Below are 133,413 nucleotides of genomic sequence, written 5' to 3'. Positions count from 1 at the left end.
AATACCCTATTTTAGTATTACTCTTTATGCCTAAGAGAATATGAGACACTTATTCTAACAATATATATGTAACATTACTTAAAAGAAAAATGTTTGAAACTGCATTTGTATCATATTTTACTGGTATGGCACGGTCATTTATGATTTAATTATTGGATTAGCCATTGTTTAAATAAAATTAAAAAAATTTCAAGAATTGATTATTTTCATTCACATCATTAAAGTAAGATAAAAATATAGTATATATAATTACTTTTTTAAAATAAGAAAAAGTACACATATCCTCCTCAAACTACCACTCAATTGTCAATGTACCCCCCAAACTATCAATTGTGTCAATTGTCCCCTTCAAACTACCAAAAAATGTCAATGTCCCCACTAATACCAACAAAAAGACAAAAATAACCCTAAATTTTTTTGAATGAGACAAAAATGTCCTTATAAATTCGAAAAAAAAAAACTAAAACTAAAAAATTATTTTTTTAAAAAAAATTAAATAAAAAACGAAAAAGAAAGTTTTTTTTTTAAAAAAAAAAAAAAACAAACGAAAAAATAACTGAAAATTACAAAAACAATTTATTTTAACAAAAAAAAAAAGAAAAAAAAATTATTTTTAATTTTTTTTTGTATAAATTTTTGTTATTTTATATTTTTTAAAATTTTTTTAGTTTTTATTTTATTTTAATAATTTTATGAAGGGTATTTTTGTCATTAGGGAGATATTGACAATTTTTGGTAGTTTAGATGGGACATTGACACAAATGGTAGTTTAGGGGGACATTGACAATGAGGTCGTAGTTTGAGGGGGTTACATGTACTTTTCCCTTTAAAATATATATAAAATTCATGTGAGAATAACCTATTTTAAAAACCACAAAAATAAACTCTCTATACATATCATCCTCTATAATTAATAAAAATAATCCGCACATGTCAATCAATCATTCTATAGACCAAATATACATTGGCAGAAGATTCTAACAAGACAATGATCAAACTTACAATAGTCTTTACCTTTGACCATAGAATCACGCACGGCTCCTGCTTTGTTGTTTATATAAATATATAATTAGTCTCTTCCGGTAAAGTGGTTTACCTTTCACCAAATAATAGTGTCCCTTTTCCATCCTCACATGCCATCACAGATTCTCAACTTCACTTATCATGACTGTTCTTGTTGGTGTAAAGTTGGCCGGTTATAATTGATCGATAATTGGAGTAATTGGCCAATTAATTTGAAATTCGGTTGAAAATAACTGATAATCAGCTCTACCGGAGCGGTCATCGATTTTAAAAAATATTAAAACCGGTTATAACATGTAACCGGATGTATGTGTATGTGTGTGTGTGTATATATATATATATATATATATATATATATATATATATTTATTTAAAAAATAAAAATAATAAAATTTAGAATTTTACACTTTCACGTCCATTTTAACTTGGGCCAACATATTGGTTCAAAAAAGTTGAATTTTTTTTAAGGGCTAAAAACATATAAATTAAGCCAGAAAAATAGGCTTAATACTCGAATTAAGTCCAAAAAACCAAATTTTTTAAAATTTTAATTACTAGTCTAGATAACTGAGTACCAACCAATAATCACTGATTATTAAAAAATCAGTTAAACAACTAATTAATTACTAGAGCCGGTTGACAATTTTAGCCTACCAACAACTAAATTCTGATTACTGATTTTAGCGGATAATCAACTACCATAACCGGTTTCACCCTGACTCATTTGTCAATGAGATACCGCCGTTCCCGAATTTTCAAGCACTGTATTTTTCAAACATTGGCGACTAGTCTGTGCGGCAAGTTATCCTGTAAATGCAATTCGGCAAGCGTTGCTTACCTACCCCCCCACCCCCCCAAAAAAAAAGAGTTAATTGCGCAAGGCATGACGTAAGCCAATCCCAGTGTTGTTATTATTATTATTATTTAGGTCAGTGTTATATTATTGAAGTACTCGGAAGCAAGTCCGACAAACATTAAGATTGAGAGGGCCAACAGTTATTAGGAATATATGACGTGTAGTAAAGAATCATTTCACACTCGCAATTATTAGATGTATTCGACATTGGTGTTTGGGAGTATAGGAATACTATAAACAAATTTGTTTTTGTTTTTTTTTTTTTTTTTTTTTTTGAATTATAAAATAAACCATATTTGTATGTCAAATGATGACGTGTTCGTTCCAATTTACTTGGGATTTTATTTTTTTTTATAAAAATAATTAATGATTGATTTTATAGTTGGTTGAGATTATCACATCAGCATTGTAGAATAGATGTGAAATAAAAATGTGGTTTCTAACATTATTCTTAATAGTAATGTCATGCTCATGTAATTTTTCTAAGAGAAATGCTATATACAAAATTTTAATCCTACAATTTTTTTTTTCACAATGCTAATGTAACAATCACAACAAATCTTTAGATGAGTAATGATTGAATACCACCTAAAGATACAACTTTTCACCACCTTACCTATGTGGCAAGGTGGTCCCCCACTACTTTTTGAGTTTTTTTATTTTGTAAAAATAAATTAAGGTAGGGGACCACCTTGCCATATAGGCAAGGTGGTGAAAAGTTGTATCTTTGGGTGGTATTCAATCATTACTCATCTTTAGATATATACATATATTAATAAGAGGGATGTTAGAAAAATACCAAGTGCACACCCCCTTTCACATGCGGGCCCCACCCAATGTGAAGGTGGGGTGTGCACCTGGTGTGCACTTATGCCTCGTTTGGTTTGCGGAATGACTATTCCATTAAGAAAATGAATAGCTATTCCTAGGAATAAAAGCTGATAAAATGGAATGGTTATTCTTAATCTTTAGTTTGGTAACAACTAATATACATTAACTAGAATACAATCAAAATTAATAAAAAAATCCCCACATTTTAAAAATAATAAAATTAAAAACTTAAATTAAAAAATTTAAAAACTAAATAAAATTGAAAACTATAGGGTGGCCGACCACCATAATTGGTGGTCGGCCACCCACGAAATATACCCGGGGTGGCCGCGTCCACCCTCGAGTGACGCAGCCACCCCTGTGTGACTCTGGCCACCCCCAAATCGCCCCGGGGGTGGTGCGACCACCCCCGGAGCCATTGTGGGGTTTCGATTTTTCACCCTTTTATTTTTTGAAAAAAAAAAAAAAAAAAAAGACTTAATTTTTTTTTACTATACTTATGTTATTTCAAATGAACACAAGAAGAATACTAAAAAAAACTCTAGCATTCGTGAAAAGAGGCTTTTAATTCAGAAGTAAAAAACCCAACCCTGCCAGATCATGTCAAACCAAAAATGAAGACAATTTTTAATTTTTTTAGGTTGGTAGGATACAATTGAAATAGTGCAATTTTGGTTCCCATACCCTGCTTGCAATGACCATGATCCAAGGGCAGCTCGAAGTTGACAGCCACTTCTGTTGTCGAAGTCCATATTGGTGGCATCAGAATTAAAGACCAGATTTTACAAAACGGGCAATACTTTGAACAACTGATATGACGGCTTGACGTAATCCACAGCAAAAAAGGGAACTGCTTTACCAAACTAAACTTCTTTGTGAAGAAGTCGTTACATAATATGCGGAGCCATTTCTTTCTGATGAATAATTCCGGAAATTCTAGAGTATTGCATTTTTCAAACATCCACCACTTGGGCCACATGTGGTCCACTTGCATGTGGCCCAAGTTTTCATACAAGTGTGATTGAACTAAGTCTAACTTTACATTATCATCGATAATTTTTGACACGACCTTTTAACCTGACATGAAATTAACACAAAATTAACTGGTTAAAGTTGAATGGTTTGACTTGTTTAATTAAATGAGTCGAATTATAATGAACCTATAAAGTCATATACTCATACATCGACACGACTCAAATCCGACACGCAAATATAAATTGACACTCCTACTTAGCTCAAATAGAAAAAAGTAGTTGCGCAAGCCAATCCCCATGTTCTTGTATCAATTTTTATTTTTTATTTTTTGAAACAATTTATAATCTTATTGATAAAAGAAAAAGACCAAAAAGGTCAACAATGAGGAACAATAGATTTCCTATGAACAATGTTAGAGATGATTGGTGGAATTTCTTCCAATCATATGGTATCTGTGACAGGAGTTACAGCCGCTCGTGCTAAACAATGAGCTGCTGAGTTTACTTCTCTCTGCACATGATCAACATGAGAAGACCTCAAAGAACCCAATTATGATATGATACCCTTGATGAAGTCCTCAAATCTATTGAGGATTTGGCTTTCTAAATTGATATCATCGACAACAACTTAGCATCACCTTCAAAAATAATGTCAAATATCTCCATTTCCTTACTAAATATTACGGCATATAGAGCTGCCAAGCAATTGTCCCGAGCCCAATTCGGCCCAATTTCTTGTCTATTGCTGCATCCTAATTTACTTTGATTGTTCCATTTTTTTTTTTTTTGGGGGGGGGGGGGGGGGTGTTTAATACTTGCTGTGGCAGAAAAAAGCATTCATTTTACATTTGGCATAAAGTACAGAATAATTTCACAAGAGTGAAAATTATTGTACCCAACCTTGAGTAAGGTGGTGCTCATAATTCTTCCAATCCTAAAATTCAATCACAACCCACAATCAACCAACCGAGCCCAACTTTAAGGGGTCGCAATATTGAAATATTGCACATATATGAGAAAAAGATGTTTTATGTTGGTATAAACAGGTGGTGTTAGAGGATATAGGACATAATTTTGAGATAGGTTAGAGTAGGCAACGTTGAAAATGGTGACTGCTTCAAAGGAGCCATAACCTCTTAAATTTCATACAAAGATGAAATAAGCTAAAGAAATTGTATCATGCTCTTATTCAATAATTCTAGGGGTTCTTAATTCTTATAGATGACCCCTTACAAGCTTTAAGGAAAATATTCCTGTTTTTCTCATATAAAAGGAAAAATACTAGCTAATAAATACGGTTACATTACTTTGAGAAGGATGCTCCTTATTTTTTCCACAACGAAGACAATTTTTATTTTGGTAAGGAGATAATTGAAACAGTTCAAAGTTCACATGTTCCAACAATGCAACTTTACCGACCATACCCTGCTTGCGATGACCACAACCCGTGGGCTTGGGTTTAAATGGAAGGCCACCTAGAAGTTGATAGGCATTTTACTCTCAAAAGTCCATACCGGTGGTATCGCAATAACGACCAGATGTTATAATACTTTAAACAACTGATAATGACTTAACATAATCCACAGCAAAGAGGAAACTGCTTTACCAAACCAACCTTCTCTGTACAGAAGTTTATTCATAATATGTGGAGCCATTTCTAGAAGGATGACAAAATTGATCTCTCACTCCAAAAGATATATATATGAAGTTTATATAACTGTAGTAATTCTTATGCTCTAGGGGAAGGGGGAATCTAAAATGGTAGTTTAGAGGCAACATTTGCTTCTGGCAAAAGTTGAATGGGTAAGAACTTCATAAGATTTTAACCTTCCAGTAGTCCACGATATCAATCCTTTCCACAGAGATTCAGACACAAGCATGCAACCCAAAACACACAAAAGCATGTAGGGAATGAAGTTACTGGAAGTAATAAACAGGATTTGTTAGAGGCATAATGATGTTGATACTTGGTCATCATCTTTATTCATACACAACAGCCAGTCTGAGATGCTGATTTGAACACAAAACGGAACTTACTCTCTCAAAAAAGTAATTCTTATTTTGTATTGCACGGATTCAATAGGTCCCCATACGAAGCTTGAGGATCTCACCTACTCATACCCTGTGCAAGCTTAGGCACTTTTCTTAACCTCAGCAGACTTGATAATGTCGATGAACTCCGGCTGAAGAGTGGTGTGCAAAGTGTCAGCCGAAAATAAGGGCATGAGAAGAGACAAGTTCTAAAAGAATAAATAAGCAGCAACGAAATTACCTTTAGTGAAGCTCCCCCAACCAAAAAGCCATCAACATCGGGCTTAGCAGCCAATTCCTTGCAGTTTGCACCATTCACAGAACCTGCAACAGGTATGCAATTAAGGTAATGAAACAGCAAAGCAAACTGGGAAGAGTAAATATTAAACAACTTTAGGCATTCTTCCATTTGTACTCTGCAATCACCACTCATCGCATGAAAGAGGAACCCAAACAAGTGAAAACACACTGCAATTTCCAGCCAAGGAGGAGCAGAACATTCAAAAACCAGAAACAATAACACAAAATACCTAAACTTTATGGCATTGTTTTTTTTTTGATGAATAAAACTTTATGGCATTGTTGGCAAGGGTACAGACTCACACGACAATTTCCTAGCCTCAGTCTCCCCTAAACCTAAAGGCACCAGAATGACTTATTCAACGTGCTAGGAGGCAACCATATAATCCACTACTCATAGCCACCCTATTATCCAACAATGGTAGACTTTGCCCCCAAAACTATTGCCAGACTAAATTGTTGGCATTGTTCTACTGGGAGATATGAGAATAACGGGCATCTATTGCTTCATTTGGCTAAAATCCAAAAAACTGGGATAATGCCTGAATGGCACAAGAGTAGGATGAGGGATAGAACAAATGAAGAGACCTCCATAGATAATCCGGGTTGTTGCAGCAACTTCAGGACTGGTGTTTGCTTGAAGCCATTTCCTCAATTCAGAATGTACCTGTCATATGGTTAACAACCTTGCGTCAAAAAACTAAATAATTAAGAAAACAAGGCAACTTGATGCAACAAGACCCAACCTATAGCTTTACTAAGAATTAGCGCAGCAATATACAAAGAATTATTATATACATGGGAGACCCATAAGAGTTGTATACATTTGAGGGTTATAAGGAACTAAACATTTGAGGGCATTATGCTACCATATAACTGGCTAACAATTATGATGTTCCAGATCAAAACTTTATTCGATTGTCAAAATTTACAAAAGCAATCTTCATATACATGTTCCAGATGCAAACTCCTCTCTCTCTGAAATAAGTCTGACTACAAGTTATTCTCACAATAAGACCATATTCTAGCATTAAAACAATTTTTAGTTCAGAGAAAGGCGCAAGCACCTCTCACACGCACAAATTTGCTTCATCATTCTAACCATAAAACCGTAATCTAGCTTTGCAAAAATCTTAGTTTAGAAAAGAGGAAAAGAAAGATATTTTTCAAAAACTAACTAGCTAATTCAATTTCTAATACTTCTTACTACTTTTACACGAGATCATCGAAATTATTAAAATGTCACTCAAGACTTCTAGCTGTCCCTACATTTAGCAAGGAAAAAGTATTTATTCATCAATACAGGCTTAAACTTCAATAGGAATATTTAGGGGTTATAGGCAGAAGCTTAAAAAATAATAATAACAATAACAATAACAATAATACTAAAAACAATAATAATGATGATGACGATAATCATGATAATTCTGAAGTCCAACCAAACTGAATAACTCCTCTTAGAACCAGTATACTATTCCATACAAACTTGCTGCACAATTACAAGCCAGCAAATCAAAAGATTATCTATTGACCTCAGTCTTTATAGAGTTCCTCCCTCCTACTTTCCTATGCATTTGCACATTCTGATCCAAGATATAAAAACAACTCTTCCTACAAGACTGAAAAGAAGAATTGAGAAAACAGGACATAGCTGGACCTATTCAGTTAAAGAAAAAGCACATATTGAATAGATGGTATATTTTCCAAATGCAGAACAGTCTTTAGTTGGGGCTTTTGCTGTAGAATCCTTTTTTTTTTTTGTTCTTTTTTTGCGGTAACTGCTATATGGTCCACATTAAAAAAAGGAAAAGATGTCACATTTCTTATGTTCAGACACAGGCAAATTTTGAAAACAAGCAGTACCTTTTTTGTCCAATATATCAAAAACTCGAACTTCACTATTAGTATACTATTGAAACGCCTCTGAGTTAAATGTGAGGCTAAGTGACAAGAAACGAGTTTAATGAAAACAAAAAACGAATGCCTTACTTCCTGAGCCTGAGCTGGAGTAGCAACCTTCCCAGTACCAATGGCCCACACAGGCTCATAGGCCAAAACAACATTGGCCCAATTCGAAACTCGCTCTGCAAGAAAAATCACACCAGAGGCAATCATGACAAAAAAATCAATCCAATCCTTTAAGCATGATTAACATTGTTAGCACTTAGCAAATAAATTTTGGTACAACAGAGCTTTCAATGAACATTGAAAAAGCTATAAACTAGCAATCAAGTGCAACGTTAAAGTAAAAAGTAGCATGATTGTCCATCATCATACATTACAAGTGTTCTGTTTAAGGTCCATACAAAAGATTCAAGATAAAACATGGAACCAGGCAAAGGAAAATTCACTGGTTAATAGATTTGAAAACTCCCTTAATTCTTTTTCATGTCCAATATTCTACCCTGAAACAGCAGGTTCTCCTTAAAGTTCCCAGAAGAAAAGATTGCATACTCATTATTGTACCTATTATTTCGTAGTCCAGGATCTTTAACAAGAAAGTAAGGTGCGATAATTCATCAAAAAGACGAGAATGATAAAACATGGTTACTATATGTACTTGTGAGGCATTTTGCTTAAGAAATAAACACCTGAAGGAGAGAGTCGAGAAAGAAAACATTGAACCCAAAAGAATACCTGAAGTATGAAATTAGATATACAATTCATGCAATATAGAATTACAAAAAACAATATTATACTTGTTCTGACAACAATAAGACTAAAGGCTAAAGCAATCAAGATATTCAAACGGTGCCTCTGAAAGGCCACATTCTCTTAATTCCAGAATATCCACTGCTTTTTATAACTGATATTCCAAAGATCAGTTATGTAGAAACTTGAGGGGGAAGTTGTTTAAAAAAAAAAAATAGTCCACTCAACTTAGAATATTAAGTAAAAAGCCTCTTATGTCAAGGGTAAGACACATAAGTAGCAGTGAACTATTTACCGGCAATTGCTTTAGTTTGTGCAGCAACAATATCCACAGTTGATCCAGATTCTCGCTGCTCAAGAGTCTCTCCAACACAAGCAATCACCTTCAAACCTTTTCCAAGTGCATATGCAACTTTATCTCCAACAAACTGAAATAAAAAGCATGGAGAACGGAAATTATTACTCAAAATAGGCACCTTAATTTATTTAAAAAATGATGATCACTCATGAAGCAGTAGTCAATGATAAATCAAGCGCCATGAGCAAAACTTAAGAAGTTAGATGTCTTTGAAAACTAGCTTACTTCATTTGACTCGTTTAAGATAAGCCTTCTCTCAGAATGACCAAGTATAACCCAAGGAATGCCCAAATTGTCAAGCATCTCTGCACTGCATAGAGATAATAAATCAACTTTAAATATTTTCTAACAAAGAAATACACAAGACCTTGTCTCAAAAATGAAAAAACCATAATCAAATATGAACCATGAAAGAAACTCTGCAATCACAAGAACCAAAAACTGAGCCACAAGCTAAATTAAAGAGGATACAGAGAATCACTCCACCGCTTGAATTACATGATATCATTTACATAAATTTAAGTAACTACTCGGGGCAAAAAGTCTAGATTCCTTCCAGAAATATACTTCATTAAATATTTTGTCAAAAAATAAAATAGATAAATGCTTCACTAAAGTATCCAACACCACAAATTGCATAACAAGGTCAAGACGCTAAAAAATACAATTCAAGGACAACAATGAGATGAAAATAAGTATTTCTAGATCAAAACATACCTAACCTCCCCAGTATATGCACCTCCTTTTTTGACCCAACAATTTTGTGCCGCAACATGGAAATCAGGCCTCAACAAACTCTTTACCAATGGAAGAAAAACAAATGGAGGGCTTACCACAACCTCTGCAAGAAGAAAAAGTTTTCGATGCATTAACCAATCAATGGACCAAAAAGAAACGCGGTTACTTTCCTTATCAAATTGAAGGTGATAATGAGGAAATTATTTGCCCCATGCAAAATAACTAAATAAATGGTAACACTCATTCAAAATTTGAATTAAAGTAGCTGAATTGATTTCTAGAAAACTAAAGGTGGAGCTAACTTTGAGATAAAACTAACATGGGTGTGTGAACTCTTTAAATCTTACAAGACTAGCTTTTCCACGGGACAACAGTAAGATTTTCTCGCAGATAAATACAGTAATAATAAGTAAATAACAAAACCAAGTGTGCAAAAATTATTCTACCTGCACATAGCCACTAAAACCTCGAACCTATGCAAGAAGAACAGCATAAAGCATATAAAGTATAAAACAAAAACAATTCTGAGAGTAAACTGATACTTGTGTTACAGCCTCTTTCTCTTTTAAATACCATTCCCGGGTTAAAGCAACACATATCAACACCCAAATTTCGTTTCACTTACCCACAACATCTTGGGAAGGCACTTGGGCTTCGTTAAGCGTGGACACTATCTTCTTCACCTCCTCGGTGGTTCCATTCTGCATTCACATTCAATTCAAACCAGAAAATCAGGTATTCACACAATCAAAAACTCTGTGTCTGTGTGTGTGTGTGATTTTTTACAGGGAATTAGACAAATACGCAATACAACACCGAATTTTGTGCGATCGATAAAAACAATAACAAAATTTCTAGAACAACGGGATTGTTCACCGCTAGGGGAAGATAAAAATAAGATCGACCAGCGGATCCAAAACAATCGACCGGTTTGGTTGCCGAGAAAGTGCATAATTCGCAACTTGTTTTTCTAGTGAACTAAACGGCAAAATGAGCCTTCTACTTCACTTTCTAGGCAACCAAACAGAGCAGATAGTCGAATAGAAGAAATTGGAGGGGATACTCACGCATTTCCAGTTTCCGCCGACAAAGAACTTCCTGGCCATGTTTCACGACGATCGCAATTCGCAGAGAGTGAGCTTCTGGTTTTGGTGAGCGAGTATATTTATATGTGTTTTTTAGGATTATTATTGGGAACAACCTATATGTGGATCACAGTAGAAGTGAATTACCGTTACATACTCATACGTGGAATATGCTCCAAGCATCTGGCATCTATTGGCTACCATCACGGAGATGGGCAGTTTGGTCAATGGGAGTGAATTGCCCTTCTTCTTCTTTTTTGGTAATTAAATTAATTGATGAGTAATGCTACACATCATCCCCTTGTCCTTCTTTTGTCACCCCAAAATTAATGTGGCTCTTAAAATTACCATTGGATTTATGATAGATTACCATTGAATTTTGATCCAATGGTGATTTTAAAAGCCACATCAATTTTGAGAGAATAAAATGAGAACAAGAGGATGATGTGCACGGGTTTTGTGGCTCCAGGCTCCTGCCACAGGTTTTTGCGTCACAAAAGTGGGTGGTGATTATCGGATGGCTAACCCACGTAATCTTTCCCTCTTATGGGCCACTTATGCGGTCATGCCTATTTCTGAACGACACCGTATGCAACAAGACCCAATAAGAAAACACATATTCTCTTGGGAAGAAATAAAAATTAGAAATGAGCCAAATAAATTATCTAGTTCAATAATTTTTTTGCCCACCAAATTATAAAAAGGTCACTAAAAATATGATTTTTGTAGCTGACCGAAAAAATGATTGTTGATAGGCATACCTACAACGACGACAATAAATCTCGATTGCCACAATAAAAAATATTGCAATGAGATCAATTGATTTAGAATTGTTACACCGCAATGGAATTTTGTTTGTAAATACACCAATGTGGACTTAAAATTTTAAAAATAAACGAGTAGGATATTCATTACGATAAAAATTAGGGTTAAATACATTTTTGGTCCTTAGGTTTTGAAAATTTTATTTTTTAGTCCCTGAGTTTCAATTCGCATCACATATGATACCTCAGTTTTGAGAAAAGATCAAATTAATACATCAGTCAAGTTTTCTGTTAAAAAACTAACGGTCCACCACGTGTCAATCCTTCACAATATAAAAAATTACAAAAATAAAAAATCTTTAAAAATTATTTAAAAAATTATAAAAACTTTAAAAAAAAATAAAAATAAAAAAAAAAAGAAAAAGAAAAAGAAGAGGGTGGCTCCTTTGGCCAGGCACCCTCATGGTGGCCAAGGGAGTTGCTGAGCCACCCTCATGACCGGTCTAGGGTGGCCATGCGTGGTTCGGCCACCTCCATGGGCAAATCCTTTAGACGGCCAAGGGATGGTTGGGCCACAACCAAGAACCAAAGCCCTTGATTTTTTTTTTTTCCTGCCATGGGGTGGCCGAACCACCCCTCCCATGGGCTATGGGGGTAGTTCGACCACCCTCAGACCGCCCATCCTGGGGATGGTTAACCTACCCTTGTGGCTATTGGAGTGGTTCGGCCACCTCCATTTTAGTCAAGATGTGGCTCAGCCACCTCCTCTTCTTTTCTTTTTTTCTTTTTTTAAAGTTTTTAATATTTTTTAATTAATTTTTAAAGATTTTTTATTTTTATTTTTGTATACTACAACACGTGTCAATCCTTAACGGTTGACATGTGTCGGGCTGTTAGTTTAGACGAAAAACTTAACTGAGATACTAATTCGGTCTTTTCCTAAAATTGAGGTACTATTTGTGATACAAATTGAAACTCGAGTAGTAAATAATAAAGTTTTCAAAACTCAAGAATCAGAAAATGTACTTAACCCTAAAAATTATGAAAAACTACACTTAACCCATTAAACTATTACTGCACTTATAATGTACACTAAAATTATTAATTTTTACAATGTATCTTACGTAATTACAAAAGGGATTGCAATGTCCCTCTTTTGTCCTTCCAATGTTGGGCTGTTGTAAAGATAGGGCAACGGCTAAGGAGTTGCCTTCCAAAATGAAACAATTAAGTTGAAGGGAGAGGTAGCCTAGTTGCAGGAAAAGCTGCGAGAGCTTCACCTAAAATTGAGTAACAAGAAAGGTTGATGAGAGATACAACTTCGATAATTATACTTTCTAAATTTCAACAAACAACTGTTTAAGTTAAAAAGAATCGAAGATGACAATGTCATAATTTATCTCCAAGTGATCCGCGGCATCCGCCCATGAGAGACCATTTTTCTTTAGTGATGGAAAGCTTTGATCTCAAGATGCATGGTGTTTCAAGGAGACTTTTTTTAACATTCCTAGAGATTGTTAGACCATCGATCAAGGATGCTCTCATCATGGTGAGCTTTGTTTATGAAGAACCGCAAGAAATCACAAGCCAAAATGTAAAACAAATGGTAATCTTCTTTATGAATTCCAATGGACTTTCCAAGGGAAAGGATGAGATTTATCTGTTTTGCACAGGGAACAAATAAGGTCAGGGGAGTGAGAAGAAAGAAAGAGATAAATTATATTTTAGTGGGGATGATGTTCCAAGCTATATTCTAAAAGAGTTTTTCTTCTTCTTCTTTTTTTTTTTGAAAAAAAAAAAAATTTAATTTACTAAATTAACATTGTCATTGAAGCACATGATTTATACATGCATTTTTAGAAAAAAAAAAAAAAAAAAAAAAAGAAAAAGAAAGAAAGGGACATTAACTTTAAGGGTCTGTTTGGGATTTGCGATTTCAAAAAATGCGATTTAAAATAACGATTTTAAAATGTGCGAAAGAGTAATTTTTTTTTAAAACCCAGTTAAGCATTTGACAAAATTGCAGTTTAACTTTTAAAATCGCAAATTAGTCTTTAAAAATTAAAATTATGCGTTTTCAAAAAAGTATAATCTTACCTGCGATTTGAAAAAACAGATTTTTTGTATTTTTCAAATCGTAAATTTTTAAAATTCAATTCCCAAACGATTTATGTTATGCGATTTGGTTTAAAATTATACTTATTGTCTATGAAATCGCAATCCCAAACACATCATAAAGCATCAAATTGACATCTATGAGCTCATTTGGAAGATTTCTGTTGCATTTTTTTTAATTTTTATTTTTATTTTGTTGGTATTTAGAATTTCAGAAAAGGAAAAAACAAAAACTGCAAAAAAGAAGAAGAAAATGTTTGAATAATTTTGAAAACATAAAACATAATTTATATAGTTAATTTCATAATCGAGTTTTCTCTCCTCGGTTTCTAACTTTCTGCGTGCGAATTGGGTATTGAGAATAGATTTTTTTTTTTTTTTTTTTTTTGAATTTAGGTATTGAGAATAGATATAGGTAAAGTGAATGGATTGGGAAAAGAAATGACTGGATTTTGAATTGTTGGACCCAAACATAAATCCAGGAAACAAAACAGAGTTGGGTTGGGCGTTGTGGGCTTCCTAACATAGACTTTCAAATTCATTTTGAAGAAAAAAATTGTCTTTTTCTTTCGCTATTTTTTTTTTTTTTTTTTAAAAAAAGGAAAAATTAAAAATTTCGCTCCTAGCCAAGGAACATGATTTCCCGCCACCAGAGTGAGTAGGGCAGACGGTTCAGTCACAAATATCTCAAATTCACCATATCCACTTTCCACAAGTGCCGAGTCATAATCCCTCAACGCCTTTCTCTCCCCTGCCATTTTCCCTCCAATTTCATCACATCATTGCCCGTTCGACCTTGGATGAGCATTAACCCTAGATCCATTTGAACCCACAGAGATGGCCGGCCAATCTGATCCCCACCAATCACTCTTCTCTGCCGAAGAGGTCTCTCTCTCTCTCTCTCTCTCTCTCTCTCTCTGGGTTTGAGATTTAGTATGATTTGTTTTTGGATTGATTGGAAAATCTTGTTTGTTTCTCAGGTCGAGTTCATTGCAGAGGACGAGATGGTCGAGATCGTCCCCAATCTCAGAATGGACGCTCTCAATTTCATTTGTGTATCGTCTTTTTTCCACATTTATCCTCCCGTTGTCTATCTCTGTCCCAAATGCAATATATATGATCTTTCTTTTCTTTTTTTTCTTTTTTTTTTTCTTTTTTTTTTCTTTTTTATTATTTTTTAATGCAATGGCAGGGGGATTATGGTCCATTTTTTCCACAAATAGCAGCACAGGTGCCGCTGTGGCTAGCGGTGGCTTTGAAGAAGAGAGGGAAGTGCACCATTCGACCTCCACTGTGGATGTCAGTTGGTGAGCTTTTACTATATTTGTGCGTGCCTATTTCTATTTGTTTGTTTCCCACACATATTCCTCCTGTGATATACACATGCACAATAAACTAATCACATTGTATATGCTTTTTCGAATCAAAATGTTTACAATCTGCATTCTTAGAGGTTAGCATAATCCTCCGGGAGAGGATAGAATCAACAAAATGCTCAACGTAATAGGATGTGTAACATACATATGTAAAATAAACCATAATGTACACATTTGAAACAAATCAGTCACGTTATATATAATTTTTCAAATCTAAAAGTTATGGACCTTTAATGAAAATGTATATGGTCAGCATTTTTAGTTGTTTAGGAGATGATTAGAATCAACAAATGCTCAACATAATAGGAGGTGTATCCCTTGACGGGTGGTATTGGAGATCAGCTAGATATGTTTCCAAAGAATTACTTAACAAAAACCAAAAGAAAAGAAATAAATTTCTGAAATGGTGGTTCTTTCGTCAGCGCTATGGCCTTGGTTATCTTGGACTGGCCGCACGAATTACCCATTCCCTAAAATATGTTGAAACAGGTTTTGGTCAGGGATTCAAGTCCGGGTGCATGTTTATCTTACCAATAATAATAATAATAAAATGTTGCAACTTGGTGATTCTATATTCTTGTAATACTAAAGTGAAAATAAGAAAAGGTTTCTCATCATTTCCTTTTCTGTGGACTAGAAAAGTTGACTCAGGTTTTGGAAGCAGAACGGGATTCTCAACGAGTGTTTGAACAACTTCCGTTTCATTATGTGGAAGTCTCAAGACTTCTTTTTGACCAGTAAGTGTTGAGAAGTTTCTACAACATTCTGTCTTTTCCACTTAACGATACTAAAATCTACTATAACTTTGTGGATGACAGTGCACGTGATGACATTCCAGATGTGTATATGGTGAGTTTAAGATTCTCTAAACCTCGCTTAAATATGCATTGAGCTTTTTTCAAGACTTTGATAATAGATCTCTTATATAGGTGAGGTCTCTTATTGAGGATATCAGGGATGTGAGGTTTCATAAAGTTGAGACTAATTTAGAGACACTTAACGAGCGTGCACTTGCTTTGAAGGTATGCTTTTTATGTCCCTTTATGAATCTATTGATGCTGTATACGGTAAAGTGGTATTAGCAGCCTTGTAATTTAAGAGATATCAAAGAAATGGGTTGCAAATTTCTGGAAGATGTCCCTTTACAAACTGGAATTTGGACGTTGGAGAGGATAGTGATCCTTGGTAATGTCTAAATGTAAAGCACTCCAACAATTTGGCTTTGCATATTTGACATTTTAAGTTCATAAACTATTAAAGTGATGATTTCAAACATCTAACATTTGAATATTCTTGTTATATGATATGCACAATGAAAATGCATGTGAGATTGAGTCATACAGTAAAGATTATGTGATTTGGCAACGTTCAACATGAGTGCATGTCGGGAGGGGTTGGGGGGATGGTGGTGGTGGTGGGAAGAAATTCACTATTTGAGAACTAGGGTTAAAGTTTTCTCACTTTTAACTTTCTCAATACAGAACTGGATGTTGAGTACATAACATAAACAATGCTCATAGAAAGATAATCTTGATTGGGTAATTCCACCTTTTTAAACTTAAATATTTGCTTAGTTGCATAGTTCCCCCATAAACTAATCTGAGCAATTAATCAAAATTTCAGACTCTTGCTAAAGCAGCCCTCTCTTTTATAACTATGATGAAACCAAACAATATACCTAAATTATCTTAAGTAAACAACATTAACTTGAAACATCCATCATGACAATGTGTCACATGGGTAAGACGAATACTTGAAGGATACTAGATGAAAATACCTCTTTATTAGGGCTCGTAAAATGATTTTGCTCTCTGATATCTGTACATTACTTATAGCATGGATTGGGATAATGTTTCTGTTTTCTTATGGGTGATTTTATTTACTTTTAATGAATTGTATTTGTGAATGTATCATACTTTGTGTTGAATCAAGGTGAGAATATATCTCTGATGAAAATCAAATTTTCTTTGATTTTTATGCTCCTAAACTTTTTAACTTGAATTGCAGATTAACAATCTATCTGCGATGGAAGTAAATATAGTTCGCCCCTTTATTGGGAGAGCTCTACAGGCATTTTATAAGCATGATAGTCCAGAGCTAATACCAGATCAAGAGAGAATTTCTGATAGACGGCCACAAGTAGCTAATAATGCAGCAAGAGTATGTTCTTGTTTTATTCCTTTTTTTCTTTTGATTATCTTATTGCTTATGAGAATAACAAAAGCCTTTCTGCAAAACTCATTACCTCTGATTTACCTTTTGGTTGATGTAATTAAAGCATGTCTAGTGGTTGGCAAAGTGGTTTGCTGGTCTATTACAAAAAGAGTTGGCAAAGTCGTTTTCTTCAATGGATAAAGAGTCTAATTTGTTTAACTAATCCTTTTGTTTTCCAGCGGCATCTGCGGCGATAACTTCATCTTCTCTACTCACCTTCTATCTCAATTAGAAACAACAATTTCAACCAGCTAACTTGGAGGTATAGCTGTGCTCTTTGGATAAAATTTCCAGCAGAATCTTTGACAGTGCTCTGCTCTTTGTTATTATGAAATAGCAATAGCTTTTGAATTCAACCCTTTATTTGGTTGTATGCTTCTTCTTCTTCTCTTTTTTTTTTTTTTTCTTAATTAGTTATGAAAATTCTGATACAGATTTGTCTTGGTCCTGCTATATTTTTGTCTAATAAAATTAAATGGTCTTAAGCATTGATTGTAAACACAATATTGGTGGACCAAACTACTTATGTACACCTTCAGATTAGCAATTCAACATGAGTCTGTTTATCTATTTAATGTCAATGAAAGGAATGATAGATTAAGAAAATGATTGCATTCGTGGGAAGTTATATGTGTCAACAATTGATGACAAGATAATGGTTGTCTTAGATGGCTTGGAAAAGTCGAATGAAGACCAATGCACAAAAGTAAAGAAGTGATCTAATTTTAGTTGAGGGATTTTCAAGGGAAAATCAGTAGGTTGGTTGAGGGAGCTACCAGACTTGATTGCTAAGGATTTTGGCCTTGGCTTTAGATAGAGTTCAAGGGTTCTGTTGATTGTCTTGGAATCTACATGTCTAGTGTTAATATGGCTGGGTGCGTCTATTGCCTGTGATCGATGTAGTTGGAGTTTCTGTCTTTTTTGAGTATATCTTAAGTTGCTCGTTGTGGTCATCACTTAGTTTGATTTGTTGTTTACTTTAGGGTTCTCAAACTATCATTGGTCATATAACCAAATTTTTGGCGTTTGATCACTTGATATATAATTTCGATCTAATTTTGGTTGCTTGAAGCATTATCCTTTGAGAGAAATATGTTTTTTTTTTTTTTTTGGAGATTGAACGTGTTGGGGAACTTTGTTGATCTCTATTATCAAATGGAACTATATCTGAAACTCCCGTTAATTGCTCTCTCTTATAATCTAGACATATCCTAATTGTCTTTTATAGTACAGGTTTTTATATGAAAGATTCTAGTAACGCTATTAATTTTTATTTATTTATTTTTTCCATTCTTTCCTTGGAACATATTGATTTTTAATCTTATGTAAAAGTTCAACTTTTTCCCCTTACCTTTCATTTGGTTATCTATACGGTGAAGTTTCTCAATATTTTATTTCCAATGTTTAATTTCTTCCTTGTTCTATACTTTCGTATGGATAATATTAATGTATGGTACCTTTTTCTTGTGCTCATGTGCACCTTATCTTATCTGTTCGAGTGTCTATGTCAACAACATTTGGAGAAGGGTATTTAGATGTTAAAAACGCAATTAAACACCTTTCACAGTTCAGTTTAAACAAACCGGAACCTCAGAAAATTGGTGGTCCAAGAGCCATTTCTCTCTTCTTCACTTGTTTTATATATAGTTGTTTTCATTTCATCAATACACGCCAGATGTCTATACTGTGCACCAGAAATAATGCTAGAATCTTTAGAATCATTAAGAAGTTAGGTAGACTTGTAGAGGGCACCAGAACGTGTATCATGTTCCCTTTTATGCCCCCCACTCTAAATTATGGGTAAGTAAAGTTTTGTGTAGCACATGCAGGTGGGTCCTGGATCAGGATCCCCTCAAATTCTTTACTCGAATTTGATATAATTCGGGCAGGTTGTTGTGAGTAAGCATTTATGAGATTCACCTGACCGGATAAGCAGTTGGGCAGCCCAATTTTATTTGGTCAGGTGGGTCTCATAAATGCTCACTCACAACTACCTGCCCGAATTGTATCAAATTCGGGCAAAGAATTTGAGGGGATCTTAATTCGTGGGTCCTCTAGGTTTTGTTTTCGTTGTAACTTCGAGGTAGATCTCATAAATAAAAAGGGAAGGAGGGCTAATAACAACTCTGGTTTGGAAATTGGAATTTATTCTACTGTTTAGATTTTGTTTTGCTCCATTTAACTACATTTAAAAATTCTAAATGATGTGATAACATAGTAACCATTAAACCTGTGAAATCTAATATGGACTTTGAAATAGGAAGATCCTATTCCCACAAATCCTAGAAAGACTATATCTAAGCAAATCGCAGCTCGTTAGCTCTATGGAGGGCGAGCAGGAAGTATATGGTAGGTTGAACATTGCCACCCTAGCCCCAAATCACCAATCTGAAGATTTTGGTCTTTATTTGATTAAGCTTCTGATCATATTGGACTATTGGAGGACCCCATTTTCAGAGAGTAACTTATGAGTTGCAAGTTGCAACACAGGACGTGTCCAGCCCAGCGTACACGTTAGTTTTAACACTTTCCGACAAAAACTCTTAATTCATTGACAAAGTTTTCATGACAACTAAAGTCTCTTTTGAAGTCAACTTGGGTGTTAGGCAGCTAATAATGTGGATTATTGTTTAATCTACATTTTTAGGACGTATTATTTTGCATAGGAATTTTTTTATATCTGCCAGTTGTTAGCTTTGTCATGATTCTTTTACAAGTCTTTCTGGCAAACCCCTGTTTATGGTTTACTTAATCGGGAATATCGGTGGTTTATAGTGCGTGAAATGTCTTAAATTGACCGATTAATTTTCTTATCAGGATCCTTGGGGATTGAATGTGTTTGCGATCAATGTATGGAATAATATTCTGCAGGCTTGTTTCTGAACGGGTCCATTTCAAGGGCCAACTGGTAGGGCATAGGGCCAAGCGCTTAAGTCCAAGGCGTTCCTTATAATTTTAACAATGTGTTCCTTATAGCTTAGTGATCGTTGGGATTTAACCTTACTTGGCTATCAATTAAATGCAGCAACCATGGTTGATACAGACAGGAGGTATTAAGGTTTCAATTCTTTCGTATTCCGGTCGCCATAGTGGTCCTAACGCAAACAGTGAAAAAGAAAAGGAAAAAGAAAAAGGGCACCCAAGTGATAAATAAAGAGTACTAATCGGAAGTCTCGAAGGCACTCATGTTGTGGTGGCATTAACTTGAAGTTAGGCATAAAGAAGAGCTTTCGGCGTAAGAAAAATTGGTTTAGCTTATTAAACAATTGCCCAACACCAAACCTTTAATCCAGCTTTTGGGTAGCAATTGGCGTGGCACTGCCTAGTGAAGGACATAAATTTCTTTCAACCCTACCACGTGAGAAACAAATGATTTTTTATTTAGTATGTTATAAACACATGATTTTTTTTAATAGTTTTATTAAAAAATCATGTATTTTTTTACATTCTCAAAAGACACATAGTTTTATAAACTAGGTTGGAAAAAATTCTTTCAATTTAGTTTGGAAGAAATTTCTATCTTATAAAATAATAGAGAATTGACAACTTTTTTTTTTCTTTCTTCGAGATAACATTCCTAAAAGAGAGGGTTTCTCTAATCGAAGTTGAGCTCATTGAAGCTGACTAAGATCCCTTACAATTAGAGACCTCTTCTCTTGGACTTGTTACTTTTCTTTTTTTTTTTTTATAAAAAAAAAAAAGATGGGGTCTGTAAGAGGGGTTTCCTTTGTCCTATCAGGAGCCCATTCAAGAAGCTATTTTACTCCGATAGGAAAGTCCCTCTCACGCCTTACAATTTTTTCTACCTTTCTCTTTATGCTGGAGATTGCGGTGGATGTTTATCCCATTGAACATTTGAACCTGCCTAGGTATCTTCATCCTTATCCTTGGCATAAGAATCATGTAGAATTCAATCTTGAGCTGTCCTGCACCATTTTGTAAGAGCATTCACGGTAGCTTTTCAACTATTTTTTTTAAATATATAAAACAAAATTACTTTTTGCTTATCTATAAAAAAACACCCCCACAATAATATTTTTTTACTTTTTTTTCCACAATAATTTCCTTTTACTTTTTTTTTATGTCAATTAAATTATATTTCTTTACTCTTTCTTTGTACTTTTTTATTTATGATTAAGAGTATGAGAAGAGAGAACTTTTTTTATGAATATAATAAAAGAATGGGAAAGTTACCGTCCGTAGCTTTCTCAAGGAATAGAAAAATATGGGAAAGTTGCTGTGGGTGATTTTTTATGAATTTTTTGAATTTTTTTTTTTAAATTTAAAGAACAGAATAATTATAAAGAAGTTGATGCGAATACTTTAATAGAATGAGTACAAAGTGTGCCCCCAATAAATTTTGTTTTTTTGTTAACAGCTGTCCTCAAATAGAAACCAAAAATAAATGTCAAACCCGTTGGAAAGGGCACCAGTGGCTCGTGTCGCCATACAGACCAAAGAGAATGTAGGCCTGAGCCTCCTTCTATTCAGAACGATAGGATTCTTCCACCGGTCCATTTTGCCGACCATCCACTATTTTAAAACATGAGAGCTGGGCTTGTCGCTATTTGTCCATCGATATCTAGGGGCCTTGATTGATTAATGGAGCGCCAATTGTCTTTATTATTGTCTCCTTTTAAAGTAAGGAAAGATACTGCTGAAGCGCGTGTGGCCCCCACAATGGACCGCGTCTGCGCTCGTTATAATTATTTATTTTCTTTTGGGTTCCTTTCTTGAGGTCCTCTCACCTCTTTACTTTACGAAACACCTCTGGTATCTTCCATTCTAGTGATAACTCAAATCACGGGTCCACTACCAAATCATATTCCACTGTTTGGATTACCATCCAATTATTGTATTTTGAGCATAATTGATGTAAATTGATGTAAATTGATGAGAAATGTTTACATTATTTCCAAATTTCAATCCACCTTTTTTCTTTTTTCTTTTCTTTTAATAAATTTAAGGATTAAATAAGGTATTGATACATGTGGTTTGATTTTTTTTTTTTTATTTTTTTTTTGTCTCATGTGCTTTAATTTTTATCACATGGTATTTGGAATATGAAAAAAGACAGAGATAGTACCTTCGTTCAAATTTATATCTAAAACTAACGGTAGTTTATGTGTCTACTCTCAGGTATTGACACATGCCATATGCATTAAAAAAAAAATAATAATAAAAAACTTTAAGAAATTGAAAATAATAAAACTTAAAAAAAAAAAGTATTAAAAACTTAAAAAAAAAAAAAAAAGAAGAAGAGAGAGTAGGGGTGCCTAAGCTACCTCCTGGCCGGTTTGGAGTAGCTGAACCACCTCATGGGCCAAAGAACAAATAAATAAATTAAAAATTAAAGAGTTTGAACCTTGGGAGTAGTTCGGCCACCCTTAGATCGGCTGGTTTGGGGTGGCCAAACCACCCCCAATGGGCCACGGGGGTGGTTTGGCCACCCCCAAACCGCCCCCGCTTTCAATTTTTTTTTTTTTTTTTTTTTTTTTTTTTTTTTTTTTAAAGTTTTTAGTACTTTTTTTTTGTTATTATTTTCAATTATTTTTATTAATTTTTAAAGCTTTTTATTTTCAGTTTTTTATTTTTTTAATGCATATGACACGTGTTAACACTTGATAGTAAACACGTAGATTGCCATTAGTTTTTAGACTAAAATTTGGAAGAAGGTACTATCTCCGTCCTTTTTTATAATCCAGGTACTATTTGTGATAAAAATTAAAACACATGGGACAAAAAATAAAAAACTCAAACCACAATAGGCAAAAATGTGTTTAACCCTAAATTTAAACTCACATTTTGCAGCCCATATGGATGAAATTTCATAAAAGAAAATGTTATATTAATATTGTTTCTCCAATATGCATACAATTTGTAAACTCGTGTATGTGTTTGTTAAAAATTGTCTTTTTTTAAAAAAATTGTTTAGTCTTTTCAAAATAAAAATATTGACAAACAACTCAATTCTAAAACTCTCTAAAAAATATAAAAATAATTTTTACTTTTATGTGACGTAAAAAAATTAAAATTAAAATAAAAAATATCCCAAAACTAATTAACAAATAGAGCCATTATTTTGAGGTATAAGGAGCATTAACAAGAGTTTTCAAATAGGTTTGTCTTAATCTTAATCTGTGTCATTTTACTTTTGTTACTGCTTTGTACGACTCCTTGAAATGACTGAGTCATTTGTTCGACTTATTTCTTTGTATTTTTGCACCGTTTTATTTCGATTTATGTATGTTTTTGGGGAGCCTACAATTTTTTTTCGATTTTAGGATTGCTCACCATCTTTTCCTTTCGGATGAGAAGTGTGAATGATCTTTCCTTGTAACCATTTTCCTTATTTAATTAGAAAAAAAAAATACACAATGATTTGTTTCTTCTTGGCCAAACTATGAATTTAGTCCATAAATTATGTGTTAGTTTTATAATTGTAATATGATACATTATAACATAAAATTAGATTTTGGACTTACAAAATCAAGTTTAGGGATCATAATACATATCTTTTATTTTTTTTTTGTAAAAAACAATATATTAAATTAAAATATCTTCATATACTCTTAATTTGTGCACATAATAGTAATAAAACAAGATAAGACTAATATATAAGATATTTTTACAACCCTAAAAAAATAAAATTATAATTTGACCAATTTTGTGTGTTGGCGGGCGTCTGTCTAGGTAAATAGTTTGAATTTTGAACGGAAGAGGAGACTGTTCCAAGTCGGTGATCAAGACTCAAGAGTCTGGTTATTAATGCATAGATGACGTTAGAGGTTCTATCCGTGTGGTTTACGTCATCGTCTATTCAGGCAAACCGTTAAATTTTCACTCCTTTTCCGTTTCTTTCAAAGTTGGGATTGCTTGGTCCCCAAGCCAACCACAGCTAGCCTTCCATTGAAATTCTCATTATGCCCATGCCATTTGCCTTTATTGACCCACTTGCCGTGCTAAGATTTTTTTAGCTTATTAAAAAACTAATTAATCACTTACCTACCAAACGTTTTCCAGTGTCTGGCATATGATTAATTAATTAATTAATTAATTAATTGGTTGGTTATATGTTCAGGCTCAAAGGTCCATATTTGTTTTGTTAGAATTGGTTTGATCACGAGATTTCGTAAGTTAATGTCGTTTTTTAAATTAAAATTATAGAAAGTGTTCCGTTTGGAAATACGTCTCAAAAAATGGTTGGATTGAAAACGTGATAAAATTCACGTTTTTAAACTACAGGCATAAAGTGCGATTTTAAAGGTCAAACCGTAATTTTAAATATCGAACTACAATTTTACTGAATACTTAAATGTGTTTTTTAATTTTAATTGGACAATTTTTTTTTTTAATTCAATTTGTTAAATTAATATTTGTCTTTAAAATATATGATTGGATATCACCAATTTAATAAAATGTCCTCCACTCCGATCTAAGTTTCATCTTAACTACATAATTCGTTCCTTACCTCATTTTTTTTTTTTAAAAAAAAATTTATACATTTAAAACTAATTAAGTTTCATTTCTAGAATGAGAGTTTCAAATTCAACGTGTGAAAAGAAACCAAGTTAGATGGGAAATAAAAAAATTTAATAATTGTGAGAATTATTATTTCATTAATTATAGATAGTCATACAATAATATAATAATAAAAAAGTTAGTCATTAATACCAACACATATAAATGCCATATAGGCCTTTAAAAAAAAAAAAGAAAAAGAAAAAGAAAATGCCATATAAGAAATGGGCTTGATTAGCCAGCAATAATTAAATTTAGTATTCAATGGGGTCTCTATTAATTGATCAAACTCTTCTATCATAAATTAGGCGATTAGCTAATTTAGCTCTCCCCTTTAATGTAGGCATGATCCAAAAATATTATTAATGTAGATAATAAGAAAAGAGATAAGACCTAATTTTTGTTTTGGAAAAGAAAAATGCTGCTGTATATCTCTTCTGATGAGTTGGCATATTCCATCTATTAATAGCATTTTTTTTATTTTCTTTTTAATTAAAGGTGGATAAAATATGCTAAACTCAGCAAAAATATAGGTGAGATGGACGCCGGATTGGAAGAGAAGCATTTCTCTTCCTAAAACCAAAAATCCGGTACCGACGAATATCCCCCTCGTTCCCGTCCAAGTACAATCTCTCTCTCTCTCTCTCTCTCTCACTTATCCAAAAAACAAAAACCGAGTGCAATACCGTCATTTCACGTGGTTTTCCACTTTTTATATGATTACCCTTTCCCGTTCCTTTCGCATTCCATTATTATTGTGAGCTTTTTCTCAGCACAGACGCCTTTTCCTTCCTTCTCTTCATCCCTTTGGATCATCCAAAGAAGCTACAACACCAAACACGTTTGCACGAAGCACAAACAGCACTGAGCTTATATTCCTTTTCAAAAGCAAAAACAGTTAACTCTAATTCTCTTATAAAAAGAATTCATACGAAGAATACGAATACGAATTCGGAATTCCATTGTTGTTTTTTTTTTTTAATATTCCCGTTTGCTCATGAAATTTGAATGATAGCTCTATATACCTAGGGATTCGGGAAATTATTCGGTGTGCCGCGCTTTGGAAATGATTGCTGTAAGATATCGCCAGGAGGAAGAGGAGTCATCGCGGTGGTTGTGATCCGTGTGAGTGGAAGAGGAGGAGGAGGTGGAGAGGGTGAAACGAAGCCGTAATGGACTGCCGGGTGTGCGTGCCGACATGGGATTGGCTGGCGAGGGGCGCCCGCGGAGGAGGAGGGGTGGGCCAGATCGGAGGGGGGTTCAGCCACGAGAGCGAGCACGACTTGGCGCTCATGGTCAGCGATTTCTTGGAGAACGGGAGCGGTGGGGCCGACTCCCGGTGTAGCAGTGACAGCGACTCGGCTCTCTCCGATCTCGCCCACCTTGCCGAGAAGATTCCGGTAAAGTCTCTCAGTAAAATTTTATTTACCCCAACCTTATAAAAAGTTTCTTTACCTCAATTACTTGTTGATTGCGTGAAAACAATGGTTTTGTTGAATTTTGTGAATTTGGTTGAGGGGTAGGCGATTGGGGTAATGATTACTTGATTAAGAAGATTTAGAAGCAGTTCCAGAAAGCTGTTAGTCAGAGTTGGTCAATATATGTAGTGAATTTATTAGATTTTTTAGCTATCATCATTTAGTCATCAGTATTTGGGACCCTGGACAATAATTCAGAGTACTTGGTTGCCTGAGTGGGATGTCAATCATTAGGCTTCCCTGTTTGGTTCTTGTAGAGGATGAGGATCCTCTATAATTCCTAGGCTATTATATTTGTACAATTCCTTAAATAAAATAAAATCAAATGGTTGGGATTTTTCCACCCATCCATTATTTACCATGAACATTTTTTGAAAATGATAAATTCTGATGCGACAAAATTCCAACCATTTGATTGGAAAACAATAGTTGAGTTTTAAAGAATTCTATATAGTGGCTTTCCTATCTGCCCTTGATGAGGATCATAGGAAGTGGGATAAGATTGAGGGGTGTGAGCTTTAGGAGCTTAGAGTTGAGTTGTTTTGTGGGCTGTTTTTGTAGGGTCGGTGGTGAGGCTATTGCTTCTTGTATACTCCGTGCATACTAGAGGCGCCTTACGCTGTTTTTTAATAAATTTGCACTTACTTATCAAAAAGAATTGTATATTGTACAATATAAAATTCTTTTTTTTTTTTTAAACTCTTCTTCTTATAAAAAAAAAAAAAAGAAATTTATATTGTACAATACAGGAGAAAAGAAAAAGAAAAAGAAAAAATCCAAAATGTTTCCCTCTTTTGGTGTTTTCATTTGGTTATAATTTTTTTTTTCTCCTTTCCATTTGCGTTTTTCAGTGAACCAAATTGATGGTAATTTAGTATTAGCTTTGGTGGCAGTATATTTGAGGGAATCAGTGAATATATGTGAAGTCTACATCAGCTCATGAGAAATAGTGTCTTGATATTCCATTATGAATATGGTATTCAATTTTTCACTTCCATCCCTTCCAGTACCATCTCAATAGATTTGGTTGGATATGAATATGTACATAGAGGCTCTCAGAAACTGAATTTTCAGATGGGTTGGAGATGTATTGTCAGTATTTGTTCACTTGAGTATGATCATCTTGCCTGCGATGTTCTTTTCATATGTTGAGACTAGAAAAATGGGGAAGGAATGTTTTAGGTGTAATCCCATGAAATTAGTTATATGAGTGTGGTTGAATGGGCAGGCTAAGTTAGTACAAGAATTCTTTTAATCGAAATGCAGAATGTATAGGATTCCAACTACAAAAGTGTTTGAAATCACAAAGGTGGGCAGCGACTCAACGGATAGTGTGTGGATGACACACTCATTTTGGTCGCCATGTCTTTGTTAAAGCAAATAGTCAGTTTCCACGTTCATTTAATATTTCATCAAACAGTGAAGCTATTGTGGCAGGAAGACATTGGGCCGTTTTCTGGTCTATTAAGAAAATTTTTGTAGTACTCCCACTCTAGATGCCTTTTCTGCTATTTTACTGCAATTTAGGAATGATACCTCCAGTGAAGTGTCTTAAGTGTACTTCTTTTTGAAGATGAAAGTATGTAACCTGAGTGAATGATGGGTTCATATGTAAATACAATTGAATCGCTATAATTGGACATGCTTTAATAGAAATGTTAGTTAAGGTTGTTGGTTTTTCAGTTCTGACTCTTGGGCCTCCTTTTAGTTAGAGAAGTAATAATTGGTTGTCTTTGCAACATATTGACAGTACATACACAAGTCCAATTCAATCTTTGGTTATTTTTGATAACTTTTCTATTAAGATCTGGTATAATTGTGTTTTTCACTTAAACCTGCAATTTCTTGCTGTCAATGGTTCAACACCATTGCGTATTAAATCTATAATTTAACCTACTACAAGAGAATTTAACAAATTTTTTGTCAGTTTGAAACTACTTGCATTTTGCTGATTCTCTGTCATTGCCACAGTTTTGTAAGATCCCAGTGGCTCAGTATGAGAGTGACTTGCTTTCGGTGGCTAATTCTCTTATACTATCTATCAATGAGACCGACCTTCAATTTGTCAAGTCGGGCGCATGTACGGGCGCATGTAATGCCAGCTGCATCAGACTTTCTCTGGTAAAGCTTCTGAGACAATCTGGTTATGATGCTGCTGTATGTACAACCAAATGGCAGGGTAGTGGCAAGGTTCCGGGAGGTATGCTAGTGAACTCTTGAACTGCATTTGTCTTGATCAAAAGAACAATGAATAATTTTATGAGATATAGGGGAAGGAAAGAAATCTTAGTTTTTAGTGCATGTTACCAGGAATTTAATTTCTGGAGAGTTTGTAGCAAGTTAGTAACCATGTTTCTGTCACATCTGTTGCCTATATTCACCGTGTACACTGGAGTTGGAATCTATCCTCTGAAACTGAAAATCACATCTATTTGTGGAGCACAAGTTCTGTTACAATTCATACTTTTATCTGATTTTTCTGGATCATTTACAATTTACTATGACTACCAAATGAGAGTTGAGTTATATAGAGTTAGGGCCTTTTGTTTAAAATGGATGGTCTAGTAGGTTTCCCTTGTATACATCTGTCTTTCAATGGCATAAATCATGTTCGGAGTACTGATGTGAATGATTTAATAACTTGTAATACAGGAGATCATGAATATATTGATGTGGTTAACTACACCAGCATTGGAACCTCTGAGCGTTTGATCATTGATATTGATTTCCGAAGTCACTTTGAAATAGCTAGAGCTGTTGACTCATATGATAGAATATTGAATTCCCTTCCAGTCATTTATGTGGGCTCCTTGTCCAGGCTGAAACAGTTTCTTCAGATTATGGTCGAGGCTGCCAGATCTTCTCTCAAGCAGAACTCAATGCCACTTCCTCCCTGGAGATCCCTTGCATATCTTCAGGCTAAGTGGCAGTCGCCCTATGAGAGACAGTTTAATCCAGAGGAACAGAAGATTAGCAAGACTTGTTTTGTTGACCATAAGCAGTGTAGTGGACATTTGAAGAGGCTGCAGTCTCTGCTTCAATCTGAAATGGAAGCAGAGCGACTCTTGAAGCCCATGCACAGCGACAATAACTGGAGACTGAAGCCTGACAGGCGGAGGCACTCTTTGTTCCGGAATCTTTAACTTATACAGATTTTGGCCTTGGAGATGAGAGAGTTTCTCTCAAGAGAGATTGTGTTACGGCTTTCTATTTTCAATTCTTTCTCCCTGATGCTAAATAAGTGCGGACCTGAACAAAGGGCAGGTTTCATATAGTCATCGATGGTTATACTTATAGCAATAAGCCATATCATGGCAAGAGACATTCCTTTTTTCCCTATCATGGTGCAGAACCCACAATATTAGGTTTTTGAAACCGGTGCTGGTCCTCTCTTACATCACCAACAGCCATCAGCCGATTTTGTTGGTATCTTGCTTGCCCATGGTGCGCATTATCCTATATAGCTTTTTATTTACTTTTTGCTTTTTCAATATCTTCTTGAATGTATTCCTTGCCTCTTATTTTTGTGGGCCTAGGAAGTTTTGTTATTATATCTCATTTATTTTTTCTTTCAATATATTTTCCTCACAAAATTGAGTTGTATCTCTTTTCCGGCTGTCAACATGTTGCTTGAACTATAAATTTTCCACTTCAGTAATATAGTTGCTTCTCATGGTTGTATTACTACAGCTGACTGAAATGTATTTGGTTTTTCTTACTAGTCACATTTCTTTTCCGGTTGTCTTCCCTCTTTGACTAGTAATTGTGTTTCCTATTTTGGGGTGGTAATTGACTATCCCTTTTGACAGTTCATGTAAGTTCCGTACAAACTTACGTGATAGTTAATGTAATATCACATCAGCCACTAAAATGTAGACTGCCACGTGACGGTTCATATAAACTTTACCACGTTTACAAATTGACTTAACAGGTCAACCGCTAAAATGTAGAGTTGTACGTGAATGATTATTACATGGCAGATTATGTAGATGGCCTTGTAGAAAAACTTGTAGCATCCTAAACATCTTAAGACATTTCTTTGTAATTTGTCATGATTGCTTCAAGTATAAAGAGAAGATGTTCAAACACATTCGACGACAGAAATATGTAGATATTCATGGGGTGTAGAAATATGTAGGTTATTCGTTAAGATCTGAACAGTCAAAGAGCAGAGCTAAACGACTGGGAATATTAGATCAAGTTGTTCATCATGAGCTCTAGCATCGGATTGATTACTCTTCCTGCAATTAGCAACATATCATATAAAATTGCAAAATTGAAGAACAATGAAGAGCACAAACAGATTAGATAAACATAAAATTGAAGTGCTTGTGATATAGCGGAATGTTTACATTTTTCAAAGTCATTTGCATGTCAATAACGACCAAGCCTAGCTCTTCCCAAGCATGGATAACTTCGTGCTGGCTGCGGTACAGACGCCCAGAAGGGTCATAGTAGTACTGCACAACAATTAGTAGTTATGAAGCGTGTAAACATGAGTTCGGAGGCTTTCGATTACGAAGTTTTCTTCCAAATGGGTCGGATGAATTTTCTCTAACCCAACTTATTAATTGAACATTTGTTTTAGAGCATGTCATTTTCACTTACATTTTAAAAAAAGCACAAAAAGCACTGGAGAATCACATGTAAGTTTGAGACCAGCTTAACCAAGTTTTGTGGTCGTCAAGCTAGCTAGACTTGGTTATGAATATCGACTGAATACGAAACTTGAGACCTTACGGTTCTTGAATCATGTATTCTCAACCATTTACGCTATTCATTTGCGTTTATAAATACATATATTAAATATCAAAATAGTAATTTTTTTTTTAATCTAAAAAAGCTTGTTTATGATACTATTTGTTAAGGACATAATGAGTCTTTTTACGTTATTTTTGTGATTACTATTCTAATCTCTCATATTTACACGTTTTATATTCTGAAATAGTAAAATACAATTCAAATCCATGCACAACGTTAATATTACCTTATAGACCCTGCTAGACTTCATATGCCGCTCCACAGCAAGCCATCCAGGGAGGAGCTGGCCATAGCCAGGGGAAGAGTTGTCGTGGATGGTGCACCTTGTCTCTGGCTGCATTGACCGCCTTCGATTTTGCATTACTTTCAATATAGTTGACTATGTCATCGGTGACATCGAGGGAGTTTTGTTGTACTCGTTGTCCTATTCATGCCTTTGCTCATCCATGCCCAAAAGGCTCATCCAAATTGGCTCATGCGAGACCAGAGATTTTTGTTTTTATGCCGCTGTAGAGTGGCTTTTTCTAAGTAAATTACCATCTTTATTACATTGTTTTCCCATCTATTTCTTTTTATCATCATTTGTGCCAACACTGTCGAAATTCTTTTCACTTGTACCCCGGTTAGAAATTAGGGGTGGGCAAATTATCTGACTACCGCCTACCGAACCGCAACCAAACTGACTTTATCGACTTAACCGAACTGACTTAACCGCCTACTGAACGTTTTGTGGACAAATTATTAAACTACCACCACTTAATTGCAACCGAACCGACATCAACCGCCTACCAACTTTACCGTCAAAGTTGACTTTACCAACTTAACCGAACCGACTTAACCGCTTACCGAACCGATGCTCACCCCTATTAGAAATAGAATGATCTGAGCTATGTAGCACCTTTTATAATGCCATCAGTTTTGGATGACTTTTTTATAATAAATTTTGATGGGTTTTGGATCAGCTTAATACATCATCAAAATTATTAAACCATCAAGGATCATCATTTAATTTCAAATTTTTATGAGAAACAAAAAGAACGAAATTAAATCTCAATCGTTGAAAAAAATTACAAGAATGCTATAAAAAAATTAAAAACTAGACAATTTTTTCACGTAGGTACTTAAGCCAAATCCTTGTTTCAACAACTAGGCTCTAAACTCTTCAAAAAAGAAAAGAAAAGAAAAAGAAAAAACAACTAGGCTCTAATAAGAATAGGAGAAGAACAGGGGTAAATTGCTAATAAACCAAAATTTGGGTCCCTTTGCAAAAAGTAAGACGGTTAAAATTTAATCAACCTACCACCGTATAATTATTGGTTGTCAGCTCTGCTAGATTCCCCCACTGGCATTGATTATGTAACCGTACGTTTATGTGGAGGAATGCTGAGAATAAGCGTCGCCGCACTATTGCCCGCCATGCTGCCAAGGATTTCAAGCATGTTCGAAAATTACTAAATTGAGAAAATACTGTACTGAAAATTGACTTGCTTTTAGTAACTACTAACATCGATGGGTCCAAATTATTTGGTAAACAACAAAAATTAAAGATAACATCCTTAAATTTTGAAGAAACTCACGGATTAAGTTTTTTTTTTTTTTTTTTTTTTTTTTTTTTTTATTTATTTATTTTTTAATACTGTAAAGGGAAAATAAATATGAGCATATAGAATAACAACCAAGTGAATTGGGATCGAGTGCAATTAACTATTTGTATTACACATAATTTGAACAGTTAATATAAAAAAAAATATGCTGAGGTGCCTTTGACAGTACAGACACTTGTGCGAATAGGTAAGAAGCCTACCTATCCTCCTTTCACATTAGCTACTTGTATTATATGCAATACGGGCAACTAATTGTACCCGATTCATGTACTGCATGTAATTCGAACAATTAATGTGAAGAAAAATATGCTCAATCACCTTGGACAGTTTGGGTACTTGTGCGAATGGATGTGAAGCTTACCTATCTTTCACATTAATTAGTTACATGTATTATATGTAATACGAGCGGCTAATTGCACTCAATTTCCGTACTGCATGTAATTCGAACAATTAATGTGAGACAAAATATGCTCGATCAAACACCTTGGACGGTTTATGTACTTGAGCGAATAGGTGAGAAGCCTACTTGTCTTTTCAGATTAATTACCTGTATTATATGCACTACATGCAACTAATTGCACCCTATCCAAGTCTCAATGATGTGGTGCAAGGCCAAATTGACTACTCAAGAAAGAATGATAAAACAAAGGTCTGTTTGCTGAGCAACAAAATACAGTTTAGTGAACTAAAGATAACAATTTAGACTGTTATATCCATCTTGAAAGGCCACATATCAAATAAACCATGGATTGAGGAATAGATTTGAATTAAAAATGCTTATTTGAAATGTCTCAGGCATCTAAAATGAACCAGCATTACATCCAAACAGATTTAATCGAACCGTTGAAATTGAGACATGTGTTCCATAACGAAACATATTAATAATGAAACTGAGCAACCGGCCGGCCTTAAGACGGCGGGATGACTTCATCAACAAAAGCATGATAATCGGGATCTTGTAGCCAAAGCTTAGCAAGGTGGAGATGAGAGGTGCAACGCCTGTGGATTTCTTCCACGTCCCAAACGATGGCCTCAGCCTTGTTACGATGAATAATGTTGTCCACTGGCTTGTCTTCCTCCTCTGCACCAATCCTTGACTGATCCCACTGCTTCACAAGAACATGGGTTAGGTAGTGCAATGGCTGTCCGTACAACTGCTTCATGGATTTCACTAATCCCTGCCATGTGATGAATAGATGATCATCATTATCTGACGTCGACCCACGAGCTGTTGTCGGGATTGGAATTTGTTTCATGAATTCTTGATACCTTTTTGCGTGCTCCACCATTGATTCTGCATTAATTATGAAACAATCTTATTTCATGTAATTAATTCATGGTACTTGCCGGACAGGAATGTAGTCAGAAGTAACGTTAGTTTTCGATTTATCCCATAAATATTTTAGGATATTAGGATATTTAACAATAGGGGAAATTATTCTTCATTATGATTTTTGTTGAGCATTTTCAAAATCAAGCAATTTTATCATTAGGGGTACGGTGATTACCATGTAGCAAAAGAAGTGATGATATTATGTGCAATGGCACCTGGGTTCATATCATTTTACCAAGATTTCCCAGAAAGTTATGTGAGAAAGGTCCATCTTAATTGATGACATATTTTGCATCCATTCTTTATATCCACCACCAAACATTTGAGCGTATTTGATGATCAAGGAAATTGAATAGAAAAGATTTGGAAGGATTTTCCCATTAGGGTGGAAATCCAAGAGGACAAAGTAAAACGAATTTTTGAGCATGAAATTGTGTGGAAACTTTATGATTAACCACATTCCATATATATAGAATATAATTTATGCAACTCTTTACCAAGAGTTGCAATATTGTTTATCTTTTTATAACCTCTAAGAAAGTTCCCCTTTCATATAGATGATTTGGTGTGGGGATAACCACACTTGTTATGGTGTGATCATCCCTTACATCATAACATTTGGTCATTCAATATTGTAACACTTAATTAGGGGGTTAATATTCTGTAAATTGATGCTTGATTAAACTTCATGTATATCTAGCTACGCTTTGAACATAAATTAAGGTCAACTCTTGATTGAGTATAACATGATATCCATCATATCAAAGGGTTATGATACTAATATTGATGGGAAGATAAAGGGAAAGGAGAGATTTCAATGTCTAGGGTTTATATATGTCTCATAGGAATCAAGTTTTAAATGTAATCTAAGTCTAACAAAGATTATTCTACTTGGGTACCACTGATGTTCTGATGGGACTGAGTCAAATTATGACTTAGTCGGACTTGAGCGAGCGTCTGCAGTTCTCACAATCTAAACCCCTCTTGTGCAGTTCCCAACAACATATATAGCCAAATTTTCCAACTAGAGACCTACGGTACGTGTTAAGGAAATGAGAAATGTTATTTTATATTTTCTTGTACTTCTCTCATCCTTTTTTATTGATGTAGTATTGTTAATCTATTATTAGTTTTTTTTTTTAATTAAGATTAATCTAAATGTGAATTGACAATGCCACGTCAGCGAAAAAGAACAAGATAATACCAAATAGTCGAAGGAAAGAAGTGGGCGTGAAGAACAAGGCAGAACGCGAGCACCCAATTCTTACCATACACAACATCAGGCGTCAAGAACAACCCGAGTTTTTCCATGTATATCATCAATCGTTTTAATGAAAATTCAAAATTAGTGGGATTTGTCTCGGAGATTTTGTATACAAATAGGTTGTAGTGTTAAAGTTAAATAGACACATAAATTCATTTTAAAAATGGAAAAAAGAAACTTGGAGTACAAGTAACATTTGCAGAATATATATATGATGTCCAAATGGAAAGAAAGAATGAAAAGATGAGAGTTTAAAAGTAGATAGGAATGAAATGATAGTTAGCAACTATAAATTAACCTGGATCTTCCTTCAATGCCTTCACATTTCGGCTACTTTCTTCGACAACAATTTTTTCTTTTTTAGTTGTCTTCCTTTTTTGACATCCCTTTTTATTTTGCTTCAGTGTCTCAGAGTCACAGTCACTGCTTGGGTTGTCGGATTCTGTGTCCGAATCCGATACCAGTAAGTGTTTATTGGATAAGGGACTATGTCGGCGCAACATCTTAGCAGTTTGAGTAGGCCGGAGAGATTAGGGTGAGAGAAGAGGGAGGCCAGGAGAGGCGTTATTGGATATATTAGTCATGAGATATGATTAATTAGATGGTATTTATATATTCTTATTATAATTAGAGAAATACTAAAAATTACATTTCTATCCCACAACTAGTTAACGGTGCTCACGTGAAAGACACACTCAATTGTTGGATTTTTCATTATACGTCGACATTATGAAGTAATTATAAGATAAAAATACAATTTTTAGCATTACTTTAATTATAATATAGGTGTATCACGGGCAACACTCTTTTGTAAGAAAAATGTTTGAGATACTACATTTTATATATATATGACGGTTCATAATTAATAAAATAGTTATGGGTGTATAATTAACAAGTCAACCACTATTTTTTAGCAAAAAAAAAAAAAGTCAACCACTATTTAATTAAATTTACAAGTAAGACTTTTTGCTTAATCTTTGTTACACTGAAATGACATTGTAGAGGACGTGTGACAAAAAAAAAAAAAAAAAAAAAAGAAAAAGAAAAGAAAGAAAAACATAGGAGGGACAAAGAAGATCAGTTGGATGATCGATCTTGGCCTTCTGGTTAACCTTTTTTATTTAAAACATGAATTGTCCAAATAGCAATCTTAACTCTCTCTTTTTTCATATATAATCAAATTAGCATCTTTGTCCGATATGTTTACAAAATGCATATGCTATATATCATTAATAATTTATTGTTGGAAAATGGATTAAGAATAACATTTTCCTATTGGAAAATACTTTGGGTATTATAACGTTTACTACTTCTTTTTTTTTTTTGACAAAATGACGTTGTAGTCCACGTGGCGTTGTTACAACTACTATAATTAAATGTAATTGTTTATTAGTTAAGATGCATGGTAAGTGTCACGTGAATTATCACGTCAATTTAAAAGAGACTAATAATAACTTGTTTTCGAAAAGAAATGAAACCTCTTCTGTAGTAATCCTTGATCCTCATCCGAATAAGCCAAATTGAATTTATTTAACTAAAGCAATACTATCACAAAAAAAATAAATAAATAAATAAACAAAAGAGGAGTAAAAAAACGTAGGTTACCGGTGCAAAAGATTAACTGAATTTCAAGTCGATGCACGTAAAAACAGAAGCTCTTGGAGATAGAAGTTCGAAAATAAAAACAAATTAGTCAGCTTTTTAGAGTTGTCATTCTCCTCGTAGAGTAATGTTTGTTGTACAAAAAGTGCAATTTTTATTTTTATTTTATTTTATTTTTTAAATCAATATTTAGGAGTTGTGTACAAAGTGTAGACACTTGGCATTACTCCTCCGGATAAACGCAAGGAAAAGGCTTGCATATCTGCCAGTTGTGGATTTTGTTGCAGCAACGGTTAAGAAATAAGAGCCACTGGACTTATTCGGGTCCTTTGGCAGGTGAATTAACTTGGTGATAAGTGTTATTTAATTCGAATATTTATAAACCCCTTCCCCACCAAAATAAAAAATAAAAATTGGCATACTCATATCCGTACACTTCACCTTGTCAATGGCCAGTTGGTTGAATGGCCAATATTTAATAGGTACATGTGAACTCAAACCAATAATTCATCAAGTTTGAACAAGTTAAAGAGTTTTTGAGAAAATACAAAAAGAAAAATAAGAATTGTAGATGTTATAGCCTTTAAAGCAGTTTTGATACAATAAATATAATCATGTATATCATTAAATACAACAAAATAAAATTTTAACTATGATACAGAGAGGTTTGGGTAGTCTTATATTCAATGAAAAATTTTGACTCCAGTGAAGCTCAATTTATGAATATTAGTGAAATAAAGCTCTACTTACGACTTTATGTTAAAATAAAAAACTTTGAGTTAGTCAAAGAGATGCTTAAGAATGGTGAATTTTTATAGCGTGTAGTGTCTTTTGGTTATAATTTCGAAGTAATGCTAAAAGTTTTTATTGTGTCTCTAAAAAAATGATGTGACTTTTAAAATTGTTATTGAGTTTGTGATTGATCAGTATTGAATTTTGATCAAATAGTGATTTTAAAAGCCACCTCATTTTTTGAGGGACACAAGAGTGACACATGAAGAACTTCTAGAATTACTCATAATCCCGTTTTCAAGGTTTTTTTTTTTTTTTTTTCTTTTATTTTTGGTCTAACTTATGTCTCTTGGTTAGGGTCATGATTCGAACAAGAGTTACCACGAGCATTTTACAACATTTTATAAAAGTTATTAGTCTATTTACAGTGATGTACGTGATATGCAATTTGCATGATTTTATAAGGATGTTATCCAAACCATGAATATGTTCAAAGGCCTGACCCAATAATCACAATGAATGGATTTTAATACACATAACAAAAGTGATTTTTTACCTTGAGGAAGCAGTGAAAAAATAATGTGCCAATGCTCCCACTATATACATCTTTGCAAATGCACCCATTTATTAAAGGGATTTATGAAAAAGCATTATTCGATGGGCTTTCCGTTTAGGACCAAATCGTGAGTCTCAGCCTAGACAGTAGATACCTTTCAATGATCCAACGGCTGTAAAAATCACAACTATTTAGTCATGACAACTGGATAGGTGCTCTGTATCAGGCCCAGCCCACAACCTCTAAACCTTTACCAATTGCCGTTGCCGCCCACACCTTCAGAAACCGCGTAACGCGCTAAAAAACACCGGTCACTTTTCTTTTTTCCTTTAATTAAAAGAAAAGCGCGTGCGTGATCGCCGCACAACCTGTGAGATGTCAGAAAAGAGGTGGTCGGGTTTACACGCCAAAGTCGAAGGGCCACTCGTGTTTATAGCGCGTGCATCGCGCAAAACAAGAATCGCGAAAGACTGAAAGAAGGTAAGTCTTATTTATTAGCGCGCCCAGCGTTGGACTCTTGTCAGCTTTGAACCTTTGATTTGACTCACAAACGTTTGTCCAAGCGCCACGTAAACACGACAACTTCGAGACGTGAACGAAACTGTTAATTAATATTCACCATAATCCCATTGGGAAGCCGTGAAGGTATTAAGTGGACTGGAATCCATTATTATTAGGCCCATTGAATTTTTTAAAAGATTATTCCTATCATTATTTTACTATATTTATGTAATATTATAAATTTATTTTTAGATGTAATATCATATACTTAAAATAATGGTGTTCTAAATGGTTAAAAGTAAATAATAAAGAGCTCTTTGGACCACCTATAAGATCTCAGCACCCTAGGGGAAAAAAAAAAAAAAAAAACCTCAGAACTATTTAAGGAGCATAAAATCGTTGTGATAATTTAAGTAATGTTGGGTAGTTGATGTACTTTGCTAATTCTGAACGAAAACTTATCAAAAAAAGATTAGTAGGTATAATTTTGTTGGATAAAGAAAATAATTACCAATAAAAACAACCGATCAATTCTCCCCTACTATAAATACGCCACAAGCCCTCCTTCCCATCCGTGTCTCCAGGTCTGCAAAGAGACCCGCAAAACCATGGCCTTCTCCCACCCCATCCTCGTCCTCTCCACTCTCGTCCTCTACCTCTCCACAGCCGCACACTCCATCGGCGTCAACTACGGCACTCTAGGAAACAACCTTCCGCCACCAGCGCAAGTGGCCAACTTCCTCAAGACCCAGACCATCATCGACCGCGTCAAGATCTTCGACACTAACCCTGACGTCCTCCGGGCCTTTGCCAACACTGGCATCTTCGTCACCGTGACCGTCGGAAACGGTGACATCCCCGCCCTCGCAGTCCTCGCCAACGCTCGCCAGTGGGTCGCCACCCATATCGTCCCGTTCCACCCGCAGACGCGGATCAATTACATTGCTGTTGGCAACGAAATCATGGCCACCGCGGACAAGAGCCTCATCAGCCGCCTCGTCCCCGCGATGAGGAGTCTCCACCACGCTCTTGTTCTCGCGGGAATCCAGGACATTAAGGTTGGAGAATATAATAATTTTGGCTCTGTTTTTTTTCCCCTTTTTTGGGTACATAGATTTCCTTTGATTTGGTATTTTTTAGTTGGAATATATTATTGAGCGTCTGAGCTCTAACAATGGCCTTTTCTTGTCCGCTTCATTACCAGGTCACATCCCCACACTCTCTTGGCATACTCTCAATCTCTGAGCCGCCGAGTGCCGGCCGGTTCAGGCGAGGCTACGACCAGGTCGTATTCGCGCCCATGCTCAAGTTCCTACGCGAGACCAATGCACCCTTCATGGTCAACCCCTACCCCTACTTCGCCTACTCTCCAAAGATGGCGAACTACGCGCTCTTCAAGCGCAACTCTGGCATCCACGACAAGTTCACAGGCATTACGTACACCAACATGTTCGACGCCATGATGGACGCCCTCCACTCGGCCATGAAGGCCGTCGGGTACGGCGACGTGGGGTTGGTCGTGGGCGAGACCGGTTGGCCCACCAACTGCGACGGCTACGAAGCCTGTAGCGTGGCCAATGCGGCGACTTTTAATGGGAACTTGGTCAGGCATGCCAGCTCGCGTAGGGGCACGCCGTTGATGCCCAACCGGAGATTCGAGACCTACCTTTTCTCGTTGTTTGATGAGAACCTTAAGCCGGGTCCGACCGCTGAGAGGAACTGGGGATTGTTCCGACCGGATTTCACTCCGATTTATGACGTTGGGATTATGCGCAATGGCCAGGTATGAAATATAATTCACTTTCATTTTTTTAAGAACAAAAAAAAAAAAAAAAAACTTTCCTTTTTTCTTGGATAGTAGAAGTATTGTTTTTTGGTAAGTAAGGTATTGTTGTTTGTCTGATAAGGAAGGAAAGAAAAGAATATGTTATTGAATTTCTTGAGGAAAGGGATTAGTTTTTTGAAAGAATGTATCCATTACTAAGAGTATGGACAAGTTTTCGAATTGTTTGTTACAAGTCTTCAGATTTGTTTGTCCCTTGCCCAATCGCTAGCAGAAACAACAATATTGGTATTATGTGCAATGTGGGAGGCATGAAGTAAGAAAAATAATAGGATGTACAATTACCAATCTCTGTTCTTCCTTCTTTTTCGTATTTGATTTATACAGTTAATTATGATATTTATCATGTGCTGGCTCCAATTCTTGTTCATTCTGCTATTAGTGTTTCCATTGTGCTCAGACAAACAAAAAAGTGTCATTTAAGTTCCACATTTGTTTTTAAGATCGATATGAGGCACCAGTTTTACTAGTACTATTCAAGATAGAAAAATGCTAGCCCTACTAACAATTTACATACCTTATGAGCTGATGTGGTAGTGACATTGTCACGTCAGGCCAAAAATAAAATAAAAAATGTCCAACCACTCTCACGAGTGGTTGACCGCTCCCTTGAAAGTAAGAGAAATGGCACATGTTGTGTAGAGTGTAGATATAGAGGGTGGGTTCTAATGTATGTGTTTACAGTTGTGCACATGTGTTGTGCAAGGATGACTGTCCTGAAAGTAATGGGATGATCGGTCACCCTCACCAAGCCTTTGATAGTGTTCACCCTACTATCAGAGTTATCGGGTCGTCACAATTATCCATGACAAGCAAGCTATGGCAGTTGCGACCATCGGATCTGATCTTTGAACTGGCAGTCACCCCGCGTGCTGCTTAGAAATGACGCCGACCAAGAGAGGGGTTGTTTAATTTTTTTTTTTTAACTAACGTAACAGTAGCACTGGCACATGCTTAGAGGGAGTAGGCATGTGTTTTTAAGATTTGAATATCGGATCATCGCGCCTTCATTTAGTTGTCTTTTCTTTTGCTCTGCTTTTGCTGGGGAGCAGATCTTGTCGTGTTAGTATTAAATTGCTTGGAAATTAAGGGATCACATGCTAATTAGTTGATTGTGTCCAATGCTATGATTAATCTTTTTGTTATTTATGCAGTCTGGAGGTAATAGACCAATGCCCAGGCCAGGAAGTCCGGCACCCGTGGCAGGCAAGAAGTGGTGCGTACCAAAGGCAGGTGCTACCAATGCAGCGCTACAGGCAAACATAGACTACGTTTGCAGCTCAGGGGTGGATTGCAAGCCCATACAAGCTGGTGGAGCCTGCTTCCAACCCAATGCCATTGCCTCCCACGCATCCTTCGTCATGAATGCTTACTATTACAAGTCCGGCCGCCATGATTACAACTGTGATTTCGCTCACACTGCAGTCCTAACCACCCTTGACCCAAGTAAGTAAATTTCACTGTTTATATATATGGAAAAACGATCTACTTACTGATCCTAATCTTTCATCACTTTTGCAATTATATCTATAAACTTTAAAAAATGTTAATTTAATGAATTTATCTTTTAATTTTTTTTTTAATTTCACATTTCTGTTAGAATTTTTCGTTAAATCTTATCGGAGAGGTGTTAAAATTTCTAAGATACCCTTCATCTTTTTTAGGGGAAAAAAAAAAAAGAGAAATTTTTTTTTGCAGGATTTAAGCATTGGTCAAGATTTATTGTAATTTGTAAAAATAATCATGCTTGAATCTTTTAAAAAAAAATTATATATATATATATATATATAAAAATCAGGTATTTTTTGAATTTTAACATGATTTAATAAAATATCCTAAAAAAAAAAAGGTGGTATTTTGGAAATTTTGCTATAAGATTTAACGAAAATACTAACATATGGATGACACTGAAAAAAATTGAAAGATTAATATACTAAATTGACATTTTTAAAAGTTTAAGAGGAGGATTGTGAAAATGACGAAAGATTAAAGATGAAAGATTAAAGATTAAAGATGGTAAGTAAAATTTTCTCATGTATATATATATATATATTATCCATCAAATAAAAAAGAAAGAAGAAGTAAATCTTAATATTCCATTTTTGTTTGCTCGTCTTGAACAGGTCATGGTGCATGTAGATACGTTGGATGAGATGGAAACGGAGGATATGAGTGTAGGGCTGCCTGGGAGTTCGTCCCTAACCAGTAACCAGTAACCAGTAACCATACTTGGAGAAATTTATTCTATTGCGACTTTTTATTAAATTATTTTTATCATCAAATATCTTGCTGTAATTTATTAAATTATTTGTGATGATTTGATGATAATATATGCCGGACTACTAATATTGTCTCCTCGGTCTACGTCACATGCAATCTTATTCCAAGTCATACTATAGCCTCTCTCGACAGTCTTCATCGGATGAAGATGTTTAACAATTTTTTGTTAAAATTATTAGCAATTTGAGCGATACATGTGAGAGATCTCACATGAAATACACCTGTCCGAGGTTGAATAGTTCAAAATTTATTTAGACAGATAGGTTTCATATCAACTCTCATCCCAATCTTTCTTAACCTACTAAAAATTTGCAGCCTATAATCAAAGTCTTTAATATTATGATGTTCTTGATTAACTCTTTGGTGGTATTGAATTATGCTTACAGAGAAGTGTATGGACTTTATGTTCTTACCCAACTATACAAGTGTTAATGTGTTCTAAGAATATTTTTTTTCTTTTTCTTTTTTTGAAAAATTATTTTGATGCGACATAAATGTAAAAACAGTTTTGAGTATTTTGTAAATGTTTTATATTTTGGATTGAACGTTAATATTTTTGTTTTGAAAATAGAAAACAAAAAATTGAAGAGAATTTTAATAAACTAAGCCTATATTTAATTTTAATAAACCAAGAGAATTTTATTAGTTTATTTTGCATTGTTGAGTGCTATACTACTCAAATATAGATAATTTGTTAATTTAATTTTTGACTAATTCAATGTAAATGTTCTAAGAGTCTGTTTAGAATTGCGTTATAAAATATCACTTTTAAAGCTAAAAATAGCTTTTTAGAAAGAAAATAAGAAAATAAATTACTTTCAAGTTTTTTTTTTTTTTTTCAAAAGTACCTTTTTATTCTTTTTTTTCTCTCTCTAAAAAAGTCAAAAAAAAAAAAAAAAAATACTTTAAACTTTTTTAGCAAACGGACCAGCTTTTTGTTTGGTACAAGTTTTTATGTATAGATTACATTGAGAAATAGATCTTTTGTCAACATAAAAGTGTGAGAAAAAAAGGTTTTTTTTTTTTAAAAAAAAAAAACCTCATTTTCAAGTTTCTCAAACCTAATCTTGAGTTTTTAAGAGCAGAAAAGTCACTTTTATAATTTATTTTTATCAAACAACTATTTTTGCTTGACATTGCTTTGTACTTTTTAAATTTCTTATCGCAATTTCAACATGCTCTTAATGTATTTGAATGCTAAGAGTCATCTTTTTATCTTTTTTTTTTTTATCAGCCTAAAATTAATATGACTTTTAAAATAATCATTAGATGAAATAATGATGGAAGTAATGCTACAGAACAACTTTGTATCTAGAAAGCACAACATGGAGTGGCATTTTTGTAATATTAATGAGTAAAAGTTAAATACAAAATTACAATAATGCCACTACCTCGCGCTTTTGGAATTATTCTGTAGCATTACTCATAGTGATGGTGATTTTAAAAATACATTAATTTTAAGAATAAAAAAATAGTCTCTAACATTATTCTAATGTATTTAGTTTGAAATTTGTGCACGTAAACCGTGCCAAAGTCAAAAGCTATAAGTTGATGATGCGATAATGTGCGTATGGATGAGTACTCTTTGACTTTGACGAGTTTTTAAAAATTATAGGCTGCTAAGAACAATCTCACTAGCTTCTCTATTTTTCAATCTAAAATAGTTAATCAAAACTCACTTTATCTAGTTTAGCTAATGAGTTTTAAAAGACACTATACACCCGATTATCTATTCTTAACTCTATATTATTTCTTTATTATTTTTTATTCATTTTTTATTGACAAGTTTGCGCCATTCAATTTCACCGACTGTTTCAGAAAGATCCAACAACTCTCCATACTACACGAAAAACACTGAAATTTTCAAAAAACTCCTCATTCAGCCAATCCAAAGAACTCACCCACTAGAGATTTCCAACAATCAGCCCGGTGCTGAAGATTTTGTTCTTGAGCAAAAGCAAAATAGAGTGGATCCAAGTTGGGAACCCAAATGCCCAACCTCAACCTTCCCTGTCCATTCCGGAAAACCCAAGTGTGGAAGTGAAAAAGCACTACAGAGGGATCTGACAACAGCTGTGGGGCATGTACGCGGCGGAGATCCGAGATCCCAACCGTCGCGACTCGCACGTGTGGTTGGGGACCTTCGACACGGCTATAGAAGCTACCAAGGCCTACGATCGAGTCGCGTTCAAACTCTACGGCGTGAGATCGACACAAAGAGCTGCCCGGGGGGAATGATGGTGGCCCAGATGGGTCCACCGAAGACGACGTCAAAGGATGGGCGCACAATCTCGCATGAGGCATTCGACGATCTGGTGAAGGAAAACATGGACGATCTCGGGATGGACCCCACCAAGGCTCTCCAGGACGCCATCCAAACCCTAAATCTCCAGGGCGTCGATCTCTCCGCTCCAATTTCTCAAAATCCCCATTTTCACGCTACCCTCCATTTGACCGATCCGGCAGAAGAAGCTTCAGCAAAGAAGTTGGGGAGATAGAGACCGGCGTCGATAGGGAAAGGAAAAGGAAAAAAAAAAAAAAGAAGGAGAAGAGAGAGAGAGAGAGAGAGAGAGAGAGAGAGATTCGCAGAGACTTTTAAGCATAAAATAATGATACATCTGTGAACAGTGCAACGCCTCATGTGGCGTTGCACTGTTCACAGATGCAAGCTATACGTATTTTAGGTTTGGAGTAGCGAATCCGATGGAGGGTGATTTTAGGAGTTTTTTTTTTTATCTATTGTAACTAAGAGTGAGTTTTAGCTAACCCATTATGAATGCTCTAAGAACTAAATTATGATTTATTTTTTTTCTTGTTCTTCTTTTTTGCCCTTTTGCATGGGATTTTCAGAACTAATCAATAATCAGGTGACACTTCCATAATTTGATCTCCACTGGTGGTTGGACTCTTTCATATATAGTTGCATTATATTAACGCAATGACAGTGAAATAAGATGAAATTATACTCATTAATTCCCTACTAGCTATATAGTATATATATAACATAGTTTGCTGAATGCTGATCAATAATAGTTGCTAAAGGAAAATTACAAAATCAATTAATTACATGTGTGATAAATATAGTTAGTGTTGTGATAGTTTCTGGCGACACAAGTATCAATTAATTAGATGTGTGACAAGTATAATTAGTGTTGTGACAGTTTTCGGTACGGAGACACAAGTTTTTATAAAATCCTTTATTCACCTTTGCAAAATAATAAATATCAACAAAGGCTCGCCCGACCCACTCTGATGCGTAAGTCAGTTTTTAATTAGGAAAGAATTTATATCTCAAGCTTTTATAATAAAAAATTCATCTATTTCAGACCTGGTGGTTTGCACTTATTTATAGATGGGATTTCAACCGTTGTTCTGAATCGGGTGGGAATTAATTTCCTGACTCTGAAATTCCTTCCCAACATATTCGGAATCCATATTTTCAACATACAACTTTGATATCTCGGGATTGGATACTTCTTAAATATTTCTGAGCTTCTATTGAAGTTGTCTCTTTACGGACCTTAACCTTAGTCTTTCGAGTTTCATAATATTAATGAATTTACATAAATTTAATAAGTTCATTTATTCACTGTTGAGAATATTTTCTAGCAGTTAGCATGATAATCATGCAGACCTAACGTGGCTGTAGAACAAAAGCAAAGCTGTCTTTTGTCCATCTACAATAATTCCAATCATGACGTTTCTTTAAACAAATTTACGTTTTGCAACTAATAAGCGGAGTTATCTCACCGTTAATTTTACAATTTTCACAATTACTTTTTGAATAAAAGATTTGCAGTAATTTTTTCGCGAGATAATGTAAGCCTAATTTGCGTTAAATATTTTACCCTAAAATGCAGGCAATAATTATGGCTAGCTGTGTATCCAAGAAAAGCTCTTTTTTGCATGTTTGATAGATGATTATGGGTAGGTATCGTGTCAATTAAGCAGATTTAGACGTACGTTTACTCATAAGTACTCCTCAGCTGATCCGAGCTAACGTTGTTAATTAGAACCTTGATTAGCAATTAACCAACTTACCAATCAACTTTGCTGCCAGAAATTGACAGCACAAATTTTTAAATTTTGGGGAAAAATTAAATTTAATCCACAGGTTTTCATGCGGTTTTTATTTAATTTCTAGGTTTTCAATTTTGAAAATTTGGTCATAAGTTTTAGTATTATTTTAAATTGGCCTCTTTGTCAATTTACTAACCAATTAATTAACGGCATGCTACGACAGACCAATCACTTAATGCAACAATGCTCTGTCTTGTTTGACACGTCATGTGCCAACTGTACGTGTTATGTATCACAGTTACTTTAAATTACAAATACTCTAAATAAAAAATGTTAAAAATAAGTTTTTTAAAGAAAAATGTGAGGTGATAGTTACTTTAAATTACAAATATACTCTAAATAAAAAGTTTAAAAAAGTTTTTTTTTTTTTTTTTTTAAAAAAAAAGAAGAGAAAAGTGAAGTGGCCAGCCAACTTTACCACGTAGCACGTACAATATTTGACACATGACGTGTCAAACGAGAGCCACATAACATTAATTAATTGGTCTTATGTGACATACTAATAATAAATTGGACCGGTGGTTGAAGAGGCTTTAGCGGTGTTTCAAATGGTTGAATTTTGCAGGATTCAGGGATTTACAATAATTATTTTGGGGGGATTCTCTTATTGTGGTATAGGGCATTAACCATACAGGTGAGAATTGGAGCAGATATGAAAATATTATTGCAGATATTCAAGCAATTCTTACTGGTTTTATTAGTTGGAAAACCTGCCATACAAAACGAATGACCAATTCGGTTGCACATATTTTAGCACAAATAGGATCTCACAATACTAATCAAAGTACTTGGTTATGTTGTATTCTCGATTGTATTCGTGAGCTTGTTTTATTAGAGTCTTCATCTTTAATTTTGTAGAGCTTATTGCTTTGGTTAATTTTTTGTTATCAACGAAATCAGTAATTTTTCTTTAAAAAATAATAATAAATTGGACCATTTGAAATCAAAGAAGAACCTAATTAAGGCTTTAATTGTCGAAATTGAAAACCCAAAAATTATACTGAAGTCGCATGAAAATCTGAAGACTAAATTATTATTTTTTTCCTAAAGTTTAAAATATGGGTATAAATCTCATAGGTTTTTGAAAGCATAAATAGTAAAATATTAATAACTTTTGGTCTTTTACCAAGTGCTATATAGTTTTCATTTGTAGTCATGATGGTGGACAAGCACATACATTAATTAGAATCTGGCCGGTATTAACTTTACGACTATGGTAATTATCTTATTTGTCCAACACACAAAATTCTCTTAAGCTTTAATTAAAGGATAAAAAATAAAAGCAAAGCATTAATTAAGCATCCCAAAAGGACACGAAACTAGACAGAACCCATCTGTGGCCCCTCCCGATTGCTTTTGGTTGGTCTTCTGAGGACCTCTGGAACTTCTTGCCCATGAAATGATTAAATTTAAAGGCAATATTATTGTTGCAATGTTGCCTTTGGAAGGAAACAACTGTAATGAGAAGACTTTTGGGTTGTCCTCTCTCTTTCTTTCTCTCAACCGAGAGAATCAAAAGCTAGCAGGCAACCACTTCTTCTTGTAGGTTGTTCATATCGTTAAAGTTACATTAAATATTTTCATTCTTCTATCTTGTTCTGAACAACTTCCACCAAACCTGTTACAGATACAATGGGGCCAATTCCAACCCAGATCTAGATCAAATTATATAACATATATATATATATATATGCCCAATAATCTTATAGGTCAAAGATTTCCTCTCAATCCGATTGAAGAAATCCAATCTATTAAAAATTGACATGTGTCTTCAAATCTCACATGCATTTTTAAAAAGGTAGAGAAAATATATTTACTTTAACCCTTTAAACTATCACAATATTTTTATTAAAACTTTTAAAAGTAATATTGAGGCCTCTCATATTATCACCATGTAGCAAATTAAACACTTTTCACATTTTCTCTCCAAAATACCCGTAAAGATATTAACAAATAACCATATTTTGAGGAGAAAAAACATCAAAATGTCTAATTTAACACACGATAGTACTCTGGGGAGTCCAATGTCACTTTTATAAGTTTGAAGACGTAAATAAAAATGTGGTGGTAGTTTAAGGGCCAAAGTATATTTTTCCTTAACCTCAAGGAGTTAGCTTAGGTGGTAATTAAGTCATTAAGGGCCTTAGTCTTGGTGGCATCCCATTAGGTTTAAGGTTCGAATCCCTTGAGTGCAAACAATTAATTGGAGCTATGTTCGTCTGCGAAGTCGGAGTCTTACCCAATCCTTGTAGATGGGGCATTTTGCATGGGTTCGAAATTTGCTCGACAGGGATGAGTACACAAAGTAGCTCAGCTTTAAAGGGGATTCATTATCATAAAAAATTAAAAAAATTAAATAAAAAGATTATAAATTATAAAAAAAAGAGAGTATATATTTTCCCCTTAAATATTCATGTAAGAATCACGAAACAGATGATTTATTTTAAATGACATGACAACGTATATACCATTATATATGTGAAATCTTTCCAATCTAGTTCATGAAATGAATTATCTCTATTAATTCACTTTGGGATATGAGAATCACTTATTCTAAGGACACACATCAATTTAATAGATTAGAAAAAAATAAAAAAATAAAAAAAAATTAACTTGATCAATTTGGAAGAAAACTTATTATTATTATTCTTATTATTTTATATAATATTTATATATGTTTCTTCTTAGCATGCATGCCTATTTAAACTATTTATATGTCTATAATTAGCAGAGTTTCACATGCTGCTGAACGCAAATGGTCAAAATATTGATCCACGAAGAGTGAAAAATTGCATTGGCGATCAAAGATGTTAGCCATCCAACGCAAGGTCGTCTTAAACAAATGGCCTCCATTATGATTGCGGGAAACAGATCAACTTCTTGATTAGGGGAATTTCCCATATGGGATTATCATAATGTGGTCCCAATTTACCTTATTGAGAGAGTAATTATTATTTATGAGCCCAAAATCATCCCACTGCACATGTAATGCTTTTATTTAATTATTTTTAAAGAACTGTTGGCTATTGAGTACGTGGATTAGGGAATTAATCAGGTGTAGCTAAACAAATTAATTTGAATTTCATATCTTGCTAAAATCCCTGTCAAAATGCAATCGATCAATCTAAAATGCAAATTAATTAACAATCTCGTTTAATTTGTTCAATTTTGACCGCTAATTATAGAATCTCTTTTCGGTTGAAAGTGGAGATTTTGGGACATGTCAGACATTCGGTCATTCTCTAACTATCTCTATACAAGTAAGTTTCAAATTTATTGAGTCTCATAAATTCAATAATAAATTTGAAAATAAAACGAGTAGGGAATGTACATGCATCATTTTACTGGAATTTTTATCTTTTTATTTGAAAAAATGATAGAAATCATACTTTTATATCACTTTACTATACTTTTGTTTATGTGATATTGTCGATCAACATTTTGTATCAATTAATATTAAAAAAAAAAAAAAAAAAAAAGACTAATAAACAGTGCACATCAATAAAATAAGATAAAATTGTGTGTATAAGATTTTTATTTTATTTTATTTTTGGGGGTGCAAAGACAAGGGAAAGATGGTCATAAAAGGAAATGGCAACATCATGAGCCATTTCAAAATATAAAGGAAAAGAAAATAAAATAAAAGAAAAAGAAATGTACTCAAGAATTCCAACCTACTGCATCTCAAAACTCACTTTTTTAAATAGAATGACACGCGTAAGAAACATATAATATTGACAGCACAAACTAAAGAAATACTTTTTTTCTTTTTTCTTTCTGGCATAAAAAAAGAAGAAGAAGAAGAAGAAAAACAAATTTATATGAAGTGGTTGTCCAATCTAAAACTGACTGTAATCTCTCACACAAAAGAGGCTGGAAAAAGGAAAACCCCAATACTATTGTATATACCATCAGAAGCTTTAGATTGGTTTGTTATCATATACAAAGAAAACCCACCACCACCAAATCCCCCCAACAGGCCAATCCATGGAACAAAAAGAGAAGAAGAACAAGAACAAGAAACAAAAGCATCAACACCCAAATGACCAAACCACCAAAGCATCCTCAGATTTCTCTTTCAAGCCCAGCTCCGACGTAAAGGGTCTCCGGTTCGGCGGCCAATTCATCGTAAAGTCGTTCACGATCCGCCGCGCTAGGCCTCTTGAACTTCTCCGGCTGCTTTCCTTCCCAACACCAACTAATACCAAACACAGTAACAACAACAACAACAACAACAACAAACTCCCTTTTCCTTCAACCACAGCTTTCTTGCCCACAAACTTCACAATCTTGGCGCACCATGCCTGGCATACCCTCACACTAGGCCTTGGCACGAAGAAATCCAAAGTACTTCTATTCGTTTTCGAAACGGAGACGATGAAGGCGGCTGTAGACCGCGTTTGGCCGCCGGAGATACCGCTCGGAGAAGTGAACAAGCGGCTCATCAGGGGCTTGAATAGGTGCGAGATGGCTAGGTTTAAGTTCAGAAAAGGTTGCATAACCTTTTATGTGTACGCGGTTCGACAAGTCGGCAGCTTGGGTTTCTCATGCGCAGATGATCTAAGGACGATATTGCAGTCTGTGGTTGAGCTCAAGGACTTCCTGGATCACACTGCCATGCTTGCCACGCCCAACCAAAGAAGCATTAGCTATGCGCCTCCTGTGGCCATGGCTCACTAGGCAAATTCTTTTTTTATTTTTCAATATCGTCATCACATTCCTCACACCCTTGTCATCAGTCATCACCATCATCATCATCATCATCATCGATCATCATCTTATTTTAGGAAAAAAAAAATATTAGTTGACTTTTTTGTGGAATGTATTATGATCATGGGGGGGATAGGGATTGGTTTATTTGTTGGAGATCAATCTTTTGTTTTAATTTGTTTCTACCTTTTCTTTTCGTCTTTGAAAAAGGAACTGTATTAATTTTAGCATGAATAAACCGGAGTCTCTGCGTATGTTGATGTCTCTGTTCATTTGCAGTACTGTGGCACGTGTTACTGGAGCTATTCTGATCAGTTCTAAGTTCTGAGTTCTGATGAGTGCTGAAGGGGAGGTAAGTGGCCAAGATTAAAGCGTGACTATAGAGAGAATATTATTTTTCTTGAATAACGGTACGGTCATGTAAAAATAATTATTTCCATTACCTTTTAAAAAATTAATAATAATTCGCTAGCCATATCTCCTCTTTAAGTTTTACTACATCAATTCTATTTGTCATTCTTCCATTTTCTTCCTCAAACATTAATTTCTCACAATGCAAACAAATTGACCATATGTGTGGTTATGACCATGTAAATATTGAAAGTTATGCATCAGATTATGAAGATAAAGAATAAAAATTCTTGCATGTAGCCTCTGTTAGAGTATATGAAAAACATATTATAATTTTTGTATATTTTATATTTTGTTGATATTTAAATATTCTCTATTTATGAGTTAATTGTAATCAAATCGATCATGAGAATTTGATTATCATACTTTGTATTTACTCTAAACCTTATAAGTAAAAACCTTTGTATTGTAGACAAACAAGTTAATGAGCACAATGCAGCCCTTACGGTTAATTAATCATAGTGGTGGACGTAAGTGTCTAATACCATTGTAATTCTTTGTGTTATTTTCTCTCTTTTGCTTTCGTTTTTATTATTCTATTTTAAATTTTTACATGGTATCAGATCCACCATTCTTTGGTGGTGCCTCTCTTGAAATGTATGTTCCCCATCGGTGCAATTTTCATATATTCTAACACCCTCAAGTGATAAGAAGGGGATGAAAAGATCATATCATAAGCTTAAATGCAAGGGTAGTTCAAACTGTGATACGTACGTATAACAACTATATTCCAAAAAAATATTACAGTTGCTCGATCGTTAATGTGCTTTTGGAGAGTGTTTATTTATTTATTTATTTTTTTGTGTACGTATAACAACCATATTCCAAAAAAATATTACGGTTGTTCGTTAATGTGCTTTTGGAGAGTATTATTTTTGTTTGTTTTGTTTTTTTTTTTTTTTTTTTTTTCGGTTAGAAACTGTTTTTGTATTTTTAAGAATGTTTTGTGCTTGTATTTTTATAGTTAATTTGTTAATATATTTGTTTTGAAAAGAAAAAATAAAAGACAAATAACAAAAAAGTTATTTGTTAATGTCCATTTCAAAACGATTGGTTTTAAAAAAAAAAATTAACGATTTCATAATATAGTTAATAAAAATGTTATTTAAAAAAAAAAACATATATAATTAGCATTTGGTTAAATACAATTCGGTTCAATTTTAAAAATTTACTTTTAATTTGTGATTTGGAAATATATATTTCTTCAAATACACTATATATGAATAAAAATATATTAATATAATTTTATTGAAAAACACGGTTTTACGCAATTGTCTACGAATACATGAAGCTTCCGTCGGTGTCTGAAACTCGTCCCTTCGTCACTGTTTTCTAGTAAATTGTGCCGATCATATATAACCCGTGAACACTAAACACAAACGTCGAAGCTACACATGCATCCCGGCAAATGGTTTAGAACACATGCCGTGGTATTATTTTAACTGATTATATAATTAAAGCTAATTTTTTCTCGAAAGGTTAAAACATTTTTCTCTCCTAATATTAAATATTAATATGGTGAACTCAAATACCTCATAAATTAATTAAGCTCTCTATATAGACTATAATAAAATAAATGGATGGATATGGATGGATGATGATGATGATGATGATTATGAGAATGCATGTGGTGGGGGGAAAAGGCTGTTTGGCATGCTGGAAAAAGCAGAAATGGGGTAGGGTGGTGAAGACTGAAGGGCCATTTTCTCCACCACCGCAGAATTATGGTCTACAAAAGTGAGGGAAAAAGGAAAACAATTTCTTTTTCTTATTCCCACCTCCGTGGTCCTAATCATGCCATGAGAAGGCAAAGGCCCCATGCCAACCACTTTTTTCACATGAATGTTGGACATCTCTGTGTCCTTGTGAAGCAACTTGAATGAATGAGCTTTAACAAAAAGTGTACTGTACACATCTCCATGGCCGGCATGCGTAGGGCTATAAGCACTGTGCAATGCCATGGCAAGGCATTATATGCATCACATGCTCTATGTGTACGGAATTTTTTTTCCTATGCCAAACATCTCGGGCTTTCAGTACTCCCATTGCTATAGTTTAAGCTCTGAAGTAGTAAACATTAAACAAACATGTGGTGACAAGTGTACGTGAGTGTTGTTGATGTTACCAAACTCTTTCCACTTGTCGGTCACAACTCCCTTTCACTTCAACTCTTAATTAAGTTGGTTAATTAAATTAACATTTAATTTATAGCCTAGATTTCAAGTAATATATATAAATGTTTCTTGTACGAAAAATAAAATAAAATAAAGCAATAAAGTTTGATAGATAAATTTAATATAAGTTTTAAATAAACTGTCATGTCAGTTTTGTAAACAAATTAATTGTAATAAAAACTGTACATAGTACTTCATATGTACTTGCAATAATGTTTCAATTAATTAACGTGATAATAAAATGAGGCATATGGTCCTCTAAGAAAATACTATGTACGTTGGCATGCATAAGATGGATAATCTAACGTTTGGTACCAGAATGGGATGTGATCGAAAGGTGATAATTATAGCAATTTTGCTGAAGGAAATTGACACATCAATATTTAATTTGTTGCTCACAGCTCTTCAATTACTACAAAGAATATTGCAATAAAATTTAATGATAAGAACCAAACTACTTCATGACATCCCACCTTAAAAGGTATTTCCTTACTTCCTGGCAAGCTGTTGTGACACAACTAATTCAAGGGTCCAGTGGAAAAAGAGAACATGAGATCTAAGCTACATAGCTAGTGCTTTAATTAGTTGGTCTTTCACTAGTCCTGACGCATGCAGGCCAGTTTTTGAATAGGCCAGGTCCTTCATAATAAAATTCTCATATTTTGAGATTTCAATATGGGAGGAAGATAATCTTGTTGTATTGTTACAAACGGATTTTCATAGGTGTTGTAATTTTTTCAAAGATCAAGAATTAATTTTAAATGTTTTATAAATAAAAATAAAAAAAGAAAATAAAGTTAGATAAAAAAACTATAACGTTACAAACATGATTTGTTTTCGGCCGTTTCAAACGTTTTCACTGCTTGACCTTAAGACATGTTCATGAGTTTCTAATTTTATGAAAGAAAAATTCACTTGTAATATATGGTTAGGACCGTTGCTCATTTATAATTCTTACAAGCCATTGATTCTTGAGCCATTGATTTCTTGGTCTTTAACATATTTTGAGGTTTTAATGTAAGATGACCGTTTGGCATTAATTAATAGTTTTTAATCTTCAACTTGCATGTTACATGTACATATATTTGGTGCACCAAATGTTTTAAATAATCACTTCTTTCCTTTCATATACGGTACAAAGTGCTGTAAAATACTTGTTTTCAAGACATAAAGCTATATATTATAATATTAATTAGCTTTTTTACAAAAAAAAAAATATTTTGAAATCTCTCACCCACTTTGATCAAATTAAGAGCCGTTTTATTTGATCTTCGTTCTTGAAAGTGTATCATTAACGAATGTAGGCGCTGTAGTTTAATCTTAGGAAATTGCGTGTGAAGAAATCCGATCACACCGAGTTATACACTCCAGGAGGCATGAATCAACCTTTAAAGACAACACTCTTACGTAATTCTATAGTATTGTGAGATCTTTCCTTATTTCCATTTTAATCTCTTATATTATATTTATTTTATTGTTAATTTTCATATTGGTATTATTTTATTTCAAGAAAAATTTTGTGTACCCTCCAAAATTATTTCCAACAAATCTTAATGGTGTTGGAAATTTTATTCAAAGAGTTATAAATTCATATTTCATGAAGATTTTTCAATTCCAACACTTATTGGCCAAGTTGAAACGGGCCAATGCACGGTTGAAAGATGGTTGATAGCCGGTCGAACTAGTATTGCATCTTATAACAACTTGAGACTTTCGGTCGAACGGGGATTTCATCGCAAGGTTTCTTTCGAATGATACTTTTATTCATTCGAATGCGATTCGGCAGTTTCATTTTGTTTCACTTTTTTAGCATGGTTTTGATATGTATATATATGTATATATATATATATATATATATAAACTCACTTAGGACAGTTTTATGTGATGTTTTCTTCAATTTAGAATTAAATAAATTTTAAAAAAAGAACACTCAAAAGGTTGAGTTCTCTCTTATTTTTGGCTCAATTCCTTGATTTGTTATTAGTTTTGGGAATAATATATAGTGAATCTAATATTGTTGTTTTTGCGATTCACTACACCTATGTTGTACCTAAGTCCCAACTACAATCCATATCCAATCATCATTCCCAATCCAAAACTTGCATGACCTTCGGGTAATTGTAGCAGGCGCCTATTGAGGAATTCTACTGATCGAATTGGGCTGTCATCCTTGCCTAAGGCATTCAACTGATCAATGTTATCTTCTGATTGGAACATAATTGTTTCAAAATGTGAATGACAACTCAGAAACTACGTACACTAGGGTTTCATCAATTGGGAACAAATCCATCAGAAACAGGCATTTAATGTGCTGCAAGAAAAAGCCCTATTAAGTTGAATTAAGATCTCCTAAAATTTTTTGCCCGAATTTGATACAATTCGGGCAAGTAATTGTGAGTGAGTATTTATGAGACCCACCTGACCAAATAAAAGCTATTAAGTTTGGTTTCTAACTAGACATATGCTTCAACACTATTTTTTTTTTTTTTTCCTTCCTAGTAAAATGTTAAAGGATCTGATAATCATTCTACTGACTAGCCTATAACCTACATTATGAGTGGATTTTTGTCTTAAATTCTTCGTAAAAAAACTTAAGTTGCCAATTAGAGCCGTGTCTTCCAGAAATCAAATACATAACACACAAAATTACATCTTAAAACACATTACAAAAAGGAAAAAACAATACTTTTCTAAAAACAATTATACTATCAAATTAAAAAAAAAAAAAGAAAAAAGAAAAAGATTTAAACCAAGGAAAATCTGTTTCTATCTCTATGAGTTGATTTGCACTCTCCGATTTTTTCGTCTCATATATGTGTACAAAAAAACAAAAAAAAATCTTAAAGAAAACAACCTCGTATAATTAAAAAATAAGACCATCACATAATTTTTTTAAAAGAAAAAGACATCATTTTGAATTGAAGCTTTGCTGAGATCTGGTCCCAAAAAATTTGGCTCAATCTCTCTGCTGCTCTCTTTTGACAAATCTTAAGGTCCAAAGAACTGGAAAGATTTCTCCCGTCGCAAATTAACCATAAACTTAAATATAAAAAGAAAAACCAAATATAAACTATATATTATAATAAAATAATATTGAACTCTAGCACTTAGCAATTGGAAGCGCAAGGATGATACAATCCTGAGTAATGGTACAATCCTCTCAAAGTTGATATGACTTTTAAAATTACTATTCTATCAAAATTCAATAGTAATCATCACAAATCTAATAATAATTTTAAGAAATACATCAATTTATGAGGATAAAAAGACTGTCCATATCATTACTCCACAATCCTCTATCTTCCAAGAGGCCGGTTTGAGCATTTTCATTTTCTTTAGCAAGACATTTTCTTTGACAACGTGAGCTTTCTTTTTTCTTTTTTTCTTTTTTTTTTTTTCCTTTTGGTATGATACTTCACGATTTCAAACATTTTACTGAAATACTATTTTAAGCAAACATTTGTACGTTCTCCGAGAATACTTATTTTATTTTTCAAGATAAATCGTCCACCGTGTAACCCAATATGGGTATTTGTAAATATTATAATAGAATAATATAATACTATTTTAAGCAAACATTTGTTATTAGTAAATACTAAGCCAAAAATAAAAGATTAGGTAACCAATTGTGTATTCGTAAATAGTATTAAATAGTCTCTAAGGAGTAGTTCAGTCGGCTGAAGATTACGCTTTATGAAGCGGAGGTCACTAGTTCAAATTCCTCTTCCCCCTCTTGTATGAATATGTCAAAAAAAAAAAAGAAAAAAGTAAATAATATTAAATAAATTAACTTCAATATTGTTCATAAAAATTTTAATAGGTAATGTTCTTCATAATTACTTAGTCAAAAATGAATGCTAAATCCATGCTTGCTTCATTTTCAGCGATTACAATTTCACGAAGGAATGCATAGTACTCTTCCATCCAAATTTTCTTAGCAGACGTTTGGAGCAGCCTTCGCCAACAAATGTGTTGCCATGTTTGCTTCTTTTCTTGCATGCATCATATACCATGACTGGAGATTATATAGTATAATCTTTGAGTCCTCAATCAAATCATCATACCTCAGTCATGATCAGTCTTCCTTGTAAAATGCAGCTTGTACTATCCCCATAGCATCACTTCCTAGATTGACATTGCTTAGAGCTAGGTCTCTGTCAAAGAGCACTGCCTTCCAAGCTGCAAAGGCCTTCGTCGTTGTTGGATCAGTGATGTACCTCTTAGTGGTGCACATTGTTGCAAAGAATTGCCCTCACCGTCTCTAACAGCTACGCCCGCATCGATCATTTTTCTAGACTTGCTAATTGCCGCATTCCAATTGATTTTATACACCCCACCAGAAGGAGCCTGCCACCTTGGGGCATCTATTTTTTGCTTAAGGCTTAAAAATAACTAAACACACATTTTACTCAAAAGAGACACTTGTTGCAATTTTAACCAATTCTCTTAAAAGATTCAGCTATTATATATGATATGATAAGTGATAAAAGGAAAAAAAAAAAAAAAATCTATTAAGATTGGTTTCTAGAGAGGTATATGCTTCAATTATTGTATTTATTTTCGAGATGTGTTTGGTGACATTCTCTTACATTTCTTTTGCAAATGCAAATGGTAGATTTGCACATATTTTGTGTCGAAATGAACAAGATATACATGTGAAAGATAATGAAACTAAACATTTTTCTAAACTTGTCAATTGCCGCATTCCAATTAATTTGATACACCTCATTGGAAGGAGACTCCCACCTTAGGACATCTATATAGACTATATTTTCCACAAAACGGTACTGTTTTCCACTTAAAAAAATTTACAAATTTTTTAATAAATTTACAAATTATAAAAATAATAATAATTAAAAACAAAAAACATTAAAAGAAAAAAAAAACTTATGGGGGCGGCCGACCACCCCATTATTGGCCAAGGGGGTGGTCCAGCCACCCCCAAAAGGTCAAAAAAACAAAACAAAAATAAAAAGTTAGGGGTTTGGGGTGGCTCGACCACCGCCAGATCGGCCGTATGAGGTGGTCAAAACCACCCCTAAAAGGCCTAGAAACCAAAAACAAAAAAAAAAAATTGGGTTTTGAGAGTGGCCGATCGGTCATATGGGGTGGTCGAAACCACCTCAGGCTCCGGCCACCCCTAAAAGGCTTAAAAACCACCCAAAAAAAAAAAAAGTTTAGGTTTTGGGGGTGGCCGGATCACCCCCAAAGGCTAGCCACCCCCAGGCCCTTGGGGGTGGTTCGGCCACCCCTAAAACCCCTAACTTTTTTTTTTTTGGCCTTTTGGGGGTGGCCGGACCACCCCCAAAGCCGACTGGGGTGGTTCGTCCACCCCAGTTCTGCCAAGTGGGTGGCTGGGCCAATAATGGGGTGGCCGGCCACACCTTAAACTTTTTTTGATTTTAATATTTTTTGTTTTTAATTATTATTATTTTTATAATTTTTAAATTTATTAAAAATTTTGCAAATTTTTTAAAGTGGAAAACAGTACCGTTTTGTGGAAAACGGTATACTACAGCACCCATACGGTAGTTTAAAACTACCGCATGGAAGCTGGATCCGCTTAAAAGTGACTAAACAAACATTTTACTCAAAGAGATATGATACACATCCATCTCTTATTTCTTTTGTAAATCTTTCATTGTGGTCTCACATATTTGGATTCGGATCCTCTCAAATTATTTGTTCAAATTTGAGAGAATTCGGCAAGTGATTATGAGAGACTACTTATAGGACCTACTTGAGCAAATTAGTGCTTGGGTAACCTAATTTTTATTTGGTCAGGTGGGTTCTTTTTTTTTTTTTTTTTTTTTTTTTAATTTTTTTAATTTTTATGTGTCCACACAATAGGGGAGGAGGGGGGATTTGAACTAGTGACATTCACTTCATAAGGCGTGATCCCCAATTGATTGAAATATAGCTAGGCGACATGTGGGTTCCATAAGTGATTTCTTACGATCACCTGTCCAAATTCTCTAAAATTCGGGTAAATAATTTAAGAGGATCCTAATTTCATATATTCAATGATAGATTTGTCTATTTCTTGTATGGATATGAACAAGAGACATGAAAAAATGGAAACTAAATATTTTTCTTACTCAAAAGGGACACTTGTCAAAATTTTAATAATTTTAGCCAGTTCTCTTAAAAGATTCACCTATTATATATGTTATATATGATAAGTGATAAAAGAATAATAATAAAAAAAAAAAAAAATCTATTAAGATTGGTTTCTAGAGAGGTATATGCATCATTGTTTACGTGGAATTCACACGTGGTCTAATAAATTAAATGGTAGATTACACTTATATTGTACGGAAATAGATTAAAAAAAAAAAAAGTGTAAGAAAATGAAACAAAAAATATATATTTTTTATTTTTTCCAGTAAAAGTTGTAAAACGTTTGAGAACAAAAAAAAAAGAAAAGCAAGTTGATTACTTGATATTCTCTTTCAAGATAAATCGCCCACCGTGGGGCTCGAACCCACGACCACAAGGTTAAGAGCCTTGCGCTCTACCAACTGAGCTAGACGGGCTTACGAAATTTGTTGTTTGATTAAAAATATAGCTCATTTGTTTTATGTTTGAGCATAACCATTCTATTCATTACGAGTACTAGCCGCTGACCAATACGCACAGAAACTCTGCAAGCGAAAATGGGGTTTCTGTGGACGATGGTGGAGCTCTTGCTCACCCTCATTCTGATCGCACTCTTTGGCTTAGTTTCTGCAATCTTCTTCGAAGCTTCTCGGAGAAGGCACAACCACACGTAATTTCCAACCCCCCATCAAATTCCTAGTATTCACAATCTCTGCCTTTCAAATAGAATGTTCAATTTATTTTGTTTGATATTTGATTTAATCCTTCGGTAGGCACGTCGAAGCTCCCGCGATCTTCGAGGACCCTAATTCATTAAAACAGGTAAATCTACATTGCACTTACACGTATATACATACAAATACATGCATTTTTAGCTTCGATTAGGATTTTTAGGAGTTATAGGGATTCGTCGCCCTTTTTTTGGTTAATCAAAGAAATGGGTTTGAAATTCCTAGAGATTTAATTTCCTGTTACTCTGTGGTATTGAAATTCGTTCGTGTCGTGAATTTGAATAGAAATTATCTGAAGCAATCGACTGTGATCTTTGTTGAGGACATACAAATGGACGTAGTTAATGGAATGTGAAAAAAGTTCTAGGAACGAATTATGGATTCAATTCGGTGTTCAAGGAATTTTAAGATGCATAAGTTCCAAACACATTGGAAACTAAAATGTAGCAATTCAAATGCATAGCTAACGGCAAAATGTATGTGGGCTAACTGAAATGTAGTTCTCTAACTGAATAGCAAGGTCGGTTCAGTTCTTCAAAGAATCTATGTCACCATTTCCAAGCCCTAGTTAAGTCAAACCATTCATTATTCTCTTTCAGTATGGTCGTTGAGGTAAAAGGTCCTAGGTGGTGCATTTTATGGAAAGAGAAGCTATCCCCTCGGAGAAGATTAGATGATAAAACCCTAGCACAATCTGCTTACTATCGGATTGTGTTTTCCCAAGCATATAAAGGTTTAGCAGAATTATAGACTTCTGATGTCAAGTTGACATTGTTGTTGTGTCTAAGAACAGAATATAGTGTTCTCAGCAATATCTGGACTTAAAAAGTGTCTGCAAAGAATTATAATAATTCTCTTGGTAGCATTATTTTGATAAATTTATTCCCTTTACAATGTTGTGTTGGTAGTGGTTTTGGCGTGATTCTGATGTTTCTGGAATGATTTTTTTTTTTTTTTTTTTTTTTATTATTTCTAGGTTCCTTGCCCTCATATTTCTGATCCAGCAGAGAAGTATATATCTTTAATAATCCCTGCATTCAATGAAGAACATAGACTTCCTGGAGCTCTTCAGGAAACTATGAAGTAAGTTTGAGCACAATTAATTGCACGCTACTTTTTCTTTGATAAGCTATGTGTTTTTGGTGTACTGTGTAGCTAAGCATGACAACCTGAAAAAGTCCCTACTATCATAGCATCTTTTTCTTTATCAGCTCTGTGAATTCTATATTTATCATTTTGAAGGGAAGGGAGGGACTGAGATTTTAGAGCTTGATTGCAAACCAGTTGAGATGTGGCACCTAGACTAATATATGGATCTACGCCTCCATGCACTCTCATTAGTGGCAGACAAAGAACATTTCTCAACATTTCTGTTTAATCTGCTGTATAACTAATTCTTGTTGTGTAATAATACATAATGAAGGCTGACGTTTGTAGAATGGTGTTCCTAGTTACTAAGAGTCAGTAATTAAGTAATTTATGTTGATGGCTACTGCTAAGAGTGTTTCTTATTGAGTTATAGTGATGCTTATGTCTTTACTTTGTAGTTATCTTCAACAACGTGCAGCAAAGGATAAGTCATTTTCTTACGAGGTATCATTTCATTCCTTTCATTTTCAGGATCATCTGAGTTAGTTATGATGGCCATGAGGGATATTATATCATGATTGCAACCCTCAGATAGTATCCATTGTCATATTCATGTTCTATTAAATGAAATTCAAATTGGGATGCTTGTCTTTCTAGCTCTTTGCCTTAACGATGTAATGGATATTAATGGTGAGGCTCCCCCATACAAGCAGATGGTAGATTAGTTTTCCCATTTGGGCTCAGTAATATTTGCAAAAGATGGGATCTCGTGCTTGATCATAAGGTAATTGATTGTTTTTGTGGATCCATTATGTAAAGCTCTCTAGTGACAAGACATTTGAAGTTACCCAAAAAAAAGGCGTTGAAGGTAGTTTGAACCGTGCTCAGTATATACTAACTAATCTTCCTTAGCACGTTTAATTGAGCAAACCATTTACTGTAATTTTGAACTCTCACTTCATGAATATTACCTTCAATCGACCCGCCCTCCTTGCTTGTGCCATTGGTCATTAGAGGCATCTACATTTAATTGCTGATTGTTCTTCTGCTCTCTTTGGTTTTTGCCTTGTTCTTAGTCTCTAGGTACTGCCTTCTGTGTGCTTGTGTTGGCATTGCCTTGGGAGGAGAATCCTCCTTCATGTCTGTAGTCCCGCCTTTTAATATAAACAAGCTTTCATTTTAAAAGAAAGCTGGTTTTCTTCTTTTAATTCTCAGCCATTTCATTATTTTACTTTATACCTTTTTCTCTATCCTTCCAAGAAAATTTTGCAAGGTGTTTTGCTAGCTCAAGTTTTCACTACTATTTTCTGCTACTCCTTTAATTCCAAATGGATGAATTTTTAACAGGTGGTGATTGTTGATGATGGAAGTGCTGATGGGACAAAAAGAGTAGCTTTTGACTTTGTAAGGAAATACACTGTAGACAATGTGAGAGTTATACTTCTTGGTAGAAATCATGGCAAGGGAGAAGCTATCAGAAAAGTGAGTCTAATTCGAACCATCTCTTGTGGACATGTTCTGATGTTGTTGAAGGTTCTGTTTTTTTTTTTTATCCCCTTTGTATGACGGCAATTGATTGAAGCTCTTTACCTCTGTGAAAGCATTGTAAAACAGGGCATGCTTCATTCACGTGGTGAACTGCTTCTAATGCTGGATGCTGATGGAGCAACCAAGGTTGATGACCTAGAGAAACTTGAAAATCAGGTTTCTATCGTCCATCATTTTGTACTAGAGAAAACTTTTTTTTTGGATAAGATTTTATACTAGAGAAACTTGAAAATCAGGTTTGTATCATCCATAATTTTATACTGATCTTATGCCTGCCAGATCCATGCTTTTGCCAGAAAGGAGTCTCAGCCTGGAGATTCAGCAGCTAGCAATTCTAGTTTTAGGATATCTGATATCCCAGTGGCTGCATTTGGTTCTCGTGCTCATCTTGAGGAGAAAGCTCTGGCTACAGTTCAGTCTTCTAATGCTGCCCACTTAATATGTTTTATACTTCGTTTCTTTGGCAAGTTTGTTTTATATTCTGCTTTGTTGAACCATTTCACTTATATGCCACAGAGGAAATGGTACCGCAACTATTTGATGAAGGGTTTCCATCTTGTGGTCCTCTTGGCTGCAGGTCCTGGAATTCGTGACACACAGGTATTTCTGTCTCATTTTTTGGTAATTAATTGACCTCCAATTGGTACTAGTATGGAAGTCCAGAACTTGATTTATGCTTACCAATGAAGAAGCTCTTTCTTGGGTAAATGCACTTCAATTTTTATCCTGATGTCGTCTCATCACTGCATCAGTGTGGTTTCAAGATGTTTACTAGGGCTGCTGCAAGGAAGCTTTTCAAAAACGTCCGTTTAAAGAGGTAACTGCATTTATATGCAATTTTCTTCGAGGACATTTTGCATTGAGACCATGGTTGCTCTTCTCATTGAATATAATAGAGGATTCTTTTACCTCTTCCACGTTATCCTTCTGTTGCCTAATTTGTCTCTGTTCTTTTTATGTGTTGAACATGTTGAGGGAACTGACTTGCATTATGGACTTTTTGCAGGTGGTGTTTTGATGTTGAGTTGGTGTTTCTATGCAAGTGGTTTGGCATCCCAATGATCGAGATATCTGTCAACTGGTCTGAAATTCCTGGATCCAAGGTGAATCTTTTGAGCATACCAAATATGCTTTGGGAGCTTGCCCTCATGTCTGTGGGATATCGAACCCGAATGTGGACAATTTGTACTTGAGTGTCGGAGTTCATCTGGAAGAGCATTGTTGTCTTCCTGGCTTCTCTCGATCTAGTGCAATACCAGAGAAAGAAAAGTGACACACCTGATTAGGCATTTTAGGGTATACACTTCTTTTTTCTTTAAAGAGCATTTGTATTAGGAAAATTTTGGAGTTTTTGGAGCTTGTTTATGCAAGCCATGACCATGATCTTTCCTTGGGGTTTCAGCATGTGAAATTATTTGGGGGTACTGCTTTTTTCTTTTTTCTTTTGCTCCCCCATCTCTCTTTGTTCGTACATGTTTTCTGACGAAATTCAGATTCTGACATGATCTTCACAAGAAATAAATGATTGAATTATGTAGGACATTTACCAAAAAAATGGAGCACATGTTAGATGTTTGCTTCACTGCAATAATAGTAAATGCTAGTGACTGCACTGGGATATTGAATACATGTTAGGCACAAATTCTTGAACCTGTGATCCAACTGATAACAGCACAAACTACCGAATACCGACCGCCTTCAAGCTATGATCCAGTCTACTAATTGTCCCCTTGTACTTAACAATAATGTGAACTAATTAACTAAGAAAGTGAAAGTGAAAGTGCAAAATGTATCAGTATATGCTTGTGTTTATGTATATTCAAATATTTTGGGCATGGTATTCTAGCATTTTCTTGCTCCTCAGCTCGCACTCTATGATCGGGTAGGATGAAGATTTTCTGTTATTAATGTCTGAGTTACACAAAAATTTGGACAATCTAATAGAGAGGGTTGTGGGACCTACTTGTCCTAAGCTTATTTGCCTGGGACAAGTGAGCTTCGTAATGCCCTATCTAAGATTGACCAAATTTCTGTAATCGGGCTACTTAATAACAAATGATTCCGATCCAATTTAGAAAACCTACTTTCTATTTCTATGGCAAAAATTGTTCTGGTATTTTTGAAGATTGACTTGGCTCACTTTAACTAGAGATAATATTACCTCGTACCTAGGTAATACAACCATCTAGTACCTCTTGAATGGTAGATCGTCTAAGTCGATTTTGAGAGAAAAATGGATAGATCAGTTGACTCGTATATAGGTAATACAACCACCTAATGTACCTCTTGAAGGATAGATCATTTAAGACGATTTTGAGAGGAAAGTGGATAGATCGCCTGAGGCGATTTATAAGGCCTCACAAGAGGCAGATGGATTTAGAAAAAAAACTCCAAAGAAAAAAGTGAGCTTCTCATCCTAAGAGGAAAGAAATCCTTTATTCAAAATGACATGAAAAGGGAGGAGGAATCCTCTTGCAGACAACTTTACTTAAGAGTGGAAGTTGGCTTATGGGGGTAAGAGCTTTACTTGGAGAGGAATTTTTGTTATTAGGCATTTTAAATTTCATAGAAAGAGTAATTCTAAAAATTAAACTTTTATTTCATTTTGCTGATGTGGTAGTGTCAATCAACCTTTTGATATTTTATTTTTTAACATCGATTGATCTAAAAGTTAATTGTCACTACCACATAAGCAAAATAGAATAAAAATATTATTTGTAGCATTACTCTTCACAATAATTCGAAAGGTTTAAGAGAATCGGCTTGCAACTCCCCTTTCTTAGCTATCATAAAGATTGGACAACTTAATAATAAGAAATCTCAATCATTTCTAGAAACAATCTAATTGGCAATGCCAAACGATGTCGCTCCATCACTGTCACAAGTTACCTCCATGTTAAGAAATAGTACAAATTGTGAATTTTAAGTAGGTAGACAACGACCATACCTAACCTATTCTTTCTAGACATAAGACTTAGGATTGCATCATACAGCCACCTTTTTTTTTGTCAGAATTGCAATATTTTGATGGCAACTAGTTTTTGAAGCCATTCCTTCATTAATTGGAAAGTGGATAAGAGGACTAAAGCAACCAAACTTCACTTGGAAATTTCCATGTCAATGGCCACCATCTCTCATCTTTTCATATAATTCCAATTGAAAGTGGGACACATCTTTTCGTACATGTGGCCCATTCTTCATCTCATTACATATGCAAATCCACCTTCAGATCGAGAACAGTTGGGAGTTTATTGCAGTAAACAATGGAGTGGTTGCAGTTCTTACGTACGTTGATAATGCTTCCAAAAGAACCTGTGTCATGAGTTTTTAATTTATCACCATTTCCCTAATTAACTCAGAGGCTTGTTGGATTTTCCCATTCAACAACAGCAACATGGGCAGTGTTTTTTTCCATGGATTCAAGAGGCAAGCTTCCTTGTACTTCACAGAGAAGGTAAAAACTGCCCGATTGGCTCTGACGGATGTCACACCTGCAGAACTGTAAGTCACTTTTTCTCTCGAAACAGTTCATATATATGGGAGTTTTGGATTTGTTTCTGATATGGGTTAATTCTTGTGGGTGGGATTCATAGAATGACAGAGGAAGCCACAAATGGACATGCATGGCCACAGGACACACGTGCGATGGGAGAAATATCTCGGGCTGCCTTTGAAGTCGATGATTATTGGAGAATTATGGAGATTCTACACAAAAGGTCTCTTTAAGTTTCTTCTTGTTTGATTTGATTGACCCTTTCTTTAATTGGCCTCATCATCCGTGGCTGTGAATACAAATTCAGGTTGTTGAAATTTGATAGAAAGAACTGGCGGGTTTCTTACAATGCTCTAATTCTGTTGGAACACCTTCTAACCCATGGACCACGGAGAGTTGCTGATGAGTTTCGGTGCGATAAAGATGTTATCAAGGAGATTGGAAGCTTTCAGTATATCGACGAGAGAGGGTTGGCCTTCATGCTTAGATCTCTCTATTCGTGTCCTTTCACTGTCATCATTGTCCAATATTTGTTTGTTTTACGTGCAGTTTCAACTGGGGCTTGAGAGTGAGGAGCTTATCTGAGAGGGTGTTGAAGCTTCTCGACAGCGAGCCATTTCTCAAGGAAGAGAGGGGTAGAGCTCGAAAGCTAACACATGGGATTCAAGGGTTTGGGAGCTTCGGTCTCTGGTCCTCTTCAACAGAAGCAACCTTGAAAAACTCGTGTTTCGAAATATATGAGAGATGTAATTCTCTCTATAAAGAAAATTCCTCGATCAAGGAAGGGACTAGAAGAGCACGACAAACTCATCAGGATCTCAACTCAGTGCCAAAAGAACCGGAAAATGATTCAGGCTCCGGGCAAGGTCTCCGAGATGGATATGCCGGAGAAGATCATCCATTTTGTAACAATGCAAATCAGACTGTAGCGTCGCTGCTATCTACCAATGAGTAAGAACTTGGATGAAAGTTGCTTTAATACGGCCGTAGGACGTCAACTAGTTTTAAGTGTCCTCTGTTTTTACCGTTATGCAGCAGCTCTTTTAGAAGACCCAATTGTCTTTTGATGCTTGGTGTGAGAGTATGTACAAGTTAGAGCGACAAAAATGTTGCCAAAAACCTCCTCGAAGATGTTAGGCTAGTTAGCTAAAACATCTTCTGTTTCTCTCTCTAAACGGGTTAGCAAAAATTCGATGTGAGAATCATATGCGATAGATCTGTGTTCATTTGACCCAATTGTCATTTGGCCAAGTGGAATAAGGGAGAGCCAACGATCATATCATCAAAAAGAGGATCCTAAATAGCAGTAATAAACATATATAATATTTCAAAAATACCCCCTCGGTGCTAAAAAATTAAAAAAAAAAAAAAAAAAAAAAAAAAAACTTCAGAAAATATATAATAAATGAAAGAAATGGACGAATTTTCAAATCAACTCCCCCGCCTTCTCAAAAACTCACCACTCCCACATGAGAATATTACATCAAAGGATAACAAAGTGGATCGAAAGGGTTGCAAGCTGCACTTCTTCCTGTTTTGTTTCTTCAAAGATCCTATTTCTCGAACGTTTAGAAGCATTTCCTATGCACAATCGATGGACCAGACTCATCGTACTCGGCCTTCGCGATCCACATCTGCACTCAAGAAATAAGCAAAATGCTCCCATTAGTAATCATAGAAAAGCAACTGATCATGTTAAAATGCATGTTTGAAAGCATACCTGTTGGAAGGTGCTAAGTGATGCCAAAATGGATCCTCCAATCCAGACACTGTACTTCCTCTCAGGCGGAGCCACCACCTTGATCTTCATACTGCTTGGGGCTAGTGCAGAGATTTCCTTGCTCATTCTATCAGCAATGCCCGGGAACATGGTTGAACCACCCGAGAGGACAATGTTACCATACAGGTCCTTCCTGATATCGACATCACACTTCATAATGGAATTATATGTGGTCTCATGAATGCCTGCTGCTTCCATTCCAATCATGGATGGTTGGAACAGAACCTCGGGGCATCTGAAACGCTCAGCACCAATAGTGATAACCTGCCCATCTGGCAGCTCATAGCTCTTCTCAACGGAAGAGCTGGTCCTGGAAGTCTCCAGCTCCTGCTCGTAATCAAGGGCAATATAAGCAAGCTTTTCCTTCATGTCCCTCACAATTTCACGCTCGGCTGTGGTGGTGAAAGAATAGCCACGCTCTGTGAGAATTTTCATTAAATGATCTGTGAGGTCACGGCCAGCCAGGTCAAGACGAAGGATGGCATGTGGGAGGGCATACCCCTCATATATGGGGACCGTATGGCTGACCCCATCACCAGAGTCCAGCACAATACCTGCAAGGCAAGGGCAAAAATCCATCAAGAACTATGGGAAGAGATGCATCATATTAATGTTCTGACTCCTGAAACTGCCTTTAGAGGGTAGGGACAAACTAACTATTAGTCAAAAGTCTAAGTTACACCAATTTTTTTTATAAGTAAATCTAGTCTTATTGAAAGCATAAGGTTCCGCTAAGTACACCGGAAGTATACAAAATGAAACACCGAACTAGCCTAAGTTACACCAATTGATCCCTAACAGGTGAGACAACATCCTCAAAATTTAGGTTACATGCATACTGATTGTAACAACAAACCATATAAGAAAGACAATCAATTTTAGACTTCTAATGTGTTAAGATGTAATAACACATGCAATTTTGGGTATTTAAAGGATGCTGCATCAGTCTCAATGAGGAATTCTATTTAAAACCCTTGCTTAACTAAACAATTGATTAGACTGCTTACCAGTTGTACGACCACTTGCATACAAGGAAAGAACAGCTTGAATGGCTACATACATAGCAGGAGTGTTAAAGGTCTCAAACATGATTTGGGTCATCTTCTCGCGATTGGCTTTTGGGTTGAGAGGAGCCTCAGTTAGGAGAACTGGGTGCTCTTCTGGCGCAACACGAAGCTCATTGTAGAAGGTGTGATGCCAAATCTTTTCCATGTCATCCCAGTTGCTCACAATACCATGCTCAATTGGGTATTTGAGAGTTAAAATACCACGCTTGGATTGAGCTTCGTCACCAACATATGCATCCTTTTGGCCCATCCCAACCATCACACCAGTATGACGAGGACGACCTACAATGCTAGGGAACACAGCTCGTGGTGCATCATCTCCAGCAAATCCAGCCTAAAATGCAATATTATAGTCAGTTCTCTCAGATTTGCTGCTCAAAAGAAAGAGGGGAAGAAAGGCACGAAAATTGAGCAGTACCTCAACTAAGCAGTCAATAACAGCTTTGCATATTAAAAATAAAACCAAAATTCATACCAAAGAGAGGACTTGATTAATACCTTCACCATTCCTGTCCCATTGTCGCACACGAGTGGCTGAATGTCCTCAGCATCTGCCATCTTCTACAACCTGCTGGATAAACTATGGTCAGTCCGAAAAGTGCACAATATTCATCAACCAAAACAAGAATCCAATAAAGGAGCTCCCTTCCTTTTCTTTTTTCACCTTATCTTGCATCTATCGGCTAGAACATCATACAGATAAAACAATGCAATTGAGACATAACACATTACCATGGATTGGACATTATAGTATGGACACAAGAACACAAAGTTCGATAGTATTTAGGCAATTTGATTGAGAAAACATTTTCCGTTAGTCCACAAGAAAAGACACATAAAACCAACCAATGTAACAGAAAGTTAGATACTAAAATATAGTCGTACTGCAAATGCGTTACCATGGATTGGACATTATAGTATGAAACTAAGCAGGACAATAACAAAGTATTACATAGTTCTTTGAACAATCTCTCCACGGCTATCAAATCAACAGGAGGGAAAAGGATGTCACCCGAAAAAATAAACCCTCACAAAAAGATATCAAAGAAATAGCAATTTCCAAATATATGTAACCCCATCGCATTGCAATCAACAATCACAATTTTTTTCTTCCAAAGCAACAACAAAATGGATCAAACACTTCACAATAAAAAGCTTAAGTGAGACACCAACAAAGAAAAAAAAAATGCATTCAACGAGACAATGGAAAAAGATTAAACAGACAAAGATCTATAAAGGGTACCAAAATTTTATTCTTTTCCTTAATTCAGACACAGTTACAATTGTCATGTAAGACAAACCTTGTTAGACAGCATTGTGTTATTCATTGTTCTTTGTTCTTGTTTTCATTTTAGAAAACTTTCCTACCATTTTCATTTTATAGTTTTCTCATAGGCACAAAGATTGACAACGATTAACACAATGCCCATCCCTTCCTCCATGCTTTCATTTAGATCCAACATGTTTTCATCATAGAACGTTAAAAAAAAAAAAAATCAAAATTTAAGCCCAAAAACTAAATCTATCAGAAAAAATCCATAAATATCCACATTTATGCATGCAATCGATCACGCTGCTAACAACAGCTAATCAAAACTGAGAGTCAGAGAAAGAAAACAGAGAGAGAGAGAGAGAGAGAGAGAGAGAGAGAGAGATTCTCAAGCAATTCAATGAGAATTCAAAAATCTAAGAAAGAGAGGCACAGATCTGAGCGAAAAGCGAACAGATCAACGAGAAAGAGATAGGGGAATTGACCTTTCGGAATGTGACGGAGAACGAAGGCGAGCGTGGAGCGAAAGAGAAACACAGAGAGAGAGAGAGAGAGAGAGAGAGAGAGAGAGAGAGAGCTGAATGCGTTAGCGTCAGAGACAGAGGAGGGCGAAATGGGAATATGGGGAATATAAGAGGCGCGAGATGCGATGTAAACCGTTGGATTTTGGGGTTGGGAACAGTCCGGAATTAATCTGGACCGGAGGTGTGCGTGGAGAGAGAGAGAGAGAGAGAGAGCGCGTCCATTGGGCCGGGCTGGCTGTCGTCGCTCAGAGTATCTAATTATGATTTTGATTTAATGGCTGGTGCCTCCCTTTGCTTCCGATTTCCTTGTTTTCTAGTAGTAATATTTGTTTTCATTTTGACCTTTTTCTTTTAATTTTAAAAAATAATGATTAAAATTTAAGAAAATTTATTTAATAGAATATTCATCCTGATTCTCTTACATTCCTGTTTAATATTAATTTCTATTTATGACATTTTTTTTTTTTGGTTTGAGTTGCTTTCTGTTATTTAATAACAGTACATAAATATAGAGAGCCAAAAAATCTCAAAGCTTAAAATGGGTTTATGTTAAAAAGATTGAGTTTTAGTTTAGATAATTCATATTCAATAACAAAAAATGTCTTCTTCTCGTACAACAAGATGCAAGACAAATTCTTTATTATTATTATTATTATTATTTTATTTTAATGTGAAGCGGTATCCAAATTTATTAACGATTAACCAATTGAATGTCCTCATTATATTTTTCTTTTTCTTCACAGACATTTCCTAAGTGAAGGAGTTTAATTAAATTCCATGATTACGTATTTCTTAAAAATAAAATAATAATAAAAAAAAAGAAGTCAGTAAGTGATGATATTTGTACCTTGAGATATGCTTTTGGGTTGCAAAAGAAAAAATAATGACATCTTTCCTCTGATTATGGAGTGGCAACCAAGAAAAGTTGAGAAAAATGTATATTTTTTAAATAGATTATAATTCAATTTAATATTTCTTTTAGCGTAAAATATGCTCCAAACTTGATTTGACAACTTCTTCCAACCAAGAATAGTTGTCCACCCCTCTTGTCTTAGTTGTCTACTTGGATAATGATTATTCCATCGGAGACGAAATGAAAACCTGAAATTTGTGGCAGCTCTGCGTGGGGCTCAAAAGTGTTCCAAAAATTTTCGTGTTTGTTTTTGTTTACTTCTTGCTAAGCAAATGGATTAGCATTCTCGTCTGGCTACATTAATATTATTTTAGCCAGTAAGAATGCTAAAACGAGAGCAAAAAGTCCGGTTAGATAAATATTATTTTAGCTAGTCAGAATGTTAAAAAAATAACTGCATCCAAATTAATAACTTTGAAAAATTTGGTGAGCGATATATACTCATCAAATGTTAATAAGAGCTTTTTCATATTCCAATTCCATCTCTTCAGTGTTAAAGGCTAATAACCATGCTCTTTGCACTTATTTTATAGGTCAATCCGTTGAAAGTAGAGATTCGTGTTCGAATTAAATCAAGAATCTTAGGAAATTCAAGATTTCATTCGTAAGTGTTGCAACAATGAACTTTCGATATGTACTGGTTGCTAAACACTCTTTTCAAATTTGACAAGATAAATTTTCATATATCCTCAACAAGATACTGAATTTTGAAAGTATAACCATTAAAAAATGATAAATTTTTGAAGATATGATCGTTAAAGAAAGAATAAAGAAATCTTTGCAAAATAATATTTAAATGTAATAGTAAAAGTTGATAGTTAAATAGAGAGTGAGATATATAAGTGCTTTGAAAAAGTGAATAGTTGAAATAAAAAATTTTGATTTTTAACTAAAATAAAAGGCAAATTTGCCGAGCGGAAGTGAATGATTTAAGGCTCCACCCTAACTTAGCTTTTTTAGCATCTATCTTATGAATCTGAGCTCACTTAGATTAGCACAACTTTTTTATCTGCACAAAGATAGGTTGAACTGGAATTTTAACAAAGCCAATTGAGATGTCCTAATGAAATCTACCAGATCGAACAAGTATCAAACTGTCCGAGCAAGTACACTCCGTAAGTGCCCTTTCTCATTAGGAGATTGGGCATACTGTAATTCGGTGACCGAAACCGAATTGCAGCCGATCCCAATCGTTCGAAGCACAGTTATTATTTGTTCTTTATTATTTTTTATTTTTCTAAACTACTCTAGGCATGGTTGGCTCTTCTGGTTTAAGTTCCCAACAAGCACCCTGGTTTGTTTCCCCCATTCGTAATACAACGCACAAAATTAAAGGCATTTGAGCCATAGCAACCGCATATGGGCTTTCTGTTGAATATGCCCCCGCTCCGCAACTCGTAGTTTGACGTTGAAATTATTATCAGCCATTACCTGTCCCTACTCATTCTTTAAGCCATAACTACAAATATTCTTTTATCAGCAAATCTTGCAAATATTTAATCTTCAAGATGTCAAGGTATTGATTTGTGTAAGAGCCATGATTAGTACTTTCCAGTTCTAGAGGCCAAAAAGAAAAGACTAGTTAATATAAAAATACAGTCAAGAAGCCAACCTGGCTAAAAGTTAAACCAGCAAGGTTCCAAATAGTATGACAAACTGAGAGGAAACAGAAAAAGAATATGTTTATCCTCAGGACCTCAGGTCCTTCAAATGGGATGGGAGGGACTAATAAGTTGTCTGAATAGATGTTAAGTTCATATCTGACAAGAACGAAGCTCTTACAATCTTGAATTCATGCTGTCAAATTGGAATCTTGGTACCAAAGGGGCCAACAAGAGGCAAGCTGAGCAGTGTCTTTTACAGGAATGGGGGTATTATAACCCATCTTCGTGGATACTTGGTTCTTCCGTCCTTACCATCAAATAGCTACAGATGACAAGGGGACAAATATAAGAAGCAATATTGATAAAACAGGAAAGATTTGAGGGATTCTACTTGAAGTTTTCTCATTTCACTTTCCTCGAAATTACTTTACAAAAGACAGATAGAATACAGATCAAGATATTCAGAAGTGCAAGGACTCTGAGAAACAGGTTGATGTCACCCCTAAATCTTGAGACACACACAAAAAAAACAAAAATCAAATAAATGTGAACTTATGTGTATAAACACAGGAATCTAAATGTGTATACTATACACATAACCGAGTAATTTAACATGGCATCATACAAGCATGATAAACATCCAATAGAAACCCATCTAATGCCTTCTCAAATATCTAATTTTCCTAATCTAGTCTATGCTTTACAGATGAAACTCCAAGGTACCTTACCTAAATCCAACTCAAACACAATCTAGATAGAAGTAGTTTAGGAGGAGATATCATCAGAAAAGGCAGTCCAACTTTTTATGAGGAATGCATGCAGTTAGAGGCAGAAAAGAAGTTAAAAATTACTTGTTGAACCAAAAATAAAGAAACTTACCTTCTTCAAGCGGCGGTGCTTTGCAAGGGCCCAGTTGGTCATGATAGCAGCAGCCACTACAAGAAAAGTATACCCTGCAAAAGTCTGAGTTGCAATGTTGAAGCCCAACCACTGATAAATCTCTGTTGTGTAATTTGCACATGTCACAATATTGAACAGAAAACCACGTGGAATTTGATACCCTCCATTCCCATCAGGTCTGCGGAGATTCCTCAGCAAGAGATGGCAATAGAAGTTTGAGACTTGGCAAAGCAATCCAAATGCAAACCCGATCTTCATTTGGAGGTCACTAACAGGGGTGTAAAGTGGGTGGTTCATATAGTAAGCAATATAAGCACCAAAGGTCCAATAATATGCACAATTACGGAACACATTGGAGAGTGGTGAGGTTGCATGGCTGAACCGATGCACGAAAAATGTTTCCATAATTCGTTTGAAGTAGTGAAAACACCAGTAGTATAAAGCATACGTCTGAACTGGGAGGATAACGCGCTCCTCTTTGTAGCCAAAATACTGGTAGACAGGGAAGTAGTAAAAGATGGGATAAAGGATCAAAGGACCCAGGTATTCAAAGAAGAAAAGTGTGCGATAGGAAACTTGGGGACCCAAGTCCTTGAACACTACAGTCAAATGGTCCAAGTTTCCATGGCAATAGTCCTCGATACTTTTCTTATAGTTAAGAACAATGGGCCTCTCCTTTGATCCCGGTTGGAGGGGAAGGGTTAACCTCTGTCTTGAAGGGTAGAACTTTCTAGCTGTTGATTAAGACAAGCAAATTGGATTAATGAAATCGCCTGACATGCAAGGCTGTCAACACACATACAGATGCACTCACTCTTTTCTTTTTTGGGGGAAAAATAAAAATAAAACAAATTATAGAAGTACAATCTCAGCATTGGCAGTAATAAATTCAAGTCCACTAGTGAAAAAGCTCAACATGATGAACTAGGAAAAGCCATGCCTCAATTCTAGAGACACCAGAAGTCCAAAAAATAAAGACTACTGCTGATTTTCTTGACAAATCTTAGTGATCCAATGAACTTAAAAGTACACAGTTATCACAGAAAGATCACATCCCAAAAAAAATGGAACCAAATTTCAATTTACATTTTACAGTACAAATATTTTCTTTTCCGCATGCATAAATTCACACCATATACAAATAATGGTTTCTCTGAAATCTGAAAATGACTTAGTCAAACAAAACTCCTACAAGACCTAGTGCTTTAAAAGATAAAAATGAACAATGATTTATGTGATGCCAAAAATAATCGAATTGAATCAAGAAGGGTAAAAATAAAGTTCTTGAAATGTTGTGAATCTTGGATAAATAATAATTGAACAATATTCTATGTGCAGGGAGAACTATTTTGAAGGTAAATACAAATAAAATATGTTAGCCTCTTAAAAGTCATATCTTTATTAGCTTCAAATAAAATAAAATATACAAATAAAATATACAAGCACTAATGCACTGAATCCCATCAGAACTACGCAATTAAGCGTGCTTGGACGAGAGTAGTACTAGGATGGGTGACCTCTTGAGAAGTCCTCGTGTTGCACACCTCATTTTATTTTGTAGAAAGGCTAGCTGGAATTCTAGGTTGTGGTGTTTCCTCTTTACCGGTGAAGTATATCAGCCTACCGTTGGGGGCCTCCTATAAGCCAAAGCATATTTGGGACAAAATTATTAAGAAGATAGAGCGTCAGTTGGCTAGCTGAAAAAAGGATGTACTTGTCGAAGGGTGCTAGGGTTACCCTTGTTAAGAGCACCCTTGCCAACTTGCCTACATATTTTATGTTCCTAATTCCTCTATCGATGAGTGTTGCAAATTGTATTGAGAAGCTCCAGCGTAATTTCTTATAGGGTGTGCTAGCTGAAGAGTTCAAATATCACTTGAAAATAGGTGGTCTATGGTTAGTTCGCCACTCTCTGGGGTTGGGTTGAGAATTTGGAACTTGCTGGTGTTCAATCGTGCTCTCTTAGGTAAATAGTTGAGAGTGGTGGTGAACTCTAAATTTGGCAGTTCATGGGGCGGGTGGTGTTCTCTTAAGCCTTCCAGAGAGTTTGGGGTGGGGTTATGGAAGAATATTAGGAAGGGTTGGGAAAAAATTTCGTGTCATACCAGAATTGAGGAAGGATATGGCTCCAAGATTATATTTTGACATGATTAGTAGTGTGGGGATGTGGCCCTTAAGGAAGCCTTACCAGATTTATTTGTTATTGCTTGTGGAAAAGATGCCTCTATTGCAGCTCACCTGGAGTTTTCGGTTCCAATCAGCGGAACACAAGCTTTGCGAGAGCGGCTCATGATTGGGAGGTGGATGTCTTTGCGTCCTTCAAGGTGTTGTATTAGCTACAATGAGACGAGGAAGTGAAGATAAGCAATGGTGGGTCTCCTCTAAAAGAGGGTTGTTCAAGGTTAAATCCTTCTACTGCTCCTTGGTTTGTAATGAAGGATGTCATTTCCCTTTGAAAAGTGTGTGGCTCCGCCAAGGCTCCTATGAGAGCGGTCTTTTTTCATTTGTTCGGCAGCTCTAGCTAAAGCGGCACGTCATTTTGGCGGATAGATGTTGCATGTATAAGAGGAATAGGGAATCTGTAGACCATCTTCTTCTTTGTTGTGACGTAGATTATGCTATTTGGATTGCCTTTTTCAATTGTGTTGGACAATCTTGGGTTATGTCTAGACGTGTAGTCGATCTGTATGCTTGTTGGTGGGACTACCAGCAATCCGCAGAGTGCTACTATGTAGATGACGGTGTCTACGTGCCTTTTATGGTGTTTATGGAGGGAAATGAATCATATAAGTGTCGAGCACCGGGAGAGGACATTAGAGGAGACTAAATCCTTATTTTCCAAAACATTATATCTGTGGACAACTGCTTATGTGTCTCCTTTGACGATTAGTTATAGTGATCTCCTTGTTCTTTTTGCTCCTTCTAGCTTGGTGTTTCCTTTTGTATACTTCATGTATACTTAGGGTGTTTTACGCTTTTAATGATGTGTCGATTACTTATAAAAATTAAAAAAACTTGAAAGAAGTTATCACTAGAAAGGTTGTGCCTATGTGATGTAGACAATCAACAACCAAAGTTTTGATATTAGCTTGAAGCAGAAGGAAGCATCTCACTGGTTCTTAATAAGATGATTTCAGGAAAGGAAGAACATTTAAATGACCGATCAATTCAAGAGAAGAAATAGAGAAGTTGCCCTTCACGCCTCTCCAAATACAACATCATGTAGGACCTGGTCAATCAAGGAGAGTCCAAATTCCAGCTGCCCTCGAATTTTGGCAGCCATTTATAGAACTTTGGGTAACTTCCTTAAGAAATTAACGCATTTAAGAACAGAAAAAATCAGTTTTCGTCCTCAAATCCACAGTAAGACACCAGTACTAGACCCACAAGTGGAAAGTAATACTTTGTGAGAAACTTGATCTCAAAAACGTAACTAGACTATTTCGCTATACATTGATTAATTGATCAGCAAAGCATATTTGGCAGTTCAAGAGTTTGCATAAAAAGGCTAACAACAAGGAAACACATCCAGCACTTACTTCTCCGATGAATAGCCTCCTGCAGATCTGCTACCGTAGCCTGCAAGGAACACAAAGACATAAATAATCACAATTGCTCCATTAAAAAAAATATAGAAAATTTATGACGGGAATAAATAAACCCAAGAAAGCTTTTTTTCTTTTTTTGTTCATAATCATTATACGAAAGTCCAATCTTCCAGTAAAAATGGACCTAGCACCACTTTCTGACCCAGCTGAATTGAGGGTCTTCGATTTCTTTGAACCCCAGAACAGAAAAAACTATATAGCAAAAAACTAATTTCTTTTGGGTTTCCTTTCCTCTGGTTGTTCTCGGGAATCAAACAGAGATTTACATTAACTCGCACTACTTTTAGCAACTACCAAAAAAAAAAAAAACAAAGAAAATAGTAAGAGAGAAAAAAGAAAAGAAAAGAAGAACGTACGGAATTACTGAGCTCAAGGCCACCCTTAACAACTTCTTTACCACTCCGTGAAACGACAGAGACCTTCATCTTTAAGCACCAAAGAGAGAGAGAGAGAGACCCACTTCACCAAATTGCCAAAGCGACGAAGCCTTCTGATTAGCGAACGAGTTTTTCAAAGATCTTCCAATTCCAGGGGCCGAGCACCAAAGCAAGGATAAGGGAAACTTATATGAGATCCCTAAAATCGGTAGGCCCTGAAAATATAAGTAAGATTTATTGCAGAGCAATGGGAGGGTTAGGGAGATATATTAATGGCGTGTGGTTGGGGGTAGGAGAGCTAACTGTCTAGGCTGATGAACAACACTGGCCTTAATTCCTCTTCCGCGTAGGCTAACGAGGCCTTATTGTTGGCCACCGTGGAGTGTATTATTCGTTTTAAAGAGACAAATAAAAAAAAAAAAAAAACAGTAATAATATTTACTAGATTGTTATATTATTGTGGTATATGTAATAAAAATTAGTCTTTAATTTTTTATTTTTTATTTTTATAATTTTTGATCTAATAGTTAATTTTTATTGTCAAGTCATTAAATTATATGATAATCGTATAACAGTCTATTTAATAATTTTAGTCAAGAAAAAATAATAATAAAAGAAAAAGGTGAGCATTCGAAATGAAAAGAACAAAAATGTTAAAAACTATACTTTTATGTCACTTTGTTGATGTGTTATTCTCAATAAAATAAAAAATAAATAGTAAAATAATCGGCAGTGTCGCTTAAAGTAGGATAAAAGTGTGATGTATATATAGCATTATTCTTAAAATAACCCAAGAGTATTGCTATAAACCACATTTTTATTCTATAACTATATTATAATGCTGACATGACAGTTTCAACCAACGTTTGATTTTCTTTTTCTTTTTTTCTTTTTTTCTTTTTTTTTTTTTTTTTTTATTTTAAAGAATAACTAATACAATGTTTTGGTCGGAACTGACACATTAGCATTGTGAGATATTATTATTATTATTTTTATTTCATTTTTCAAATATATACTTACTCTTTGATAAAAGGAAAAGAGATCCAAACGCACTCCAGCCCTGTCAGATTGCTCCCATCTTCTTTTTTCCCCATTCTTACATAATTCTGCCTCCTGCATTCAAGCAAGTGCACCACACATTGACATCAACTTCCTCATCGACAGGCTACAAAATCAGGGTAACGTACCATTTTGAATTCATATCATTGGATATTGCTCCCTTTAGGATGTACCTCAATCTTTTGCATCTCTCTTTTGCTGCTCTACTGAAATTACATTTGTTGTTCATTTAACAAAGCTGCATATGATTATGAACTGATCATGATTGTATCCAAGGAGTGTTATTGCTAGAGTGCTTTTTAATGAGCAATCACATGCTCAAAATTTTTCCAGATGCAACTTACATAGCTCTAGCAATGCAACACTACTTTTGCCTGATGATACAGTTGTGCATAGTGCAAACTAAGACCCAAGATGAAATGATGAGCAATTTTTCAACATCAAATCTTTTTCTTACATGCAGGTATCGATTTACTCAATGCCTCAAGAAGTCATCAGCACAACAATTATGAAGATTAAACACCCGGAGCATGAGCATGAGCTTGAGCTAAAAAATTATCAAAAGCCATACATGTGTGATGGATGCAAGGAGCATGGTTATGGATCAAGATATAGATGTGAGCTTTGCGACTTTGATCTCCATGAGGAATGCATGTTCACCGCCCCCAAAGCTTACCATGAGTTCTTTAAGGAATCCACCTTCAAATTCTTCAATCAACCACCAGGAAAATGCTGTACGAGAACCTGCGACGACTGCAGAAGGTATTGTGATGCATGTGGAAAGGCTATAAATGGCTTTGTTTACCACTGTGAAGCAAAGGGCTGGGATTTACATCCATGTTGTCGCAACCTCAAAAATAAAATTTACATTGATGGTGAGAAATTCCGGCTTAGCGATAAGGCGTCAAAGAAATGCATATGGTGCAAGAAGAAGAGGTTTCCAAATAGTGTCAAGGGCATCCCAGGCTGGTCTTATGTGTCAAAGAGTGAGAATTACCATTTTCATGTGTATTGCGCAATAGAAATGGTCCTTGAGAGCTGGAACAATAGGCCTAAAGATAATAATAGCTGTTTGGCATTGGAGAACTTGGAGCTACCACTTCAACCTAATTCAAGTCGAAGCAGAGGAGGTAGCAGCAAGTATTTGCGGATAGTTAAGATATTCCTTAGGACCATTGTTACAATTCTTTTAGGGGATCCCACCATAACTTTGGCTTCCCTCCTTGTGGAACTGGTGTCTTAGTGATCCTCAGGGTACTGCAGCTAGTACCCGAGATATTAGAAAGGATTTGTATCTTCTGTTTTTAATGGGGTTGTTTGATGTTCCTTGGGCTTTAGGAAAATTTCATTGATTGTAATTTTTGCTTAGTATTCTTCTGCTTTTATGTTGTAAGCTCTTTGCCTGCTACTTTTTGATTCTTCCTACTCCCTATTCCATAAATGATTCTTTTTTAAAAAAAAAAAATTATTTATAAGTAATAAAGGTTTTATTAAAAAAGTGTAAAGCACCCCTAACTACACAGGAACTACTAACTTAGCCTACAACAAGAAAGAAAACCCAACCACCCTAAAAAACCCAAGCCCTCAAACCCAAAACCAACGGAAGACCCCAACCCTACACCATGTGCGTCTTGCCTTTCCTACGCTGGGAGGCCGCGCTAGAATCACCATAGTTAATGCAGCTTACAAGATACAAAACTTCCCTCCTACCTTTGGTCTTTGGACGCGTTGCCTCTTAACTCCTCGATGTAAGTCCTCTTCAATGGCTTCCAAAATCGCCAATGACGAATCCATATCCTCATTCTTGCTGGTTATACCTTATCTATCTACTTTTTCTACTCTAGTTGCAATTTGCGGCTCTTTGGAAGTATCAATAGCCACTAAAATTGGTTTGGTGCAGTCTCCTACAGGCTAGGGAAGCCTACACTGTGTTTTGATGACTGATGAGATATTTTTTTCCTGCTGCTTTATTACTGTTACTGTTGGACAGATTAGCTTTGTGGTTTAATAATCAAGTTTCTGAAGTTGGTTTTTGGCTTTCTCAATGACTTAAAAGTTTATCAACTTGGCTGCATTAGATTGTTATTCATGATTCCTGATGGCTGCATGTTTAGCTGAATTATGATTCTAAGTTATTTCTCTTAAGGTTCTCACATTACATTTAGACAAAGCTGCGAACCCCAGGCTGCAATATGTAACTTTTTTCTTTTTTGGATAGCATTAACAGAAAATATATCAACCCTTAGCTGCTACAGTTTCAAAACTCAATGAAAACATCAAGTACAATCAAGAGATCTTATTTCAAGCCCTACAAAAAAGAAAAAGAAAAAAAGAGAGTAATAACAGTGAAGGAAAAAAATATGTTGGGTGCCATACCTCAGACCAGTATAGTTAGAGCTAGGGTTGTCAAAACGGGTTGACACAACTCGTTTGAAACGATAATTCGTTAAGGGTCAACTCTGACACGATCCATTTAGATAAAAGGGTCAAACCCTTCGACCCTAACACGACCTACTTAAATAACGGGTTGACACGACCTGTTTGACCCATTATATAATAAAATCTATAAAAATAAAAATAAAAACACAAATTTAAATTAAAAAAAATCATATTGTTTGAATAATCATATTATTTCACAGATGAAATATGAAACATTCAGTTGTTTTATTGTTTACTTGTTCTGGTTCAACTTCTAAGATCAAAAACTTGAAAGAAAAAACAGACTAATCTACGAGTAGGGGTGTAGGGCCGTAAATAAATAGAGCCGCTTGCAAATAGGTTTACGCTCAACTCGAATTAAGTTGGTTTGAGATCAGTTCATTTATTAAACAAATAGAACTTGAACAAATTTTCACGCTCTGAACATGCCAAAGCTCAGCTCAGCTTAGGCTCGCGAACAAAGCTCGTATAAGCTCGACTCGACTTGACTCGCTAGGCTCGTTCATAATTATACATATACATATGTATGTATTAAAATTTCTATTAATATCATTATGACAGTATAAATATATGTGAATATTATAATTTATATCAGTAATAGTAGAGTCAAGATTAATGTTTACTTTTTTTGTTAAACATTAATTTTTACTTGTGATATCGTTTAGGAGTTTCTCTGCTGCTCCTCCTCCAGTCCTTATATCACCTCCCTCTCTTCCACGGTACCCCAATTGAGCCACTATTGCCATCAACAGAACCCACCATTTTTTCAAAATATTTACCTTCCCCAGATGGCTTTTCCTTCCAAGAAACGCCATTTCTGCCACTCGAAATCTTTGCCTCCTCGTTTTCTAAAACCCCACTTGGAATTTCATCAAACACATCACTTTCTCTCCATCGCAATCTTGTTCATGATTTCCATTATTTCAACTCATCCAACAACACCACTTGCAATACCATTCCCACAAGGCGCACCAGACCCACCAAAAGTTTCAATTTTCTCAAAACTCTTTTGTGGAATTTCAGGTTCAGAGTCAACGTGGAACTTTGTGGCATTGCTTCCATGAACCCAAGGAGCCGCTGAGCCGGAACAAACCGGTTCAACAGAACAAAACTCATTGGGTCACTCACCGATTCTTTAGTACCAACTTCTGAGTCAGATACACAAACCCCAAAAGATTACTGGCTCTCCTCTTCCTTTTCTTCCTGCTTCTCTAGCTTTTCTTGTTGTTCTGGTTCCTCCCATGGAAATCTCTCTTGTGGAACCGAGTTTGAGCGACCATTTCTTGCGTATTTGCTCAAAGAAGCTCGGCTTGGGCTTCCTCTTCTTCTTTGTTGTCTCAGAAGCTACCATTCTGATTCTCTGTGATTGCTGGGTGTCAACCTGGACAATCTGATTAGAGCAAGAAACTCAAAGCCTGATGAGGGTTCTAGGATTGCTCGAAGATTGGGTTTGGGGTTGGAGAAGAAGGAAGTAGACAGAACGGGATAAAGGGTAAGTGCAAGTGCAAGAGGAAGTGCAAGAATTCAGTGAAATTGGTGGGAGCGCCATGGTGATACACACACAATTCAGCCATGGTTAAGCTTCCATTAGGCGTGCCACAACGTAAATAAGTGATAAGAGTCCCTAAAGAAAACCTCCTTAAAAAGGGAAAAGCTAGTAGTGATTTTAGAATCGGAATTTAACTTGCTCAAAGCACGATGAATCAAAAGTGGATTCTTTAGTGCCTGCACTTTGATGAGGAAACCAGAGAATTATAATAGATCCCTACCTCCAATAGCCACACAATTTTCAAAAGCAAACTTTCTTGGCTATCAGATATGGTTCTCCCTTATAAGCCAAGAAGTTTGCTATGAATACAAAAGGCACTCCACTATAGAGAAAGTGATGCAAATAAAGGAAACTGTACTGGGTGGCCACAAGCAATTAACAGGCACAATTTTTTTTTGATAAGTAGCTATTAACAGGCATAAATAATTTTTTTTTAAGGTAAATGGGCAAATCACACTAAATGTTGAACTGTATCACATGCTAAAGGGAACACCTGTAACACTAAGTACTGAACAATAAGATATCTAGCATCAGCTGTGACATTCTAAGGTTATCGCGGGTCATACGATATACAGCACTATTTGGTTTCTCCCAAAGTTGAGGCTGCAGAAGAAAAGAGAAAAAAAAGCAAAGAAAGTTCAAATGTGGATGATCTTTAAGGGGCACACACCCTATTCAAGTTTGCATACTGATGTAGTTGAAATTAAGAAGACTCCCAACATAAAGGGAAATAAGGAAGCTTAAGCATGCAGATGTTCTAGTTCTTATTGATGGGTTGATACCAGCAGTGTGATTCACAAGCAAAAAAAGTCCACACTCGCCCATTTAATGCAGGGACACATTGATAGAGAGATCAGGAAGAGATTTTAAAAATTAGCACCTTTTAAACAGCTCTTGATCTTCTTATTAAGACCTGATTTCACATTTACTTGCATGGTAAAGCTAATGTCTTCATTACGTTACAATCCCTTGTTAAATAGAAGTATCTAAGTCATCAATCAAAGAGAAACATACATAATGATTGAAGCACCATGGATTCAAAATTTCAAAGCAGAATGAAAAATTTCGAGAAACAATGAACACAACCAATATGATTCCATCATAAGCATCTCCATTAAATATAATTTAAATTTAGTATCAAACCTCACTGGGCAACTTTACAAACATCCTCATACTCAACAGCTTTAAGCACTCTACCAACATAAGCACCCTTCTCTATCTGCACCTTTGCGCAGAACTTGTCCGTGTCCACACCCAACAGCTTGGCAGTCGCTCCCCTATAGGCCCCATTCACTATCCTCACGAGTCCCCCAATCTGCGGAATCACCGTCTCAAGCTCCGCCTGATCCACCCTCAGCACGTGCTTGCTCTCAAGCATTTCAATCTCCCCAACGTACTTATCGATCACTTTCCTCACCACGCCCTTTTGCTTATAGTAGCCCTTCTCGGCCAACGCTTTGCTCATCACCTTCACAACGATCCCTTCGCTCAACCAATAGTCCTTCCGGTTAATCCGCTCCTTCTTCATCAACTCCTCCCACATCAACTCCTCCAAAGCTGATTTACTCTTCGCCGATTGATTTCTCTTCTCGTTCTTATCGTTATCCGCCTCATCGAACACCAATTTCGAGCTCTCCCCCAGCTCTTTCGGTTTCGGTTTTCCCGAGGAGCCGAGCACGAAACCGACCTTAACTTCGGCCTCCGATTTCAATTCGTTTACCGGCTCAGAGGCCGCCTGAGACTCGGTCGCGAGCGGCACCAACAGCTCGGCGGCCCGTTCGATCTGCTTCTGAATCTCGCGCTCTTGCTTCTCCTCCTCCACCAAATCGGCCTTGATTCGCTTGTTCTTCATCCTCTCCTTGAAAAGCGTCTCGGAGTCTCGGTCGATGTAGGTGATGAACCAACCCTTCGGGGTCTCCTCGACCTTGCACTTGCCGGTGCGGCCCAGGTACTTGATGAACTCGGTGAGCGTTGCCCACTCGGTGGAGTTCATGTGGACGTGGTGGCGGTCGTTGATGTACTCGTTGTAGACGACAGTGGCGGCCACGCGGCTGAAGCGGTGGCTGCGCTTCATGTGCTCGAGAAAGGAGGTCTCGAACTCCTCAGAGTAGCCGTCAACGATGCGCATGGGGTTCTGGCCGAAGATCTGCATCTGGCGCTGGTGGCTCTCGCTCATGCAGTGGCACTTGAAGCCGTTCTCGTCGCGGCACTGCTTCTGGCACATCTGGCAGTACCACCGCAGCTTCTGTAGCCCCTTCGCTTTGATCCGGTTCGCGATCGCCTTCGGCGTCAGGAACTCGTTCTTCCCCATCGCTCAAAATATTCCTCCACCAGAAGGTTTGCGGTGGTTTCAGTGGATTTTGGATTGGAGGGCGAGAGTTGCAGAGATTGTAATGGATCTCTTCCCCAATTGATTGAACCCTGATCTGATCCTGATTTATTTTTCTAAAATAAAATTGAAGTCCAAGAATGGAAGACGTCGCGCCGTTGGGCCCAATAGTCTTATGTTTGGGCTTTTGCGAATGAAAGTGAGAATCACCAGCCCACGTCCTTATTGATGACGTGGCAGATTACTTTTCTAATCAAAATTCAAGCGGCAAAATTTTCTTTTTGTAATAGATGACGTAGCAGACTCTTTTTCTTTTCTCTACGCAACGTGATTCTTGGATCGTTCACTCTGAAATAAACGGTCCAGATCAGCTATTGCATTCCTAGGATTAAAAAAAAAAATGCATTCAACGAGACAATGGAAAAAGATTAAACAGACAAAGATCTATAAAAGGGTACCAAAATTTTATTCTTTTCCTTAATTCAGACACAGTTACAATTGTCATGTAAGACAAACCTTATTAAACAGCATTGTGTTATTCCTTGTTCTTTGTTCTCGTTTTCATTTTAGAAAACTTTCCTACCATTTTCATTTTATAGTTTTCTCAAAAGCACAAAGATTGACAACGATTAACACAATGCCCATCCCTTCCTCCCTGCTTTCATTTAGATCCAACATGTTTTCATCTTAGAACGTTTAAAAGAAAAATTCAACATTTAAGCCCAAAAACTAAATCCATCAGAAAAAAAAAAAAATCATAAATATCCACATTTATGCATGCAATCGATCACGCTGCTAACAACAGCTAATCAAAACTGAGAGTCAGAGAAAGAAAAAAAGGGAGAGAGAAATGAACTCAAGCAATTCAATGAGAATTCGAAAATCTAAGAAAGAGAGGAACAGATCTGAGCGAAAAGCAAACAGATCAACGAGAAAGAGATAGGGGAATTGACCTTTCGGAATGTGACGGAGAACGAAGGCGAGCGAGCGAAAGAGAAACAGAGAGAGAGCTGTGTGCGTTTAGCGACGGAGACAGAGGAGGGCGAAATGGGAATATGGGGAATATAAGAGGCGCGAGATGCGATGTAAACCGTTGGATTTTGGGGTTGGGAACAGTCCGGAATTAATCTGGACCGGAGGTGAGAGAGATAGAGAGAGAGAACGCGTCCATTGGGCCGGACTAGATTTCGTCGCTCAGGGTATCTAATTATGATTTTGATTTAATTAATGGCTGGTGCCTCCCCTTGCTTCCGATTCCCTTGTTTTCTATTAGTAATATTTGTTTTCATTTTGACCTTTTTCTTTTAATTTCAAAAAATAATGATTAAAATTTAAGAAAATTTATTTAATAGAATATTCATCCTGATTCTCTCACATTCGTGTTTAATATTAATTACTATTTATGACATTTTCTTTTTATTTGAATTGCTTTCTGTTATTTAATAACAGTACATAAATATAAATATAGACAGCCAAGAAATCTTAAAGCTTAAAATGGGTTTATGTTAAAAAGATTTGAGTTTTAGTTTAGATAGTTCATATTCAATAACAAAAAATGTCTTCTTCTCATACAACAAGATGCAAACCAAACTTCTCTCTCTTTCTTTCTCCCTCTTCTTTTCTTTTTAATTTTTTTTTTTTTATGTGGAGTGATAACCAAACTTGCCAACGATTAACCAATTGAATGCCATCGTTATATTTTTCTTTTTCTTCATAGACATTTCCTAAGTGAAGAAGTTTCATTAAATTCCATGATTATTTATTTCTTTAAAAAAAAAAAAAAAAAAAGTCAGTAAGTGATGATATTTGTACCTTGAGATATGCTTTTGGGTTGCAAAATTAAAAAATAATGCCATCTTTCCTCTGATTAAAAAATATGCTCCAAACTTGATTTGACAACTTTTTCCAACCAAGAATAGTTTTGTCCACCACACCACTCTTGTCTACTTGGATATGATTATTCCATGGGAGACGAAATGAAAACCTGAAATTTATCGAAAAGTGTTGCAAAAAATTTTCATGTTTGTTTTTGTTTTACTTCTTGCAAAGCAAATGGATTAGCATTCTCGTCCGACTAGATAAATATTATTTTAGCTAGTCGGGAGGTTAAAGTAAAAAGAACTTCATCCAACTTAATAATTTTGAAAATTTTTGGTGAGCATGGTAAGTGCTATACATTCATAAAATGTTAATAAAAGCTTTTTCATATTTCAATTCCATCTCCTCAATATTTACGGCTGATAATTATGCTCTTCTGCACATTTTATTTTGTAGATTAAAAGTTAAAAGTTGAAATTTAAGATTTTATTTGAAAGTGTTGCAACAATAAACTTTCGATATGTACCGGTTACTAAATACTCTTTTCAAATGTTACGAGGTAAATTTTCATGTATCTTCAATAAGATGCTGAATTTTTGAAAGTATAACTATTAAGAAAAGACATATTTTCAAAGATATGCTTCTTGGAGAAAGAATAAATAAATTCTTAAAAAATAATATTTAAATGTAATAGTAAAAATTGATAGTTAAAATAGGGGGAAAAAAAAAAATACACATATCCCTCCAAACTACTGTTCAATTTTTAATGTACCCCTCAAACTACCAATTGTGTCAATTTTCTCCTTTAAACTACTAAAAAATGTCAATATCTCTCCCCTAAGACCAACAAAAAGACAAAAATGACCTAAATTTTTTAAATAAGACATAAATGTCCTTATAAAATAAATAAAAAAACTAAAAAAAGAATAAGAAATTTATTTTGAAAAAAAAAACAACTTAAATAAATTAAATAAAAAACGAAAATTATAAAAATATTTTTTTTGTGATTTTATATTTTTTTTAGTTTTTATTTTATTTTAATAATTTTATAAAGGGTATTTATGTTATTAGGGAGGACATTGACATTTTTTAGTAATTTAAGGAAGGGCATTGACACAATTAGTAGTTTTTTTTTTGGAGAAGAGGAGAGGGGAACATTGACAATATGGTGATAGTTTGAGAAGGTTATAAATAAGTAGCTAAAAAAATCTAAAATAAAAATTTTTGACTTTTTAACCAAAATAAAAAGCAAATTTGCCGGGCCGAAAGTGAATGCGTTAAGGCTCCACCCTAACTTAGCTTGTTTAGCATCTATCTTATGAATCTGAGCTCACTTAGATTAGCACTACTTTTTATCTGCACAAAGATAGGTTGAACTGGAATCAAAACAAAGCCAATTGAGATGTCCTAATAAAATCTACCGGATCGAACGGGTCTCAAACTGTCCGGAGCTTACTAAGTAAGCTCCGTCGATGCCCTCTCTCATTAGGAGATTGGGCAAATTGTAACTCAGGTGACGGAAACCGAATTGCAGCCGATCCCAATCGTTCGAAGCATGGTTTTTCTTGGTTCTTTATTACTTTTTATTTTTCTAAGCTACTCTAGGCATCGTTGGCTCTTCTGGTTTAAGTTCCCAACAAACCCCCTGTTTTGTTTCCCCCATTCGTAACACAATGCACAAAATTAGAGGCATTTGAGTCATAGCAACCGCATGTGGGCTTTCTGTTGAAGATGGCCCCGCTCCGCAACTTGTAGTTTGACGCTGAAATTATTATCAGCCATTACCTGTCCCTACTCATTCTTTGAGCCATAACTACAAATATTCTTTCATCAACAAATCTTGTAAATATTTTTAATCTTCAAGATCTCAAGGCATTTCTTTGTGTAAGAGTCTTGCCATGATTAGTACTTTCCAGTTCTAGAGGCCAAAAAGAAAAGACTAGTTAATATAAAAAAACAGTCCAGAAGCCAACCTGATTAAAAGTTAAACTAGCAAGGTTCCAAATAATATGACAAACTGAGAGGAAACAGGAAAAAAGAAATAGAAAAAGAATATGTTTATCCTCAGGACCTCAGGTCCTTCAAATGGGATGGGAGGGACTAATAAGTTGTCTGAATGGATGTTAAGTTCATATCTGACAAGAACGAAGCTCTTACAATCTTGAATTCATGCTGTCGAATCGGAATCTTGGTACCAAAGGGGACAACAAAAGGCAAGATGAGCAGTGTCTTTTACAGGAATGGGGGTATTATAACCCATCTGCGTGGATACTTGGGTCTTCCGTCCTTACCATCAAATAGCTGCAGATGACAAGGGGACAAATATAAGAAGCAATATTGATAAAACAGGAAAGATTTGAGGGATTCTACTTGAAGTTTTCTCATTTCACTTTCCTCGAAATCACTTTACAAAAGACAGATAGAATACAGATCAAGATATTCAGAAGTGCAAGGACTCTGAGAAACAGGTTGATGTCACCCCTAAATCTTGAGACACACACACAAACAAAAATCACATAAATGTGCACTTATATGTATAAACACAGGAATCTATAAATGTGTATACTATACACATAACCGAGTAATTTAACATGGCATCATACAAGCATGATATACATCCAATAGAAACCCATCTAATGCCTTCTCAAATATCTAATTTTCCTAATCTAGTCTATGCTTTACAGATGAAACTCCAAGGTACCTTACCTAAATCCAACTCAAACATAATCTAGATAGAAGTAATTTAGGTGGAGAAATCATCAGAAAAGGCATTCTAACTTTTTATGAGGAATGCATGCAGTTATAGGCAGAAAAGAAGTTAAAAATTACTTGTTGAACCAAAAATAAAGAAACTTACCTTCTTCAAGCGGCGGTGCTTTGCAAGGGCCCAGTTGGTCATGATAGCAGCAGCCACCACAAGAAAAGTATATCCTGCAAAAGTCTGAGTTGCAATGTTGAAGCCCAACCACTGATAAATCTCTGTTGTGTAATTGGCACATGTCACAATATTGAACAGAAAACCACGTGGAATTTGATACCCTCCATTCCCATCAGGTCTGCGGAGATTCCTCAGCAAGAGATGGCAGTAGAAGTTTGAGACTTGGCAAAGCAATCCAAATGCAAACCCGATCTTCATTTGGAGGTCACTAACAGGGGTGTAAAGTGGGTGGTTCATATAGTAAGCAATATAAGCACCAAAGGTCCAATAATATGCACAATTACGGAACACATTGGAGAGTGGTGAGGTTGCATGGCTGAACCGATGCATGAAAAATGTTTCCATAATTCGTTTGAAGTAGTGAAAACACCAGTAGTATAAAGCATACGTCTGAACTGGGAGGATAACGCGCTCCTCTTTGTAGCCAAAATACTGGTAGACAGGGAAGTAGTAAAAGATGGGATAAAGGATCAAAGGACCCAGGTATTCAAAGAAGAAAAGTGTGCGATAGGAAACTTGGGGACCCAAGTCCTTGAACACTACAGTCAAATGGTCCAAGTTTCCATGGCAATAGTCCTCGAGACTTTTCTTATAGTTAAGAACAATGGGCCTCTCCTTTGATCCCGGTTGGAGGGGAAGGGTTAACCTCTGTCTTGAAGGGTAGAACTTTCTGGCTGTTGATTAAGACAAGCAAATTGGATTAATGAAATCGCCTGACATGCAAGGCTGTCAACACACATACAGATGCACTCACTCTTTTCTTTTTTGGGGGAAAAATAAAAATAAAACAAATTATAGAAGTACAATCTCAGCATTGGCAGTAATAAATTCAAGTCCACTAGTGAAAAAGCTCAACATGATGAACTAGGAAAAGCCATGCCTCAATTCTAGAGACACCAGAAGTCCAAAAAATAAAGACTACTGCTGATTTTCTTGACAAATCTTAGTGATCCAATGAACTTAAAAGTACACAGTTATCACAGAAAGATCACATCCCAAAAAAAATGGCACCGAATTTCAATTTACATTTTACAGTACAAATATTTTCTTTTCCGCATGCATAAATTCACACCATATACAAATAATGGTTTCTCTGAAATCTGAAAATAACTTAGTCAAACAAAACTCCTACAAGACCTAGTGCTTTCAAAGATAAAAATGAACAATGATTTATGTGATGCCAAAAATAATCGAATTGAATCAAGAAGGGTAAAAATAAAGTTCTTGAAATGTTGTGAATCTTGGATAAATAATAATTGAACAATATTCTATGTGCAGGGAGAACTATTTTGAAGGTAAATACAAATAAAATATGTTAGCCTCTTAAAAGTCATATCTTTATTAGCTTCAAATAAAATAAAATATACAAATAAAATATACTAGCACTAATGCACTGAATCCCATCAGAACTACGCAATTAAGCGTGCTTGGACGAGAGTAGTACTAGGATGGGTGACCTCTTGAGAAGTCCTCGTGTTGCACACCTCATTTTATTTTGTAGAAAGGCTAGCTGGAATTCTAGGTTGTGGTGTTTCCTCTTTACCGGTGAAGTATATCAGCCTACCGTTGGGGGCCTCCTATAAGCCAAAGCATATTTGGGACAAAATTATTAAGAAGATAGAGTGTCAGTTGGCTAGCTGAAAAAAGAATGTACTTGTCGAAGGGTGCTAGGGTTACCCTTGTTAAGAGCACCCTTGCCAACTTGCCTACATATTTTATGTTCCTAATTCCTCTATCGATGAGTGTTGCAAATTGTATTGAGAAGCTCCAGCGTAATTTCTTATGGGGTGTGCTAGCTGAAGAGTTCAAATATCACCTGAAGATAGGTGGTCTATGGTTAGTTTGCCACTCTTTGGGGTTGGGTTGAGAATTTGGAACCTGCTAGTGTTCAATCATGCTCTCTTAGGTAAATAGTTGAGAGTGGTGGTGGACTCTAAATTTGGCAGTTCATGGGGCGGGTGGTGTTCTCTTAAGCCTTCCAGAGAGTTTGGGGTGGGGTTATGGAAGAATATTAGGAAGGGTTGGGAAAAATTTTCGTGTCATACCAGAATTGAGAAAGGATATGGCTCCAAGATTATATTTGGACATGATTAGTAGTGTGGGGATGTGGCCCTTAAGGAAGCCGTACCAGATTTATTTGGTATTGCTTGTGGAAAAGATGCCTCTATTGCAGCTCACCTGGAGTTTTCGGTTCCAATCAGTGGAACATAAGCTTTGCGAGAGCGGCTCATGATTGGGAGGTGGATGTCTTTGCGTCCTTCAAGGTGTTGTATTAGCTACAATGAGAAGAGGAAGTGAAGATAAGCAATGGTGGGTCTCCTCTAAAAGAGGGTTTTCAAGGTTAAATCCTTTTACTGCTCCTTAGTTTGTAATGAAGGATGTCATTTCCCTTTGAAAAGTGTGTGGCTCCGCCAAGGCTCCTTTGAGAGCGGTCTTTTTTCATTTGTTCGGCAGCTCTAGCTAAAGCGGCATGTCATTGTGGCGGATAGATGTTGCATGTATAAGAGGAATAGGGAATCTGTAGACCATCTTCTTCTTTGTTGTGACGTAGATTATGCTATTTGGATTGCCTTTTTCAATCGTGTTGGACAATCTTGGGTTATGTCTAGACGTGTAGTCGATCTGTATGCTTGTTGGTGGGACTACCAGCAATCCGCAGAGTGCTACTATGTAGATGACGGTGTCTACGTGCCTTTTATGGTGTTTATGGAGGGAAATGAATCATATAAGTGTTGAGCACCGGGAGAGGACATTAGAGGAGATTAAATCCTTATTTTCCAAAACATTATATCTGTGGACAACTGCTTATGTGTCTCCTTTGACGATTAGTTATAGTGATCTCCTTGTTCTTTTTGCTCCTTCTAGCTTGGTGTTTCCTTTTGTATACTTCCTGTATACTTAGGGTGTTTTATGCTTTTAATGATGTGTCGATTACTTATAAAAATTAAAAAAACTTAAAAGAAGTTATCACTAGAAAGGTTGTGCCTATGTGATGTAGACAATCAACAACCAAAGTTTTGATATTAGCTTGAAGCAGAAGGAAGCATCTCACTGGTTCTTAATAAGATGATTTCAGGAAAGGAAGAACATTTAAATGACCGATCAACTCAAGAGAAGAAATAGAGAAGATGCCCTTCACGCCTCTCCAAATACAACATCATGTAGGACCTGGTCAATCAAGGAGAGTCCAAAGTCCAGCTGCCCTCAAATTTTGGCAGCCATTTATAGAACTTTGGGTAACTTCCTTAAGAAATTAACGCATTTAAGAACAGAAAAAATCAGTTTTCGTCCTCAAATCCACAGTAAGACACCAGTACTAGACCCACAAGTGGAAAGTAATACTTTGTGAGAAACTTGATCTCAAAAACGTAACTAGACTATTTCGCTATACATTGATTAATTGATCAGCAAAGCATAATTGGCAGTTCAAGCTAAGAGTTTGCATAAAAAGGCTAACAACAAGGAAACACATCCAGCACTTACTTCTCCGATGAATAGCCTCCTGCAGATCTGCTACCGTAGCCTGCAAGGAACACAAAGACATAAATAATCACAATTGCTCCATTAAAAAAAATATAGAAAATTTATGACGGGAATAAATAAACCCAAGAAAGCTTTTTTTCTTTTTTTGTTCATAATCATTATACGAAAGTCCAATCTTCCAGTAAAAATGGACCTAGCACCACTTTCTGACCCAGCTGAATTGAGGGTCTTCGATTTCTTTGAACCCCAGAACAGAAAAAACTATATAGCAAAAAACTAATTTCTTTTGGGTTTCCTTTCCTCTGGTTGTTCTCGGGAATCAAACAGAGATTTACATTAACTCGCACTACTTTTAGCAACTACCAAAAAAAAAAAAAAAAAACAAAGAAAATAGTAAGAGAGAAAAAAGAAAAGAAAAGAAGAACGTACGGAATTACTGAGCTCAAGGCCACCCTTAACAACTTCTTTACCACTCCGTGAAACGACAGAGACCTTCATCTTTAAGCACCAAAGAGAGAGAGTGAGAGACCCACTTCACCAAACTGCCAAAGCGACGAAGCCTTCTGATTAGCGAACGAGTTTTTCAAAGATCTTCCAATTCCAGGGGCCGAGCACCAAAGCAAGGATAAGGGAAACTTATATGAGATCCCTAAAATCGGTAGGCCCTGAAAATATAAGTAAGATTTATTGCAGAGCAATGGGAGGGTTAGGGAGATATATTAATGGCGTGTGGTTGGGGGTAGGAGAGCTAACTGTCTAGGCTGATGAACAACACTGGCCTTAATTCCTCTTCCGCGTAGGCTAACGAGGCCTTATTGTTGGCTACCGTGGAGTGTATTTATTCGTTTTAAAGAGACAAATAAAAAAAAAAAAAAAAAAAAACAGTAATAATATTTACTAGATTGTTATATTATCCTGGTATATGATAAAACTCGAATAATGTCGTAATAAAAATTAGTCTTTAATTTTTAATTTTTAATTTTTTATAATTTTTGATCTAATAGTTAATTTTTATTGTCAGATCATTAAATTATATGATAATTGTATAACAGTCTATTTAATAATTTTAGTCAAGAAAAAATAATAATAAAAGAAAAAGGTGAGCATTCGAAATGAAAAGAACAAAAATGTTAAAAACTATACTTTTATGTCACTTTGTTGATGTGTTATTGTCAATAAAATAAAAAATAAATAGTAAAATAATCGGCAGTGTCGCTTAAAGTAGGATAAAAGTGTGATGTATATATAGCATTATTCTTAAAATAACCCAAGAGTATTGCTATAAACCACATTTTTATTCTATAACTATATTATAATGCTGACATGACAGTTTCAACCAACGTTTGATTTTTTTTTTTTTATTTTTTTTTTTATTTTAGAGAATAACTAATAAAATGTTTTGGTCGGAACTGACACGTTAGCATTGTGAGATATTATTATTATTATTATTATTTTATTTCATTTTTCAAATATATACTTACTCTTTGATAAAAGGAAAAGGGCAAAAAACTAAAAAAAATAAAAATAAAAATGCATTTATCTACCGTATTTTCCTACATTTGAGTAAATACAATAGAAAAATGCAAAATGCACTTCATTTAGAAGACCGAATGAAAATAATTTTGAAGAATTTGGTTAACTATTTTATATTGAAATTCGAAATGCACAAACTATCGTGGATTGCTAATGGAAAATGAATTTGAGACCCCAACATTTTGGAGAGAAATTATTTTTCCTTATTCAATTATTTATTTATTATTATTATTTATTTTTTCTAAAAAAGTTTTATTTATTTATTTGTTGTTTTGGTTATCGGTTGCATGCGTGCAACCTTGCCCACCCTCATCCGACGCTAGACTTGATGGTTGAGCCGTTGAGCGATTAATTACGCATATCCCCCCAACTGTCCAATCCTCTGATTCATTTGGCATTCATGAATCATGTCCACAACCTTCAACTAATCGCTTCTTTTTTAACTTAAATTCTTGAGATTTGACATAACCACCATCTCTCCTAATTAAATTTCAAATTTAAAGCCTAGGCTTGATGGGTTAATTAGGATGGAAAATTACTTAAAAAAAGGAAAAATGAAAAATACTTGGACCACTAGAAGTTTTATTTCAATTTTCTTATAATTTAACGTGACGGTTCATAGTTTGATAAAATGATTAAAAGTGTATGATGGACAATTTAGTCACTAATTAATTAAATTGACAAGTCAAGCTTTTTATTTATTATTTTATCAATTATATAAACGGTGAGACACCAATTTGTAAGAAAAGTTGTAGTGAAACCTAAGCTTTGTTAGTTAATATTAGGGTTTTGGAGGTTTTTTTTTTTTTTTGAAAAAATGATATGATGTATCATAAAAGTAAAAACAGATTAGAGTATTTTGTGAGTGTTTTGAATTGTTTATTAATGCTTTTAATTTGAAAAAGGGAAAACAAAAAAGATGGAAAAAAAAAAATTAACAAACAAGCAATAGTACCATAATAGCACTCAATTAGGGTAACACCTTGCATGGATCCTGTCCATTTAATTTGAAATAGATATTATCTATTTCATTGTAAAGATTTAAAATTGATATATTTATACGGTATACATAATACCAAGATGTGGGTGTGTTTAGAAAATAGTTTTGAGATAAAACATGATTGATGTGATATAAAATAAAATAAAAAAAGTTTGATTTTTTTTTTTTTGTAAGAACAAATTAATAAATTTATTTGATAAGGTATAAAAATGAAGTTAACTTTTTAAAGAGAAAAAATAAAATAAAATGATTTGCCAGCTTATACCAGTTAAGCTAACATGATACCTTAGCATAAGAGTCATAAACTAGTTCCTCCTTTCAGGCAATCCAAACTCTCTCTTAGGAATGTAAATTTTATCGGTAACTAGTAACCGGTTGAAAATAACAGGTAACCGGCTCTATCGAAGCGGTTACCCATTTTAGCATTTATATATATCCAGTTCTAACCGGTAACCTAGTATATATATATAATTTAAAAATTTTAAATAAAAAATTACTAAATTAGCCTTAGCCCGTAAGTTTTACTTTGATTCTCATTCTTTTCCTTTCTGCTAAATCCGCCTCACTTAGTGCTCACACATTTTGCATCTGTACCTCAGCCGTCTAGTGTCAACGCCATAATCCATTTGAGGTTTGGCTCTAAGGCTCTCTCTTTGACTCACTCACTGCATTCTTCACTTCTTTTTAGTATCCATAACTTTTTCGTTGAATCAAAATTGTTATTCAAGTCTGAAAACTTTAGTTATTTGTATAAATGTAGTTCATTTGTTTTACCCTCTCCTTGTGTAGATTTGAGTGCTCCAGGAGATATAATTGATGCAAAGAGAGAATAGGAGGCTTGCTAGCCCATTGTAGGCTCTCAGTGTTGTTGTCTTGGTGTCAAATAGACCTTCCGAAACTCTCATATCTTATTTCCATTCTTCAAATTTCCTTATTTTGCAGTATAATCTTTAAGATCTGTGAGCCAAATCATATATTGGAAATGGCATATGAGGAGTTTGACTAAACTATACCGCTTATTGATATACTGATAATTTGTGCTGATGACAACTCATTTTTTATTCCGTATGTATTCTTATGCTTATTAAACTCTCTCTTTTTTTTTTCTTTTTTTTTTTTTTTTAATTTCAGTATCAAATCCGGATAATAGGGTAGCAACTGGTAATTGCCGGTTATTACAAACCTAATTAACCGACTATCCGGTTATCGAAACTGATTGGCGATTTTGGCCAATTAGCTACTCCGAAGCTGGTTACCGAGTTTCACTAATAACCGAGAACCGACTCTGAATTTTCAACCATACTCTATCTAGGTTTCCTTGGTCAAAGGTGTCTAGTAAAAAAAAAAGAATGGTGAGCCAGACCGGGAAAGTTCCGAGTTATATATAGTGGGCCACAAGACCAAGTTTCAGTTCACACCCAGATGTCTAGTAAAAAAAAAAAGAGTGGTGAGCCAGACCGGGAAAGTTCCCAGTTATATATAGTGGGCCACAATCCTCTCTGATCTTGAAGCCCAAGTAAAACCCGGGAAATGAATTCCCGTACTATGTTCACATTCCAATACCAATCGAAACATTGAAAGAAGAAACTATGAGAGATCATACAACTTCCAAACCAATACACGGAAAGTACACGGAAAGGTGCACAGGCACGGACCAAAATCAGCTTTCTACAGTAGTCTGCAAGTTCCGATTCTAGGTTGTATTCTTTTGTCATTCAAGATATTGCAATGAAGAAGATAACAGCCCCAGCTGGGCCAGCTCCACGGTGCCCGCAGCTGACAAGTAAATGCTGATTTTAACCGACCAGGGCCAAACCGCGTAGAATGAAGCTTCTGTACAACTACTACTACTACTACCCCGCTAATATAAGCTGAAGTAATCCTCAAAGTCCCCGGTATTTTATGCCTATAAAAGAGATCCAAACGCACTCCAGTCCTGTCAGATTGCTCCCATCTTCTTTTTTCTCCATTCTTACATAATTCTGCCTCCTGCATTCAAGCAAGTGCCCCACACATTGACATCAACTTCCTAATCGACAGGCTACAAAATCAGGGTAACGTACCATTTTGAATTCATATCATTGGATATTACTCCCTTTAGGATGTACCTCAAATCTTTTGCATCTCTCTTTTGCTGCTCTATTGAAATTACATTTGTTTTTCATTTAACAAAGCTGCATATGATTATGAACTGATCATGATTGTATCCAAGGAGTGTTATTGCTAGAGTGCTTTTTAATGAGCAATCACATGCTCAAAATTTTTCCAGATGCAACTTACATAGCTCTAGCAATGCAACACTACTTTTGCCTGATGATGCAGTTGTGCAAAGTGCAAACTAAGACCCAAGATGAAATGATGAGCAATTTTTCAACATCAAATCTTTTTCTTACATGCAGGTATCAATTTACTCAATGCCTCAAGAAGTCATCAGCACAACAATTATGAAGATTAAACACCCGGAGCATGAGCATGAGCTTGAGCTAAAAAATTATCAAAAGCCATACATGTGTGATGGATGCAAGGAGCATGGGTATGGATCAAGATATAGATGTGAGCTTTGCGACTTTGATCTCCATAAGGAATGCATGTTCACCTCCCCTGAAACTTACCATGAGTTCTTTAAGGAATCCACCTTCAAATTCTACAATCAATCACCAGGAAAATGCTGTATCAGAAACTGCGACGACTGCAGAAGGTATTGTGATGCATGTGGAAAGGCTATAAATGGCTTTGTTTACCACTGTGAAGCAAAGGGCTGGGATTTACATCCATGTTGTCGCAACCTCAAAAATAAAATTTACATTGATGGTGAGAAATTCCGGCTTAGCGATAAGGCGTCAAAGAAATGCATATGGTGCAAGAAGAAGAGGGTTCCAAATAGTGTCAAGGGCATCCCAGGCTGGTCTTATGTGTCAAAGAGTGAGAATTACCATTTTCATGTGTATTGCGCAATGGAAATGGTCCTTGAGAGCTGGAACAATAGGCCTAAAGATAATAATAGCTGTTTGGCATTGGAGAACTTGGAGCTACCACTTCAACCTAATTCAAGTCGAAGCAGAGGAGGTAGCAGCAAGTATTTGCGGATAGTTAAGATATTCCTTAAGACCATTGTAACAATTCTTTTAGGGGATCCCACCATAACTTTGGCTTGCCTCCTTGTGGAACTGGTGTCTTAGTGATCCTCAGGGTACTGCAGCTAGTACCCGAGATATTAGAAAGGATTTGTATCTTCTGTTTTTAATGGGGTTGTTTGATGTTCCTTGGGCTTTAGGAAAATTTCATTGATTGCAATTTTTGCTTAGTATTCTTCTGCTTTTATGTTGTAAGCTCTTTGCCTGCTACTTTTTGATTCTTCCTACTCCCTATTCCATTAATGATTCTTTTTTTTTTTGATAAGTAATAAAGGTTTTATTAAAAAAGTGTAAAGCGCCCCTAAGTACACAGGAACTACCAAATTAGCCTATAACAAGAAAGAAAACCCAACCACCCTAAAAAACCCAAGCCCTCAAACCCAAAACCAACGGAAGACCCCAACCCTACATCATGTGTGCCTTGCCTTTCCTACGCCGGGAGGCCGCGCTAGAATCACCATAGCTGATGCAGCTTACCAGATTCAAAACTTCCCTCCTACCTTTGGTCTTTGGACGCGTTGCCTCTTTACTCCTCGATGTAAGTCCTCTTCAATGGCTTCCAAAATTGCCAATGACGGATCCATATCCTCATTCTTGCTGGTTATACCTTATCCATCTACTTTTTCTACTCTAGTTGCAATTTGCGGCTCTTTGGAAGTATCAATAGCCACTAAAATTGGTTTGGTGCAGTCTCCTACAGGCTAGGGAAGCCTACACTGTGTTTTGATGACTGATGAGATATTTTTTTTCTGCTGCTTTATTACTGTTACTGTTGGACAGATTAGCTTTGTGGTTTAATAATCAAGTTTCTGAAGTTGGTTTTTGGCTTTCTCAATGACTTAAAAGTTTATCAACTTGGCTGCATTAGATTGTTATTCATGATTCCTGATGGCTGCATGTTTAGCTGAATTATGATTCTAAGTTATTTCTCTTAAGGTTCTCACATTACATTTAGACAAAGCTGCGAACCCCAGGCTGCAATATGTAACTTTTTTCTTTTTTGGATAGCATTAACAGAAAATATATCAACCCTTAGCTGCTACAGTTTCAAAACTCAATGAAAACATCAAGTACAATCAAGAGATCTTATTTCAAGCCCTACAAAAAAGAAAAAGAAAAAAAGAGAGTAATAACAGTAAGGAAAAAATATGTTGGGTGCCATACCTCATACCAGTATAGTTAGAGCTAGGGTTGTCAAAACGGGTTGACACAACTCGTTTGACACGACAATTCGTTAAGGGTCAACTCTGACACGATCCATTTAGATAAAAGGGTCCAACCCTTCGACCCTAACACGACCTACTTAAATAATGGGTTGACCCGACCTGTTTGACCCATTATATAATAAAATCTATAAAAATAAAAATAAAAACACAAATTTAAACTAAAAAAAATCATATTGTTTGAATAATCATATTATTTCACAGTTGAAATATGAAACATTGAGTTGTTTTATTGTTTATTTGTTCTGGTTCAACTTCTAAGATAAAAAACTTGAAAGAAAAAACAGACTAATCTATGAGTAGGGGCGTGGGGCCGTAAATAAATAGAGCCGCTTGCAAATAGGTTTACGCTCAACTCGAATTAACTTGGTTCGAGATCAGTTTATTTATTAAACAAATAGAACTTGAACAAATTTCCACGCTCTGAACATGCCAAAGCTCAGCTCAGCTTAGCTTAGGCTCGCGAACAAAACTCGTATAAGTTCGACTCGACTCGACTCGCTAGGCTCGTTCATAATTATACATATACATATGTATGTATTAAAATTTCTATTAATATCATTATGACAGTATAAATATATGTGAATATTATAATTTATATCTGTAATAGTAGAGTCAAGATTAATGTTTACTTTTTTTGTTAAACATTAATTTTTACTTGTGATATCGTTTAGGAGTTTCTCTGCTGCTCCTCCTCCAGTCCTTATATCACCTCCCTCTCTTCCACGGTACCCCAATTGAGCCACTATTGCCATCAACAGAACCCACCATTTTTTCAAAATATTTACCTTCCCCAGATGGCTTTTCCTTCCAAGAAACGCCATTTCTGCCACTCGAAATCTTTGCCTCCTCGTTTTCTAAAACCCCACTTGGAATTTCATCAAACACATCACTTTCTCTCCATCGCAATCTTGTTCATGATTTCCATTATTTCAACTCATCCAACAACACCACTTGCAATACCATTCCCACAAGGCGCACCAGACCCACCAAAAGTTTCAATTTTCTCACAACTCTTTTGTGGAATTTCAGGTTCAGAATCAACGTGGAACTTTGTGGCATTGCTTCCATGAACCCAAGGAGCCGCCGAGCCGGAACAAACCGGTTCAACAGAACAAAACTCATTGGGTCACTCACCGATTCTTTAGTACCAACTTCTGAGTCAGATACACAAACCCCAAAAGATTACTGGCTCTCCTCTTCCTTTTCTTCCTGCTTCTCTAGCTTTTCTTGTTGTTCTGGTTCCTCCCATGGAAATCTCTCTTGTGGAACCGAGTTTGAGCGACCATTTCTTGCGTATTTGCTCAAAGAAGCTCGGCTTGGGCTTCCTCTTCTTCTTTGTTGTCTCATAAGCTACCATTCTGATTCTCTGTGATTGCTGGTGTCAACCTGGACCATCTGATTAGAGTAAGAAACTCAAAGCCTGATGAGGGTTCTAGGATTGCTCAAAGATTGGGTTTGGGGTTGGAGAAGAAGGAAGTAGACAGAACGGGATAAAGGGGTAAGTGCAAGTGCAAGAGAAAGTGCAAGAATTCAGTGAAATTGGTGGGAGCGCCATGGTGATACACACACAATTCAGCCATGGTTAAGCTTCCATTAGGCGTGCCACAACGAAAATAAGTGATAAGAGTCCCTAAAGAAAACCTCCTTAAAAAGGGCAAAACTAGTAGTGATTTTAGAATCGGAATTTAACTTGCTCAAAGCACGATGAATCAAAAGTGGATTCTTTAGTGCCTGCACTTTGATGAGGAAACCAGTGAATTATAATAGATCCCTACCTCCAATAGCCACACAATTTTCAAAAGCAAACTTTCTTGGCTATCAGATATGGTTCTCCCTTATAAGCCAAGAAGTTTGCTATGAATACAAAAGGCACTCCACTATAGAGAAAGTGATGCAAATAAAGGAAACTGTACTGGGTGGCCACAAGCAATTAACAGGCACAATTTTTTTTTGATAAGTAGCTATTAACAGGCATAAATAATTTTTTTTAAGGTAAATGGGCAAATCACACTAAATGTTGAACTGTATCACATGCTAAAGGGAACACCTGTAACACTAAGTACTGAACAATAAGATATCTAGCATCAGCTGTGACATTCTAAGGTTATCGCGGGTCATACGATATACAGCATTATTTGGTTTCTCCCAAAGTTGAGGCTGCAGAAGAAAAGAGAAAAAAAAGCAAAGAAAGTTCAAATGTGGATGATCTTTAAGGGGCACACACCCTATTCAAGTTTGCATACTGATGTAGTTGAAATTAAGAAGACTCCCAACATAAAGGGAAATAAGGAAGCTTAAGCATGCAGATGTTCTAGTTCTTATTGATGGGTTGATACCAGCAGTGTGATTCACAAGCACAAAAAGTCCACACTCGCCCATTTAATGCGGGGACACATTGATAGAGAGATCAGGAAGAGATTTTAAAAATTAGCACCTTTTAAACAGCTCTTGATCTTCTTATTAAGACCTGATTTCACATTTACTTGCGTGGTAAAGCTAATATCTTCATTACGTTACAATCCCTTGTTAAATAGAAGTATCTAAGTCATCAATCAAAGAGAAACATACATAATGATTGAAGCACCATGGATTCAAAATTTCAAAGCAGAACGAAAAATTTCGAGAAACAATGAACACAACCAATATGATTCCATCATAAGCATCTCCATTAAATATAATTTAAATTTAGTATCAAACCTCACTGGGCAACTTTACAAACATCCTCATACTCAACAGCTTTAAGCACTCTACCAACATAAGCACCCTTCTCTATCTGCACCTTTGCGCAGAACTTGTCCGTGTCCACACCCAACAACTTGGCAGTCGCTCCCCTATAGGCCCCATTCACTATCCTCACGAGTCCCCCAATCTGCGGAATCACCGTCTCAAGCTCCGCCTGATCCACCCTCAGCACGTGCTTGCTCTCAAGCATTTCAATCTCCCCAACGTACTTATCGATCACTTTCCTCACCACGCCCTTTTGCTTATAGTAGCCCTTCTCGGCCAACGCTTTGCTCATCACCTTCACAACGATCCCTTCGCTCAACCAATAGTCCTTCCGGTTAATCCGCTCCTTCTTCATCAACTCCTCCCACATCAACTCCTCCAAAGCTGATTTACTCTTCGCCGATTGATTTCTCTTCTCGTTCTTATCGTTATCCGCCTCATCGAACACCAATTTCGAGCTCTCCCCCAGCTCTTTCAGTTTCGGTTTTCCCGAGGAGCCGAGCACGAAACCGACCTTAACTTCTGCCTCCGATTTCAATTCGTTCACCGGCTCAGAGGCCGCCTGAGACTCGGTCGCGAGCGGCACAAACAGCTCGGCGGCCCGCTCAATCTGCTTCTGAATTTCGCGCTCTTGCTTCTCCTCCTCCACCAAATCGGCCTTGATTCGCTTGTTCTTCATCCTCTCCTTGAAAAGCGTCTCGGAGTCTCGGTCGATGTAGGTGATGAACCAACCCTTCGGGGTTTCCTCGACCTTGCACTTGCCGGTGCGGCCCAGGTACTTGATGAACTCGGTGAGCGTTGCCCACTCGGTGGAGTTCATGTGGACGTGGTGGCGGTCGTTGATGTACTCGTTGTAGACGACGGTGGCGGCCACGCGGCTGAAGCGGTGGCTGCGCTTCATGTGCTCGAGAAAGGAGGTCTCGAACTCCTCAGAGTAGCCGTCAACGATGCGCATGGGATTCTGGCCGAAGATCTGCATCTGGCGCTGGTGGCTCTCGCTCATGCAGTGGCACTTGAAGCCGTTCTCGTCGCGGCACTGCTTCTGGCACATCTGGCAGTACCACCGCAGCTTCTGTAGCCCCTTCGCTTTGATCCGGTTCGCGATCGCCTTCGGCGTCAGGAACTCGTTCTTCCCCATCGCTCAAAATATTCCTCCACCAGAAGGTTTGCAGTGATTTCAGTGGATTTCGGATTGGAGGGCGAGAGTTGCAGAGATTGTATGCAAGTGTATTCAATCGGCCTATAGATCTTATGGGTATCCAAAAAAAAGGCCGATTAAATACACAACCAAAATCAAGCACCAAAACCAACAAATCTAAGCAAAACCCAGATCAGTGAACCCAAAAAAAAAAAAAAAAAGAATCCAAAGAAAAACAGACCGGTGGGGGGAGGCACTGGCGGCGGAGGCGGCGGCTACACTGCTTGGTGGTGGCCGGCGCTGCTTGGTGGGAGAGGGGGGAGGGAAAGAATTCGGGTGGCTCGTCCGGCTCGGAGCTTTTCGTAGACCTGGGGTTTTCCGTCCACGACTTGGAGCCGCACGAAGGGGTCGTTCGTCGACCGTCGTGGTGGTGGGTCGTCCGGCGTTTGGTGGTGGATGTGGGTTCGGCGGTGTACGGAGAATCGTATACCTGGGTCGTACGGTTCTCTGCGTCCACGATTTGCCGTCGATCTAAGGGATGGCTGATTAGCAGAGAAGAGGGAGAGAGGTCGCGACGGCGACGTTCACATGGGGAGGGAGGAGCTGCACTGCCGGGAGGAAGAAGATAGAGGGGAGGGAGGAGCTGAAAATTTTGGGGGAAAATTTTTTGGAGACAAATGCTCAGGAGACGAATTTAGTTTGATTTGGGTTTTTTTTTTTTTTTTTTTTTTTAATAATAAAAGGTAGTTAACCCGAGTTGGGTTAACCAGTGAAAGTGCGGAAAAAATGCGCACAAATTGCTACTCCGTAGCATTACCCAAATTTTTTGGAGACAAATGCGCAGGAGACGAATTTAGTTTGATTTGGGTTTTTTTTTTTTTTTTTTAATAAAAGGTAGTTAACCCGAGTTGGGTTAACCAGTGAAAGTGCGGAAAAAATGCGCACAAATTGCTACTCCGTAGCATTACCTTGATTGAACCCTGATCCTGATTTCTTTTTCTAAAATAAAATGAAAGTCCAAGAATGGAAGACGTCGCGCTGTTGGGCCCAATAGTGTTATGTTTATTGGGCTTTTGCGAATGAAAGTGAGAATCACCAGCCCACGTCCTTGTAGATGACGTGGCAGATTATTTTTCTAATCAAAATTCAAGCGGCAAAATTTTCTTTTTGTAATAGATGACGTAGCAGACTCTTTTTCTTTTCTCTACGCAACGTGATTCTTGGATCGTTCACTTTGAAATAAACGGTCAAGATCAGCTATTGCATTCCTAGGTATCCTTTTATATTTGATGGCAACTGACTGAATTCAATATTGAAGTATTGAACCTTTCAGTGCCGTTTCACTCAAGTCCTCCTTCATCTACTTTGTTTCCGTGATCTTCCAGACGTCGAGAATGGCCGGCAAAGGAGAGTGGCCAGCGATAGGGATTGATTTGGGGACGACGTACTCTTGCGTGGCAGTGTGGCAGCATGATCGAGTAGAGATCTGTTACGAGAATTCGTAACGGATCTAGTAACTCTTCTGTTATCCGGAAAAGAAGCAGAACCCTGCTTCTTGTTCTTGCCTATGTTTGCCAATTTAGAAAATTAGCGGTAGGAAGTTAGAGATTCCTGGATCTCGTATCAAACATGAAGTTTGAGATTGAAATTTGCATGCTTTATTCATTCACTGATACTCTTTAAATAGAGATTACATCATGAGTTCTAACTGAGTAACAACTCTAAGAGATAATGATACCAGTCAAGATAACACTAGTAATTTGAAATAAAAGATAACACTGTCTATCGCAACCACTACTAACCTATTGGCGATGGACACTTGAATTTAAGATAAACTCTAGAGCTTGAATTTAAGATAGACCCTGCTGGTTACTTACTTACTAATAAGATAACATAACTTAACTAACAACAATACGCTACTAGCATGCATTCCGTAACACTCCTTCCTCCTTAAAAATCAATCTTGTCCTCAAGATCGAATTCTGGAAATTGATACTGCATATGGTTGACATTTTCCCATGTTGCATCTGCTGGATTATGGCCACGCCAATGAATTAGAACTTCTCTCTTTTGGTCTTTCCCTTTGACATCGAGAACAGCTTGTGGGACCAATTCTTGAATAGGTTGAGGAACTTCGGGTAGTGGTGTACTACTTGCTGAAATGGGACCCCATTGTTTCTTAAGTAAAGAAACATGATAAACTGGATGAACTTTAGATCCTGGCGGCAATTCCAATTTATATGCTACTTCTCCTATCTTTTCCAGTACCTTGTATGGGCCATAGAATTTGGCGGCTAATTTCATATTCAAACGCCTTGCAACTGTTTGCTGCCGATACGGATGCAATCGGACATAGACAAGGTCTCCTTTTTGAAATTCTCTTTCCTTGTGGCCTTTATCATAGATCTGCTTCATCCGGTTTTGGGCTTGGATCAATTTGAGGCGAGCTTGTTTTAACACCACATCTCGGGCCTCCAATTGTTGACCCACAGATTCTACTCTTGCTGTGCCTGGAATATAAGATAGCAGTGATGGAGCTGGACGTCCATATACTAACTCAAAAGGAGACTTACCAGTGCTTGAGTGAGAACTAGTATTATCAGTATACTCCACCCAAGCCAGCCATTTACTCCAATCCTTTGGCTTATCACCTGTGACACATCTCAAATACATTTCTAGAGTGCGATTCACCACTTCCGTTTGTCCATCCGTTTGTGGATGATACGCAGAACTGAAATTGAACCTCGTACCTTGCAACCGAAAAAGTTCACACCAGAAATTGCTTGTAAAAGTTGGATCCCTGTCACACACAATGGACGTAGGTAGTCCATGTAACTTAAAAACATTCTCAAAGAATTCTTGGGCCACCATGATCGCTGAATACGGATGCTTGAGTGCAATAAAGTGTGCATATTTCGACAAACGATCCACCACAACATAAATGACGGATTTACCTAGAGAATTAGGCAGTCCTTCCACAAAATCCATCGAGATGTCACTCCAAATCATAGTGGGTACTGGCAACGGTTGTAATAATCCGGCTGGAAGCGTAAGCTCGCTTTTATTTCGTTGACAAATATCACACCCTTGTAAAAATTCTTTTATTTGGGCACACGCACCATGCCAATAAAATACCGATTTCAAGCGATGCCACATCTTATGAAATCCCTCATGGGATCCACTGTGAAACTCTTGAATGATCGCCTTAGTTAAGGGAGATTGGGACCTTAGGTAGATTCTGCCCTTAAAAAAAATCAAACCTGATTTGTAAGTCCAGTGTTCTGATGCTTCTCCCTGCTGAATTTTCTGCACCAAGTCTTGTAATTCTTTTTCCTGCCCAATCTCCTCCTGAATGGGTTCTATCCAATGTGGAATTGGATTAGAAATGGTGGACAATTGGCCGTGATCTTCTCTTCGGGATAAGCTGTCAGCCGCTACATTTTCACCCCCTTTTTTGTACTCAATGGAGAAATCGTAGCCCATCAATTTTACAAGCCACTTTTGTTGCGCCTCTGTAGTAATGGTTTGTTCCAATAAATACTTGAGACTTTTCTGATCCGTGCGTACTATGAATTTTTGGCCTAATAAATATGGACGCCATTTTTGTACTGCTGCAATGAGGGCCATCATCTCCTTTTCATACGTGGACTTGGCTAAATTTTTTCCTTTGATTGCTTGGCTGAAATAAGCTATGGGCCTGGAGTCTTGCATGAGAATTGCTCCAATTCCTGTGCCTGAGGCGTCACACTCCACCACAAATATTTTGTTGAAGTCCGGTAGTGCTAATACCGGTCCTGTAGTCATTGCCCGCTTGAGTTTGTTGAACGCCAAATCTGCCATCTCAGACCACATAAATGAGTCTTTTTTTAACAACTGGGTTAAGGGTCCTGCAATGTCTCCATACCCCTTGATAAACTTCCGGTAATACCCGGTTAAGCCCAAAAAACCCCTCAAGGCTTTGATTGTAGTTGGTTGAGGCCATTGTGTCATGGCAGTGATTTTCTCTGGATCCATTGCCACTCCTTGGTATGAGATCACATGGCCCAAATAACTTATGGAATCCCGGCCGAATTCACACTTTTTCTGCCTGAGAAATAGTCTTTGATCTCGTATTATAGTGAAAACTTCCTGTAGCTGTGTGATATGTTCATCCCAAGTCTTGCTATATATGAGAATATCATCAAAAAAAACTAACACATACTTTCGTAGTAGTTTTGAAAAGATGTCATTCATCAGGGCTTGGAAAGTAGAAGGTGCATTTGTTAACCCGAACGGCATCACTAAAAATTCATAGTGACCGTGGTGGGTTCGAAATGCAGTTTTCTCTATGTCTGCATCCTTCATTCTGATCTGGTGATATCCAGATCTAAGGTCAAGTTTCGAAAAAACTTTCGCCCCATGTAACTCATCTAACAACTCATCAATTACTGGAATGGGGAATTTGTCTTTAATTGTAACTTGATTTAATGCCCTGTAATCTACACATAATCTCCAAGATCCATCATGTTTTTTTACTAACAGAACTGGGGAGGAATATGGGCTAGTACTAGACTTTACCACTCCCGACTTTAATAAATCCAAAACAATTTTTTCGATCTCATTTTTTTGATAATGAGGATACCTGTAGGGCCTTACGTTCACAGGCACAGATTCCGGGCATAGTTTGATCTGATGCTCGTGGCCTCTAATTGGAGGAAGGCCTTGAGGCTCACTGAAGATGTCAGAAAATGAGTCCAAGAGCCCTTTCATTTGTGGATGCGTGTGATTCGGTCCACAGGAATTAGCTCCCAGCTCAAGTGCGTTTAAGCTGCCTTCCTCGTGTCTCCCCATTCTCAACTGTACATGGCAAACCCAGCCACAACGCCTCCTCTTCACTTCTCTGTCCATCTCTTTTTTTTCAATCATCCTGTGCGTAGGTAGCTTGATACCCCTTAACTCCACCTCTTTCCTTTTCCAATGGAATACCATCACCAACTTAGCAAAATCCCACCAAATTGGTCCCAACGTGCGCAACCATTGAGTGCCCAGTACTGCTTCACACACATTCATGGGTAAAATAAAGAAGTCCACCAAAAATGGCTCACCTTGTAGCCATAGCAACACTCCAGCACACACACCTGTGCAATGAATTTTTTCCCCGTTAGCTACTGTGACCGTCATCCTTCCTGAATGGGTGGGTCTTAAACCCAAACGTTGAGCTATTTGCGGGTTAAGGAAATTGTGCGTACTCCCGGAATCCATCAAAACGACTAACCCCAAATTTCCCAGAACTCCCCTGACCCGCATAGTTTGCGGATTGGGCGTCCCTGTGAGTGCATGTAGTGATATCACGGGTTCTTCCTCTTCCCATTCTTCGGTTCCCACTGCTTCTTCCTCTCCTCTGTTTTCTTCGGCAGAATAAATTCCTTCAATTAGGAACAATTTCTTGCAGCGATGGCCAGGGACGAATTTTTCGTCACAATTGAAGCATAACCCACGTGCCCTTCGTTCTTGCATTTCTGTTGTGGATAATCGCCGAGTCGGAGGATTCCGAGTTCGTGTTAGATTGGACGATGGAAGGGGAGGAGCGGAATCCCTAGACCCTGTCCGCCTTTCCTCAGTATTTGGAGGCTTCTTCAAGCTCCAATTTCGACTTTCATATAATCTGGCCAATCCGATGGCCTCTGTTACAGATTTTGGTCTCCCAGCTTGAACTTCGATTCTGACTTCCCCTTTGAGCCCGCTTACAAAACAGCCCAATTGTTGGTGAACAGAGAGTCGTTCCACCTTGCTGAGTAATTGCTCAAATTGCAGCTGATAATCCCGAACTGTTCCTGTTTGTTGAAGTTTCGTGAGCTCACCGAAATGATCCTCAAAGGATGTTGAGCCGTAGCGAGTTTGGAGAGCTGTCTTCAACGCGTTCCAAGTCACGACTTCTTCACTGTCTCTGAATAATTGATACCACATTTGGGATTCCCCCTCCAAGTGATACGCGGCCAACGGCAATTTCTCCCTTTCTTCGACTTGCTTAAAATCGAAGTACTGTTCAACTCGGCATATCCAGCTCGTAGGATCCTCCTGCCCATTGTACTTTGGAAAATCGAGTTTAGTCACCTTTGTTCCCTGGTTGTTGTTGGAGCCCCCAGGAACCTTATCACGGTTCTTGTTTGAGGAATTTTCACCGGAACCGTTAGATCCATGTTGACTAATCTTATCCTCCACGTGTTTGAACCTCTCGGAAGTATGCTTGATGAAGTCATCCAGCGTTTTTTGGAGATTCGACAGCTGATCCTTCATTGGGTCAGCCATTGGGGAACCTGGCTCTGATACCAAAATGTTACGAGAATTCGTAACGGATCTAGTAACTCTTCTGTTATCCGGAAAAGAAGCAGAACCCTGCTTCTTGTTCTTGCCTATGTTTGCCAATTTAGAAAATTAGCGGTAGGAAGTTAGAGATTCCTGGGTCTCGTATCAAACATGAAGTTTGAGATTGAAATTTGCATGCTTTATTCATTCACTGATACTCTTTAAATAGAGATTACATCATGAGTCCTAACTGAGTAACAACTCTAAGAGATAATGATACCAGTCAAGATAACACTAGTAATTTGAAATAAAAGATAACATTGTCTATCGCAACCACTACTAACCTATTGGCGATGGACACTTGAATTTAAGATAAACTCTAGAGCTTGAATTTAAGATAGACCCTGCTGGTTACTTACTTACTAATAAGATAACATAACTTAACTAACAACAATACGCTACTAGCATGCATTCCGTAACAAGATCATAGTGAACGATCAGGGCAACAGGACGACGCCGTCTTATGTTGCCTTCACTGACAAAGAGCGCTTGGTCGGTGATGCAGCCCAGAATCAGGTCGCCAGGAATCCCGCTAACTCTGTCTTTGGTAAATCTCCCCCTCTCTTTTTTCCTTTTCTATCGTTCTCTTTTCTTTTTAAAAAAAATTATAAACGTCTTACTAAAGGAATTCTGTTAGGGTTTGCTGTTAAATCTTGTCAAAATTCTCAAAATACCAGTATTTTTTTTTTTAAAAAAAAAATGATAAAATTTTTCAAAAATTCATATTTTTTACAAATTTCGTTAAATTCTGACAAACACTTAAATTCTAGTTTTTTTCCTTAAAAAAAATGGTATTTTGGGTACTCTGTTAGAACTTAACAGCAAATTCTAACGGAGTGCCTTTAAAGGAGATGTTTAGGAATGTGGATACCTCAGTGTGAAATGTTTGCTTTGCTAGTTTAGTATTATTATCTCAAAACGGTATATAATTCAATACCCTTTTATAAAATTATCAAAAAATTAAAAAAAAAAACAAAAAAAAAAACTAGGCTTTATTTTTCAATGGTTGGCGCCAATGTAAATCAACTGTTCCCTTCAAAAAAAAAAAAAAATGTAAATCAACTGTTTGTCAAGGGTTGGTGGCTTGGTGCCCATTTATTATCGGTGCCCTCTATATATTCAAGTTGGAAGAAAAGATCACATATTGCAGTAGATATGAAGGTTTAGGATTTTAATTCATGAAATCAGAAATCTCATGTTTAAGAATGACAGTGAGAGGCAATGTGTATATATATAATAAAACAAACAGAAATTTAGACTTGATTACAGAGGGTTTTTCAAAACTCAATTAAGATCGATGCAGTGTTTCTTCTTGAAAAAAGAAAAAGATGAAGAGTTGAAAGGTGATTGGTTATAAATCAGGATGTCCATTTTTAATTCAAAACTCAAAAGAGCTGAAGAACATTCATGGAAATCATTTGAAGCGATCTCTTAAAGAAATATTAAAATGACTTTCTCTTTTATGATTGTTTTGTTATGAAAGTAATAGCAAAGAAAATAAACTTACCACCAATTCTCTGCTATTTTTGATAACTTTTCCATGTATTTCACATCACCATCGAATTTGACCTTGACCCAAAAAGTAGATGATCGATCTTGGCAAAAATAAATCATTTCGTGTGAAAATTGGTCACATAAATTGTTTTTATATTTTTGCTATGACTTTACATTGATTTTGTGCCACATTCCGATTCTTAATATGCCGAAGGTTTTTATTATTATTATTATTATTATTTTATTTTTTATATATTGTTTTAGATGCACAAGAAACTACTAGCTAACTGCAAAAACTCGATTTCAAACTCTAAATATGATCCTATGCCACCATAACAATTTATTACTTAAAAAAGGGCATGCATGCCAATTTAAAAAAACATCAACATTGAAATTTGTTACTTCTTGCTTTAGTCTTGTCAAATCACTTTATTATTTTTCTCTTACATATTTTGCAGATGCAAAACGGTTGATTGGTAGAAAATTTAGTGATTCTTTAGTTCAAAATGATATTAAGCTCTGGCCATTCAAGGTCATTGAAGGTCTTGCTGACAAGCCTATGATTGTTGTCACTTTTAAGGGTGAAGAGAAGCATTTTGCTGCAGAGGAAATCTCATCAATGGTCCTCAAAAAGATGCGTGAGATTGCTGAGGCCTACCTTGGCACAACTTTGAAGAATGCTGTAGTCACTGTCCCGGCCTACTTCAATGACTCACAGCGTAAGGCTACAAAGGATGCTGGAGCCATTGCAGGACTCAATGTCATGCGAATAATCAATGAACCAACAGCCGCAGCGATTGGTTATGGTCTTGACAAAGTAGGCATTGGTAAGAGAAATGTTTTGATCTTTGATTTAGGTGGTGGTACTACAGATGTCTCACTACTTACCATAGACGAGGGTACTTTTGAAGTGAAGGCCGTTGCTGGAGATACTCACCTTGGAGGTGAGGACTTTGACAACAAAATGGTAAAACACTTCGTTGAAATATTTAAGAGGCATCACAAGGAGGATATTAGTGGAAATGCCAGAGCTCTAAGGAGGTTGAGAACTGCTTGTGAGAGAGCAAAGAGGATTCTTTCCTCTGCAGTCGAAACAACCATTGAAGTTGATTCTTTATATAATATTGGTATTGATTTCTCCTCAAGTATTACTCGCGCCAGATTTGCGAAACTCAATATGGACTTTTTCAAGAAGTCTGTTGAGCTCGTGGAGAAGTGTTTGACTGATGCTAAGATGGATAAGGGAGTAGTGCATGATGTCGTTCTTATTGGTGGTTCTTCCCGAATCCCCAAGGTGCAGCAGCTTTTGCAAGACTTCTTTGATGGAAAGCAGCTTAATAAGAGCATCAACCCAGATGAAGCTGTAGCTTATGGAGCCGCTGTTCAAGCAGTAAACTTGGCTGGTATGGGTAATGAGAAAGTTCAACACATTGTGCTCTTGGATATCACCCCTTTGTCCCTTGGGGTGGATGTCTCGTATGGTGAGATGTCTGTTGTGATTCCGCGGAATACCGCAATTCCCACCAAGATGGAGCGTAACTACACTACCCTCCATGACAACCAAACTGCTATTTTGTTTCCGGTTTACGAAGGTGAGGGAGCAAGAACTGTGGACAACAACCGGTTGGGAGAAATTAGGATTTTCCCCATTCCTCCAGCACCCATGGGTGTCGCTAAGATAAAAGTATTTTTTGAGATTGATGCCAATGGTATCTTGAATGTTTCTGCTGTGGAGCAGACTACTGGTGCAAGTTGCAAGATCACAATTACAAATTATAAGGCTTCGGTATCCACCAAAGAGATTCATAGGATGGTTGTGGCAGCAAAGAAATACGAAGTTGAAGATGATGACCACCGAAAGAAGACTAAGGCTAAGGAAGCTTTAGAGAAATATGTGTACGAAATGAGAAGCATTGTCAATGATGAGGAGGTTGGTGACAAGTTAGACGCTGCTGGTAAGGAGAAGATTGAAGCTGCTATTAAGCACGTGATTTGCTGGTTAGATGGCATCCAGCATGCGGAGGCAGATGAGTTTGAGGACAAGCTGATTGGACTCGAGTTAATTTGCAATCCCATCATTGCAAAGAGATGTAGACGACAATAAGCAATTGAGCAGCTCCTCTCATAAAAAAAGATGACAATTATTTTATTTTGATGATGACAGTTATTAGGACACTAGAGTCCGTTATTTGATGTGTAATTTATGGTTTTGTCATTGTTGATGCCGAATGGTAATGTTTCATTGCGATTTAGAACAACAACTTTGACCAGTTTATTCGAGGTTTTCATCTGGGTAAGCATATATGCATGTCCGCTATATATAATCACACTACAAAAATCACAACAATTGGACGCGTGTCTACAGTACCGATTACTGTAGACACGCGTCCAATTAGACACGTGTATCTTAATACACGTGTCTAATTGTACCGTGTCCACATTTTGACACGCGTATTAAATACGCGTGTCCAATTGGACACGTGTATTTAATACACGTGTCCATTTGGACACGTGTATTTAATGGACACGTGTATTAAATACACGTGTCCAATTGGACACGCGTATTTAATACGCGTGTCAAAATGTTATTTTTTTCTAAATATAATTTTTTTAATTAAATAGAATTTCAACAATTAGACACACGTATTTAATACGCGTGTCCAATTGGACGCGTGTATTTAATACGCGTGTCCAATTGGACACGTGTATTTAATACACGTGTCAAACTGTCATTTTTTTCCAAATATAATTTTTTTTTAATTAAATAGAATTTCAACAATTGGACACGCATATTTAATACACGTGTCCAATTGGACGCGTGTATTTAATACGCGTGTCCAACTGGACACGTGTATTAAATACACGTGTCAAACTGTTATTTTTTTCCAAATATAATTTTTTTAAAATTAAATAGAATTTAAACAATTGGACACGCATATTTAATACGCGTGTCAAACTGTTATTTTTTTTCAAATATAATTTTTTTTTAATTAAATAGAATTTTAACAATTAGGGACGTGTATTTAAATACACATCCCAGATTGGGCACGTGTACGCGCAGTACACGTGCCCAATTGTTTGGTTTTTCCCGGTTATATGTGTTTTTTCCCGCTTATATATATATGTGTATATATATATATATATATATAATTTTTAAAATTCAAATAATATAATAATATAATAATAGATTAAATATATATATATATATATATATACAGATCGGAAATGGGCATTTCCGATCTGAATTCTCTCTCTCTCTCTCTCTCTCTCTCTCTCTCTCTCTCTCCCTCTCCGTCACAGCCGCGCCGGCCAGCGTCCGGCCACCGCCCTTCCCGCCGGTGAGCCGCCCTCTCTCCACCTCTCTCTGCTCGGTACAATGTTCTCGGTCTCTCTCTCTCCCTCTCTCTCTCTCTCTCTCTCTCCCTCTCCGTCACAGCCGCGCCGGCCAGCGTCCGGCCACCGCCCTTCCCGCCGGTGATCCGCCCTCTCTCCACCTCTCTCTGCTCGGTACAGTGTTCTCGGTCTCTCTCTCTCTACCTCTCTCTCTCTCTCTCTCTCTCCCTCTCCGTCACAGCCGCGCCGGCCAGCGTCCGGCCACCGCCCTTCCCGCCGGTGAGCCGCCCTCTCTCCACCTCTCTCTGCTCGGTACAGTGTTCTCGGTCTCTCTCTCTATCGCTCTCTTCCTCTCTATCTCTTTCTCTCTCTTCCTCTCTATCTCTTTCTCTCTCTCTCTCTACCTCTCTCTCTCTCTCTCTGTATCTCTCCCTATCTCTCTCTGCCTCTCTCTCAGTATCTCTATGTCTCTCTCTCTACTCTCTCTCCCTATCTCTCTCTGCCTCCCTCTCTCTCTCTGGATCTCTACGTCTCTCTCTCTCCCTAATAATGTACCGTTTGTTTTTTTTTTTTTGTATTTTTGTGGTTGAAAATAATAAAATTTGGTAAAAAAAAAAACAAAAATTTATTAACCCAAATAAATTTAAATAAACAATAACAAAATTAAATTGAAAAAAAATCCCAAATTTAAGTTTTAAAAATTCAATATGGATTTTTTTTTTTAAAAAAAAAAACGTTTTGACACGTGTATTGAAATACACGTGTCAAAATGTGCAATTAGAGTCTTGCACGTCTAACACGCGTAAGACGCGTGTCAAAATACTCGTGGCAAACATTTTGACACGTGTACAGTGCCGTACACGTGTCAAAATGCACGTGGCAATTTGACAAAATTTTTGTAGTGTCAATTGATGTTTTTGGTGGAATTGAAGTAAAGCCTGACCTGGATTTTGGGATTTAATTCAGGGATTTTAAATAAATTGGATTGAGGCATCAGGCATGTTCGAAGTTCCAACCTAAACTAGATGTTTCGAAATATTGTGCCTTAAACCCCAACCAACAATGATGAAACGTTACTGAGAGAGCTGAATGTGCCTAATCTAACCATGGTCTATGCAATGGATTAGGAATCTAGTATCCCCTCAAATTTTTTAAACATTTATGATTCTCAAATTGTTAAATTATAGTCATATTTTACATTTAACGGTTTACCATGTGACAACTGTCCACATGAAATAAATGTTAAAGCATTTATTGATACCACTTTTTTTATAGCATTTATTTCATGTGGACAGTTGGCACATTGTGAATCGCTTGATGTAAAACATAATCAAGATTTAACAATTTGAAAATCTCAAATGTTTAAAAAATTTGAAGGGATCGATCCTGATCCAATTTCCTTTCCAAAAAAAATGTAAAATTAGTCTATGCAATTACGCTGATTTGCGATTAGCGCGCTTTATGGTATAATAATATTTTGAGAGTTTCTTATGGTATGCCAAAATAACAAAAAACTTCCTATTATTAATTTTCGTCTAAAATCTTGACAGATTTCGTTAATGTGCTATTTAAGATTTTGATTTTTAAAGCCGGAAGAGGTGATCACTTGGCCTCATCCTTTGACCAAATAAAAGGTGGCCAAGGTCTTGAGGTGGTTCAGGCACCCATTTCCGGTGGAAACCTCGTCCAAACTTTTCAATGGGACCAAAATCCCTTGGCCTAAGCTCCCACAGAGTATTTGCAAGCGGAAATCAAGCAAATAACCACAAAAATTATTCAAAAGAACTGAAAAGAGACAACAAAACTAGAGGCAACCAAGCCGTGGTCTATGCCTCTATATATATATATATATATGAGACTCAAAGGATTAATAGTTGTAATTAGGGGTACAAAGACTTTTAAAAACAAATTATATGAGTGATTCCTAACTTGGAGGGCAACTGCCTTAGTAGAAGAACACAGAAAAATACCAACCTCTGTTTTACAATAAGTTCTACTATGAGAAGATAAGAGAGTAAGATCTGATCTAAAGCCTACCATGGCTGGCCGCATAGATTAAACAACAGAACATAATCTAAAGAAGCCAAAAACATAAATTAAATAACATTGACCGACAGAGAACGTAGGGAGTCGACAATAAATCTGTATAAGGCTTCTTCTAAACAAAAAAAATCTGCTCTAAAATTAACTTATCTGCATACTAGAATAAAATTCCACCAAAACCTGCTAAAGAATAAGCCTAAAACCGAAGGAAATAAGGAATAAAAAAGTGTAAGGGAAAGAAGAACCTGATGCCCAGTTGGACATTAAGCACCAAATCGTACGTAGTTCTTATGGCCCTTGGATATCATCTGCCCCGGGACTCCTTGTCAAGAGTCCTAGTCTACTAGTCAAACATTCCATGTCAGCTAGACTCAAAAAGCTTTAAACCTTGTAGTAGTTAAAAGCACGGGATGCACGATCTTAAATATATACGATTTTATCAATTTTATTTTTAAAAAACTTCTTTATGCAGAAGCAATTATATATAACAAATATTGTCAGTAAAATTATGTAAGTGATACATAATAATCGTCTAATGATTTTAATTTCTTGAAACTAAATAATTTTTCATATTTAATTTCTTCCTCTAAAATCTTAATATCTTGCGCATTGAATTTTTTTCATATTTCAATTGATAATGAACAACTTTAATGAACAACTTCAATTGATAATGAAAAATTTGAAAATTTCAAATGTTTAAAAAATTTGAGGGGATCGATTCTAATCCAATTTCCTTTTGAAAATAAATGAAAATTAATCTACGCAGTTACGCTGATTTGCAATGAGTTTTATGGTATAATAATATTTTGAGAGTTTCTTATGGTATGCTAAAATAACAAATAACTTCCTATTATTAATTTTCATCTAAAATCTTGATGGATTCCATTAATGTGCATGTAAGATTTTTATTTTTAAAGCTGGAAGAGGTGATCATTTGGCCTCATCCTTTGACCAAATAGAAGGTGGCCGAGTTCTTGAGGTGATTCGGGCATCCATTTCCGGTGGAAACCTCGTCCAAACTTTTCAATGGGATCGAAATCCCTTGGCCTAAGCTCCCACAGAGTATTTGCAAGCGAAAATCAAGCAAATAACCACAAAAGTTATTCAAAAGAACCGAAAAATGACAACAAAACTAGAGGCAACCAAGCCAGGTCTACGCCTATATATATATATATTTTAACAAGGAAATAACATTCATTATAATCTGAGATCCCAAGGGTTAATAGCTGTAATTATACACATACTCTTAAAAACAAATTACATGACTAATTCCTAACTTGGAGGGCAACTGCCTTAGCAGAAGAACACAAAAATACACCATCTTCTCTTTTACAATAAATTCTACTATGAGAAGATAAGAGAGCAAGATCGATCTAAAAACTAGATCTAAAGCCTACCATGATTGGCTGCATAGATTAAACAATAGAACACAATTTAAAAAAGCAAAAAATATAAACTAAATAATATTGGCCGACATAGAACGTAGAGAGTCCCCAATAAATCTGTATAAGGCTTCTTCTAAACAAAAAAATCTGCTCTAAAATTAACTTATCTGCGTATTGGAATAAAACCACACAAAAACCTGCTCATGATTGAATAAACCTAAAACCAAAGGGAATAAGGAATAAAAAAGTGTGAAGGAAAGAAGAACCTAATGCCCAGTTGGACATTAAGCATCAAATCGTACGTAGTTCTTATGCCCCTTGGATATCATCTGCCCCGGCACTCCTTGTCAAGAGTCCTAGTCTACTTGTCAAACATTCCATGTCAGCTAGACTCAAAAAGCTTTAAACCTTGTAGTAGTTTTTTTTTTTTTTTTGAACAAATAAAGTTGCTTCTTTCATCGTTAAGACGATCTTACAAGAAGGCCTGGGGAAATAAACATTCCCTACCAAGCAAATTACAAAGAAATAAAAGAGTTTCTCATATCACAAACAGTTTGACAAATTATTAGCCTCCTTTGCCAAAGAATGTGCCACGCTATTAGCCTCTCGTTTGCAATGAACAAAAGTGGAGCAGATAAAAAACTCATGCATATGCTTAATATATGCTGTCCACATAGTGACCAGTGGTATTAAGGAGTGGGGAATCCATATGTAAGTCTTGAATAAGTTGCAAGGGATCCCTCTCAAAAATAACATTCTTGAAACCCGCCTCTATCCCAGATTGGACTGCATGGATAGCAGCAATGGCCTCTGCTATTTTTGGCACCACCTTTATACGTTGAAAGGAGCATTTTGCTCCTAGAAATTTTCCCGTCCACATTGTAGTAGTTAAAAGCACGGGATGCACGATCTTAAATATATACGATTTTATCAATTTTATTTTTAAAAAACTTCTTTATGTATAAGCAATTATATATAACAAATATTGTCAATAAAATTATGTAAGTGATACATAATAATCGTTTAATAATTTTAATTTCTTGAAATTAAATAATTTTCCATCTTTAATTTCTTTCTCTAAAATCTTAATATCTTGCACATTGAATTTTGTTTTCATATTTCAATTGATAATGTTTTTATTTTTTTTTTTATTTTTTTTTATCAGAATTGAGGACTTCATTAAAAATATTGACTAATCTTTTTTTTTTTTTTTTTTTTTTTTTTTTTTTTTTTTTAATTGAGGCCTTAAAATTTTTTATTTTATATGAGAGGTCTTAATTGTACTGGTAAGTATTTATGGGCCTTATTCCATTCCATTAGTGGCCTTAAGCAACCTCCTTCAATATGAATATCCCTCCAAATTTGCATAAAAATATAAAATAGGATGGAAAAACAGTGAAAAGAAAATACAAGTGGTTTGAGGTGGTTCGGCACGTCCACCATTCCTATTTGTGGTAATGGTCACAGTTGAGCATTGCTCCCACGATGGAAAAGTAGGCGAATTTGTTCGTCGTTACACTTTACACACGAATTGGGATCCAGTACCCCTCGCCTTCGCGTGGAGATGTTCCGAAGCTTTTCCCAGCTAAAACTGTACGACTTGTATTTCACGCCGATCCGTAGTATTTAGTCCATTTTGAAGCTTTCACTGCCATTCACTGATCAGAGACTTCCTTCATTTCCGTTATCTTCCAGACATCGAGAATGGCCGGCGAAGGAGCGTGGCCAGCGATAGGGATTGATCTGGGGACCACGTACTCCTGCGTGGGTGTGTGGCAGCATGATGGAGTGGAGATAATAGTTAATGATCAAGGAAATACGACGACGCCGTCTTATGTTGCCTTCACTGACAAAGGGCGTTTGATCGGTGAGGCAGCCAACAACCAGGTCGCCAAGAACCCCGCTAACTCTGTCTTTGGTAATCTCTCACCCTCTTTTTGTCCCTTTAATATTTTTTAGAGGTAAAATTAAATGAACATACTAATTAACTGCAAAAACTCCTTTATAAATCCTAAATATTGTCATATGCCACCTTAACAATTTATTAGTTAAAAAAAGAAAGAAGAAAAAGACATATATGCCAATATAAAAGCTCATCAGTATTGAGATTTTTTGCTTCTTCTAATTTAGTCTTGTTGAATCATCTTATCAGTTTCTCTCATTTATTTTGCAGATGCAAAGCGGTTGATTGGTAGGAGATTTAGTGATTCCTTAGTTCAAAATGATATCAAGCTCTGGCCATTCAAGGTTATTGAAGGTCATGCCGACAAGCCTATGATTGTGGTCACTTATAAGGGTGAATAGAATCATTTTGCTGCAGAAGAAATCTCATCTATGGTCTTAAAAAAGATGCGTGAAATTGCAGAGGCCTACCTTGGCACATCTGTGAAGAATGCTGTAGTCACTGTCCCAGCTTACTTCAATGACTCACAACGTAAGGCTACAAATTAAGGATGCTAGAGGCATTGCAGGACTCAATGTCATGCGGATAATCAATGAACCAACGGCCGCAGCCATTGCTTACAGTCTTGACAACGCTGGCATTGGTAGGAGAAATGTGTTAATCTTTGATTTGGGTGGTGGTACTGCAGATGTTTCACTACTTACCATTGGCAATGATACTTTTGAAGTGAAGGCTGTTGCTGGAGACGCTCACCTTGGAGGTGAAGACTTTGACAACAAAATGTTAAAGCACTTCGTTAAAATATTTAAGAAGCAGTACAAGGAGGACATTAGTGGAAATGCCAGAGCTTTAAGGAGGTTGAAAACTGCTTGTGAGAGAGCAAAGAGGATTCTTTCTTTTGCAACTGAGACTATGATTGAAGTTGATTCTTTGTATAATGGTATTGATTTCTCCTCAAGTATTACTCGTGCCAGATTTGCGGAACTCAATATGAGTTTGTTCAAGAAGTCTATTGAGCTTGTGACTGATGCCAATATGGACAAGAGAGGAGTCCACGATGTCGTTCTTACTGGTGGTTCTTCCAGAATTCCCTGAGTGCAACAGCTGTTGCAAGACTTCTTTGATGGAAAGCAGCTTAACAAAAGCATCAACCCAGATGAAGCTGTGGCTTACGGAGCCGCTATTCAAGCTGCAAAGATGGTTGGTATGGGTAATGAGAAAGTTCAACATATTGTGCTCTTGGATGTCACACCTTTGTCCCTTGGGGTGGCGATCCGTGAAGGTGATATGTCGGTTCTGATTCCGAGGAATACCGCCATTCCCATCAAGATGGAGGGGAACTACACCACCCTCTATGACAACCAAACTTCCGTTTTGTACCCGGTTTACGAGGGTGAGAGAGCAAGAGTTGTGGATAACAACTGGTTGGGGGAATTTACGCTTTCCTCCATTCCTGCAGCACACAAGGGTGTCGCTCAAATTAAAGTATGCTTTGAGATTAATGCCAATGGTATCTTGAATGTTTCTGCCGTGGAAAAGACCACTGGCGTAAGTTACAAGATCACATTTGAAAATTACAAGGCTTCACTATCCACAAAAGAGATTCATAGGATGGTCCTGGATGTATAGAAATACAAAGTTGAAGATAATGAGCACAGGAAGAAGGTTAAAGCTAAGGAAGCTTTGGAGAACTTTGCCTACAAAATGAAGAGCATTGTCAATGATAAGAAGATTGGTGACAAGCTTGACGCTGCTGGTAAGAAGAAGATTAAAGCTTCTATTAAGCACGTGATTCATTGGTTAGATGGTATTCAGCATGCAGAGGCAAATGAGTTTGAGGACAAGTTGATTGGACTTGAGTTAATATGCAATCCCATCATTGCGAAGATATATGGACATCATTAAGCAATGGAGCAGCTCCTCTCATAAAAAAGAAGACAAATATTTTGATGATGACATTTAGAGTCCGTTATAGGACCTTATCAGCAGTGGATGCAAGGAGCCATTTTGAGCATCCAGAGTCCAGACTTATTTTTATTATTTTTGTTTAATTTCCAGTATGTTTTGATGTGGCTTTGGTGGGTTGCAGTTGAAAATTTTGAAATATGATGTGTAATTTATGGTTTTGTCATTGATGGTGCGAATTTTAATGTTTCATGGCGATTTTACTACTTTTAAGTTTATTTGGAGTTTTCATTGTTAGAACATATAAACATGTTATGCTCAACTAATATGTGCAGCGAAAAATAAAAGACAAGGATCTAGGCTTACCTCTAGTCATCTTTGCCCAAGCGCTTCCACAAAGATCTGAAGAAAACAAAATACTATTTGAGAGATCTTCTAACTTATGCCTATGACTGTATTGCCGTACTGATGGTGTACACAACCTATTAATTTATAGGTTAGGTCAGGGACCCTCAAATATGATAAATACCGTAATGTTCCTCCTATCAAGAAAACAATATTATTAATTGATTTAGCAATGCCCACATGCAATCAAATTTTTGTTTTACGAATTTAGCAACTTGGTAGATTCCAGCTGGTTTTAGTTTAAAGCCATGCAGGGAAGGACAGATCGAGTTTTAGATAGATTATATTTGTATTTTCAAAACTAATGGCTTTTCTTTTAACAAGGAGATCGAGGAGAGAACAAACAAGTGATATGTTTGTGGTGGAATTGAAGAAAAGCCTAAGCTGGATTTTGGGATTTCAGGATTCCACTTTGGTCTTAATTAACTTGAGATATGTGCAATAAAATATGACACTCAATGTAAATTATTAAAACAGATTTGATAATTACTTTTTCCAAGTGTTTCTAGCCGTTCGACGAGTTAGATTAGAAATATATAAGACAAAAATACATTTATAATTCAAAAAAAAAGGGGAAATTTTTTTTTTTTTGGTCAATTGGGCGGTAGTTTTTTTATTTTTTATTATATTTTATTAGGAATATTTTCGTTATGAGGAGAGATATTGACAAATTTTAGTAATTTAAAAAAACATTGTCCTAATTAATTTGGAGGGAAAGCAGGAGCAAAACTTTCCGTCGAGCATTACACACAAATTGGGAGCATCCCAAAACTCTGGCTTATGGAGGTGAAGTTGGAATAGGGATTCTTTACAATTTTAAAGAAATTGTAAATTATTAAATTATGAAATCTAGGCTGTTTCTAGGCATTAAAATGCTTAAAAATGCCATCTTTTAAAAATGAAGCATGTTACAGTTGAAAATTAAGGATATTTTCATCAGGTTCTTGATATGTTGTAAAAAACTTTGAATAAAAAATTGTCTTTTAGATTTATGAAGAAGAGTCTATGCAAAAGTGAATAAAAAACTTTTTGGGGAGGAAATTCTTTATAATTACCTCGATAGCATGCCTCCTTTTTAAAAGTGGCATTTTTCAAGCGTTTTGATACTTAGAAACTGCCTAAATTCTGTAATTTGAGAATCTACAATTTATTTGAAATTGTAGGGGATCCTAGTCCGTGAAGCTGTGGGCTTATGGAGCCGCAACGCCGCTGTTTAAGCTTGAAGTTCAACACATTGTGCTATGTGACCCTCGATCCCTTCAGATTGTGATGTCTATTGCGTTTCCGAGGTGTTTTACAGGCTAAAACTGTATGTCTTGGGATTAATAATATTCAAATTGCAATTTTTTTTTGCTTTGGAAAAAGTAAACATATCCCTCAAACTATCACCCTATTGTTAATGCCTTTTTAAACTATTGATTGTGTCAAATTTCTTATGTAAATTACCAAAACAATATTATTGTCCCTATGCTAATAAGAAGACAAAAATGACCTTAAAAAAAAGTTTAATAAGACAAAAATATCTTTATAAATTCGAGAAAAAAACTAAAAATAAGAAAAATTGGAAAAAAGAAATTGAAAACTAAAAAAAAAATTAAATGTTTGCCTTATGCCTCAAATTTCATTGAGCCACCCCTAGACACGGGCTCAGGCAATGGCCGTTATGAGGCAGGCTTTACATAGTATTAGTTGACTCTAAAAAGTGCTAATTCTATAGGAAAAAAAAGAGAGAAGAATAAAGAGGCCATTCATTTGTTTAAAGGATCAATTCACATCTTCTTTTTCCTTCAAAAGAATATCAAGTTAATTAATGGGATGCCTTATCGGCTTGTCTTTTATCCTTGGAGAATTCTCAAAACGATTGCATGCTCTTATCCTATGTGCTTTAGATTCGGATGATTGCTATAATGATTTCATAGTTACATGTAAGTTATTAAAAGGAACTAGAAACTGCATCTTTATCTTACAATAATCTCTGATAATTTTAATCAATATTTTTTTCTTCAACAATAATTGATCTAAGAGTAATGCTAGAAGGAAGACTTATTTCTCCCTTATATTCTCTCAAAATTGATGTAATTTTTAAAATCATCAATGAATTTGTGATAGACCATTATTGAATTTCTATTCAATGGTAATTTTAAAATTCACATTAATAAGTGATGTGTCAAATTTGGCACGTTACTAATAATTTAAATTTCAAATTATTTTTTAAAAAATTATATCGACTTAATATTTAGTAACACGCCAACTTCGGCACGTCACTAATTTAGTGACGCGTCACAAAAAATTTAAATTTCAAAATTTTTTTTTTCCAAAAAAATAAAATAAAATAATATCATCTTAATATATATTTAAGTAATGCACCAGCTTTGGCACATAAAAAAAAAAACAACTACAATTGCTTCGCCTAAGGTGATATTGACAACGACACCCTCGACACGGGCAAGGTCAGCTCAATGGTAAGGCGAATTAGGCCTTTGCCTAAGCCCCCAAAAAAGGCTTTTTATATTAAATTTGTCCAAAAATAAGCAAAAAAGGGATGTAAGGCATCAAGAAAAATAAAATGCCAGGAGACTATTTGACATGCTACGAGGGTGTAGAAAAAAAAGAAAAAGAAAAGAAAAGAAAAGAAAAAAAGTAGCATGTTTAAGATCTTAAAATTGGTTTTAGTTGGTCGTTATTACGAGTTTTAATCACTTATCATCATCGTACCGTTGATTTTAGAACACAACTAATTAAATTATATAATTACAATTGACTATCGTAAAATAAAGATAAAATGAATTAACCATATTATTTATTGAGAATAACATATTAACAAAACTTGAACACAAAAATTTTACTAGTAATTTTACATCTCAAAGCTAGAAGAATGATTTTTAAATTATCATTTAATATTTAATATAAAAATTTATTATATTAATATTTTAAAATAAAAAATGTTTCATTTTAACCTTTTGCCTTATGTCCCAAATTTCATTGAGTCACCCCTAGCCGTAACAAATAGGTATAGAGCTAGGGGGTGAGAAAATACAATGAGAATACAGTCCGAATAAACTCTAATCATGACACAATGTCACACGGTGGACGTAGAAGTTAATTCTAGCCTTTCAAAAAGAAGTATTGGGGAAATGGTAGCAATGGAGTCTGAGATGACATCAGCAATCTGCCAGTCCTGAACGATGGATGGTTGCTGAAGAGGCATAATCACCGTTTGAGAATCACCTTCCAAAGTGAAAAAAAACGCAGCTTCAGAGATACAGCTAGAGAAATAGCCAAGGCTGTCGCCAGAGCCTCTCCAAACAAAGGGTCACAGGAGGGACTATTCTGCGGGATAGCTTTAACAATTTTGCCATTGTGGTCACGACAGATTGCTGACTGAGCTGAGAAATTCTCACGGATAGTTGTATCAAAGTTAACTTTGAAGGAGGCAGAATCTGGAGCAGACCATTTTTCCGTTGGAAAAAACAGTTTAACTTTCCAGGAACTCAGATGTTCCAAGGAAACTTTCTTTATCGAGGCAGAGAGAGCTAGAACATTTGGAGAGAACCTTCATACAACCTTGTTTCTATGAAACCAGAGGAGATTATGCCTCTGGTTTTGGAATACCACAAACTAATGGCCAGAATGCATGATTACCTCCAAATAATTCTAGCAAAACTACAACGGAAGAAAAGATGATTAAGGGAATCAATATCTGAATTACAGAGAGGACACAACAACTCAGAGGGAGGGATATGGATAACCTCGCTAATCCTGGGATTTGGTTATTAGTTCACTCTAAAAAGTGCTAATTCTATAGTAAAAAAAGACAAAAGAATAAAGAGGCCATTCATTTCTTTAAAGTATCAATTCACATCTTCTTTTTCCCTTAAAAGAATATCAAGTGATCGAATGGGATGCCATGTCGGCTTGTCTTTTATCCTTGGAGAATTCCGAAAACGATTGCATGCTCTTATCCTGTGCTCTAGATTCGGATGAGTGCTACAGTGATTTCATAGTTACATGTAGTTATTAAAAGGATCTAGAAAGTAGAAATTATATCTTTATCTTACAATTATCTCATGATATTAACGTGTCAATTTCAATTAATTATTGAATTTTGTTTTCAACAATGACTGATCCAAGAGTAATGCTAGAAGGAAGAGTACCTATCTCTTCCTTGTGTCCTCCCAAAATTGATGTAACTTTTAAAATCACCATTGAATTTGTCATTTGTGATAAACCACTATCGGATTTACTAACAATTTATTAGTAAAAAGAAAAAAGAAAAAGACATGCCTATGTAAAAGCTCATCAATATTGAGATTTGTTGCTTCTTCTAATGAAGTCTTGTTGAATCATTTTATCATTTCTGATCGATTCTTGTTGAATCATTTTATCATTTTTCTCTAATTTATTTTGCAGATGCAAAGCGGTTGATTGGTAGGAGATTTAGTGATTCTTTAGTTCAAAACGACATCAAGCTCTAGCCATTCAAGGTCATTGAAGGTCTTGCCGAAAAGTCTATGATTGTGGCCACTTATAAGGGTGAAGATAAGCATTTTATTGTAGAGAAAATCTCATCTATGGTCCTTAAAAAGATTCATGAGATTGCAAAGGCTTGCCTTGAAACAACTGTGAAAAATGCTGTAGTCACAATGACTCATAGCGTAAGGCCACAAAGAATGCTAAAGGCGTTGCAAAACTCAACGTCATGCAAATAATTAATGAGCTAACGGCTGCAACCATTTCTTACGGTCTTGACAAGGTGGTCATTGATAAGAGAAATGTGTTGATATTTGATTTTGGTGGTGGAACTGCAAATGTCTCACTACTTACCATTGATGAGTGTACTTTTAAAGTGAAGGCCGTTGCTAGAGACACTCACCTCAGAGGTGAGGACTTTGACAACATATTGTTAAAGGACTTCATTGAAATGTTTAAGAGGCAGCACGAGGAGGAGATTAGTGGAAATGCTAGAGCTCTGAGGAGGTTGAGAACTACTTGTGAGAGAGCAAAGATGATTCTTGCTTATGCATATGAGACTACTATTGAAATTGATTCTTTAGATAATGGTATTGATTTCTCCTCAAGTATTACTTACCCATGCTAGATTTGCAGAACTCAATATAGACTTGTTTAGCCGAGGAAGATGGGGCTACTCTTTTTGGAGTGTTAACGCATAATTGACTGACACTTTCTCTTTGTCTTTTCTTTTCTTTGTTTCTTATTCTCCAAGTTGTTTGAAATATTAATTAATTGCATTTTTTTTTAAGTCATACCATCATCTCAAAATTTGAGTTGAGGTAAAGTTTTTTTTTTTTTGTTTTTTGTTTTTTTTTTTCTCTTTTCTTGATTTTGATTTAAGTAGGAAACTTTTAGCTAATAGAATGGTATTTAGAGATATGCTACCTAGCATGTTTCGGTCCATTTGTGGTTTATCTCTTTCACAAATCAATTATTGGATTTATTCCATATGTGAGTCGCACAAATTTAATGGTTGATTTGTAAAAAAAATTGTATGGAGATACCCAGCAAATGGACCAAAGATGTAAAAAAAAACGTTTCTCAAGTATTTAATTCTCTTTTCCTTCAACTCATTCTCTAAAAGTAAAGGAATTCTCTTAAAGTGATATGTGTCCTTTAACATGTAAGAAATACATAATTTTTAAGAGTAATATATGATATTTAGTAGACTTAAATACAACTGACATAAATAAATGGCGTGACAGTAAAAATTAGCCTTTGGGCTAGCACCTGTAAAAAAAAAACAAAAAACAAAGTATTAATCTAATGATTGATTTTTACTGCTATGTCATTTAATTGTATCGCAATTGTACATAAGTCTACAAAATATAATTACTCATTTTTTAATAACATGTGCTTCTCAAATACTATTTTAATAACATTAATAAAAAAAAAAAAAAACATGTAATTCTTTCTAACATGTTCAAAAGACATATGTTACTTTCGGAGACGGCTGAATTGAAAGAATTCCTACAGTCAAATTTAAAAGAAATTTATAGTTTGTTCTTTCTGTCTACTCTTACTTAAGATTTTGTTACATAACAATAGATATGGTAGAATTTTCGAGGAATCTTAGATCTCCTATGAGCAATTAGAGGTGCTCTGAACTCACAAACACAAGGTTTAATAATTTGCTTGATTGATACTTTTATTCAATAATAAAGCAGTATTTAAAAGAACAGAATACAATAAAAAATAAAGTTTCACATGAACTAGAACTTCCATTTGACTCCTAACTCAACAACCTAACCTGCTGTCAATAAGTCTCTTAAAAGATAAAGATAAAAGAGATAAACATAATTCTACCCAAATAACAACATAAAAAGATAAACTTTAAGACATACTTCTACCCATACAATAATAATAAATTAATGAATTGAACAACTGGTAAAGGAATAAAACACTATTAAACTGAAATAACCAAACATAAAATGCTTCCTAAGAGACTCAAAAACTAACAAGAACTACACGCGTAACAGATAGATTTGAGCTCTCACGATTTAAATAAAGCACACCCAGCGTCAAAAAGGAAAACGGATAAAGAAACCTCCGTATTTGCTTTAGAAATTAATGGAAGTCATTTTATGAAAAAGAGAACTTTTTCAAATTCGATCTCCAGCCAATATAATTTAGTACGATAAATCTGGAAAGTGTTCTTGACTCTATCTTTAGCTCGGGTAGTCCCCGTTTCTGGTACTTTAGTCACCATTCAAAGGCCCACTCCGGCCGGGAAAAGAAGAGCTAAAAAAGCTTTTACAAACAGTGTCTACTTCTTGAGCAAGGAAACAAAATCCTATAAAATGACCATCTTCGACCAGTCATCTACTTCAGTTTCGTGAATCGTGATCGTTCCGGGAGTCGAGAATGGCCGGCGAAGGAGAGGGCCCAGCGATAGGAATCGATTTGGGGACGACGTACTCGTGCGTGGCAGTGTGGCAGCATGATCGAGTAGAGGTCATAGTGAACGATCAGGGCAACAGGACGACGCCGTCTTATGTTGCCTTCACTGACAAAGAGCGTTTGGTCGGTGAGGCAGCCAAGAACCAGGTGGCCAGGAATCCCACAAACTCCATCTTTGGTAATTTTAAGTCTATAATTAGCCATCTCTATATAGCTCTTTTACGTCCAAATTTATGAATCTCTTATCTGGTAGCTAGTATTTAAGTAGTAATAAAAAAGAACCTGGCTGTCTCTGGGTACATCTGATTGCATTCTTCTAGTTTCATCCAAAAATGGCGGAAATAGAAGCTTTAAATTTTGATAGGAATCGAACGTAATGTTTTCCTTCTTTATTTTTTATTTTTATTTTAAATGCATTTTTGGTCGTGGAGGACCGGAGGTTTGAGGTTGTGACAAATAGCTCCACGAGATTTAAAAAAAACACAAACAAATAAGTCTTTACCGTTAAAAAATTGAGATGCGTTTGGTGTTATTCTATTATATAAGAGATGTACAAGAAAATGATAACAAATATTTTTCTAAAAAATTTGATAGAATTCGTTATTTGCTAGGTCAACAATAATTATATTGTGACATCTTTGACTTATAATAATAAAAAAATAAATAAATTAGTAAAAAAAAAAAAAAACAATTTTTTTTTTTTTTAAAAAAATCAACGTAACGGAAGGGTACAGTTCAAACATAACAGTGGCGTTCAGTGCCGCAAAGGGGGCAACCAAGCGTTAGAGAATTTGGAAAAAAGTTCCAGGCAGCCACTTATCTTTCCAGGTTCTAACCAATGCCCCATCTTTGATTCCATATAAGTCCAGCTAGCTTTGAGAAGATTACAAGAAGATTAAATACTTATCCAAGCAAAAGAGGGTCTTCTACCCAAGCTTGTTTCCATAATAGTTCCATCTAGATTGTACTTTGCTTTTATAATCATAGCGGCCAAGGTTTCTGTCTTATTAAGCAAGTTTAGCAAAAGTAATTAATGTTGAATTTAAATATTCTAGCTCAATCTCTCAATCTCTCAATTACAGACCACCCTAAGACTTCGAGACACCCATTTTTTCCCATGGGAAAAAAATGGGCTGGCCAGCCCATCCTATGAATCTTTGATTCTTTCTCCTTTAGCCCCACCAGAATTTAAGCATGCGTTATCAAATTAACTTTCCTACAAAGTACATTTGGTAGTTGAAAGACACTCATGCTGTAAGTTGGAATTGCTTGAATTACTGCTTTTAAAGAAGACTTTCTTTCCTACTTGAGACCTTCCAAGTTCCAACTATTTAGCCTATTCTAAATTCGGACCTCGATACTTTTGAAGGCCTTGATTTTGGATTTTTCGATCAATGCCAATGTTCCCAAATAATTCTCATAGCTATATACGTTGATTGTATCCCAACAATTGCCAAAATTTAGCCTATTCTAAATTCAGACCTCGATACTTTTGAAGGCCTTGATTTTGGATTTTTCAAACAATGCCAGTAATCCCAAATAATTCTCATAGCGATTTTCCTCTGCCCTCTCTCCTCTTGCAGACAACCCCTGTTACCTGGTTATTGAGGAGGAGGGAGACCCCTCCTCCCCCCTTTTTTCCCCTCCATCTCTCCTCCTCTTCATCCCCCCACCCCTTCTGGCCTCCTCTGAGGCCATATCCATCACCTTCGTGCGAATATCCCATTCAACGCCCTCCCTGGCAGCCCCCTCAGCAATAGCTCCGGTTTCAAACTCTACACGACGCCCTAAGCCTTGAATTCGCCACCTACTGGAGTCTTTGGATTTGTTTTTTTATCAAAACCAAATCTGTCCACTTTAGGAGGTCTTTCTGCCACACGCGTCGTCCCACCGTGATCTGGGCCCCCTCCACTTCGTTCTGCCGCTAGCAACTTCCCAATTCGGCAACCACGCGCCTGTGAGTAGATCTTACTCGCAAGCACGTGTCCTACACACGCCGACACTTGGTTCGCGTAGAGCTCCACGTGACGGTTTTCCTCCACCTCCCACAGCTGACACCGGCCTCCTGTCAAGCTCCTGGCATTTTTCTCCGTTCGCATGCCTCTCACCAGAGGCGCATGGTTATCATGTGTTGACGAGCGACTG

At 36.0% G+C, this 133,413-nt stretch overlaps 16 protein-coding genes, 1 non-coding gene and 4 pseudogenes across 20 annotated transcripts in view; 13 read left to right on the top strand and 8 right to left on the bottom strand.

Annotated features, from left to right (window-relative positions):
* Nucleotides 1–5,587: 5,587 nt before the first annotated feature.
* LOC133864237 (triosephosphate isomerase, cytosolic) lies at nt 5,588–10,983 on the bottom strand. Its single transcript, XM_062300522.1, has 9 exons — nt 10,831–10,983; nt 10,389–10,464; nt 9,743–9,866; nt 9,251–9,335; nt 8,963–9,095; nt 8,005–8,099; nt 6,604–6,682; nt 5,957–6,039; nt 5,588–5,867 (listed from the first exon to the last, which is right to left on the bottom strand). Exons 1-9 carry the CDS (start codon nt 10,867–10,869, stop codon nt 5,817–5,819), a joined length of 765 nt encoding a protein of 254 aa, XP_062156506.1. The 5' UTR covers nt 10,870–10,983; the 3' UTR covers nt 5,588–5,816.
* A 3,378-nt stretch (nt 10,984–14,361) lies between these two features.
* On the top strand, nt 14,362–17,802 carry LOC133864737 (DNA replication complex GINS protein PSF2). Its single transcript, XM_062301149.1, has 8 exons — nt 14,362–14,612; nt 14,708–14,782; nt 14,920–15,034; nt 15,741–15,840; nt 15,922–15,952; nt 16,033–16,125; nt 17,111–17,263; nt 17,497–17,802. The coding sequence occupies exons 1-8, from the start codon at nt 14,565–14,567 to the stop codon at nt 17,512–17,514; spliced, it is 633 nt and encodes a 210-aa protein (XP_062157133.1). The 5' UTR covers nt 14,362–14,564; the 3' UTR covers nt 17,515–17,802.
* A 7,773-nt stretch (nt 17,803–25,575) lies between these two features.
* Nucleotides 25,576–30,000, top strand: LOC133863452 (uncharacterized). Its single transcript, XM_062299382.1, has 3 exons — nt 25,576–26,238; nt 28,288–28,516; nt 28,969–30,000. The coding sequence occupies exons 1-3, from the start codon at nt 26,011–26,013 to the stop codon at nt 29,457–29,459; spliced, it is 948 nt and encodes a 315-aa protein (XP_062155366.1). The 5' UTR covers nt 25,576–26,010; the 3' UTR covers nt 29,460–30,000.
* Nucleotides 30,001–33,589: 3,589 nt separating this feature from the next.
* LOC133863408 (protein RDM1-like) lies at nt 33,590–35,821 on the bottom strand. Its single transcript, XM_062299349.1, has 2 exons — nt 35,577–35,821; nt 33,590–33,975 (listed from the first exon to the last, which is right to left on the bottom strand). Exons 1-2 carry the CDS (start codon nt 35,779–35,781, stop codon nt 33,590–33,592), a joined length of 591 nt encoding a protein of 196 aa, XP_062155333.1. The 5' UTR covers nt 35,782–35,821.
* A 3,314-nt stretch (nt 35,822–39,135) lies between these two features.
* LOC133862514 (glucan endo-1,3-beta-glucosidase) lies at nt 39,136–66,168 on the top strand. 2 transcript variants are annotated; one of them, XR_009899233.1, is made up of 5 exons: nt 39,136–39,727; nt 39,874–40,452; nt 41,667–41,958; nt 42,636–42,731; nt 66,159–66,168. XR_009899233.1 is itself a non-coding variant. In XM_062298349.1 (4 exons), exons 1-4 carry the CDS (start codon nt 39,278–39,280, stop codon nt 42,662–42,664), a joined length of 1,350 nt encoding a protein of 449 aa, XP_062154333.1. In that variant the 5' UTR covers nt 39,136–39,277; the 3' UTR covers nt 42,665–42,858. The 2 variants fall into 2 exon arrangements, 1 of the variants encoding a protein (XP_062154333.1); XM_062298349.1 differs by lacking the exon at nt 66,159–66,168 and having other exon boundaries at nt 42,636–42,858.
* On the top strand, nt 50,708–52,080 carry LOC133862301 (uncharacterized). Its single transcript, XM_062298073.1, has 2 exons — nt 50,708–51,552; nt 51,862–52,080. Exon 1 carries the CDS (start codon nt 50,860–50,862, stop codon nt 51,550–51,552), a length of 693 nt encoding a protein of 230 aa, XP_062154057.1. The 5' UTR covers nt 50,708–50,859; the 3' UTR covers nt 51,862–52,080.
* On the bottom strand, nt 60,631–60,703 carry TRNAK-CUU (transfer RNA lysine (anticodon CUU)). The gene has a single exon. It is a non-coding gene; the product is annotated as a tRNA-Lys (tRNA).
* On the top strand, nt 60,778–65,174 carry LOC133863752 (uncharacterized). Its single transcript, XM_062299830.1, has 10 exons — nt 60,778–60,936; nt 61,040–61,088; nt 61,974–62,080; nt 62,545–62,590; nt 63,434–63,568; nt 63,701–63,790; nt 63,914–64,045; nt 64,151–64,234; nt 64,387–64,451; nt 64,641–65,174. Exons 1-10 carry the CDS (start codon nt 60,824–60,826, stop codon nt 64,825–64,827), a joined length of 1,008 nt encoding a protein of 335 aa, XP_062155814.1. The 5' UTR covers nt 60,778–60,823; the 3' UTR covers nt 64,828–65,174.
* A 703-nt stretch (nt 66,169–66,871) lies between the features above and the next one.
* On the top strand, nt 66,872–68,512 carry LOC133862860 (uncharacterized). The gene is made up of 4 exons (XM_062298756.1): nt 66,872–67,135; nt 67,228–67,350; nt 67,435–67,596; nt 67,677–68,512. Exons 1-4 carry the CDS (start codon nt 67,029–67,031, stop codon nt 68,080–68,082), a joined length of 798 nt encoding a protein of 265 aa, XP_062154740.1. The 5' UTR covers nt 66,872–67,028; the 3' UTR covers nt 68,083–68,512.
* Nucleotides 68,370–71,863, bottom strand: LOC133862859 (actin). Its single transcript, XM_062298754.1, has 5 exons — nt 71,730–71,863; nt 70,473–70,542; nt 69,915–70,308; nt 68,848–69,461; nt 68,370–68,761 (listed from the first exon to the last, which is right to left on the bottom strand). Exons 2-5 carry the CDS (start codon nt 70,530–70,532, stop codon nt 68,696–68,698), a joined length of 1,134 nt encoding a protein of 377 aa, XP_062154738.1. The 5' UTR covers nt 70,533–70,542; nt 71,730–71,863; the 3' UTR covers nt 68,370–68,695.
* A 2,373-nt stretch (nt 71,864–74,236) lies between these two features.
* LOC133862773 (very-long-chain enoyl-CoA reductase-like) lies at nt 74,237–79,517 on the bottom strand. Its single transcript, XM_062298645.1, has 4 exons — nt 79,150–79,517; nt 78,725–78,764; nt 75,165–75,919; nt 74,237–74,607 (listed from the first exon to the last, which is right to left on the bottom strand). The coding sequence occupies exons 1-4, from the start codon at nt 79,216–79,218 to the stop codon at nt 74,539–74,541; spliced, it is 933 nt and encodes a 310-aa protein (XP_062154629.1). The 5' UTR covers nt 79,219–79,517; the 3' UTR covers nt 74,237–74,538.
* LOC133865144 (5S ribosomal RNA) lies at nt 76,612–76,725 on the top strand (annotated as a pseudogene).
* A 693-nt stretch (nt 79,518–80,210) lies between the features above and the next one.
* Nucleotides 80,211–81,622, top strand: LOC133864468 (uncharacterized). The gene is made up of 2 exons (XM_062300810.1): nt 80,211–80,348; nt 80,693–81,622. Exon 2 carries the CDS (start codon nt 80,708–80,710, stop codon nt 81,470–81,472), a length of 765 nt encoding a protein of 254 aa, XP_062156794.1. The 5' UTR covers nt 80,211–80,348; nt 80,693–80,707; the 3' UTR covers nt 81,473–81,622.
* Nucleotides 81,623–85,308: 3,686 nt separating this feature from the next.
* LOC133864970 (KIN17-like protein) lies at nt 85,309–86,636 on the bottom strand. The gene has a single exon (XM_062301428.1). The coding sequence runs from the start codon at nt 86,526–86,528 to the stop codon at nt 85,362–85,364; it is 1,167 nt and encodes a 388-aa protein (XP_062157412.1). The 5' UTR covers nt 86,529–86,636; the 3' UTR covers nt 85,309–85,361.
* Nucleotides 86,637–90,313: 3,677 nt separating this feature from the next.
* On the bottom strand, nt 90,314–95,583 carry LOC133862772 (very-long-chain enoyl-CoA reductase-like). The gene is made up of 4 exons (XM_062298644.1): nt 95,215–95,583; nt 94,786–94,825; nt 91,222–91,976; nt 90,314–90,665 (listed from the first exon to the last, which is right to left on the bottom strand). The coding sequence occupies exons 1-4, from the start codon at nt 95,281–95,283 to the stop codon at nt 90,597–90,599; spliced, it is 933 nt and encodes a 310-aa protein (XP_062154628.1). The 5' UTR covers nt 95,284–95,583; the 3' UTR covers nt 90,314–90,596.
* LOC133865141 (5S ribosomal RNA) lies at nt 92,669–92,782 on the top strand (annotated as a pseudogene).
* A 3,526-nt stretch (nt 95,584–99,109) lies between the features above and the next one.
* LOC133864482 (uncharacterized) lies at nt 99,110–100,662 on the top strand. Its single transcript, XM_062300828.1, has 2 exons — nt 99,110–99,372; nt 99,718–100,662. Exon 2 carries the CDS (start codon nt 99,733–99,735, stop codon nt 100,495–100,497), a length of 765 nt encoding a protein of 254 aa, XP_062156812.1. The 5' UTR covers nt 99,110–99,372; nt 99,718–99,732; the 3' UTR covers nt 100,498–100,662.
* Nucleotides 100,663–103,047: 2,385 nt separating this feature from the next.
* On the bottom strand, nt 103,048–105,925 carry LOC133862475 (KIN17-like protein). Of its 3 annotated transcripts, XM_062298309.1 has the most exons (3): nt 105,785–105,925; nt 104,376–105,653; nt 103,048–103,064 (listed from the first exon to the last, which is right to left on the bottom strand). In XM_062298309.1, the coding sequence occupies exon 2, from the start codon at nt 105,541–105,543 to the stop codon at nt 104,377–104,379; it is 1,167 nt and encodes a 388-aa protein (XP_062154293.1). In that variant the 5' UTR covers nt 105,544–105,653; nt 105,785–105,925; the 3' UTR covers nt 103,048–103,064; nt 104,376. The 3 variants fall into 3 exon arrangements, with proteins under 3 accessions (XP_062154293.1, XP_062154291.1, XP_062154292.1); XM_062298307.1 differs by lacking the exon at nt 103,048–103,064 and having other exon boundaries at nt 104,324–105,653; XM_062298308.1 differs by lacking the exon at nt 103,048–103,064 and having other exon boundaries at nt 104,324–105,645; nt 105,785–105,924.
* A 998-nt stretch (nt 105,926–106,923) lies between these two features.
* LOC133862474 (heat shock 70 kDa protein 18-like) lies at nt 106,924–124,182 on the top strand (annotated as a pseudogene).
* A 4,081-nt stretch (nt 124,183–128,263) lies between these two features.
* LOC133863407 (heat shock cognate 70 kDa protein-like) lies at nt 128,264–129,527 on the top strand (annotated as a pseudogene).
* Nucleotides 129,528–131,107: 1,580 nt separating this feature from the next.
* Nucleotides 131,108–133,413, top strand: part of LOC133862510 (heat shock cognate 70 kDa protein-like) — a 4,687-nt gene continuing 2,381 nt past the window's right edge. Inside the window, exon 1 of the mRNA XM_062298344.1 lies at nt 131,108–131,446. Coding sequence (XP_062154328.1) covers nt 131,233–131,446 — 214 coding nt within the window. The 5' untranslated portion in view covers nt 131,108–131,232. The remainder of the gene's footprint in view (nt 131,447–133,413) is intronic.

Source organism: Alnus glutinosa, chromosome 3 (genome assembly GCF_958979055.1).
Source record: "Alnus glutinosa chromosome 3, dhAlnGlut1.1, whole genome shotgun sequence".
In the NCBI taxonomy this organism is placed as follows: domain Eukaryota; kingdom Viridiplantae; phylum Streptophyta; class Magnoliopsida; order Fagales; family Betulaceae; genus Alnus; species Alnus glutinosa.
This window is presented reverse-complemented; position numbering and strand designations above follow the sequence as displayed.

Coding starts and splice junctions, on each gene's coding strand:
- LOC133864237 (XM_062300522.1), bottom strand. CDS start 10,869: ATGGCCAGGAAGTTCTTTGTCGGCGGAAACTGGAAATGC. Junction 10,465..10,830: donor TCGGCGGAAACTGGAAATGC/GTGAGTATCCCC, acceptor ATGTGAATGCAG/AATGGAACCACCGAGGAGGT. Junction 6,683..8,004: donor CTCCAGCTCAGGCTCAGGAA/GTAAGGCATTCG, acceptor ACCATATGACAG/GTACATTCTGAATTGAGGAA.
- LOC133864737 (XM_062301149.1), top strand. CDS start 14,565: ATGGCCGGCCAATCTGATCCCCACCAATCACTCTTCTCTGCCGAAGAG. Junction 14,613..14,707: donor CACTCTTCTCTGCCGAAGAG/GTCTCTCTCTCT, acceptor TTTGTTTCTCAG/GTCGAGTTCATTGCAGAGGA. Junction 15,841..15,921: donor TCAAGACTTCTTTTTGACCA/GTAAGTGTTGAG, acceptor TGTGGATGACAG/TGCACGTGATGACATTCCAG.
- LOC133863452 (XM_062299382.1), top strand. CDS start 26,011: ATGGACTGCCGGGTGTGCGTGCCGACATGGGATTGGCTGGCGAGGGGC. Junction 26,239..28,287: donor ACCTTGCCGAGAAGATTCCG/GTAAAGTCTCTC, acceptor TCATTGCCACAG/TTTTGTAAGATCCCAGTGGC. Junction 28,517..28,968: donor TAGTGGCAAGGTTCCGGGAG/GTATGCTAGTGA, acceptor CTTGTAATACAG/GAGATCATGAATATATTGAT.
- LOC133863408 (XM_062299349.1), bottom strand. CDS start 35,781: ATGTTGCGCCGACATAGTCCCTTATCCAATAAACACTTACTGGTATCG. Junction 33,976..35,576: donor GGCATTGAAGGAAGATCCAG/GTTAATTTATAG, acceptor TAATTAATGCAG/AATCAATGGTGGAGCACGCA.
- LOC133862514 (XM_062298349.1), top strand. CDS start 39,278: ATGGCCTTCTCCCACCCCATCCTCGTCCTCTCCACTCTCGTCCTCTAC. Junction 39,728..39,873: donor CGGGAATCCAGGACATTAAG/GTTGGAGAATAT, acceptor CTTCATTACCAG/GTCACATCCCCACACTCTCT. Junction 40,453..41,666: donor GGATTATGCGCAATGGCCAG/GTATGAAATATA, acceptor TTATTTATGCAG/TCTGGAGGTAATAGACCAAT.
- LOC133862301 (XM_062298073.1), top strand. CDS start 50,860: ATGGAACAAAAAGAGAAGAAGAACAAGAACAAGAAACAAAAGCATCAA.
- LOC133863752 (XM_062299830.1), top strand. CDS start 60,824: ATGGGGTTTCTGTGGACGATGGTGGAGCTCTTGCTCACCCTCATTCTG. Junction 60,937..61,039: donor CGGAGAAGGCACAACCACAC/GTAATTTCCAAC, acceptor ATCCTTCGGTAG/GCACGTCGAAGCTCCCGCGA. Junction 64,235..64,386: donor CTGGAATTCGTGACACACAG/GTATTTCTGTCT, acceptor TCACTGCATCAG/TGTGGTTTCAAGATGTTTAC.
- LOC133862860 (XM_062298756.1), top strand. CDS start 67,029: ATGGGCAGTGTTTTTTTCCATGGATTCAAGAGGCAAGCTTCCTTGTAC. Junction 67,136..67,227: donor GATGTCACACCTGCAGAACT/GTAAGTCACTTT, acceptor TGGGATTCATAG/AATGACAGAGGAAGCCACAA. Junction 67,351..67,434: donor ATGGAGATTCTACACAAAAG/GTCTCTTTAAGT, acceptor ATACAAATTCAG/GTTGTTGAAATTTGATAGAA.
- LOC133862859 (XM_062298754.1), bottom strand. CDS start 70,532: ATGGCAGATGCTGAGGACATTCAGCCACTCGTGTGCGACAATGGGACA. Junction 70,309..70,472: donor ATGGGACAGGAATGGTGAAG/GTATTAATCAAG, acceptor ATTGCATTTTAG/GCTGGATTTGCTGGAGATGA. Junction 68,762..68,847: donor CACTTAGCACCTTCCAACAG/GTATGCTTTCAA, acceptor TCTTGAGTGCAG/ATGTGGATCGCGAAGGCCGA.
- LOC133862773 (XM_062298645.1), bottom strand. CDS start 79,218: ATGAAGGTCTCTGTCGTTTCACGGAGTGGTAAAGAAGTTGTTAAGGGT. Junction 78,765..79,149: donor GCCTTGAGCTCAGTAATTCC/GTACGTTCTTCT, acceptor TGTTCCTTGCAG/GCTACGGTAGCAGATCTGCA. Junction 74,608..75,164: donor AGCACCGCCGCTTGAAGAAG/GTAAGTTTCTTT, acceptor TGTCATCTGTAG/CTATTTGATGGTAAGGACGG.
- LOC133864468 (XM_062300810.1), top strand. CDS start 80,708: ATGCCTCAAGAAGTCATCAGCACAACAATTATGAAGATTAAACACCCG.
- LOC133864970 (XM_062301428.1), bottom strand. CDS start 86,528: ATGGGGAAGAACGAGTTCCTGACGCCGAAGGCGATCGCGAACCGGATC.
- LOC133862772 (XM_062298644.1), bottom strand. CDS start 95,283: ATGAAGGTCTCTGTCGTTTCACGGAGTGGTAAAGAAGTTGTTAAGGGT. Junction 94,826..95,214: donor GCCTTGAGCTCAGTAATTCC/GTACGTTCTTCT, acceptor TGTTCCTTGCAG/GCTACGGTAGCAGATCTGCA. Junction 90,666..91,221: donor AGCACCGCCGCTTGAAGAAG/GTAAGTTTCTTT, acceptor TGTCATCTGCAG/CTATTTGATGGTAAGGACGG.
- LOC133864482 (XM_062300828.1), top strand. CDS start 99,733: ATGCCTCAAGAAGTCATCAGCACAACAATTATGAAGATTAAACACCCG.
- LOC133862475 (XM_062298309.1), bottom strand. CDS start 105,543: ATGGGGAAGAACGAGTTCCTGACGCCGAAGGCGATCGCGAACCGGATC.